Source organism: Lynx canadensis, chromosome B4 (assembly GCF_007474595.2).
Source record: "Lynx canadensis isolate LIC74 chromosome B4, mLynCan4.pri.v2, whole genome shotgun sequence".
Classification (NCBI taxonomy): Eukaryota; Metazoa; Chordata; class Mammalia; order Carnivora; family Felidae; genus Lynx; species Lynx canadensis.
This window is the reverse complement of record NC_044309.1, coordinates 64,351,692-64,464,436: the sequence shown is the minus strand read 5'-3', so window position 1 is coordinate 64,464,436 and position 112,745 is coordinate 64,351,692. Positions and strand designations below refer to the sequence as shown.

At 38.7% G+C, this 112,745-nt stretch overlaps 2 protein-coding genes across 9 annotated transcripts; one reads left to right on the top strand and one right to left on the bottom strand.

Annotated features, from left to right (window-relative positions):
* The first annotated feature begins 24,088 nt into the window (after positions 1-24,088).
* YARS2 (tyrosyl-tRNA synthetase 2) lies at positions 24,089-45,784 on the top strand. Its single transcript, XM_030322138.1, has 5 exons — positions 24,089-24,871; positions 25,909-26,076; positions 41,419-41,574; positions 41,880-42,050; positions 43,806-45,784. Exons 1-5 carry the CDS (start codon positions 24,093-24,095, stop codon positions 43,963-43,965), a joined length of 1,434 nt encoding a protein of 477 aa, XP_030177998.1. The 5' UTR covers positions 24,089-24,092; the 3' UTR covers positions 43,966-45,784.
* DNM1L (dynamin 1 like) lies at positions 45,257-94,577 on the bottom strand. Of its 8 annotated transcripts, XM_030322129.1 has the most exons (21): positions 94,341-94,566; positions 76,102-76,249; positions 72,714-72,752; positions 71,191-71,237; positions 70,706-70,777; positions 68,292-68,378; positions 66,669-66,831; positions 63,158-63,278; positions 61,277-61,408; positions 60,175-60,381; positions 56,909-57,029; positions 56,522-56,677; positions 56,196-56,285; positions 54,517-54,609; positions 51,864-51,920; positions 50,875-50,952; positions 50,526-50,558; positions 48,058-48,234; positions 47,585-47,694; positions 47,293-47,452; positions 45,257-47,029 (listed from the first exon to the last, which is right to left on the bottom strand). In XM_030322129.1, exons 1-21 carry the CDS (start codon positions 94,440-94,442, stop codon positions 46,973-46,975), a joined length of 2,250 nt encoding a protein of 749 aa, XP_030177989.1. In that variant the 5' UTR covers positions 94,443-94,566; the 3' UTR covers positions 45,257-46,972. The 8 variants fall into 8 exon arrangements, with proteins under 8 accessions (XP_030177989.1, XP_030177991.1, XP_030177994.1 ...); XM_030322131.1 differs by lacking the exon at positions 50,526-50,558; XM_030322134.1 differs by lacking the exon at positions 50,875-50,952.
* Between the last annotated feature and the right edge of the window lie 18,168 nt (positions 94,578-112,745).

The following is a 112,745-nucleotide window of genomic DNA, read 5'->3' as shown; positions in this document are numbered from 1 at the left end:
AAACAAAGCTGTTATTTCTTAAGGCTACAGGTTAGCCCTACACTACAATTTAACCCTTACAAGATATCACTGAAAACAGATATCACTCACTGTATAAAATGGCGTGTTATCAAAATTGCATGCCGTCCAGAACCTCTTCAACTTGTGAGATGTGTTTTTTTCTTTTTGAGGTGGTTTTTTTTTTGTTTGTTTTATTTTTGTTTTTGTTTTCATCAGAGACCTCTTAAAGGAACAAAGGTACTGTAACATTTTGAATATGAAACTCCAAAATGGAATTTCCAGTTTTGTTTATGTGAATGTGAGGCATTCTTTCTTAAATGTAATGAAAACAAAATATATAAAAGCCTAAATCTTGCCTTCTAAAGAATGAATACCAATGCCAATGATCCCACGTCAGTTATCACTAGGCTGCTGTTTAAGGGCTGATATTTAGAGGCAAGAAAGTAAAAGTCAAAGGGACAGAACATCTTGTGCATGATACCCGCATTCGTCTCTCGGTGCTGTTTGAGAATCAGCTGGTAACTTCCAAGCTCTGCCTTAAATAGAAAATATCAGTCTTCTGTCAGTTCTGCTTAACAACAAGGGAAGCTCTGTGGGCCCTCCTAGATTATGCAATAATGGGAAAGTTTGAGAGAGGCAGAAGGAATCTATTTTGGCTGAAAATGGAAAAGAGTACAGGAATCATCTGAAGGCTCCTGGGTTTCATGTTATAGGAGGAGTATAAAACTGCACAATCATTTGGGTTCTTCCGAACTTTTTGTATAACAATGTCCATTCAGATGTGAACTCTTATCAACCTACCCATCTGGAATTCCTAAGAACTTCATCTGCTTAAGGATGCCTCCAGTGAATGTTTCTCTCCGGAAATGGCACTAAGGAATATTTAGTGGGAAAGTATGACAGTTGTTACCTCAGTGTCAACATAAAGAAGCCAGTGTATCCCTAAAATACTCATCAGCTTGCCCTTGGATCATGTTAAGGCTCTGCTATCTTTGCGCATGCCTTTCAATACGATTCCTTTCTTTCTTCATTCATTTCACAGATACTTGCTTGTTGCCTGCTATGTGTCAGACACAGTGCTCAGCGCTAGGGATATGATGAACAACAAAGATGACCCTGACCTTGTGGAACTTAGGTTTTGTAGGATTTGTGGCTTCACGGAGAATTGGCAGTCTCTGTACTATCATTCACCCACTGTATAAAGCGGATTTTTTTCTTTATTCCAAAACTATTTCAATGAAAAAACTCTCTCTTATACCTTTAAAATGAACCAGCACTGGTTTTAGTTTCTACCTGAAGAACCTGACACCATAGCTAAAATCGCAGAATGTACCTATATGGGCTGGCCTGAGAAAGCTACAAAGCCATTTATTTTCCCCACGACCTATAGTGCTACAAAATTATAGTAGGGAAAGCCTACTCCAAGAAGTCCTAGGAAAGAAGAATTTGGACTGACAGGGATGGTTCCAGGTGGCTCGAACATCCCCCACAGAAGTAAAGTACAAGCAAATATCTGTAGAGGCCTTAGATCAAAGCATTGATCCACACTGAACACTGATTTTCAACAGATGTGTGTTGCATCCACACGACTCCTGAAACAGAATGCTACGGGCACCAGTGACAGTCACAACAAAGTTTATTACAATGAGAGGCAAGGCCGACCGATCGGGACCAATACTCTTGGTAAGAGTGTGGCCCCGAACAGCCGGGGTACAGAGTTTTTAAAGCCGATCACATCGTTTTATCATTATCTGGGAACAGAACAGAGAAACAGTTCCCAGATGAGTTAGAAACAGTTGCCAGATGAGTCAGAAACAGTTATCGAATGAGGTGATTATTTTAGACTTTCTGCCGCTAAGTTGCAACCAGTGGATCTCCTTGACCTTGTCTCTGATGCTCTTTTTTGAGCTTTTGTTTCCTTCATTGGTAAAGCTGATTCTCAAGAGTATGAAGTATGATTTACAAGAGTAAAAGCAAGGTTGTTATCTTTTGACCTTCAGTGTCAGAACAAAGTTGTTATCTTTCAAGCTAAGCGTTAGCCCTATAGTACAATTTAACCCTTACATGTGTTCTTCCCAAGTTTATTCACAGTTGCTCACCTATCCATAGATATACCACCACCCACAACTCTCCACATAGATGGTTCATAGAACATAGCTTATTTCAAAGGACTCGCCTCTAGAGTTGTTTTGAAGAAGGCAACAACTTTTTTTTAATGTTTATTTTTTGAGAGAGACAGAGAGTGTATAAGCTTGCCAGGGGGAGAGAGAAGGAAGGGGGGAGGGGCAGAAAAAGAGGGGGGTGGGGACAGAGGATCCAAAGCAGTCTTTGTGCAGACAGCAGAGAGCCCCATGCGGGGCCTGAACTCACAAACCATGAGTCATGACCTGAGCTGAAGTCAACACTTAGCTCACTGAGCCATCCAGGCAACCCCTGAGAAGGCAGGAACTTTAATTACGTGTCCAAGCAAGACCCCTGAGATCACAGCAATGGGAATGCTCAAGTTGGAGGTTCACACTGCGTGCCAGGCACTGTGCTAGGCCTTTCACTGCAGCATCTCTGCAAGTCCCCACTCTGTGTCTCCATTTTCCACAGGAGGCAGTTGCTTTTGGAGCTAATAAATGGTGGAGCCAGATTTCAAACCTCAGGCTTTGAGACTCCAAATGCCATATTCTTTTCTCTAGACATGTTCTTTAAAAGGAAATCCAAGGGGATTGCACAGATTCTTCTGTTTATTCATTCTGGTTGTTTTATGTGGTTTCGCCCAGTCTCCCAGGTTTCATCTGGCCTTCAAGAAAGCACTTACCACTGCCATCTCAGGCTGAACCAGTCCACTTGGCCATATCTCTTTGTTTTTCAAGACTTTCTTAAACTCTGGAAATGATAAGCTTGGGTTGTATTGTCCATCATTCTGATACGAAGTTGTTTTTTATCTTATCTTTAATCATCTCTATCATATACAGAAACTTTCTTAGACCCAGCCTTGCCTAACCTGCATTCCAGTCTAGTATTAGCATAGTTGGAACTAACTTGTTATAATAACCATTGACACTTTCATTATAACTAGCTAACATAATACAGCTGAACATGAATTTGAACTGTGTAGGTCCACTCTCAGTGTGGACTTTTCCTGATATGTACAGTACAGTACTGTAAGTGTATTTTCTCTTCCTATTGATTTTCCTAACATCTTCTTGTGCCTAGCTTTATTGTAAGAACACAGTATATAATACATACAACATGAAAAATATGTGTTAATCAACTGTTTATGTTATCGGGAAGGCTTCTGGTCAATGGTAGGCTATTAGTAGTTAAGTTTTTAAGAGTCAAAAGTTAGATGCAGATTTTCAGCTGCAGAGGGGACACTACTCCCTCCTAACCACCACCACCACCACCTGACCACCCCCAACCCCCTTCAGCCCCCCAACCCCTGCATTGTTCGAGGTCAACTGTAATAGCCACCACCCAGTGAAAGCCAAGTTAACTTTGCATAGTTCTCCAGACTCCCCGTGCATGTGTTTTCGTAACTCCATATCTTTACTCATGCAGTACCATTCACCTGAAATATCTTCTCCCCTATTTCTTCATCTGGCAAACTTCCCCACGTTCTTCAAAAGGATCCTGCAACTCAAAAGGAATTTTTATGGTGATATCGCAGATACCCCAAGCTGAGTTGCTTGCTCAAATTGTTGTATTAAAGTTTTATGGTCCTATCGCCTGCTCATTATATTGCAAACATCTGCTTAATTGTCTGTCTCCCCTGCTGGGCAGTACATTGATTGACGTCAGGAGTGGTGCCTTACTCAGCCATAGATATGTAGCATCTCATGCAAGGCTTGGCACAGAATAGGTGCTCAGTAAACATTAATTATTGGATGGGTGAAGTGGTGAAGATTTAACACTTATATTTTTAAGTATAAGGGTTTTTTTGTAAATAAGTTTTACTTGTAAACAAGTAACGGGTTTTTTTTTGTGTGTGTAAGATCCTCAGCTTGGACTTTCTGTGTTCTTCCCTGACCCCTGACCCCTTTTCCTCTGCCAGTTTTATCTCTTGGGATACACTGGAGGTTGTAAATTTTCTAGAGGGGAAAAGTACAAATGTTAGTCCAAGTCTCTTAAACATAAGAGAATGTCTCTTCCTCACACTAAAACCACATAACTCCTTTAGGGACTGTAAGCAAAACACAATGGGGCAAATGCAGTCACTCATGTACAAACACAACTGAATCAATACAAGAAAACATCTCATAGATGTATGTGTGTGAGGTAGCACACAGGTAAAACTTAGGCCCCAAAGCCAACGAAACTTAGGTCCAAATTCCAGCTCTACGCTTACTGAGTTACCTCAATTTCATCATCCATAAAATTTGTATTAAAATTAAACTTGTGTCAAAGAGTTGTTGTACCTGCCAATTTCTAGCATCATGGTCTTAGATCATCACCTGTTGAGTAAAGCGTTTAAACCAGAAGATCACCAAGTTTCTTCCAGGTCTAAATTGACCTGTGATTTTGTTGTTTCATATGGTTCTGTATTATCTTTTCTTGGTTCCCTTCTTAGAATTATGAGAGAAAAGGAGCTAACTATCCTTGTTTATTGCCAGCCTTTTAGGTTTGCCATTGATTGACATTTCCCTCTTTACCCAAACTCCAAATCCCTGCAGGCATGTGCATAGGAACTATTTATAGCCTTCCAACAATTCTCAAAGCAGCTGGACTGCTTTTGGATAGGGGGATTCCTGAATCTAAGTTGAAAAGGAAGATTATTTTTAGTTTATTAGAAACATGGTTTTCTAGTCTTCCAGGTGATGAAGCATTGGACAACTTCAACTATAATCAGCAACGGTTTAAACCTCACTGGAAAACTGAGATCACTAGGTTATCCTGCTTAAAAATAAGGAGATTTTTAAGAAGAATTCCAAGTAGAATCAAGCAATTGAAAAACAGACTATCTAAAAGCTTTTTTAAAAAATTTGAATCATTTAACTTGGTAAGAAGTACCAGAAGACAAACTTAGTAATGGTCTTCAGACTTGAAAGGTTTTTGCAAAGAATAGTAACTAACAATTTTGAATGTTTCTTGGGCACAGAGCAAGAAAACTCCCCTTTAGAGTGCTTGGTGTCAACAGTTGCACCTGTTACTTTTCCTTATGAACTTTTGCACAAAAGAGTCTCACATCCTTATCTGTAGTTTTATTGGTCTGTACATTAACATTTATGGGCCTTCTCAACGTGAGGATATTCACCATGAAAGAGTAATTTCTAATGTGGTTTTCTCTTACACTATTATTAAATCCAAAGATAATTATAAGGATTATATAAGGGTTGTGGTTATGTGAGCTCTATGCTGAAAGCCTGAATTTTCACAGCCAGCACGACTCCTGTTAAAGGCCGTTTCTAGGACTAAAAGAAGAGGTCAGGCTGAGACCTCCCATAGGAGACCCTCCCTCTCAACTTAGGAGAAGCCTAAGCTGGCCCATTAGCTGGGCCCATTAGCTGGGCCATACTGCAACAGCAAGCCTAAGAACACTTCTGTCTTTTACTCAGGATCGTGAAGAGGAAGAATCCACATACCTATCATATTGGAAGAGAAGACAAAGGAATGTTTCCCCCTCATCTCTTTAATATACAAGTCCTCAAGACTGCCACAGTCCTCATGGATTGGAGGGAGAAGGACTCTGGTTAAAGGTGCTTTCAGGATAGAACAATAAAAGTAAAGTGCATAGAATGTGTCAGCCATACCAAAAATATTATGCATATTATTCTTCCACTCTTGTTAATAAAACCTCATGATGTTGACACTATGGTCAATAAAACCTCATGACGTTGACACTATGGTCATATTACAGATGAAAAAGCTGAAACAAAATGGCTGAAGGACTTAAAGTGACAGAACCAAGTGGTGATTCAAGACTATTCATCTTACTCCAAAGCCTGTATTTTTCTGCACTCTGTGGCTCCCGTCACTCAGAGGGACTCTAATCAGGACCCCAGAAGGCCAGTAAAGTTGCTGGAGAAGGAAAAGGCTATGGGGGTCAGCACACACCAGCTGTCAGAGAAAGGAAGCACATGGTTACCATAATTTGTAACAGCAAAACAGAGATTAAGGTACAACTGTTGAGCTGCTCCATACCTGAGGCCCCCTGCAAAATTCAAACCCTGGTCAAAGTGAAGAATTAAGGCACTTAGGTCTAAGATCATGGATAACAGGTCAATGTGCAGTGGCCTTAGCTAAGTATAGTGGTCTAAGCTGATTCGAGGCTTAAGCCATCTGTGAAAAAACGAGAGTAGAACTGAGTTTAGGCCTGTTTAGAATGGGTCAGCATCACAGAATCACAGAGTGGCAACACTGGGCCAGACTGAGTCATTATCTCAGAACAGCCTGTCTGCCCTCTGCTCTCCCTTTACGTTGAATTTATATATCAGCAAATACAGCCACATCAGTGTTCAGCTCACAGAGCATGGCAAGGTTCTGTGTGTGTCCTTTAGAGTGGAAGACTTGGTCTTCTGCAGAACTTTTGCAGTTCTTTTTAAATTTCTTTAATGTCTATTTATTTCTGAGAAAGAGAGACAGAGCATGAGCAGGGGAGGGGGAGAGAGAGAGAGAGACAGAATCCAAGGCAGCCTCCAGGCTCTGAACTATCAGCACAAAGCCCAACATGGGGCTAGAACTCACAAGCCATGAGATCATGACCTGAGCCAAAGCTGGCCACCCAAGTGTCCCAGAGCTTTTGCAGTTCTAGTAGCTGATGTGTAACCAAAAAAGGCAGTGGCACTTATTATAATCTGCACCATTTGAGGTAAAGATAGAGAGAGTGCAAATTGGCATGCAAATCTGAAAACCCAAGTGCCAGAGCACCAACCTTCCTGCCCAACAGTAGCATCTGCTGTTGACTCCTTAGTCTTTGTCTGTGTTCAGTTCAGAGTTATGGGCATCTTGACACTATCTTTCCTGCCAATAGGATTTCATGTATATCCTGAATGCTTTCAACTGGAGACGATGCTCAACAGCATCCTCTGCTCAGCAAGTTGACTTCAACTGGGGCATTAATGGGAATATCTTTTCATCCAAAGAAACACACGTGGAAGAACAAAGCAAGCTTTGTTCCTCATGTAAACAGTCCTATGAAAATGATTTATTCTTGCTTTTTGGTTTATAAGTATGACATTATCCTTCTTTCTTAAGCTGAAAGTTTTTGTAAGTCAGAGCCATCCATGGCAGCTAAATGATGCAAGTTTATAGGCTTAGGGTAGAGTTTAGATGGAAAACTTACCTCTGAATTATCACTCTGTTCCCAACCTAGGACAAGGAAGCAATAAACTCGAAACTCATTTGTCTAACGTGAGTTGATTTTGAATTCATCATTGAGAATAATCATAATGTTTGAATCTTAAAGGTAATGTATTTCCAATTTCTGTCATGTATGCTGCTTTGATTTTACAACAGTTAATTGGATCACCAAATGAACATGTGAATTACAAAGCACTATAGTTAGCATTGTAAAGAACACTTTACTCACTCTCATTTATTGCTGGCAATAATTGCCAATGCCTATAAAAGTTAAAAGTCACATACTCTTTGACCAGCAATTGAATTTCTAGGAATTCATACTACAGATACATTAGTATATATGTTAAATGGCATATGTAAGATTATTCATGCAGCAGTATTTGTAATAACTAAAGATGAGTGCTATTGATCATCAATACTAGTTAAATAAATAATTGACTAAATTAAGTTACAGTTTTTCATGAAACTATAAAAAAGAATGAGAGTCCTCTTCCTGTATTGACTAGAAACTTTGCCAAGATAGGGGCACCTGGGTGGCTCAGTTGGTTAAGCGCTCAACTTCAGCTCAGGTCATTATCTCAGGGTTTGCAGGTTCGAGCCTTGCATCAGGCTCTATGTTGACAGCTCAGAGCCTGGAGACTGCTTTGGATTCTGTGTCTCCTTCTCTCTCTACCCTCCCCCACTCTCTCTCTCTCTCTCTCTAAATAATAAATAAACATTAAAAAAATTTTTTTTTAATTTTTGCCAAGATATAATTTTAAATCAAAACAAGAAAGATATAGGACAGTCTATACAGTATATTATTATTAGTGTTAATTTGATATATTTGAAAAGATGCAAAAGAACTAGTAACAATGGTTGTCTTCTGAAAGAAAACTGAATGTATCTTTAAATGCCTCAAATATGACCCATAAGCTTTTTTTTTTTTTTTTCAACGTTTATTTATTTTTGGGACAGAGAGAGACAGAGCATGAACGGGGGAGGGGCAGAGAGAGAGGGAGACACAGAATCGGAAACAGGCTCCAGGCTCTGAGACATCAGCCCAGAGCCCGACGCGGGGCTCAAACTCACGGACCGCGAGATCGTGACCTGGCTGAAGTCGGATGCTTAACCGACTGCGCCACCCAGGCACCCCTAAGCTTTTTTTTTTTAACAATATACAGCTTTTTACTGACTGACCTATGGACTTTTGACATTGATCCAGGATATGATGGTCAAATGGCTGAGATCATAACTCTTATTATGTATTAGATGAATAGTTATTTTCTAGTGAAAAGTAGTACAGGTTTTATTTCTAGTCATGTTCTCTTTTTACATATTTTTACTTGTGGGGAATCCCAATTTACTTTATAATTTTTCATTCAACTGGCAATTTATCTAGTCTCTGAATGGCTTCCAGGTCCTTTCCATCCTGGGCAGAATCTAAGCGGAATCTAAAGGAAATCATTCCCTCCCTCCTTGTTTGCATGTATATCCTGTCAACTAGAAACAATATTTTGTAAAGTCGATATAAAGGCATGTGGTTTCAATGTTAAAATATGATAAGAAATAGATTGCTTGAGAGAAAGCCAAACTGCAAATACAGAGAGTGAACAAAGGAAAAGAAATATAACAAGTCAGAAAGGAACAAGAAAAATCAAGGATTAAGTTAGTTCTGGCTTGACATAAGAAGGACTACTCGTGCACATTAAGAAACTAAAAAGCCATTAAAAACTAGCTCTAAAATATTCCTATGGGAGGAGCCGGCATAGATTTATCACTGCAGGAGGTTGGCTCCTTTGAACTTTGCTCTGAACTTCAAGGCATTCATCTTAAAATGTAGTATGTGTACCCCAGTGGAGGATGCAAATTCATACAATGGGATACAAGATGAAAAACAGTCTTTTTGTTTTCATGTTTTAGTTCAATTTGTGGATGTTTTATGATGTACATAATATATTATTTCCATAGTACATGTTACACACACACACACTGAGATATTGGATGCTCAAACTTTCTTTGGGGTGCATGGCCAAAATGATTTGGAAACCACTTATCCGGTGCTCAAGGCTAAGAATGAGAGAAACTAGATGGGAAGAATCTTGTTTCATTGGGGTCCAGGATTGCTGACTGACGGTGGAAGATTATATTAGAATAAGACACTAGACATTTAGGAAGCCAAGAACAAATTCTAAATCAAGCAGAATTTGATGGTTTGGTTGTAATTGAGTAAACTACACATATATGTATGTCCTAAAACCCCACATAAAACAATTTACGTGTTTTAACCCTAAGCAACTTAGTACCATCCTGGCTATGATTTGGGATCCAGGAACCGTAGGGACAAGGTCAAAGGGACAAAAGCTATAATCTTGAAATTTTAGCTCCAAAGGACCATCTTAATACATGAAGGACCATAAAAGAAATCTAGCAGCAAAACAGAGATCATGTTCTTTTTTTTTTTTAATTTTTTTTTTTTAATTTTTTTCAACGTTTATTTATTTTTGGGACAGAGAGAGACAGAGCATGAACGGGGGAGGGGCAGAGAGAGAGGGAGACACAGAATCGGAAACAGGCTCCAGGCTCTGAGCCATCAGCCCAGAGCCCGACGCGGGGCTCGAACTCCCGGACCGGGAGATCGTGACCTGGCTGAAGTCGGACGCTTAACCGACTGCGCCACCCAGGCGCCCCAGAGATCATGTTCTAACTCATGGTTCCCCTCACATTTTATAATCCCTTCAATCAAAAATGTATGTTGAGGCACTTCTACTTCCACCAAGATGGAGTAACTGGTACCAGAATTGTCTTTTCCCTGTAAGCAAATGGAAAAGTAAACAAAAATATGTGAAACAACTGTTTTAAGCCTTAGGCAAGAGACCTTCCAGGTGGTTTGATCACCGAATGAGGAAAAAACAATGAGGTGAGCTCTAAGACCACCTCGGCTTCTTTCTACCTAGAGGAATTTTCAGACCACAGCCTCAGAGAGGAGTCCAGGCAGAGAACTGCAGCCACAACAAGAGAAAGAGTAGCCTCCAGGGAGGGTGAGGAAACATCATCATCATCTGAGCAGTGGGAAATGGCAATGGACAAATTATACAAATCATTTGCTTTTTTTTTTCTTTCTTGAGAGGCAGAGAGAGAGAGAGAGAGAGAGCATGCGAGAAAGGGAGGGACAGAGAGAGAGAGAGAGAGAGAGAGAGAGAGAGAGAATCCCAAGCAGGCTCTGAATTCTCAGCATGGAGCAGGACACTGGGCTCAAACTCACGAATGGTGAGATCATGACCTGAGCCAAAATCAAGACTTGGATACTTAACTAACTGAGCTACCCGCGGGCTCCTCATTTACTTTTATTTAACAGATTATAGCATAAATTACAAAGCACATAAATATATACAACTATATAGCCATAATAATGTCATTCTCGTGAATTCTAATATGCTTTCTGGAATAAGAGATAAAAACATGCATTATATCCTCACTTCATGTGTTTGTCATACATGTGAATGTGGCCCATTATGAATGTTGTGAAAATTTGTTATAAAAGATGATTTTTAATGACTTAAAAAGATATCATCTTACAGATATGTAGTAACAGTGATGTCTAAGAACAGAGCTTTGATTAGGTCATGAGAACTTTCCCTTTGCTTGAGTGTCCAAAGAAAATCTGTGAAAGTCAGACACACGGCAGTAATAACAACAAGAATAACAAGAATAACACCACTGTCATTTATCAACTTTTACTGTGTTCAAGGCACTTGTTATACAAGATGGTATTTAATCTTCATGATAATCCTGTGAGGTACATTAGCATAACTGTTCATATTTTATAGTAAGGACATTGAGACTCTTAAAGGTTAGTGCTCATCATCATAGAGTATTTAATTCCAAATCTGATTCCAGAGTTTATACTCTGAGCCACTACACAAAACAGCATCTCAAGCCACAATAGGATGGCTGCTTGGGGAGCATGGAATCAGAACCAGGAAAGTGAAATGAATTAAATGTGATGAAATGCAAATTGGAATATCAATGACGATTTAGTGCAGGGAACAAACAATTCCAGGTATTGAAGAAGCAAAGGATTGAATAAGGAATCATGACCATTGGAAGAGGCAAAGACAAAGGAGTCAAGAGGCTGCTAATGGGATGATTGTGTTCGTAATAAGGAGGGTCAGCTGCTTCTACTACCTCCATAACTGCCTCTCAAAACCCGTGAAGATGGACACAAGACATGAAACAGTGACTCTGGTCCCTTATATATACCTTTTCACCTCTTGGTACCTTTCCATGACTTGCTTGCCAGGAGAAACAGCATCAGAGGGATGGCTTTCAAGGAACATACAGTGGGGAAAGGAGAGTCTCTTCAATAAAGGGTGTTGGGAAAACTGGACAGCCACATGTAAGAGTGCAAAACTGGATCACAATCTCACACCATACACAAAAACTAACTCAAGATGGATCAAAGACTTTAACGTGAGACCCGAAACCATACAACTCCAAGAAGAAAATAGGGAGTAAGGTCCTCGATATCAATCCTGGCAATGCTTTCTGGATTCGAATCAAAAGAAAAGGTAACAAAAGCAAAAAATTAACAGTTGCTACCATGTCAAACTAAAAAGCTGACAGCAAAGCAAACCATCAACAGAATGAAAAGACAACCTATGGAAAAGAAGAAAGTATTTGGAAGGTACATATCTGATAAGGGATTAATATCTAAATTACTCAAGGAACTCATACAACTCAATAGCAAAAACACAATAATGCAATTTTAAAAATGGGCAAAGGACTTAAATGGAACTTTTTCCAAAAAAGACCTACCTAGAAATGTCCAACAGATACATGAAAAGGTGCTCAACATCACTAATCATCAGGATAATGCAAATGATGGAAAAACTACAGTGAGATATCACCTCACACCTATTAAACTTGCTATCATCAAAAAGACAAATGAACAAGTGTTAATGAGGAAGTGAAGCAAAGGGAAACTTTATGCATTATCAGTGGGAATATAAACTCATACAGTCACTATGGAAAACATTATGGAGTTTCTTTCAAGAAATTAAAAATGAAACTACCATATGATCCAGCAATCTCACTTCTGGGTATATATCCAAAGAGAAATCATTGTCTCAAAGAGATACCTGTAGTCACATGTTCATAGCATTATTCACAATAGCCAAGGTATGGAAACAGATGAAGGGATAAAAAAGATGTGACTATATATATACATATATATATATATATATATATATATATATATGTATGTATATATACACACCTACAGAAACACACAAAAGGAATGTTACTCAGCCTTAAAAGGAGAATGAAATCCTGTCACATTCCACAACATGGATGAACCTGGAGGGCATTGTGCTAAATGCAATAAGCCAGACGGAGAAACACAAATACCAAATGGTATCACTTATATATGGAATCACCCCCCAAAATTCAAACTCCTAGAAACAGAGTAGAAAGTGGTTGCCAGGGCTCAGAAGTGGGGAAAATAAGGAGAGGTTGGTAAAAGAGTACACACTTTCAGTTAAAAGACGAATAAGTTCTAAGGAACTAATGTATAACATGGTGATAGATAACACTATATTGTATAGTTGAAATTTGCTAAAAGAGCAGAACTTAAATATTCTCACTGAAAGAAAGAAAGAAAAGAAAGAAAGGAAAGGAAAGGAAGAAAGAGAAAGAAAGAAAGAAAGAAAGAAAGAAAGAAAGAAAGAGAGAGAGAGAGAGAAAGAAAGAAAGAAAGAAAGAAAGAAAGAAAGAAAGAAAGAAGAAGAAAGGGATGAAGGCAGGGAGGAAGCAGGAAGGAAGACTGATGGCCTCCACCTGATGTTTGCCTCCATATCTCTCATGAGTATGTCTAATTAGAGGAACCCAATTTTCCTTTAGAACCCTAGCTGCAAGAGATTCTGGGAGATACAGCTTTTAGCTTTCCAGCCCCTGCTGCACAGAAAGACATATAGAAGGAGTTAGGAATAAATGTCAATCCAATATAATTAGCACAAATGGCATCAGGCTAAGAGAGCTAATGTGTTCATCTCACAGCAAGCCTGAGCTTGTCAGCAGCATCGTCAGACCACAAGGTACTGCTAAACTATAAGCTCTGTAAGGACAATAGACCAGTCTTCCTATCAGTTAAATTTTCAGAACCTAATATAAGTCCAGTACATATCTCTTGAATGAAAAACTACTTAAAAGTCTGTACAGAACAGCTGCAAAGATGTTCATTGTTGTCAGAAAGATCTGGATTCAGGTACTGATGTTTCCTCATCTGTGAACTAGATAAAAATAGTAAACTTTCTCTTAAGAGTTTTTGGAAAGAATTAAATAATTCATGTAAAGCACTTACCAAAATGCACAGAGCATTTAATAATGTTTGTTGATATTATTGGTATTACTATTATTATTTTTAATAATTATTATTATTATTCCTGCCCCTTGTCTCTAACTCTGCATTAGGGATCAACTTGCCGGTTATCACCACAGATGTTTTCCAAGTCAGAAGGTTACAACTCCCTCTCTTCCTTGGACAATAGCTTGGCGAGTATCACCAAGTTTCTCCTTGTGGATCTTTTCTGTGTTTCCAAGCCTGCCCAACCCCTCGTTTGAGTAGTATCATTGACCCATTCATATAGATATATGCATTAGATCTTTTAATATCTTTAGTTTTATAAGATCAATTCCTGCTGCATTATAAGCCAGTCACTTCAAACACCAAATCATTTTCTATGAGGAAAACATGGCTTTAAACTATAGTTCTTTATTTACTCATGAGCCTGAGCATTTTCTAAAATGTCTTATTGGCCATTGGGCTTTGTATATATGTGTGTGTGCGTGTGCGAATGTGATTTGTCTATTCATTTACCTATTGGAATATCAGACTTCTTCTCATTAATTATTAAGCACTCTGTATATATTTGAGGTATTTTTTTAAGTTTATTTATTTATTTTGAGAGAGACAGAGAGAGTAGGAGTGGGGTAGGAGCAGAGAGAGAAAAGGAGAATCCCAAGCAGGCTCTGCAATGTCAGTGCAGAGGCCAATGACACCGGCTCCATCTCACCGAACCATGAGATGGTGACCTGAGCCCAAACCAAGAGTCAGATGCTTAATCAACTGAGCCACCCAGGTGCCACTGAGGTATGTTTAAGTTATTTGTTTCTTGTATGTTTTATAAATATTTTCATTTTTAGCATTTTTTTTACAAAAAGAAGTTCTTAATCTCTTCATGTATACTCCCACTTTTTTTTTTTAGAGAAGTCTATTCCACCTCAATATGAAATATGTTTCTGATTTTACTAAATGTTTCATAGCCACAATTTTAATGGCTACATTATACACTAGTACAGGTTGTACCAAAATATATTTAATCAGTTCTCTATCTTTGGATATTTAATTTTCCCATAATAACTTGGCATGCATCCTTGTGCCTGTCTCCCACATTTTATATGATCAGGACCAAAATATACAAACATTTCATTGTTTTTATACATGTTGCTATTTTAGTATTGTCTTACTAATTTCAGTGTCCCAGGTCTCTTTGCCCATTCAACCTACCACTTTGTTTAAAAACTCATATTACTAAGGAGAATCAATTCATAGCTAAGAACCCTCCACCAAACATATTAAAAACTCTTAATTCAGGGGGCACCTAGGTGGCTCAGTTGGTTAAGTAAGCATCCAACTTTGGCTCAGGTCATAACTTCACAGTTCATGAGTTTGAGCCCCACATTAAGCTCTGTACTGGTGATCTGCTTGGGATTCCCTCTCTCTCCCTCTCTGCCCCTTCCTTTTTTAATTTTTTTTTTTTTTATTTTTTTTTTTCAACGTTTTTTATTTATTTTTGGGACAGAGCGAGACAGAGCATGAACGGGGGAGGGGCAGAGAGAGAGGGAGACACAGAATCGGAAACAGACTCCAGGCTCCGAGCCATCAGCCCAGAGCCCGACGCGGGGCTCGAACTCCCGGACCGCGAGATCGTGACCTGGCTGAAGTCGGACGCTTAACCGACTGCGCCACCCAGGCGCCCCTCTCTGCCCCTTCCTTATGCATACTCTCTCTCTCTCTCTCTCTCTCTCAAAAATAAATACACTTAAAAAAAAAACCTCTTAATTCAGAAAAAGGTTTTGATATACTGGTTTTCCACTGTAGAAATTTTAGATAGAATGACTATATAATTTATTGTCAAAACTGGACCCTTTTGAGAGTAAAAAGGGTCATATTAAGAATTAATATTAGTATTGCTAAATAATATATAATTAATATAATATAACATAATATAATCATGTGATTATGTTATATAAATTTATTTTTTTTTCAACGTTTATTTATTTTTGGGACAGAGAGAGACAGAGCATGAACGGGGGAGGGGCAGAGAGAGAGGGAGACACAGAATCGGAAACAGGCTCCAGGCTCTGAGCCATCAGCCCACAGCCCGACGCGGGGCTCGAACTCCGGGACCGGGAGATCGTGACCTGGCTGAAGTCGGACGCTTAACCGACTGCGCCACCCAGGCGCCCCTGTTATATAAATTTATATATTATATATTAATATAATTATATAATTACATATAATATAATTAATATTAATCTAGTGTGGCAGCTTATTGATTTCAGCTCAGATGATGATCTCACAGTTTGTGGGTTTGAGGCCTTCATGGGGCTCTGCGCTGACAGCATGGAGCTTGCTTGGGATTCTCTCTCCTCTCTGTCTCTGCACCTCCCCTGCTTGTATGCTCTCTCTTTCTCTCTCAAAATAAATAAATGAATAAACTTAAAAAAAAAAAAGAATTAGGCTGAATTTGCAACAATGTGGTTGGAACTGAAGGGTATTAAGCTAAGTGAAATAAGTCAGAGAAAGACATATCATACGATTTCACTCATATGTGGAATTTGAGAAACTCAACAGATGAACATAGGGGAAGGGAAGAAAAAAATAAGATAAAAACAGAGAGGGAGGCAAACCATAAGAGGCTCTTAAATACGGAGAACAAACTGAGGGTTGCTGGGCAAGGGGGTGGGTTAAATGGGTAATGGACATTAAGGAGGGCACTTTTCGGGATGAACATTGGGTGTCATATGTAAGAGTTGAATCACTGGGTTCTACTCCTGAAAGCCAAGACTACACTGCATGTTAACTAACTTGAAAATAAATTAAAAAAAAAAAAAAAAAAAAAAGAATTAGGCTGAGGGGTGCCTGGGTGGCTAAGTCAGTTAAGCATCAGACTCTTGATTTCGGCTCTGGTCACGATCTCATGGTTCATGGGATCAAGCTCCGCATTGGGCTGTGCACTGACAGCTCAGAGCCTGATAGTGATTCTCTCTCTTTTCCTCTCTCTCTGCCCCTCCCTGCTATGCTTCTTTTTTCTCTCTCTCCCTAAATAAATAAATAAATATTTAAAAAAATAATTAGGCTGAGACAAGACACAGCTAAACCAGGGCTTATGGTCACCTACTAACAGGGGGCATTCTCAAGTGTGTAGTGTGAATAATATTGGCAGTCCAAAGGGAAGGTGTCTCAATTGATGATACGTGCTATGTATTTGGTCACAGTCTGACATCAACAAAAGTGTTCTTGATTCCTGCTCCCTTAAATCTTCCTTGAACTCCATGCTTGAAGAAGAGGTATGTTAGATGCATAATGGAAAGAGAGGCGCAGGTGTGTAAGATTTTCTCTGGTTTCAAGGAAAATAGCTATAAGCATATAGAGGAATTGTTCTCATTTGCTTTCTCTGTTGCTGAGACTTCCAGTTTGGTCTCCACCTATGGGCAACTATTAATAAGATCAGTAAGGACCAAAACTGCTCGAATTTGAACATAGCTGCTTGGGTCCTGATTGAATATTTCTGGAAACAGGATCTATGTTTCATTCGTTAACTGTCACTTTCCAAATCTTCATTTTTTTAAAGTGAACTCTATCCCCAACATGGGGCTCTAACTCACAACCCCAGGATCAAGAGTCACAAGCTCTACTAAGCCAGCCAGGTGACCTAGCAAATCTTCATTTTTTAAACCTTGTCAGCCATGTAGGTGTTACTTAAAACAGTTTCTACTACTTAAGCAAACCAAATAGAGGAGGAGATAGATGAACATCCTTTTAAACCTCCTTTCTAGTGTAGCACCATAAATAATAAAGATAGACAGCCATCTCAGAATTTTAGAGCTGGATGGGATTTTAGAGAAAGCCTAATATAGCCCATTTGTCTGTAAAATGAGGACTGAGGCTGAGAGTGTTAGGTGTGTTATCTAAGGAGTACAGATAGTGGGAAAAACTAATAGTTTGAGAAAACTAAGACCTATTAGTCTTATGACTCCTACTTCAGTGCTCCTGTACCACAGCTCATACCCACATTTTGTTGCTATTGTGAGGATGAAGGAGTAATATTCGACTTTTCTGTGTGGGGCAAGTAAATGAAAGGTATTTTTTTCCCATAATAATGTGATAGAAGAGTAAGAATATTAGAGTTAGAGGATATTTCTGGATTTGCTTCTCATTAGATAATTGACCATATATTCAATGCTTAAAATAGGAGCACATAAAGCCTTTATTGGAGACACACACACAAAAAAGACAAAAGTAAATTGAATCACAGTGGGAATGCTCTCCAAAATGTAGACTGATTGCTTATTGTTTTACTTCTTCTCCAATGGAGACACGAATTCAGTTAGCCTTGATGGCAGGAGAATGATAAGTTGATTGGTTCGCTTGTGCACTATGTCAGAGAGACCAGGAAAACACTAAGGTGACTTGAGAAGTAGGCAAATTCTGAAATTATCTTGTCTGAACACATTACCCTTTTGAACTAAGCTTTGCAAAATACAATCACAACTGGTGTCTCCAAGATTCTTTTGTTTCTAGGAGACAAGTCTGCTGTTTTCATCACAGTAACAAACAGACAAGCAGCTCCTGAAGTGTGATCCTGGCAGAGAGCCTGTGCAACAAAATACTGGTGTGGACTGCACCAGCTATCACAAAACTCGGAGCAGAAAGGGAGAGTGTTGGGGAAAGAGTTACTTGAGGGACAAAATTCAGTGCAACAATTGTGAAGGAAGACAAAATTGCAGATCGAAAGGGGAAGAGCTGTGTAAATTCTATGGCCCAGGACCCCTTTCTTTATCTGTATGCCTCTCACAGCACTCTTCCCCCAGGGGTGGACTTCCCTTGTCATATATTCCATAGTGTTTCTCCCCACCAGCCCCATCCCAACCTGCGTGCTCCTGGACAATCACCTTGAAGTCATTCCCTCTCTCTGCCCCAAGGCTGGGGGTGGCATAGGGCCCTGGGTCAGAAGGAGGAAGTGAGTGAAGAACAGGCCTAGTCACAGAAATAGAACTTCAGAAAATAGTTTTATCTCCATAAGGGCAGGGATCTTTCTTTAGTTCATGAATGTGTCTAAGCCATCAGAACAGTGCCTGACTCATCGAGTGCTTTTAGTAAAATTTGTTAAATAAATTTTTAAATGAATGAACAAACTTCTGAGTCCTTAACCCACTATAATGGTGGCAAACTACTTCTCCATCATTACTGGGCTCCTTCCCTCTTCCAGGATTTCTAAAATTTGATCATCTTACATGATGCCCAGGAAATAATAATCTCCAGTCTGTTCTGGTCACTCTAGCCATCCTTGTTGACCAAGCCCACAGTGGTTCTCTGAGGCATTCAGATACTGCACTGCCTCAAATGAAGCAGGGGAACCTTGGATGAAGCCAGGAACCCCAGGCTTGTAGTGCATCAGGAGAGCAGCTCTTTGAGGCCAGGGAGCAATGCCAGCTCCTCTTGAAAGTAGGGCCAACAGCCTGGGCTCTCTTCCCTGGGTTGGGGCCCTCGTTAACAAGGAGAATCCTAAGCTCTTTCTCTTCTTGTTCTCCAAGATTATTTTCTCAAACTTTATCCTGTCTCTAGGTTTTCAACTTTTGGAAACAAAACCCCAAAAATGTTCCAGACTGACTCTGCATTCCTCCCTGACTTCCCCCAGGCACAGAGCTTACTACCAGCTTAAATGGTAGAATGGAAAGGGGAAAATGATGGAAAACAAAACAAAACAAAACAACAACCCATAAATATCTCAAAATATTATCCAGCCATATGGGTATGAGACCAGGTGCATATAGTTACAGCAACTATGAGTCCTACAGGTTATACCACTGACCAAAAAAGCAGTTTAAAAGAAAGAACAGTTGTGTGTATCCTTCTCTGAGGTCCAGGGTAGAGAGGAAAGTCACACTTAGTAACAGGTTTCTTTTTTTGTTTGTTTGGTTTTGTTTTATTTTTTGGTCTAATATCGTCCTGTAACCAACAGCTTTGAAGAAACTAATTTCTTCTAAAAATTGTTTGAATGTTAAGATGACCACCAGCTCAAAAAGCATCAGCGACACTTCAATAAAAGGACATAGACTAGGTCTCAAGGCACTTGGCTCACATAAATTTATACTTTCAATCAAATTTAATGGGTTTTCTTTTCTTGTGAGGAGGATGAGCATTATTAGTTTCACATATTAATATATTTTAGGGATATGATGAACTTGGGGAGTAAAAGCATCTTTCTCCTATCCCATCTAATGCAGAAGAAACTTCCTGGAAGGAATTCATTTGGAATGGAAGGGGAGTGATTTTCTTGCAGATAAGGATGGGCAGCGTGGGAGGATTCTTAATGATTTATGGTGTGGGTTTCACGAATATTGGCAACTATGAAGTCAGGAGAGAGGGTGAAATTATGAAGCAGATTGATTTATTGGTTACTATACAAAGACAACAAAGGCTTGAAACTAGCTTTTAGAAGTGATTCTTTATCTTTTCTCAAGTAGTAGGAAATAGGAACATAATGGAAATACTTCATCTGGAAGTATTTGGAAGGCCATCGCTAAATCCCTGAAGGGACATACAATTGTCAGCTCTTGCTCCCATCCACTCCGTTTGCATCCTGTGCCACGACGTATGTTCCAGAAGAAACCTATGCCACCTGTCTTCAAGAGAGAAAAGAAAATATAAGTAGGAATAATATTTTATAGTGATTATAGTGGTCAGAATTCCTCAGGCTCCTTTCTGCTGTGATTTTTCTATGACCTTTAAAGAGCTTATATTTTAACCCCAGCCAGATCTCTGCTGTAATTTGAATATGTTCCATGCTATAGATAGAGAAATGCTTCAGATTTAAGCAGAACTGCCTAGCTTTAAACTGCTGGGCATAACCTGTGAGAAAACATTTAAAACAGTATTAATCTTAGGGGTGCCTGAGTGGCTCAGTCAGTTAAGCATCCGATTCTTGATTTTGGTTTAGGTCATGATCTCATAGTTGTGAGACTGAGCCCCATATGGGGCTTTGCACTGAGGATGGAGCCTGCTTGGGATTCTCTCTCTCCCTCTCTCTCTCTCTCTCTCTGCTCCTCTCCCACTCGCAAGTGTTCTCTTTCTCTCAAAATAAATAAACTTAAAAAAAAAACAGTATTAATCTTTACTCTTTTTGTGCCTTTTTTTCTTAATTTTTTTTAAATGTTTATTTTTTTTTTCAACGTTTATTTATTTTTGGGACAGAGAGAGACAGAGCATGAACGGGCGAGGGGCAGAGAGAGAGAGGGAGACACAGAATCGGAAACAGGCTCCAGGCTCTGAGCCATCAGCCCAGAGCCCGACGCGGGGCTCGAACTCACGGACCGCGAGATCGTGACCTGGCTGAAGTCGGACGCTTAACCGACTGCGCCACCCAGGCGCCCCTTAAATGTTTATTTTTGAGAGAAAGAGACAGACCGAACATGAGCAGAGGAGGGGCAGAGAGGGAGACACAGAATCCAAAGCAGGCTCCAGGCTCTGAGCTGTCAGCAGAGCCCAACAAGGGGCTGGAACTCAAGGACCACAAGATTATGACTTGAACTGAAGTCACACACTTAACCAACTGAGCCACCCAGGCACCCCTTTTTGTGCCTGTTGAATGCTATTACAATTTTTTTTTTACATCTTGAAACCAAATCATATAAAACAGGGGTGCTCTCAAAAGTGAACATTTATGTGGCATTTTTTTGCAGGAAAGGGTAATTGTGAGATTGATATGATGCTAATTCAAGGTCAGCTAACTGCAAATTATCACAGTTGAGTCATGCTTTCTAAAATACTTTTTAACACTATTTATTTCCTTTTTAAGCCAATAAAAACAGCATGAATCAACTTATGCACCTTTTCTCACCCCAACCTCAGGTCATAGGTCCAGGCCCAGAAAATTTTAGCCATGTATATAATTCCAAAGGTTTAAATGTCCCACCTTTTTCTATCACTCCTGTTGGTCAGAGCCCCACTTTTCCTATTACACCAAGACACATTACAAAGGAAAATAATTTTTGTGGTTGCTGAGCTACTGGAAGTCTCACGTAGCATCTGTACCAGACTTCACTACCTGTTCATGAAATAGAACTAAACCTAAAAAGAAGAGATCAAGCAGAACCCATATCTGTTTTGTTGTGTGTTTTTTTAAGGATTTTTAAAGTAATCGTTACACCCAATGTGGGGCTCAAACTTACAACCCCAAGATCAAGAGCTGCATGCTCTACTGACTGAACCAGCCAATCCCAGAACCCAAATCTATTTTAAAAGACCTTACAATAAATTCTAATCTCAAATAGAAATTTTCTGTTTTTCATTATCCACAAAAGTGCTTCTCAAAAGTTCTTCAGTAATACTGAAACAGGTACATGTATAAGGAGAAGTACGATTTCTTGACATGACTAAGTAATTAAACGACAATATGAAGTCACACTTTCTGGTATAAGATTACTAACATACCTGTAAAAACCACAGATAGTTACTTATCATATTAACTAGAAACTTCAAGAATGAAACATACCTTTTAAAAATGTTCAAATCTTCCTGTGTATTAGGTACTAAATAGAAAACACTATCTGCTGTGTGCTCAGGAAAATTTCCTGCTACACATACTTATATATATCTCTGATCAAAATGTCACAAAATAAGATTGCAGGTGAACGGGTTATTATTACAAATTTTAAGATATTTTGATGAGCAACATGAGAGAACACACCTGCTTATTTTCTTCAGCATTTGGGATTGAGTTGCATAACCTGTTGAATAAGTATCTCAAATCCTATCACAGTTAACATTTGACAATGAGAATCTCACTTCACTGATAATTATACATGCAAAGAAACTAATTTTTTAAATAGCATTTCATTTTGTTAAATGATTTCTTAATGTTAAGAAATGGAAGTGGCTCAGTCGGTTAAATGTCCGACTCTTGATTTCAGCTCAGGTCATGGTCTCACACTTCATGAGTTCAAGCCCCACATCCAACTTCACACTCACAGTGCAGAGCTTGCTTGGGATTGTCTGTCTCCCTATCTCTCTGCCCCTTCCCTGCTGACTCTCAATTGCTCTCTCTCACACAATAAATAAATAAACATTTTACAAAACAGAAAGAAAGAGATGGAAATGTCTTGTAGGGAGTGGTCTGGCACATGGCCCAGACATCTGTTTCAGGATCAAGGCACTCAGTCCCCTAGCTGCTGGGCATATAGTTTGGTGATGGCTCACAGCTGAGCCTATTTTTGCATCTTGCCCTCTGCCAAAGCCTTGATCAAGATTTTGCCTACTCTCCAAGTGCATCCATCCCACGTTGAATGGCTTGTCAATAACCAAGTACAAAGGCCTGCCCCTTGTTTCAATTTAGAATGAATCTGAAAGGAAATCCCAGCCTCAGAGCACCCTATAGGATTATTTGAGGCTGCTATTGCAAACTGTTCATACTAAAACTTCACCCTCTACCTCCATCGCTGCATTACAGATGTTGTTCCAAGAATACACAATCCTTCTGCACACAAATCTCTAACTCGACCTTACACAGTTCGTATTGAAAGTAGTCCTAGAAATAAGACCCTAAAATGGATTTTGGGGGGCCTGGGAGGCTCAGTTGGTTAGGCATCAGATTCTCGGATCTCAGCTCAGGTCTTGATCTCCGGATGTGAGTTCAGGCACCACAGTTGGGCTCCGCGCTGAACGTAAAGCCCACTTAATAATAATAACAATAACAATAACAATAATAATAATAAACAATAAATAGGGTTTTGGAGCTGGATTCTATACCAGCCAACTGGCAATGAGAACCCCATCCATGGTGAGGAGTACTGATAGCAATCGCCATGCTGTAAAAATGTGATCACCTATTTGATTCCAGTTATACTAAACCTGGTTACCTGTAACTGTTACATAATAAAACAGGGCTTTCTGCATTTATTGTATTGACTTTTCTCTCCCTATAGCTTGGACAAGACTGCCACCTCCTGGAGAAGCTGGTGCTCTCATCTACTTGGGGAATCACTCCGAAAATTGTTTGTGTCCCAACGCCCTCTCTCTCTCTCTCTCCTTTAAGTTAAAAAATTTCTAACCCATCACAACTGTGAACAAGTTTTTGCAATGAGCCAAGAATTCAAACCAATTTGCGCATCACAATTTCATGTTAAAATTTAAACAAACTCTGATGTTTGTAGAGCGCTTCGTAAGCGCCAAGGGCTTTAATTCTTAGTCCTCACAACAGCCCTCTGAAGTAGGAACTATTATCACAGGCACACCTGCGGCACGAATGAGGAAATTAAGTATTAGCGAAGTTACACTGCAAGCTAAGGAGAACCCCCGTTTACGTCGTCAAAACTCCAATGACTGCTGCGAACTCAAGCTCCGTAGCTAAGTGACCGGCTCGCCCCATCCGCGCATGCGCAGAAAAACACGGAAGCAATTTCCGTAGTAATTATGGGAGTCTGACACTGGGGGTGTGGCAAGGGCTCCAAAATCCCAGCATTCGCATCGTGCCGGTGTCAAGATGGCGGCCCCCATGTTCCGGTGCTTTTCCCGGGGCAGGTGGTTTGGGAGCCCAGGCACGTCAGGAGTCTTGTTCCTGGGACTGCGTGAGGCCCATTCGGGCGCTCAGGGGCTGCTGGCGGTGCAAAAGGCTCGAGGTCTGTTCAAGGAGTTCTTCCCCGAGAGGGGTACGAAGATAGAGCTCCCAGAGCTTTTCGACCGTGGAACGGGCAACTTTCCCCAGACCATCTACTGCGGTTTCGACCCCACGGCCGACTCGCTTCATGTGGGGCACCTGCTAGCTCTTCTGGGCCTGTTTCACTTCCAGCGAGCAGGCCACAACGTGATTGCGCTGGTGGGAGGTGCCACCGCGCGCCTGGGAGATCCGAGCGGCCGCACCAAGGAGCGCGAGGCCCTGGGCGCAGAACGCGTGCGAAGCAATGCGCGCGCCCTGCGCCAAGGCCTCGAGGCCATGGGTGCTAATCACCAGCAGCTCTTCGCGGATGGGCGGCCTTGGGGAAGCTTCACGGTACTGGATAATTCAGCCTGGTACCAGAAGCAGCACCTGGTGGACTTCCTATCCGCCGTAGGCGGCCACTTCCGCATGGGGACGCTCCTGAGCCGGTTGAGCGTCCAGACCCGACTCAAGAGTCCCGAGGGCATGAGCTTGGCCGAGTTTTTTTACCAGGTGCTCCAGGCTTATGATTTCTACTATCTGTTCCAACATTATGGATGCCGGGTCCAGCTGGGTGGATCTGATCAATTGGGCAATATCATGTCCGGATACGAGTTTATCCACAAGTAAGCGCCTTTAGACCCAGGAGAAATCGTGTGACCAAATAATTTACACCCGAATATCCTACGATTCACTATTGGGATTGGGTAGTGACGCCCTTTTCAAGTCCTTTTTGGTTTTCTCCCCGTTAAGAGTCTGAAATGGTGTCGATGTGACAGGCTGATAATGAGAACTAACGGGCTGGATTAATGGTATTAGGTATGGAACATATTCTAGAACTCTGCAGGAAATACACCACCAGCCAGGATTCTGTGTTACTGAATTGAGAAACTGCTTTCCTTTGTTTATACTTGAATGGGATTGTGCCTCGGTGAGTAGTTTCTGCTTTAGCTGCACCTTCCATGAAGCTAGTATTAGTTTTTGGTTGGCATCGCAAAAAAATTGTTTTTCAACTCCAAATGTTTGGCAAATAATGTAGATTTTAATGACATTTTCTTAAGGGAGATCAACTCTGTAGTTCTAGCCTAGCCCATGTGCTACTCATTTTTTTTTTTTTTAATTTTTTTTTTTCAACGTTTTTTATTTATTTTTGGGACAGAGAGAGACAGAGCATGAACGGGGGAGGGGCAGAGAGAGAGGGAGACACAGAATCGGAAACAGGCTCCAGGCTCCAAGCCATCAGCCCAGAGCCTGACGCGGGGCTCGAACTCACGGACCGCGAGATCGTGACCTGGCTGAAGTCGGACACTTAACCGACTGCGCCACCCAGGCGCCCCGCTACTCATTTTTAAAATCCCTTAAAGCATCCTTAGTGTCTCTACCTGACTCCTTACCCAGTTTTCTTTCCTTGTTTTCTTGGGCCTTTAAAGTTTTGAGGCCCTAGTTATACAGAAACTCCCCCAGAGTCACTGGTTCCATTGTAGTTGAGAATGACAAATGCCAAAACAGTGAGTGCTCTGAAAACAAGGGACAAACATTCAGATTTAGAAGGTAAAGGAAGTTTTCTCAGAGCAAGAGACCAGAATGAAATCTGAAGAACGATTAGCAAAACCTACCAACACTTGTGACTGAAGCGCATAATGAAGTTTTCCTTTATGCTTAGGTTGACTGGAGAAGACGTGTTTGGAATCACTGTTCCTCTAATTACAAGTACAACAGGAGCAAAATTGGGAAAGTCTGCTGGTAATGCTGTGTGGCTAAACAGAGATAAGACCTCTCCGTTTGAATTGTATCAATTCTTTGTCAGGCAGCAGGATGATTTGGTAGAAAGGTGAGTTTTTAATAGTGTGCTGAGAACAATTAAGTATATTAAGCTCATGGTATACTTTTAGCCATTGAATCTTTGTGTGCCTTTTATAGTTTTTTGTGTTTTGTTTCACTTAGATTCTACTTAAGACACAGAACATTGCAATTTTAACTGTTCTAAACAAGTTTTTTGTTAGTTAAAGCAGAGAACTACCGTGACTCCTGAAAAACTTAGAGTCAAGTTTTGATATACTTCTAGTAAGTACTTAGGATGTTATCAGTTGCATAGTCTGGTTTTTTCACTTCTTTTATGGTCAACTTGACTAAACCTTATTTTACTCTTATCTCTAAAGTTTCTTTTCTTTACCATAACGTAGTACACACTTTGAAGATCCTTTTTTAAAAATGACTTTCTCGTTAATTCATTCACATTATCTTAAACCCTTCAAAGAATGTAATTGATGATAAAAAATATACCTGCAACAAAGAAAAGGTGAATTTTACCAAAAATGATTTTTCCAGACTGAAAAATGTTTTATAATGAACTACAATAATTAAGATTTTTTTTCCTTCAGGTTTGTTTTCAACATATTTGATGATACAGTTTAGAGTTTTGATGTATCAAGAACTGACATCTTTTTGAATATTTCATTTTCTACTTGGCTCTGATGTATAAAAATAGAATTAATTTCTGTGTATTAACCGTGTGCCCAGCAACTCTGCTAAACTCTTATTAATTCTAATAATAATGTTTGGATTTTAAAGCACAAGCTTAAATGTAAGGGTGAGAGACGAATGGAAAAAATTAGAGAATCCAGATAGACTCCAGCATCTATGGTCACTTAATGTCTGTGGCGCTGCAGAACAGTGGGATAAGACCATCTTTTCTTTCTTTCTTTCTTTTTTTTAATGTTTATTTATTTTTGAGAGAGAGACAGCTATGAGAGGGGAAGGGGCAGAAGGAAAGGGAGACACAGAATCCGAGGCAGGCTCTAGGCTCTGAGCTGTCAGTACAGAACCCAAGGCGGGGCTCGAACTCATCAACGATGAGATCATGACCTGAGCCACTCAGGTGCCCCAAGACTATATTTTCAATATATATCACTTGGATAATTAGATGCCTTATTTGAGGAAAATGGTGAAACTTAACCTCACACTGTATGCAAAAATCAATTCCAGGTAGATTGTCAACGTAATCTGTAACGAAAGCTAAATCATGTGTTCAGAGCATAAATAGGAAAATCTCTTCATAACTGGGATAGAGAAAGATTCTTATGTGAGATACAAAGAAAAAGATTGGTAAATTAGACAATTAAAATTGAGATCTACAGTTCTCCAAAAGTCACCATTAAGAGTAGAATACCAGTTACATATACTAAAAGTACTAGCTATTCTGACAGGTATAAGGTGATCCCTCATTGTGGTCTTGATTTCCATTTCCCTTAGGATTAGTGATGTTGAGCATCTTGTTATATTGGACCATCAGTTTGTCTTTGGAAAAATGTCAGGTCCTCTGCTAATTTTTAAATTGGATTATCATTGGTGTTGACTTGTATGAGTTCTTTATATATCTTGGATCTTGTTGATCTATCATTTGCAAGTGTCTTCTTCCAGTCAGTAAGTCATTTTGTTGATGGTTTCCTTCTCTGTGTGAAAGCTTTCTATTTTGGTGTAGTATCAATAATTTATTTTTACTTTGTTTCCCTTGTCTGAGGAGACATATCTAGCAAAATGTCTAATTTCTAGAAAATGTCTAGAAAAAAAATGCTAAGGCCCATGAGATCACTGCCTATGTTTTCTTCTAGGAGTTTCATAGTTTCAGGTCTCAAATTTAGGTCTTTAATCCATTTTGAGTTTATTTTTATGTATGTTGTAAGAAAGTGGTCCAATTTCATACTTTTGCATGTAGCTGTCCAGTTTTCCTAGCACCATTTGTTGAAGAGACTTTCTTTTCTCCATTGTATTGTCTTGCCTCCTAGTGTCATAGATTCACTGACCATATAAGTGTGGGTTTATTTCTGGGCTTTCTATTCTCTTCTCTTGATCTATGTGTCTATTTTTCTGCCAGTACTTCATTCTGTTTGATTACTCTGGCTTTGTAATGTATTTTGAAATCTGAAAGTGTGATACCTCCAGCTTTGTTATTCTTTCTCCTGATTATTTTGGTGATTCTGGGTCTTTTGTGGTTCCATACAAATTTGAGGATTATTTGCTCTAGTTCTGTTAAAAATGCTGTTGGTATTTTGAGAGGGATAGCATTGAATCTATAGTTTGCTTTGTGTAGGATGGACATTTTAATAATATGAATTCTTTCCATGACCATAGACTATCTTTCCATTGTTTGTGTGATACTCAGTTTCTTTCATCAGTGTTTTATAGTTTTCACAGTACAAGACTTTAACCTCCTTGGTTGAGCATGGTAGTCTTTTAAGTAATCTCTACACCCAGCGTGGGGCTTGAACCCACAACCCCAAGATCAAGAGTTGCATGCTTTAGGGCCACCTGGGTGGCTCAGTTGGTTAAGCATCCGACTTCAGCTCAGGTCATGATCTCGTGGTTCATAAGTTCAAGACCCACATTGCGCTCTGTGCTGACAGTGCAGAGCCTAAAGCCTGCTTCAGATTGTGTGTCTCCCTCTCTGTCCCTCCCACACTCATTCATTCATTCATTCATTCTCTCTCTCTCTCTCTCTCAAAAATAAATAAAAACATTTAAAGAGAGAGAGAGAGAGAGATGCATGGTCTACTGACTGAGCCAGCCAGCACCCCTAAGCTTGGTAGTCTCTTATAATCCTTTGTATTTCTGTGGTGTCATTCGTATCTTTTCTCATTGCTGATTTTATGTATTTGAGTCCTCTTTTTCACTTGATGAATTTGGCAAAAGGTTTATCAGTTTTGTTTATCTTTTCAAAGAACCAGGTTTTGGTTTCACTTATCTTTTCATTTTTTTTTAAGTCGCTTTTCATTTATTTGCTCTGATCTTTATTATTTCTTTGCTTCTGCTAACTTTGGACTTTGTTCTTTTTCTAATTCCTTTGGTTGTAAGCTTAGATTGATATTTTTCTGGTTTCTTGAGAGAGGTCTGTATTGCTCTTAGAACTGCTTTTGCTATGTCCCAGAGATTTTGGAACATCATGCTTCCATTATATTTGTTTCCAGGTATTTTTAAATTTCCTCTCTGATTTCTTTGTTGACACATTGGTTATTTAGTAACATGTTATTCAGCCTCCACGTGTTTGTGTTTTTTCACATTTTTTTTTTGTAATTGATTCTAGTTTCACACCTAAAAGAGGTTTGATATGATTTCAGTTTTCATAAATTTATTGAGACTTGTTTTGTGGCTTAACATATGACCTATCATAGACAATGTTCCATGTGCACTTGAAAAGAATGTGTATTCTTTTTTTTTTTTAATGTTTATTTATTTTTGAGAAGAGTGAGACAGAGCATGAGTGGGGGAGGAGAGAGAAAGAGGGAGACACAGAATCTGAAACAGGCTCCAGGCTCTGAGCTGTCAGCACAGAGCCTGATGCAGGGCTCAAACTCACAGACCGTGAGATCATCACCTGAGCCGAAGCCAGACGCTTAACTGACTGAGCCACCCAGGCGCCCCAAGAATGTGTATTCTTTTGTTGGGATGGGATATTCTGTGTGTCTGTTAAGTCCATCTGGTCTATTATGTTGTTCAGAACCACTGGTTCCTTGATTTTTCTGCCTGGATGACCTATCCTTGGATGTAAGTGGGGTGTTAAAGTCCCATTCTATTATCGTATTGTTGATTTCTCCCTTTTATGTCCATTAATATTTGCTTTACATACTTAGGTGCTACCATTTTTGGTGCATAGAAATTTATGATTGTTCTATCTTTGTTGGATTGATCCCTTTATCATTATGTTAATGCTCTTTTCTCTTGTTATAGTCCTTGTTTTAAAGTCTGTTTTGTCTGATACAAGTACTAATGCCGTGACTTTTTGTTTGTTTCCATTTTGATGGAATACTTGTCTCCATCTCTTCGTTTTCATTTTGTGTCTTTAGGTCAGAATGAGTGTCTCGTAGACAGCACGTAGATGTGTCTTGGGGTTTTTATCCATTCAGTCAGCCTGTGTTTTTTGATTGGAGCTTATAGACCCTTAACATTTAAAGTAATTATTGATAGTTATATACTTAATTGCCATTTTGTTGTTTGTTTTTGTAGTTCTTCTGTCCCTTCCTTTCTTGCTCTCTTCCCTTGTGATTTCATAACTTTCTTTAGTGTTATGCTTGAATTCTTTTTATTTTTTTCCGTATGTATTCTCTTTTCAAAGGTTTGTGGTTACCATGAGGTTCATATTTAACACCCTACATATATAGCAGTCTGTTTTAAGTTGATAGTCACTTAAGTTTGAACGCACTTACTATTTTTTTTAATGTTTTAATTTTTTTTAATTTATTTTTGAGACAGAGAGAGACACAGCATGAACAGGGGAGGGGCAGAGAGAGAGGGAGACCCAGAATCGGAAGCAGGGTCCAGGCTCTGAGCCATCAGCCCAGAGCCCGATGCGGGGCTCGAACCCGTGGACCGCGAGATCGAGACCTGAGCTGAAGTCGGACGCTTAAACGACTGAGCCACCCAGGCGCCCCAGTGTTTTAATTTTTTGAGAGAGACAGAGCACAAGTAGGGGAGGAGCAGAGAGAGGGAGACACAGAATCCAAAGCAGGCTCCAGGTTCTGAGCTGTCAGCACAGAGCCCAATGTGGATCTCAAACCCACAAACACAAGATCATGACCTGAGCTGAACTTGGATGCTTCACTCAGCCAACCAGGTGCTCCTGAACATGTTTAGAAAGCATTACATTTTTATTCACCTCCTCCACATTTTATGTATTTGTATGTTTTTATTTTTTGTACTGCTTAACCAATTATTGTAGATACAATTGATTTTACTGCTCTTGTCTTTGAACCTTCGCAATAGCTTTGTGATTGATCTGGTACCTTTACTATATATTTGCTTTCACCATTGAAATTGTCATAATTATTCTAAGTTTTAGTTATGGCCTCTTCTTTCCCACTTACAAAATTCCCTTGAACATTCTTGTAATGCTGGTTTAGTGGTGATGAATACCTTTAACTTTTGTTTATATGGGGAATTCTTTACCCCTCCTTCAGTTCTGAATGATAACCTTGCTGGGTAGAGTATTCTTAGTTGTAGTTTATTTCCTTTCATCATTTTGAATATACTGTGTGCTCCCTCTGGAGCCTGCAGTTTCTGCTGAAAAATCAGTTGATAGCCTTCTGGGAGTTGCCTTGTACATCGCTGTTTGCTTTTCTCTTCCCACTGTTAAGATTCTGTCCTTTTAGTTTTTGACATTTTAATTATAAATGTGTCTTGATATGGACTTCTTTGGGTTCATCTTATGTGGGGCTGTCTGTGTTTCCTGGATTCAGATGTCTGTTTCCTACCCCAGGTTAGGGAAATTTTTGGCTATTATGTCTTCAAATAAGTTTTCTCCCTTTCTCTCTGGTTTTTTTTTTTTTTTTTTGAACCCATATAATGTGAATGTTAGTATGCTTGTTGTGTCAGAGGTATGTGTTCTCAAATAATTCTGTATGACTAGGAATTATAGCTTAATTGGGGAAATCTAAGGTTAAGGTTTTGAAGGTAAATGGTGAGATACCATTCATTATAGGCTGACTTACATACCAACCAAATGTGACTATTGAACGAGGAGACTCCATCTCAGTATCTTTAATAACAGGTTATAAGCTTTTAATGACCTGTTTAAATTGGTATTAGGGGGTGTTTACCATCTTGCCCACAGGAGGAAGAGTCACTAGCATCCACGTGGTAAATTCCACCAGGAATGCCAAGAACTTGGGCCTGTTCGATGTTGCATGGCATTGTGTCAATGCATCCATGCCTATTGTAGGGAGGGAAAGGGCCAAGGAGGCCACCACCAGAAGGAGCCATTTGAAGTAAATGGCCCCTGTAGTTAGTTACATCTGAATGGATTTGTACACCTTTGATTGTTTTACTGGCAATTCTCTTTTAAGAATTTAGAGAGATTGTCTGGAATAACAGTGACTTGGGCCTTGATGTCTAATCAGACATTTTTTTTTTAATTCTACCAAATATTTATTTTATATAATTTATTGTCAAATTGGTTTCCATACAACACCCAGTGCTCATCCCACCAGGTGCCCTCCTCAATGCCCATCACCCACTTTCCCCCCCCTCACCCCGCATCAACCCTCAGTTTGTTCTCAGTATTTAAGACCCTCTTATGGTGTGCCTCCTTCCCTCTATGTAACTTTTTTCCCCCTTCCCCCGTCTTCTGTTATGTTTCTCAAGATCAATTTATGAGTGAAAACATATGGTGTCTGTCTTTCTCTGCCTGACTTATTTCACTTAGCATAACACTCTCCAGTTCCATCCACGTTGCTACAAATGGCCAGATTTCATTCTTTCTCATTGCCAAGTAGTATTCCATTGTATATATAAACCACATCTTTTTTATCCATTCGTCAGTTGATGGACATTTAGGCTCTTTCCATAATTTGGCTATTGTTGAAAGTGGTGCTATAAACATTGGGGTACATGTGCCCCTATGAATCAGCAGTCCTGTATCCATTGGGTAAATTCCTAGCAGTGCTATTACTGGGATTGGGCAGTTCTATTTTTAATTTTTTGAGGAACCTCCACACTGTTTTCCAGAGCAGCTGCACCAGTTTGCATTCCCACCAACGTGCAAGAGGGTTCCCGTTTCTCCACATCCTCTCCAGCATCTATAGTCTCCTGATTTGTCTATTTTAGCCACTGTGACCAGCGTGAGGTGGAATCTCAGTGTAGTTTTGATTTGTATTTCCCTGATGAGCAGTGACATTGAACATCTTTTCATGTGCCTGTTGGCCATCTGGATGTCTTCTTTTTTTTTTTTTTTTTTTTCAACGGTTATTTATTTTTGACAGAGAGAGACAGAGCATGAACGGGGGAGGGGCAGAGAGAGAGGGAGACACAGAATCGGAAACAGGCTCCAGGCTCTGAGCCATCAGCCCAGAGCCTGACGCGGGGCTCGAACTCACGGACCGCGAGATCGTGACCTGGCTGAAGTCGGATGCTTAACCGACTGCGCCACCCAGGCGCCCCTGGATGTCTTCTTTAGAGAAGTGTCTATTTATATCTTCCGCCCATTTCTTCACTGGATTATTTGTTTTTCGGATGTGGAGTTTGGTGAGTTCTTTATAGATTTTGGATACTAGCCCTTTGTCCGATATGTCATTTGCAAATATCTTTTCCCATTCTGTCAGTTGCCTTTTAGTTCTGTTGATTGTTTCCTTTGCAGTGCAGAAGCTTTTTATCTTGATGAGGTCCCAATAGTTCATTTTTGCTTTTAATTCCGTTGCCTTTGGAGATGTACCAAGTAAGGAATTGTTCCAGCAGAGGTCAGAGAGGTTTTTTTCCTGTTTTCTCCTCTAGGGTTTTGATGCTTTCCTGTCTCACATTCAGGTCCTTCATCCATTTTGAGTTTATTTTTGTGAATGGTATAAGAAGGTGGTCTAGTTTCATTCTTCTGCATATTGCTGTCCAGTTCTCCCAGCACCATTTGTTAAAGAGACTCTCTTTTTTTCCATTGGATATTCTTTCCTGCTTTGTCAAAGATTAGTTGGCCGTACATTTGTGGGTCCAAATCTGGAGTCTCTATTCCATTGGTCTATGTGTCTGTTTTTGTGCCAATACCATACGGTCTTGATGATTACAGCTTTGTAGTAGAGGCTAAGTCTGGGATTGGGATGCTTCCCGCTTTGGTTTTCTTCTTCAAAATTACTTTGGCTATCAGGGTCTTTTGTGGTTCCATACAGACTTTAGGATTGCTTGTTCTAGCTTCGAGAAGAATGCTGGTGCAATTTTGATTGGGATTGCATTGAATGTGTAGATTGCTTTGGGTAGTATTGACATTTTGACAATATTTATTCTTGCAACCCATGAGCACGGAATGTTTTTCCATTTCTTTGTGTCTTCTTCAATTTCCTTCATAAGTTTTCTATAGTTTTCAGTATACAGATCTTTTACGTCTTTGGTTAGGTTTATTCCGAGGTATTTTATGCTTCTTGGTGCAATTGTGAATGGGATCAGTTTCTTTATTTGTCTTTCTGTTGCTTCATTATTGGTGTATAAAAATGCAACTGATTTCTGTACATTAATGTTGTATCATGCAATTTTGCTGAATTCATGTATCAGTTCTAGCAGACTTGTGGTGGAGTCTATCGGGTTTTCCATGTAGAATGTCATGTGATCTGCAAAAAGTGAAAGCTTGACTTCATCTTTGCCAATTTTGATGCCTTTGATTTCCTTTTGTTGTCTGATTGCTGATGCTAGAACTTCCAGCACTATGTTAAACAACAGCAGTGAGAGTGGACATCCCTGTCGTGTTCCTGATCTCACTGGGAAAGCTCTCAGTTTTTCCCATTGAAGATGGAATTAGCTGTGGGCTTTTCATAAATGGCTTTTATGATGTTAAGTATGTTCCTTCTATCCCGACTTTCTCGAGGGTTTTTATTAAGAAAGGATGCTGAATTTTGTTAAAGGCTTTTTCTGCATCGATGGACAGGATCTTATGGTTCTTTTCTTTTATTAATGTGATGTATCACATTGATTGATTTGCAAATATTGAACCAGCCCTGCAGCCCAGAAATGAATCCCACCTGATCATGGTGAATGATTCTTTTTTTTTTTTTTTTAATTTTTTTTTTCAACGTTTATTTATTTTTGGGACAGAGAGAGACAGAGCATGAACGGGGGAGGGGCAGAGAGAGAGGGAGACACAGAATCGGAAACAGGCTCCAGGCTCTGAGCCATCAGCCCAGAGCCTGATGCGGGGCTTGAACTCACGGACCGCGAGATCGTGACCTGGCTGAAGTCGGACGCTTAACCAACTGCGCCACCCAGGCGCCCCGAATGATTCTTTTTATATGCTGTTGAATTCGATTTGCCAGTATCTTGTTGAGAATTTTTGCATCCATATTCATCAGGGATATTGGCCTGTAGTTCTCCTTTTTTGCTGGGTCTCTGTCTGGTTTAGGAATCAAAGTGATGCTGGCTTCATAGAATGAGTCTGAAAGTTTTCCTTCCCTTTCTATTTTTTGGAACAGCTTGAGAAGGATAGGTATTAACTCTGCTTTAAATGTCTGGTAGAATTCTCCAGGGAAGTCATCTGGTCCTGGACTTGTATTTGTTGGGAGATTTTTGATAACTGATTCAATTTCTTCACTGGTTATGGGTCTGTTCAAATTTTCTGTTTCTTCCTGTTTGAGTTTTGGAAGTCTGTGGGTGCTTAGGGTCTTTGTCCATTTCTTCCAGGTTGTCCAGTTTGTTGGCATATAATTTTTCATAGTATTCCCTGATAATTGCTTGTATTTCTGAGGGATTGGTTGTAATAATTCCATTTTCATTTGTGATTTTATTATTTGGGTACTCTCCCTTTTCTTTTTGAGAAGGCTGGCTAGAGGTTTATCAATTTTATTTTTTCAAAAAACCAACTCTTGGTTTCATTGATCTGCTCTACTGTTTTTTTTAGATTCTAAATTGTTTATTTATGCTCTGATCTTTATTATTTCTCTTCTTCTGCTGGGTTTGGGGTGTCTTTGCTGTTTTGCTTCTAGTTCCTTTAGGTGTGCTGTTAGATTCTGTATTTGACATTTTTCTTATTTCTTGAGGTAGGCCTGGATTGCAATGTATTTTCCTCTCAGTACTGCCTTTGCTGCATCCAAAAGGGTTTGGATTGTTGTATTTTCATTTTCATTTGTTTCCATATATCTTTTAATTTCTTTAATTGCCTGGTTGACCCGTTCATTCTTTAGTAGGATGCTCTTTAACCTCCATGTTTTTGGAGGTTTTCCAGACTTTTTCCTGTGATGGATTTCAAGTTTCATAGCATTGTGATCTGAAAGTGTGCATGGTATGATCTCAATTCTTTTATACTTATTAAGGGCTGTTTTGTGACTCAGTATGTGATCTGTCTTGGAGAATGTTCCATGTGCACTAGAGAAAAAAGTATATTCTGTTGCTTTGGGATGCAGAGTTCTAAATATATCTGTCAAGTCCATCTGATCCAATGTATCATTCAGGGCCCTTGTTTCTTTATTGATTCTCTGTCTAGATGATCTATCCATTGTTGTAAGTGGCGTATTAAAGTCTACTGCAATTACCACATTCTTATCAATAAGGTTGCTTATGTTTGTGATTGTTTTATATATTTGGGGACTCCCGTATTCGGTGCATAGACATTTATAATTGTTAGCTCTTCCTGATGGATAGACCCTGTAATTATTATATAATGCCCTTCGTCATCTCTTGTTACAACCTTTAATTTAAAGTCTAGTTTGTCTGATATAAGTATGGCTACTCCAGCTTTCTTTTGACTTCCAGTAGCATGATAGATAGTTCTCCATCCCCTCACTTTCAATCTGAAGGTGTCCTCAGGTCTAAAATGAGTCTCTTGTAGACAGCAAATACATGGGTCTTGTTTTTTTTTTTATCCATTCTGATACCCTATGTCTTTTTGTTGGAGCATTTAGTCCATTTATATTCAGTGTTATTATTGAAAGATACAGGTTTAGAGTCATTGTGATGTCTGTAGGTTTCATGCTTGTAGTGATGTCTTTGGTACTTTGTGGTTCTTGCAACATTTCACTCACAGAATCCCCCTTAGGGACATTTTCATTGACCCAGGGGACTACCAGAGTGGTATAGGGGCCACTGTCTCTGGGAGGTGGGATGATGAGTCCTGGGGAGCCACCAACTCCCTGCGGTAGAGGCTTAGGTGGCTGCCAGCCCTGGGTTTTAGAGAAGAGGTCAGACGCAGTTGCAGAGACTGGGTTCAAGTCAGGATGGATGGCAGCTGAGTGGCAAGAGGGTGGATGGCCGAAGGGGGCTATAGATGGGAGAATGCTGGTGTTAGGATCTAGAGTTTAGAGACTGGCTGTCTAGATACTAAGTGGCCAGGAACACTGAGATTTTGTATTGCCAGAAGAGGTTAACCTGTGTGTTTTCATAAAGGGCAAAATTAAGTTGAGGATTTATTGGAGTTGGGAGCCCTTTTTGTTGAGGGAAATTTGTTCAAGGGGGCAGCGGGGGTAGAAGGGCATAGATCTGAAGTGTCCAGGTACCTGGATGGTAACCTCCTCCATGTCTAGCAACCATGCCCGTACCCCCCAGTGCTTTTCAAATGGTTTCAGCAGTCCACTAAAATTAGTAGAATTAGTAGCACTGCCCTGTAGTTAGCGGGAACGCCTTATAGAGTAATAATCTGGACTCGGGGTCACTTGAGGCCTCGTCAGGTTTAGAAATGAAGAGGGTGTCATTCGGGTCACTATGGTCATTGAAATGATAAACATACGGGACCACGCCAACTTTGCTGCAGGAGACAGGCCTAGTCTAATGTTTCCCGTTCACTGTGAGCCTTAGCTTTAGTGATTTCTGTGAGGAAAGGATGAGCACAGCACCAGGCAGTAAATATCCAGGGTGGGGGGATAGGTACAGATATCCGTGGCTCTGGGGGCTCCATCTTCCTTTACCTGTCCTCATCCTCATCAGTGGCCTCAGCAACCAGGTCAGCTTTTCCTTTGGTACCAGGGGCATCCCCTGAGACATGTTGCTTTGTTCTATCCCATTTGGGGAGGAAAGCCTAGGGGGCTCAGGATGTGGTATCTCAAAGGAAACAGACATGTAGCTGGACTGTTCTCTGAGAAGATTATAGATTTTAGGGTCTTCAGAGAGACTGGCCCGTTGTGCAGTTCAGCCATGAGTAACAGTTTTCAATCACAGGCCACAAACCTGTAATAGCCAGTTAGCTTCCTTCTATCCTTCCTGCTGCACAAAGTCTTTAAGGTTAGAATTTCAGTTAAGGCATAATTTCTGATGCCTTAATTGTTACTTTCTGATTTTCTTCATTACGTTGATCTTACGTGTTGTTACCAGAAAAAGTTTCTGGAAAATGTCCCTGTGAGCCCTCTTCATAAGTGGCTGCATTCCTTTCCAGGGTGTCCCAGTTGCCCTCCCCAGGATTGGGATCTGCCTCCACTAGCGCAGTGTACACGGGACCTGTGGGAAAGCCCTGGCTTTCCTATTGGTGCAAGTAGCAGAGCCTTGGCATGTTGGTACCTAGTGGCACTAAGCAATGCCCAGGAAGCTTTCATCTCTGTTAAATAAATTTTGCATTTATTTGGAGCTGATGTACCTCCTCTGGGGTCTTAAGAGGCACTGGCATAAGATGTTCAGGACATTTGTGTTTGTCTATTAATTGTTTAGCAACATCACACCGGAGACTGGACTTATGATATCCCATGGGGTTAGGAAGACAAAGTGATGGTGAGTGTAGCGGCCATGTGGGGACAGCAAGCCTCAGTGAATGTCTCCTTTCATGGTGCCCTTGGTTTCCTGTTACAAGGCTGTTCTGTGTATCTGGGTTAGGGCACATAGTCCCACTGTGACCCACCACTCAGTGGTCACTAGGGGAGTTCTCACTCCTTCTTATCTACTGGAGTACCCTTTCCTCGGTACCATTAGCCCAAAGCCTCATCTTGGGCAGCAATCACAGCCTTGGGATTCACTCTGCCTTCACTAGCTGTCCTTGGCCCAAGGCAGGGAGGACCCTCATGTACATTAGTAGTCAGTAAAGGCCTTTATAATTAGTGGTCTTATCATCTCATTAGTCCATATAGCCTAAATCACATTGCACTGGAGAGTGAATTATTATGGTAGCAGTGACAGGAAACACACAGCAGAGGCAATATGCAGAAGCACGGAAGAATGCAGTAGACCTCCAACAAGTGGTGCTGCCTTCCCAAATGGTGTTACCATCTGGGTTAGCCAGTCACAGTTAGTAAGGTGGTTGAAGCTGGGGGTGGTGCATGGGTGGCTCAGTCTGTTGGGCTCCAACTCTTGATTTCGCCTCAGGTCAGGATCTCATGGTTTGTGAGTTCAAGCCCTCATTAAGGTCTATGCTGATGACACAGAGACTGCTTGGGATTCTGCCTCCGTATCTCTCTGCCCCTCCCCTGCTTGCTCGTTCTCTCTCTCTTTCTCAAAACAAATACAAATAAACTTTGAAGGGGCCCCTGGGTGGCTCAGTCGGTTAAGCTTCCGACTTCAGCTCAGGTCACCATCTCGCGGTCTGCGGGTTCGAGCCCCGCGTCGGGCTCTGGGCAGATGGCTCAGAGCCTGGAGCCTGCTTCCGATTCTGTGTCTCCCTCTCTCTCTGCCCCTCCCCCGTTCGTGCTGTGTCTGTCTCTGTCTCAAAAATAAATAAACGTTAAAAAAAAAAATTAAAAAAAAAAAAAACTTTGAAGAAAAAAAAAGATAGTTGAAGCTAAACGCGTTCCCGTAGGTTAACTACAAGTGCTATCATCACACAGTGCCCTTGACTGTACCATCTACCAACTGTTTGGCTCTCAGCCTATTGATAGTGGTGCCAGCGGTTAGAAATGCCGGGGGACACTCACCTGGGCTGACTACTTGTGGCTGCGCTTAGAGATGGTTCCCTGAGCCGAGTGCCTCTTGTGAGTTCGTCTTGTGGCTAGACTTGCCTTAAGGGTTCTTACAATTGCAGGATGCACCTCAGCCACAACCATCAGAGAACTTCGAAAAACAAGATTTATGACTCAGAAGTTCTGGAGGGTCTGTGGCATTCTGGGGTCTCAGATAGGGAGAGAGAGAGGAAGAGAGTGTGGTCCAGGGGCTCTGCATTATTGGGATGAAGGGTGAAGTGCCTAAGAACTTTGTGAGTTCATTCTTTATTGGCAAATTTAAAACAGCAGAAATTAGGAAGTGGGAAGGGAGAAACAGCATCACTCAAGTGGCCAGTTATCTAGGTTACCCAGAGCTTTCTAAAAGACGAGCTTCATGCGTGTCAGTAGTCTGGTGCTTTGTCTAGTTGACTTGCTGCTAGCTGTGGCATGCAGTATGTTTATTTGAGGTGGAGGGCTTTGAAATGCATGCCTTGGCTGTCAGAGGGTTAATGTCATGTACCGATGCTACACTTACAGAACTACTTAGGAAAAATATGTGTCTCTGCTTATTAAACCTGTATTTGTACATAACCTGTGACCCAGCAGTTCCTCTCCTGGGTATGTCCCCAAAAGAAATCAGTGCACACAGGCACCAAGAGAAATATATGGGAATATTCATAGCAGCATTATCAGTAATTGTCCAAGAGTAGAAACAACACAGAATAAATAAATATATCGTGGAAACAGTCACAGCACAGAATGCTGTACGTGACAGCTGTTCACACAACCACATGGATGAGCCTCTTACTAAACATAATCATCTGCCAGAAAAGCCAAACAGAAAAATGTATTCTGTATGATTCCGTTTATATAAAGCCTGAAAACAGGCAAAACAAAGTGAAGCTGTTTATGGAGGGGTACTGAAATGGTAAAAGTATAAAGAAGAATAAGTGATGATTTTGAAAGGCGAAGGAGTGGTTAATTTGGAGAGGAAGGGGATGTGATAAATTTGGGCTTCGGTGGGTGGAGGCAATGATGTATTTCTAGGCAGGTGATGGTAGATGTTTGCTTTCTGATTCATTAAACTATGTGATTTGCATACTTTTCTATGTCTTTCTATGTGTTTTATTTTAAAAAGAGGATACACAAAATAGTATGTCAGGAAGTTACAAATTTTTTATGTATGGGCACATATACATAAAAGTACTAAAACATCCCCAGGAAAGATGGGCACAAATTTAGATTAGCTTCTCTCTGTGGGCGAGGAGGGGAATATGGTAGTGCTGGGATCTAGAGCTGTACTTTTCTTTTTCAAAAAGAAAGATCTGGAACAAAGATGGCAAAATAGTAACATCCTCAGTGTGGGTGGTATGTGCACGGGTGTCTTTTTTGGGTACTTTTCTTCGTGTTTATTTTTCATAATTAAAAATAAATTTAAAGGGGCACCTGGGTGGTTCAGTTGGTTAAGCATCTGTCTCCTAACTTCAGCTCAGGTCACGATCTCAGGGTCATGGGATCGAGCCCTGCGTTGGGTTCTGTGCTGACAGCGCTGAGCCTGTTGGGATTCTCTGTCCCTCCCTCTACCACCTGCTTCTCTCTCTCACTTGATCTTAGCCAAAAGGCCGAGAAGCGTTGCTTCTCTCTCTTGATGAATGAATGAATGAATTTAAAAGTAGGCAGGATGGCTTCCGATTCTGTGTCTCCCTCTCTCTCTGCCCCTCCCCCGTTCATGCTCTGTCTCTCTCTGTCTCAAAAATAAAATAAACGTTAAAAAAAAAATTAAAAAAAAAAAGTAGGCAGGATGATTTTTAAAGGGTAAGGGAGTTAGAGATAAAAATTAGATATGTTATTTATATACACCTAACACTGTATTTTTTGCCCCAAAGGTACCTGAAGCTCTTCACTTTTCTGCCCCTTCCAGAGATTGACCACATAATGCAGCTGCATGAGAAAGAGCCAGAAAAGCGGGGTCCTCAGAAACGACTTGCTGCAGAAGTTACAAAGCTTGTTCATGGACAAGAAGGGCTGGCTTCTGCTAAAAGGTGGCCTTTTAGAATAACTAAAAGTGGATAAAGTTAATGTAATTAATAGACTTGAGAAAATTCATTAGGGTTGTTATTTACCACTAACAAGAATTGTCAGTGGTTGACCTAAGTACTGTAGAATAGCTTCTGTTGGAAAGAAAGATCACCTTGAATTAAGTGTAAATTATGTAAGATAAACGTTGCTGTTTCAAAACCTTTCAGTGTGGAACATAATGAATGGGCACTCCATAATTGGTTACTGGGTACTAGCCCATGTGTCTGGATAAGCGCTCACGTGATGTGGTTCTCATTGTGTATTTCAGGTGTACTCAAGCCCTTTACCATAGTAGCATAGACGCACTGGAGGTCATGTCTGATCAAGAGCTAAAAGAGCTGTTTAAAGAAGCTTCGTTTTCTGAACTAGTTCTTGACCCAGGAACAAGTGTCCTAGATACATGCCGCAAAGCAAATGCCATTCCAGATGGTCCCCGAGGGTAAGATTATTTAACTTTTAGATTCACAGTTAATTCGGCAATAAATGTTACAGTTCACAGCATGTGTTTCCAGAAGGTGTTTTCCTGATAATGCTTCAATGGGGTCTCATTTCTGGCAGAAGTTAATCCCAGAATACAGTGAAAACGGAGTACTTATTGTCAAAAATCCTTTAAATTTTCTATAAAATCTGGTACTACTATACCGTCTCTCCTTAAGTCTAACTCAGTTTCTCCTCAGCATTGGAAAGGACTCTGTTTAAGGGACCACAGGGGTTACTGAACTTTTCTAGTGGTTTATTTACTGATACTGGAAATTGTACCACTAAAGATGACACCGTATCTGATTCTGACAGAGTTCTTAAGTAACACTGACATTTGTTTACATTGTATAAGCTGAGTAAGATTGGCTTGTACATTTAAACAAAATGTAGAAATTGATCTGTAAACTGTAGCAAATAGCCCAAAATAACACTTCCTAAGAGAAAGAAATTTGTCCTTAAACAGAAGATGTTTTACTGTAATTTTATAAAACCATGGGTTGTAGCATTTTTTTTCATTTGGTAACACATTAAGAGAAAATGAACATTTGCCTTTCACAAGGACTTCCAAGGCCTTTCATACTCTAGACCTCTTTTCTTCTCAGAGTTCACTGCTTTCTAGCTACTCCCCATGTTTCCTCACCGTTTGTGAAATTTACTGCTACTCTCCAGTTTACATGTCTCTTCTTTCAGGAAAATTTCCAACCCCCACCCACCCAGTGTGCTCCTAGAGCAACCTTTCCTGGGGCTTTATAGCATTTAATCACTGTAATTATTTATTTGTCTGGATTACCCCACTAGTTTTCGGTAGTAAAGGCTCTATGAATGTTTATTGAATGAACTGGGCCATAAATAATGTGAGTAAAACCTATTTACATATGCCATCAAAAAATTGTTGCTAAACTGGAATTAGATAAGCTACTGATTTTCCATTTCTGAAATCAGCCCATTTCACTTTTCTAAAAAAGTTCTGCTTTTTAACATTTTAACAAAATGTGCTATTATTTGCATAGTCTCAGAATAGAATTTCCAAGGTTCTTCCAGTTTCATAAGCAAGTTTTCTAAAGGTTTTTGTAATAGCATATATAGTTGTGACTTGTAGCTCATGGAAGCTCATTAAAAGCAGCATTGCCCGGGGCGCCTGGGTGGCGCAGTCGGTTAAGCGTCCGACTTCAGCCAGGTCACGATCTCGCGGTCCGTGAGTTCGAGCCCCGCGTCGGGCTCTGGGCTGATGGCTCAGAGCCTGGAGCCTGTTTCCGATTCTGTGTCTCCCTCTCTCTCTGCCCCTCGCCCGTTCATGCTCTGTCTCTCTCTGTCCCAAAAATAAATAAACGTTGAAAAAAAAAAAATTAAAAGCAGCATTGCCCTTTTTCTGTCGGGAGGCTTCTTTTCTGTAAGCCCCTACTCAAAGTGTGGGGAGGGGGGGAATTGGCTTGAGAAAGTGATTCTGTTACTCATTTTTAAATCACTACCAACTGAATAGTTCTATATAGAGCTGTGGGATATCCCAGCTTTTTCTCTACTAAGTAAGAAACTGTGCCTTAAATCTCCTTTAGAAGAGCATTTAAGGGGGGCAGATATCTAGAGTGAACATAAAGGTAACAATTCAGTGCTAAGTGGTTTTAGTTGGACAGCCTCTGAAATATAAATGAAATATCATTGGGAGAGGTGAGTGGTGATGGATTTATCTAATTAACTAAAACACTGTTATTTTTAGGTATCGGATGATAACAGAAGGTGGAGTCAGTATAAATCACAGACAAGTAACAAATCCTGAGAGTGTTTTAGTCGTTGGACAACATATTCTTAAGAATGGACTTTCATTACTTAAAATAGGAAAAAGGAATTTCTACATTATAAAATGGCTTCAGCTATGATGAAAAATCCTTCTGGTGGTTCAGACGTATCCATCTCATTCTCAAGATGTACCAAAGGTTGGCTCCAGAACTTATACTTTCGTTCACACAAGCCAAACAACAGAGAATGGAGTATACTTTAGGCCTCAGAGTGTGAGTAATTTCATTATTTATATAGGTTGATTAATGTGTAATGATGGGGTATTTTGTTTCCTGATCTGCAGGTATTAAGGACTACCATAGAAAACCATAATTGCCAAGGATAATCTCTTTTAAAAATCCTATTTCATGAAATAACTATTGTATCCTTCTTGCGCTCTTTTTAGAGATGAGGAAGAACAGTGAAAAAGAGGGCAGAATAAGGACTCTTGGATGCTTTTATATCCAAGTGTCTATCTTCCTGACCTTACTAACACCAGCAGCATCCGCAGTGGTCACATTAGAGATGTGAAATACGGTATTGGAAACTGTAGATTTCTGAATTTTTTGCCATTTAGGAAGCAAATACAGTTCTCCTTAAGAAGAAAAGTATTACACAAAGCCCTAGTTGGGAGTAGAAATTACAGTAGAAAGTTTCTTTTCAAAGAACAAAAACCAGTACTTTTGAGAAAGTTTCCAGTTCAGTTTTCCAGTCTCTTACCTGTGTTTCAGTATAAATTTACTCACAGCCTTGTTTTGCCAGATTACTAAGGTAGCAATATTTTACAAATTTGGAAACTTAAGTTTCAGCTTCTGTCCCCAAGCAGATTACAACTTGAGATAAACTGAAAAGTAACTAGAGAGAAAATAGCGGCAAATATAGTATCAAATACCCCATCATATGAGAATATCAAAGTAATTCTTCTGGTAAGGGAAGTCTTCAGGTCACACTTAAAGGATTTATAACAAGACCTAGTTAAGCTGTACATACATTAGGCAAGTCAATTCTCAGAACTGTTTCTACATGTGAAAAATCAAGGTAGTTATCATCCCTATTTCCCTGAGGACCAAGTGAAACATAAATACAAATGGTTCACAATCCGGTTCCTTCCTGAAAACCTTACAGGCAGCAAAGCATGGCTTTAGTGTTCAAATTCTAGCCATTTACTACCTGGGATACTTGAAACAAATCACTAGCCTGATATGTAAAAATGGAGATGTAATCGTAGCTTTGTGAATTGTGAGATTGCGTAGGAAAAAAGTTGTAAAACTTTTCATATAGCATAAGCTGTCTTATGTTCCAATTAGATTTATATGTTAAAAAGCTAGTAGATCTAAATTTTTCCCTGGGAGCAAAGTTAGGAAGAATTGACTTATTGACAAAACTTGAATGTCATTTCGTACCAGCAATTTTATTTACATAGCAAGAACATACAGGCGTCCGTGGTAAATGTCAGAGATCATCGCCACATTTCAGAGCTTCACTCAGTTTGAGCCAATAAATGAAGGGTTTCTGAAACTTTACATACCTTTCTTGCCTCTGCTTTTCTTGTACAAGGTGTGTAGTGCCAGCAAGTACATTACCATCACCTCAGTTTTAAAGGTAACGTTTTCAATTTGAAATTATGTTTGATATGCTGGGGAATGGTACACTGTAAGTTTCTCCCCCCTTACAAACTCAAAAGACTGGGATGGTAGTCATCTGATGTATCTGAAGTGAGTAAATCAGGGATGGCTGTACTGATATTGAATAATGGCAGAGTGATTTTAAAGTGTGTGCTAATGAACATTTAGGTAGTATGTATTCTATCAAGAAGGTACTATGAACAGATTCAAAGTAGTACCATTAAGATTGAATCTGGTTTTTTATGTTTGAGATCAGTTGCTGAGCCCGTTGTTTGCTAGTACGTGGGTACCATAAGCTCACGTTACCAACACGTTGTTCCTGCCAGTAGTCCTTCATAACTGTTGTAACAGAAATGTTGACATGTTCAGTAAATTCTGTATTGCTGATATGATCTTTTAGAGATGGAGCTAGATGCCTTAAGGATTTTGACCCATATCTTAAAATTTTTATGTAATTCATACCAAGAATCACCTGGGGAATTTTAATAAAATGTGAGTATGTTCTAAACCTCACCCCAAAACTCTGAATGTTTTTCTTTAAATAATAAGGCTCCATCAGTATTTTCCTACCTGTTGTAATCTAATGTATCCTTGGTGTGAAGCAAAAGTAACTGTTACCAACTAATAGAGACATATACTTCGATGACCAGCACAGTATTTGGTTTTAAGTCTCACCTCCAAGTGAATCTTAGAGCATGTTATGAGTGACCTAATTTAAAGATGTATTGGAATTACTATTATATTTGAAAATCAAGTCTAGATGGTTGTTTTTAATGCAGGAAAGTAGAATTCATGCTTGCAGGTTTAAGAAAGAATCAAAGATAATTTAGATGTTTAATGCACTAGGGCAGCGTGGACCCGGAAGTGGAAGGGCTGCAATAGCTACACCTCATGCACATCACCTTCAGTGTTACAGATCTTCTTGTGCCTTCAGCTTTCTTACTAACACATCAGAGGTTGCAGAGAAGCTCAATAAAAGTAGATCTCGAAGGATAGGTGGACTACAGTGACTGTGAGTAACTTGTCAACTCACACCTTTCAAAGCCAGACCAGTTTATAGTGTGCATGCATTATAGTTGTATGAAATGTTGTCTTCGTGCGTTCTTCTCCAAGGACTATGGCAGCAGCTTTAAGACTGCTCACAGGTTACACAGGTCATCTTATCCACAGGCAAACTGCTTGTACGACTAGAACATGAACAGTTCTTTTTAAGTTCAAATGAAACTGTCACAAGAAAGACTTGATGTATTTTATGTGTACTTTATATGTACGGGGCAACTTTAGAAACAGCCATTTATTATTTGGATTAAATGTATGATTTGTTCTGTGATACAGAGTACGATTTTCAGTTTATAGCCAGTCTCTTCACATGAGCAGATTCATACCATTGCAATACACAGGCGTTCATAAATAAAATTCTACTCAAGTAGGCAGTAACTAGCAAATTTTGAGTCAACAAAGTCTCAGTGTTATATAGTTCTCTTCACCAAAGATGAGTCTCTCGGATTTCAGCAATTATTTGACTGGCTCCTTGTAATGCCTACATTAAAAAAGATAAAAAAAATTATAGATGCTTATTGAGTTATGATATCAAAAAATCTTGAACTATGTGGAAGTAATCTCTCCCCTTTATATGTGGCAGATCTATACAACTAGTACCTTCAGTCTAAAAATCTAATCAAGTACTATGCAAAAAAATAGACTAGCCATCCTGTGATGACTGTGTATCTCCAGGGATCAGAATGTAATGTTTACATCTACAACCCAGCCCCGGGTGTGAAGATTCAGAAGCATTTGCAATACCTTTAGCATGTCCGCAGCTTCCTTCCTGCGCTGTGCCATGTCCTCGGATTCAGTCAGAAGATCATCCAGTAAGGATGATTTATACAGCTGTCCTACTAACTCACTCTGAAGAGTATCTTTCACATGATTCACCAAAAAGTGCATTACTGCCTTTGGCACACTGTAAAATAAAACCATCAGATGATCCACTAACTTAGAATCAAAGCCTAAAAATGTTTTAAATACATGTATTTTCAAAACTGATTATGGAGTTATCCAGCAGTATACATATGCTCTGATTTGTAGTACTAACCTGTCTTGAATATTCTTTCTGACAATAAGAAAATACGATTTGATGAGTCGCTCAATGACCTCACAGTCTCGCTGTTCACGTGCAGATAGTTTTCGTGCAACAGGAACTGGCTAAATGGGGTGAAGGGAAGAAAGAAACTTTGTTTTTGTGCCATTTTCAAATAAAAGTTCAGTAAGTTTGGGGCGCCTGGGTGACTCAGTTAAGCGTCCAACTTCGGCTCAGGTGATGATCTAACATAACAGTTTGTGAGTTTGAGACCCACGTTGGGCTCTGTGCTGACAGCTCAGAGCCTGGAACCTGCTTTGGATTCTGTCTCCTCCTCTCTCTGCTCCTCCCCTACTTGCGCGCATGCTCTCAACAATAAATGTTTAAGTTCAGTAAGTTTTTGTGACTTTTAGTTTCTTTTGTCTTTTAAAGTGTTCTCCGAATAACAGGGTTATCTCACTAGTGCTGAACCTATTTGCATGGCTTACCACATCCAGCAGATTGACAGCATGGCCTTTTTGGGGACTGGCTGGCATAATTGGAATTGGTTTTGATTTTTCCTCAGCTAATAACTCTTCAGCTTTTGAAGTTTTCAGCATTCCTCTCCAGTTGCCTGTTGTTGGTTCCTGAACACCATCTCCGACCCCACCACCTCCAGATGCAACCTGAAAAAAACGTTCCAAGATCTGTTCCAATCGTATCCTATCGGACCTTAACTAAACAAAGTTCATTTTCCTTGACAGCAGTCAAGAACACACATCCTGTACCCATCTGGAGTCTCATCTATTCAGACAGATAACTGGGTCAGAAAGAGATGGCAGGTGGCATGTATAACTGGAACCCTGAGCTGTCTAGGAGGTTCTGTTGTAATTTCCAGGCCTCAGCCAGTAGACTGAGTTTTTATCGTTTGCTAACTTTAAAATTCTTCCTCTTCTCCAACTCCTCTACCACTATGAAAAACAAAACAGCTGCCATTCAGCTTTTTTTCAAAGGAACCTTACACACTGTTGAACTGTGATCTCTCCAAAAGTTCTGTGAACTCCTGTTTCCAAAACTTCGGAGTTTAACAGTCAACAAAATACCATAGGATAAACCTACAAACTCTGTAACACACTCACGATTCTTAGGCTGATGTGACTTTAAACTGCCTAAAACATAGGATGTGACATAAACACAATGTAAGTTTCCTCCATGTCTATACTCTTGAGAAAAGATCTGCTGAAAGGAATCTAGCACTACCATTAACCACAAGTGCTCTTGCACTTTCTTTTCTAGGATATGTTAGAAAAGATGTTTAGGATAATGGGAAAAACAGTAACTCATCAACACTTAAGCAATGTTTTTAGATGCTCTTTAAAAAGATCTTCTAGGGGCGCTTGGGTGGCGCAGTCGGTTAAGCGTCCGACTTCAGCCAGGTCACGATCTCGCAGTCTGTGAGTTCGAGCCCCACGTCAGGCTCTGGGCTGATGGCTCAGAGCCTGGAGCCTGTTTCCGATTCTGTGTCTCCCTCTCTCTCTGCCCCTCCCCCGTTCATGCTCTGTCTCTCTCTGTCCCAAAAATAAATAAACGTTGAAAAAAAAAATTAAAAAAAAAAAAAATAAAATAAAAAAAAAATAAAAAGATCTTCTAATTTTTTTTTTTTTTTTTTTTTTTTTTTTTAAACGTTTATTTTATTTTTGGGACAGAGAGAGACAGAGCATGAACGGGCGAGGGGCAGAGAGAGAGGGAGACACAGAATCGGAAACAGGCTCCAGGCTCTGAGCCATCAGCCCAGAGCCCGACGCGGGGCTCGAACTCACGGACCGTGAGATCGTGACCTGGCTGAAGTCGGACGCTTAACCGACTGCGCCACCCAGGCGCCCCAAGATCTTCTAATCTAAAATGGAGTTAAGATGACCTCCAAACTTCTAACAGAAATGCGTTATGGCAACTGTTTAAAAATGTCTTTTTTTTTTTTTTTTTAAAGCTCATAGATAACAGATCTGAAGACCAATTGTAGGGTGACAACTGGTTAAGTAGACTTTTGGGGGCAATCACATTACAAGTGTATACAGGTGTCAAATTATAATTTGTAGACCTGAAACATATTTTTAAAAAGTCATTGCAAATGGGGTATCTTTCTGAATTAAAACACTGGCCCAAATTTGTCTCTAATATGTCTGTTAAGATAGGCCATATCTAAATACAGGCAGTATATTTATACACTGATTTTAAAATGAGTAATTATACTTTAAATACCTATTAACTACACATGAATGATAGAAATTATAAGGAAACTAAGCAAATTCAGGGTGATGCCATGAGTGAAGTAAAACCCAAAGCAATGATTTAGATGGTCTCTAAAACCTGAGCACAGGGGGCTGAGAGAGGTAAAACATTTATAAAGTTTTGAGGTTCAGCACCTTAAATCTGGACAGTGAGAAAAGGAGCTAAATGCAGAAAAAACTAAATATGGATGGGTCTGAATAGTTTAATGATTAATAATTTTCTCCAAAAAAAGTTCTCAAGAATTGACAGTCTCAAACTCTCCCAGTCCCCTTTGTTTTGAATTTGCTTAAGCTGTTGAGGCACATTTTAAGCTACACATTGAGGTGACAATGCAAACTGAATGGAAGCATAAGGAAGCTGCAGGAGGGGATTATCCATTAGTACTGGACCAATGTCAGAACTTTTAAAGAGGAAATGTCCAAACATATAACAACTTCCACCTCTGGAATCTTAATTTCCTACCACAATATTAAAATCAAAACTAGTAGGAAAGCCTATTGTTGTTATTTAAAGAAATGTTAAAACTAGAACGAATGCCATCTTAAAAGGATTAGAAAAGAAAAACGATAAAAAATGGAACACAGACAAGAGATAGATGCTACTGCACAAACAGCTTCTTCAGTGATTTTGAAGACAGTGTTTCAGTGAGAACCAAAGGTACATTTCCGTTCTGAAGCAAGAGACTCACATTTTTAGTTTCTCTTCTGCTGTCCTGAATTAACTGTTAAAAGATATGTTAAAACATGCAGTTTAACAAGCAAAATTTAAATACCAATGGTGTGAATTTCAAAACTGCAGGATAATTTCCTCTTTAAATTATTTTTCTGTGTGTTTCTGCTATCTGGCAAGCAAAGGCATGTCAACAATAATTTATGAAGTATACAGTTACAGAATTCAGAATTCTTGTTAGACTAAATCTAACCTTAGCACAATATCCCAAATTAATATTCTATTCAGTGTACAGTGTGTTGTTTCCAGATGATTATGTTGCACCAAACAACCAGGCATGCAGGCTTAGATTAAGAATCAGAACAGACCTTGCCATCAGCCTCAGCAGAAGCAGCAGGGGAGGGCTCCTGGGAGGCAGGTGCCAAAGCACTTGGAACTTTATAAGACTAAAGGTAAAAAATGCAGGGAAAGAAAATCAAGGATGCCAAAAATGCATTCAGAAAACATTCTATACATGTAAATTTTTCTTCTCTGCATCAAATTAGTAAAGTAACATGAGAAACAAAAGGAACCATGGGACATAAAATTATTTTTTATTCTTCCTTATTTCTTATACTGTTACCACTTTGTTAAAAGCCTTCTGCAATGAGTACCTAAGGACAATCCAAATCGTTTTTATTTTTGGAATCTGGTAAGATCTTTTCTGGTAAAGGATTTAAGATAACAGATTTGTATACACACATTTTAATGTATGCAACTTATTACAGGTAACCAGAACCTATTATATGCATATTATTTTTCCCTCTCTAAAATACCTTCTTGTTTTATAGTAAAGTCATCCACTGGTCATTTCAACTAATTGTACAGAGTTGATAAAGTCACCTTAAACTTTTAAAAGCTTGATATTTAAAATCCAACTTTAAGCATTTTTTCTAATGTATTCAAGATACCATTAACTTTAAATTACTCAAAACCTATTTTTTAAGGGGGCCTGGTGGCTCGGGTCAGTTAAACATCCGGCTCTTGGTTTTCGGCTCAGGTCATGATCTCACAGTTTGTGAGTTTGAGTCCCATGTCAGTCTTTGCATGGACAGTGTGGAGCCAGCTTTAGATTTTCTCTCTCCCTTTCTGCCCCTCCCCTGCTTGTGCGTGCATATACACACATGCGCTCTCGCTCACTCATAATATAAATAAGCTTTAAAAAAAAAACCTATTTTTCAACTTGAAATACCTTCACTCAAACAATGAAATAATTCCAATGGAATAGTGAAGAGAGAAAAAAAAATTACTCTAGAACTGAGGCTTACCAATCCATCTTTGCATGTTGGGAATATGCTTTAAAAATACTGTTTTTTACCTTGTCTCGTGATACGGCCGAAGGTAATTCTCTCGCTAGCCTGTTTCTCCTTTGTTCCTAGAAAACACAACCAAACAAAACCAAAGTAATTATCAGAGCACTGAGATACAAGCCTACTAAAAAATGTTCAGCTGAATTGAAAAGTGTGGAATGACTTACAGTATATCCTCTCACTGTTGGGACTCATGCCATAATTTTATTTTAAAACAAACAAGTAATCATTTAACCCAATGCTTCTCAATCTTTTTTTCTGCCCAACACACCTGAAGGATACAATACAACGTCAGTGACAGTGGCTCCCTAAACCAGGGATTCTCAAATGAGGGGCAATGGACTGACATCTTTGCTTTCCCCACTAAAAATCACAGATTGAAACTGTCCCACATAAATGTGTACATCAGCCTTCAGCATACCATGTAGAATCTTAAGTGCACAGATGACAGAATACTTAAGCCTTTAAACCTCACTCTAACCTGCACACATCTATGTGAAATTCCCACAACCCCCACACACAAAACCGTAAGAGGTATCTGTGGTGGAGGTTATCCTTTAAGGATGTTCCGTTTCCTTCATTCTACTATCTCCCAGAAATAAATGGAGCAGTGAAAACAGTCCTTTCTGTAACCTAATTTAACAGACTGCAGACTGATGGACCACCCACTCTTCTACTTTGCTGTTATCAGGTAACTCTGGTACAAAGCTTAAGAAACTGACATTCAAATCAACAGGTGGTGAACACCTACTGTATGTCAGAGCACCAGGACAGGTTCAAGAGTGAGATGTATGTGTTAACGGCTCTCTCAGCAGCAAGAGATACACAGAAAAGCATTTAGGTTCAATAAAGTCAAAACTGCTCCTAAGTAGAAACCATTTCATGAACACTCTCAAGCCTGCAAAAAAAGATGTTAACAAAGCTTCCATATTGACCTTTTATGGGTAAGACTTTCTTTTGACAGATTCTTGACCAGTTTTCTTTTTTTTTTTTTTATGAGGTAGTCCAGTGATAAAAAATACATGATAAAAATGTGTGGATTTTAACAATCTTCAGAATAAAAAGTTTTCCATATTAAAATGTACGTTTTGAAGAGGGACACAAAGCAAAAAAAAAAAAGGGGGGGGGGGCAGCAGAATCTGGAACCCAGAAATTCTCATCCTAGTCTGTTACCAACTTGTTACGACCTTAGGGGTCCTGGAAAGCATCCTGGCTTATTTGCTTTGTTGACCAGAGAGGTTACCAACTCTTCCTAAGCCCTCAGTTTTGTCATTTGTTAACATTATCTACCCTCAAAGGGTTGTAAAGATTCAAGTAGAATATTCAAATAAAGTTCTTTGTCATGGAATCATTAAAAACAGAGACCTACTCATTTGTTTAAAACAAAACAAAACAAAACTTAGCTGAAATCCCATCATAAATGACCTTGTCAGGACGCCTGGGTGGCTCAGTCAGTTAAGTGTCCAACTTTGGTTCAGGTCATGATCTCATGGCTGGTGAGTTCGAGCCCCGCGTTGGGCTCTGTGCTGACAGCTCAGAGCCTGGAGCCTGCTTCAGATTCTGTGTCTCCCTCTCTCTGCTCCTCCCCCACTCATGCTCTCTCTCTCTCTCAAAAATAAACAAACATTAAAAAAAAAAATTATAAATTACCTTGTCAGTATTACAAAAACTGTTCCATACATAAGTTTTCCATGAAGGTCGTTTCAGTGTTACAAGGACTAAATCCTAGTCCTAAAACAAGATCGACATGCATTTTTCATGTAACAGTTATCTGGTGCACTTTCCAAGTGCTTTAAAATGCTTACTTACGTGCATTTTTTAAATTTTTTTCTGACACTAACTTACCCCAGCTATGTAGCTAAAAATAGTTCCCTATACCTGTTAAAGATGCTTGTTTCTTTTTAACAGCACCCAGGAAAATAAGCACTAAGATAACACTTAATCATCTGTGGGCCTGAGATTCTTCATCTATTTAACCAAAGGACTGAAGTTGATGATGACCTTGGGTCCTCTCCAGTTCCCAAATTCAATGTTTACAATTTTCTCTCCATCCATTTGCATGAAAGGAAATTTTATATAGAAGGGAACTCTGAGGTCTTACTGGATTAAGGCATAGCAGAAAAATTTACTATTCTTGGATAAAAGTAGCATTGCTTTATCCACCAGCCTTGGCTCCATGTGAGATCTTCTGCAACTTGCAACATTAACCTCAAATGGAAAAAAAGAGCCATGAAATGCAGCCACCCCAGTACTGGTGAAAATTTACCATTAATTTAGGTAGTTCTTAGAATGTTTCCTTCCCAGCTTTTAGAGCCAAATAAAAGCAATTTTAAACATTCACTTTTTTGACTCTTCAACCTGAATAAACTACAACAGTTACTGAGAGAGAGCCAGCCAGGCAGTCCTTAAACACTAAATCAGTGAATCCCAGATCCCCTCTGAGTTACAGCTTCGGAAAGAGAAAATGAGAATAATGCCTCCGGGTGGTTTTGAGAATTCAATTTAACATAACAATGTAATGCCCTTAGCATACTTCCTGGGAAGTAACAGACAACAATAGGTATCTGTATGTTTTATACTTATGCCATGCTTGGTAAATTTGATACAACTGATTTACAGTGGATTTTCTCTCTCAAAAGAGACAATTCAAATTGTATTTACCTCTATATTATTGTTCATCAGCCCACAAGCATCAGCAAAGTCTGGATGTTTTGTGTTGATGTAAGCCAGTTCAATTGCCACTAAGTTATGGACCTAGAAAAAAAATTAAATTAGGCTATATACTAAAACATGTCAACCTAATTCTAATTTAGGAAACACAACTTACTAAATAGTTCTAAAAAAGGCAGTATGGGAAACTGATGCCTTAATAAATACTCAATATTTATACTCCAACTAATACATGTTATGCCATATTAGAATTTGCTCTATCTTTTATTAATATTTCATCATCTAAGACTGCATTTCTAAGGGGGTGAGATAGTGACCTTAAGGTAGTTAGAGGTATTTTGTTAGAAAAAAAAAAATTTACCCAATGCAAATCTAAGTTCGAAGGCTTTATGTAAGCTTGCTATTAAAACCTCAGATCATCGGCTATTGCACATCAACGTTTCAGTTCAGTTTCAACAAGAAAATATTTCATAATCAGATAAAGTCAAAGATGTTAACTTTGAGTAAAGGATACATTTAAAGACCTGAGCCTTAATTATGACAAACCTAGTTTAAATATTATACGTGGTTTGAAATCCTAACGGGACAATAATCAAAAAGGAAAGCTAAGGGGCGCGTGCCTGGGTGGTTCAGTCGGTTAAGCATCAGACTCTTGATTTCACCTCAGGTCATGATCTCACGGTTCATGAGTTTGGGCCATGCAGAGCCTGCATGGAATTCTCTCCTTGCCCCCCCTCCCTCACTAGCTCTCTCACTCTCAAAATAAACTTAAAAAAAAGGAAAAAGAAAAAAAGGAAAGCTGAAATTAATTCCTCCAGTATTGCAGAGATTTAACTAACCCCTTCATCTGCACCGTTCCAACAAATCTCAGGTATTAGAACAGCATTAAAACGTCAAAACCAGGTGAAAAGGATCTATTCAAATGAAATTCCAATGATTCTGTCATCTCACTAGGTGGACCCTGAGACCAGGTGAACTACATATCTTTACTCCTCTCATTCTGGGGGCTGCGCTCGCAAGGGAAACAACCGAGTGGCAGGGATTACATTCTCCACTTCCAAGGATGGTCTTGTACTCTTAGTAAACCTCCACTGGGGCTCACCACCATCCCAAATGCACTTTTAGTGACCAGGAAGGTAAACAAAACAACCAACAAATAGAGACATAAAGGCAATTTCAAATGCTTATCCCACATTTTTGCCAATTTCAGCATTTTTAAGGATAGCAGCAACCCACAGAATAGTAGCAAGCAACCATGACATTACAGTACTGGGCCATCAAAAGCAAACTAGAAGTGGCCAAATTATTGTCATGTGCCAGAGTTAAAATAAGAGCTTGCTCTAAAGGCTCAGTTTACTGGGGCTGAAGACAAAGCTAATTTTCCATTAGATCAGTGGTGCTACATAATAGAGCAAAACTATTCACAATCCTCAAGAGGAACTCCATTCTCATGAAAACCTGTGGCTGCAGGCTAACGATGATGAAAACATGAAGAAAAATGTACTTTATACCAGAATTACTGAAGTTTCCTTTCAAATAATAATGGAAGTTCACTAATCTTTTTCCTGCCACTATACTGGAAAACATGCCTGAACTCTAAAGTACTCATACTGCTGTACAAAAAGCTTCAACAGTGATTACAATGATGACTTGTGAAAATAACAGCTCACCATTTCATTTGTAACAGGTAACCGTTTACGAAGAAGACAAGTCACTACTTCAACTATGGCATCATGAAGTTTAGGAAACCGCAACAACTCCTAAATATGATGGAAGAAAGAAACACAGAAGTCTACTTTGTTTAAAGGAAAATTAAATAATTAGTGAAATAGATTTTAAGCTACATGTAAGCTGACTACTTCAAAGCACTTTTAAAAAAGGAAGCTACAGATTTGAACTTACTGTTAACCCATCTTACAGATTTCCTCCCATCCCATGAAACCACCACTTCCGTATTTTACTACTTAATCGGACACCCGTTACATTTGTCTGTTACCTGTGTACTGTAATTGCTACAGTGCTGAATGATCCTTTGCATTTCCTCATGAACTAGTTCCACACAACGCAGGCTGGGTTCTTCCAGACGTTTGATTTGCCGCTTGACCAGTAACTCAAATGAAACTTCAGGCACAAACAAAGCAGGACGAGGACCCTAAAAAAAAAAAAAAGTTGAGCTCTTATTATAGCTATAGACAATTTTAGCTCTTCCCTAGGTTAAAATAAATCACATTGTTTGGTATTTTTCATGAAAAGTGCTTCCTAATATCAAGTAGGAGGGCAAAGAGGCTGTACAGTTCATTTAAAAAGATATAGCTAATGGGTTAAAAATTATAATAAACCTTTAACCTCTTTTTTAAAAAAATTCTAAGCCGAGCATACTCACAGTAGCATTTCTAATGGCGGTCAAAATGTCAATAGTGTTAAGGCCACCTAGTGGGTCAACAGATTCTAAAGTTCGCCCAAAAGTCTCATGGAAAATATAACATATCCGAGCACCACCGCATCTGAAAGGCAATCAAGTATATGATTCCTGTTATTACTAAAAGGGAAAGAAGGTGCAAGTGAGAAGTCTTTAAGGTCTTATTTTCTGAGAACGTCTCAGATAAACGATTACATTTAGATCATTTTCATGTGCTCTTAACTCCATTATGAACCAGTTTCTCTATTTTTTTCTTTTAATGGAGAAGAAGGGCATTCACATGTGTATGTGTGTGTGCACACAGAGCTGTTCTGTCAAAACACAGTCAACTAAGAACTACTGAACATCTTTTCTCTCCCTAGTTTTCTTCAACTATAAGCTTTTGAAAAGACCAGGAATGGTATCTTATTTGTTTCTGTCTATTCACAATTTAGAGGGGAGATAAATAAACTTTTCCTGTAAAGGGCCAGATAGTAGTTTAGACTTTTCAGGCCATACAGTCTGTCACAACCACTCTGTTCTACCACTGAGCACAAAAGCAGCCACAGACAAAATATAATAAGTATAGCTGTATTCCAGTAAAACTCAGGCACACAGAAATGTGGATTCTATATAATTTTCATGTCATGAAATATTCTTTGAATTTTTTTTCAACTATTTAAAAATATAAAAATCATTCTTAGCCAATGGGCTACAGTTTGCCTACTCCTGCTTTAAACAAATCTCTACTGGGGCGCCTGGGTTCGGTTGAGCGACCGACTTCGGCTCAGGTCATGATCTCACAGTCTGGGAGTTTGAGCCCCGCGTCGGGCTCTGTGCTGACAGCTCAGAGCCAGGAGCCTGCTTCAGATTCTGTGTCTCCCTCTCTCTTTCTTCCCCCCCCCCCCCCGCCCACTCATGCTCTGTCTCTGTCTCAGAAATAAACACTAAAAAAAGAAAAAAAAATTTAAAGAAATCTCTACTATTCACTACTTTCTTACAGTTGTATAAGCAGAAGGTGAACTAGCCTAACATTATGCTAGGTGAAATAAGGCAGACACAAAAGGACAAATACTGTATGATTCCCCTTATATGAAATACCTAGAATTGGCAGATTCATAGAGACCAAGCAAATTAGAGGTTCCTAGAGACGAGGAGGAGGGAACAAAGAGATACTGCTTAATGGATACAGAGTTTCTGTTGAGGCGATAAAAAATTTTACAAATAGACACCATTTGATGGTTAGACAATATTGTGACTATATTAATGCCATTAAATTATACTTAAAATTACCAGTTAAAATGACCAGTCTGCCTTCAACCTTTCCCTTCTCCAAATAATTTTTCAAAATCACCATAATTATACTTCTAAAATGGGTACTCCTCTGACCAGAAGTGTTCTGTTACAGCAAGAAGTCTTCCAAATTCTGAAGATCTCTGGCTTTCCAGTCTTGTTTTTAGATGCCTTTGCTGCCTTACCTCCTGTTATGTCTTGTCATTGTACATACCATTCTGCAAATACACCCTGCATTATTCTTCGCTGTTCAAAGCCTAAAATACTCTTCTACTTACTGCATCCCGAAGTTCTATTCAGAGCCCAACCCAAATACATTCTAACTATGGCATTCTCCCAGTCCCTGAGAGAAATGTAAATGGTGTCTTTTCAGTGTCCTAAAGGCTTGAATAGGTGGTTACACAGGTATTTACTTTATTAACTATTTATAAAACCCCCCGTATATATTATATGCATGTTTCTGGATATGTATTTAATAAGTATTTAAATAAAAATACTTGATTATACTCCTGTTTGCCACACAATTGTGCCTCAGGTTACCTGGATCTACCTTACCCACTAAGCTCTTTTTTATTTATTATTTTTTTAATGTTTATTTATTTTTGAGAGAGAGAGAGAGAGAAAGAGAGAGAGCGAGCAGGGGAGGGACAGAGAGAGAGGGAGACACAGAATCCGAAGCAGGCTCCCAGCTCTGAGCTGTCAGCACAGAGACTGACGCAGGGCTTGAACTCACAAACCATGAGATCATGACCTGAGCTGAAGTCAGACACCTAACCAATTGAGCCACCCAGGCACGCCCCCACTGAGCTCTTTAAAGATTCATCTTAGTAATCTTTATTTCCCTCAATATGCTATAAATATAATAACCAACCATCCAACAATTTATGGGGTTAACTCACTTATATAAGGCCACCTGGGTCACACAAAAGTACACAGAACACACAAAAGTGCATATATAATTTCATGAGTGGTGAAATCTGAATAAGCTCTGTGGGTTGTACCAATGTCCATTTTCTCATTTTGTTACTGTACTATATACAAGATATCAACACTGGGGAAGATGGGGTGAAAGATTAACAGGACCTACTTGTACATTTATTTGCAACTTCCTGGAAGTCTATAATTATTTCAAAATGAAAAGATTTTTTTAAGTGAGAATTTAGAGAAATGAACATTCTTATGTATTGCTAATACAATCTATTAACAGTATGGCAAAAGTAAGAGGCTTTTAGGATGTTATAACCTTTGACATAGTAATTCCATTCTAGGAATTTATCCTAAGGGTTTACTTGGATACATGCCCTGGAAACAGTCCATCACAACATTTTTTATATTTGTGTATAAATGAAAACAACGTATCAGTAATAAGGTACTGGTTTAAGAAATGAGAGTGTACCTAAAAAATAAAATACTATGTAAATTTTAGGATTGATAATAGAAATGTATAAATAATATTAGTTGTTTGTGATATGTTGATTTACAAAATGATTCCAAAATAGCGTGTATAGCATCTGATTTTTGAAGATGTGTAATACAGGCATTTATAATGCATAGAAAAATGTCTAGATTCATGCCAAAATTAGCAGGGAGTATTTCTAGTTAGTGGAATTAAGTAATTTTGTCATATATTCTTTTTACCTGCATTTTCTTCCTTTTTTTCATGAATAATTACAGTGTGTATATTAAAGAAATGAACATTTAAGGAGTTAAGTTACCAAATATTTTAAAGATTTATCCAAGTTTTATTAAAAAAAAAAACCTGAAATTTTTACTGTGCTTTCTACTTAGTTTACAGAGCATTTTTACACATACATCAGACATCATCCTATGCAGAATACTACTTTACAGGTAGTATAAATCACAATCAGATCATCTCAGATTTAAAGTCACTATTATAAAAATTAAAGTAACCTAGCAATTCAGGTAACCAAATCCATACAAAATTTTTTTTTACTTACAGCTCTGAAGTTTCAATATATTTTGCGGTTCCTTCAATAGTGTTACAATATTCTGTGGCAAATTTGGTAATAAGCTGGAGTAAAGTAGCACTTTTATCATCCACAGGTTCACCATAGCTATTTAGGAGAGACTGATACTGAGCAGCTAGAACATTTATTCTTGTTTTCAGCTCTGGTAAGCAGTCTCTGATGTGATGCATCAGTAACCTAACAAAGGTTAGAAAAATGATTTAAAGTAAAACTGTGTATTTTGAAGCCCCAAACAGCTCAAATTTTTAAAATGCCAATAATGGTGAAAGCTGTCAAATAATTTGTCTTGGCAGGAAATAATGCAATTTTAGGCTAGAAATAAATACTTAGTCTGAACAAAGACAACTTGATTGACACTTTAAATTTGCCTTCAACCCATAAAATTATAGCAGTTGCTAAGAGAATCAAATATTAACTGAAACATATTATTTCTATATTAATTACAATTACCTCAAAGAAAGTAAGCTACTCAATATAATTCTACCTAGATGATTTTTGTTTCTGACTTATCTTAGCAGAGTGAAAATCAATCTTATTAAGATCCAAGTCTATCAGCCTTTATTTAGAGAGTAAGACAAAAGAAAAAACAGCTTTCATTTTAGTCATTTATAAATTACCTAAAAAGGTCTTCCAGTCCCTCTACCATCAGTGGGTATTAAAAAACTCAAGGTACATACCTTAAATTCTTTTTATGAATAATAGAAGGCATCCAAAAATAAGACTAGATTATGTGAAAAATTATAAATTTTAATTAAGTTCCTGAAATCCCAAGTGGAAACTAAGTCATTTGTTATCTAGTTCTAGCACCAAAAATAAATGACTGTCAAGAACTTCATAATTAAGATGTCTTAAAATTCCCTTGCGCATTTCTAAACTCCATAATTTAATGCCAACCACCCCAATAAAAAAAGATATCTATATTACAAGAACCTACAAGAAACAAGACCTGAAACTATATACATAAGAACATTATGAAAATATAAAGAACTAAAAATGAGAGCTCTCAGACACCTACTGGCAAGCAAACAAACAAACCAACAAAATCTCATTTTTCAAGAGGTAAAAATGTTACCTGTTCAGAGTCCTAGCAAGATACTTTGTTCCATTTCTATTAGCCAGGGATGGGTATTTCTTTTGAAGAAAAGCATATTCATCACGGATTGAATCAGTTACACTCTTCTTATTGTTAATGTCTAGCTGGCTCCTAAGGTTGAAAAACAACAAAACCTTTCAACTAAAGTCAACTGAGGTCTTCTACATACCTTGGATGATGATGATGATGATGATGATGATGATAGCACCAAGCATTGTTTGTAATGCCTGATACGGATTGTTTTATTTAATTCTTGCAGTAATACTATGCAGTAGGTATTATTCCATTTTATGCCAAAGGAACTGAGGCTCAGGGACATTAACCTACCCAAGGTCACATGTTAAGTACTTCAGCCTGTATTCAATCTGTGACTTGTAAGTAAATAATGCCTGAATAGTTTAGGACTCATAACTACCATTCACTATAGTCAAAAGCAGTACTCTTAAGTAACAGGGATAGACATGTGAAAAAAGTAAAAGCATGATAGCCAGCTGTATATTTTATCCATGGACAGGCAATGGATTTCTACCAAAAATAATTAACTTGAAGAGCAGTCAACTACAAATGCAACAGTTTTATACCACCAGCTCGCATGAAAAGAGAGTGGGAATTAAACACACACACACACACACACACACACACACACACACACACAAAAGAAAAGAAAACAAAAAGAGAAGTCAAAGTATAGGAGAGTTAGGACATACGAATAAAGCAGACAACTGAAAGAGATCTTGGATATCACTTAGTAAAAACATTTTCATTTTATTTATTTGTTTAATTTTTTTTTTTTTTTTTTTTTTTTGAGAGAGAGAGAGAGAGGGAGGGCGTGCAAGTGCAAGTGGAGAAGGGGCAGAGAGAGAGGGTGACAGAGAATCTTAAGCAGGCTCCACACCTAGCATGGAGCCCAACCTCAGGCCTCGATCTCACGACTGTGGGATCATGACTTGAGCTGAAATCAAGAGTTGGACACTTAACAAAATGAGCCACCCAGGCATCCCTTTATTTATCTATTTATTTACTTTTTGAGGGAGAGAAAAGCAGTATCATTTTAAAAGGCCTAAAACCCAAACATGTTAGGTGTCATTTAAGGCCACATTATATATCTAGTTTAGAGACAAACTAGGACTAGAACCCAGATCTCCTGTTAATTTCAGTGCTGCCTACTTTATAAAGGCTTTGGACTAAGAGAGTGCTTCATTTGAAATCTGCTTTCACCATGTGACTTTGGGAGATATAAAACTTGAGCCTTCTAATTATAAAAATAGACACCAACACCTACCTCACAGCGATGTTGTAAGGGTTCAAAGAGATACCATTTGCAAATTGCTCACAGTAAAGTCTCTAAAACATAATTAGACACTCAGCAGTAGTTTCCTTTCCACAATTTTTAATACCAGCTATTCATTATTAGAATACTTTTAATAAAATTTCTCCAAGTCACATCCTGGCAAATACAAAGGATCAATCACTAATGCCAGAGGTGTTAAACCAATTTATTAAAATCTTACCATCTTAACAAACTCTTTCTTGATTGCATGCAAATTTAAATAATACTCTTTTTTCTTATCCAGTGCACTCCTCATACATAACACAATAGGCAGGAATTTTTCAAGCCTCGCTATTAAATTTTCTTCCACTTTATAGCACTGCTTACTTTAAAAATCCTTTCCATTACAAACACCCACAGGAGGCTTTAGTGGATCTTTTCTCCCTTTAGAGCACTGAATTCCTAACAATACCACAGTTACAGTAAAAGGGAAAAAGAGGGATCATATCACATTTTAGATTACTTTTTAAAATTCAGATTTGCTCTGAAATGGGAATGCTGCAATTATTATCCCATTCTTGATTGCTAACCTGTTAACTACTCCAATTATTCCAAGTTTGACTGGTATAACCCTTCCCATCAATACATCCATGGCATCAGTACCCGCATCCATGAGGTCAAGTTTAGTGATTACAGCTAAGGTTCTGCGACCTGGTAAATGCAAAAAAGAAAAGATATTGATCCATTAAATAAAGCTATTCAGTATTAATAAAGAAAAATCCTCATCTATAATCCCTCCTTAATGTTACTTCTGTCATCATTTTGGCAGTATTTTTCCAGCCTTTGCTTATAGATACTTTTTAAAGTTTATTTACTTTGAGACAGAGACAGAGAGCGGGCAAGTGCAGAGAGAGAGGGTAAGAGAATCCCAAGCAGGCTCTGTGGGGTCAGTGCCAAGCCAGAATCGGGGCTCCATCTCACAAACCACGAGTTCATGACCTGAGCTGAAATCAAGAGTTGGATGCTTAACCCACAAATACTTTTTAAAAACTTACTTTAGGGGCACCTGGGTGGCTCAGTTAGTTAAGCATCTGACTCTTGATTTCAGTTCAGGTCATGATCTCATGGTTCATGAGTTCGAACTCTGTACTGGGCTCGAGCCTGCTTGGGATTCTCTCTCTTTCTCTCTCTCTCCACCCCTCCCCTCCCCTGTTTTCTCTTTCTCTCTCTCTTTCAAAAATAAATAAACTTTTAAAAAAATAGAAAATTATAAAAAATAACTTATTTTAATCATGTAAAATTTAAAAAAAATTTCACATATAGTGTTTTTTATTAGCTCTTAGGGCTCATTTTTATAAGTATTTTAAAAATCTATTTAAAATTTACTCACTCCTGTTGTATAGTTCCAGGAGTTTTGATAAATGCAAAAGAGTTATGTCACTTCCACCTCAAGACAAAACAGTTGTATCACTTCCCCCAAAATTTATTTGTACTACCACCCAATCAAACCCCTTTTCTTTAAAAAAATTTTTTTCAATGTTTATTTTCGAGACAGAGGGAGAGAGAGAGGCACAGAGAGAGAGGGAGACACAGAACCCAAAGCAGGCTCCAGACTTTGAGCCATCAGCACAGAACACGACACGGGGCTCAACCCCACGAACCGCCATATCATGACCTGAGCCGAAGTCAGAGGCCCAACCAACTGAGCCACCCAGGTGCCCCTCAAACCCCTTTTCTATTCCTAGATTTGCTTTTCCAGAATGTGACATAAATAGAATCATATACATATATATAGCCTTTTGACTCTGGCTTCTTTCACTTGACATAATGCACTTGAGAGTCATCGTGTTGTTGCATATATCAATAATTCATTCTTTTTCATTGCAAAGCAGTGTTCCATGGTACGGATATACTATAGTTTGGTACTTTGAGAAACATTTGGGTTGTTTCCAGTTTTAGGAAATACAAATAATAGGTTTTCATTTAACATGGGTAAATGTCTAGGAGTGGTACTGACTGAACTTTTTAAGAAACTGACAAACCGCTTCAAAGTGGCCGGTACCATTCCCACCAGTAATGTGTAAGAACCGCAGCTGCTCTGCACAATGTCTAATTTTACATACGGCATTTTCAACATTGCTTCACATCTACAAAATCATTCTTTTTAATGATTCCCTACCCATCACTACCTTAATAATCTATTATTATCTTAATCTATTATAATCTTAATCAGTCCCACTACGGGCCATATATTAAGTTGAATTTAATTTTTTGACACTATAAATAATACTCGATGGGACTATTTCTTTACAATATATGACCGGATTCAGATTCCTAGATCAAGGGGTGCCTGGGTGGCTCAGTTGACTCTTGACTGTGGTTCAGGTCATGATCTTGCAGTTCGTGAGATCGACCCTGCAACGGGCTCTGTGCTGACAGTGTGGAGCCTCCTTGGGATTCACTCTCTCCCTCTCTCTTCCCCTATCCCACTTTCTCTCTTTCAAAATAAATAAACTTAAAAAAAAAAAATTACTAGATCAAAAGTATGATCCTATTTATGGCTCAAAGTTCAGTTTAAAATCGAATGCATATAAAATGCTTAACAGTTTAAATGATAAATGTAAAATTTAAATAAAACTTTTGATAGAGCTTAATTAATTTATTTCTTACTATTATTTTTTAAGTAAACTCTACCCACAATGTGGGACTCAAACTCATGACCTTGAGATCAAGAGTCATATGCTCCACCGTCTGAGCCAGCCAGGAGCCCCTAGAACTTATCTTCCAATCTAAAATGAACATGTGGTAAATACTTCTTAAAAGCGGGGCGTCTGGGTGGCTCAGTCGGTTAAGCATCCGACTTCAGCTCAGGTCATGATCTCGCGGTCCGTGAGTTCGAGCCCCGCATCAGGCTCTGTGCTGACAGCTCAGAGCCTGGAGCCTGCTTCACATTCTGTGTCTCCCTCTCTCTCTGACCCTCCCCCATTCATGCTGTCTCTCCCTGTCTCAAAAATAAATAAACGTTAAAATAAATAAATAAATAAATAAATAAATAATACTTCTTAAAAGCTTTAAATTAAATAAAAATACTTTTAAAAATTACTGTTTATGGGAATTTTAATTAGTAGCCTTAGCATTAACTTTTCCTACCAAATTTTTATTTCAAATTCTTCTTCAAAGCAAGAAAAAAGAAAACAGGACACAGCCCACAGAACCCCCAAATACTACAGTAAAAAAATCAGATCCTATGTGGAGCAAAGCTACATTTATTAGCAGCAATAATAATTACTCTCTTATAAGTTGCCATTGTATATATACTATGAGATGTATATCACAGCATTAGTCAACTATCATACAATGATCCAGAGTATGAACTAATCCTTGGGGTTATGAATACTTCATAAAAGGATTTTACCTTTATTTCTAAGAATTTCCTCTGCCTTATGTCTAAATGTTTTCTACCTCTGCAGAATGTAGATAACCACAATTAGCTACTGTATCATAATCGACAATGATCAATTATGAGTTAATTATTCTTAGAAGTCAGCTAGTCAAAAATCTAAATCATTTTATTTCTACAAAACAAACTGTCCTTGAAAAGCCATCTTATTATTTAAAAAAAAAATTTTTTAATGTTTATTTATTTTTGAAGGGGAGAAAGACACAGCATGAGCAGGGGTGGGGCAGAAGAGAGGGAGACACAGAATCCAAAGTAGGCTCCAGGCTCTGAGCTGTCAGCACAGAGCCCAATGCAGGGCTCGAACCCACGAGCTGTGAGATCATGACCTGAGCTGAAGTCAGATACTTAACTGACTGAGCCACCCAGGTGCCCCTCATATTATAATTTTAAAGTCATCAGGTAACCATTACAAATATGGACATTATGTTAAGTATTTTTGCCTTGACTATACAGCAACTAACCCATTGAAACTTTATTTTCCATCCGAATCTCTATTTGTAATTATAAGCAGAATAGGAGCACATTGTTTTTTAAATCTGTATTAACAGTTTGATATTCCTTTTAAAAATATTCCTTTCTTGAGGGTAGATTTACCACTGTTAACCAACCATATCTCATTAAATATAAACATTTGTCCTTACCATCTGGATCTACCTCTCTTGAAATCTTAAGGGCCTCTGATGTGGCCATATCGGTATTAGCAGCAGTGACAGCAAGGATGATGGAATTTGGATTACTGATGAAGCGAAGAATGAGCTCTCGGATTTGAAGCTCAATATCCTTAGGTTGATCACCCACAGGCACCTGAACCGAAGAGAAATGAAGAAGGAACTAGTAATAAAAATCAACTCAGCCTCCCCTCACTTAATCTACAGAATGTAGGCATTACTCCATTTACAGTTAAAATGAAGAAAGTATATACATACTACTAGTAGTGGTATGTATGCATTTGGTAATACGTGAAAGCCTCAAAATGTACCTCTTGCAAATATCAGAGTTTACTGTGTGAAGGATTGGTCAGTGCTAATTCCTAGAGACAAATTCATTCATTCATTCATTCATTCATTCATTCAATTACCAAATATTTATTGGCAGCCTAATATATTTCAGGCACTGTTCTACATCACATATGTCATGGCAGTCATTAAGAAAAAAGAGACTGATAATTATTTGAAATCAGATTATGCTTTTAAATAATGAGGGAAGAACTCACTCAGATAATGACATTTGAGAGAATGGCCAGAAACTGAAGGAGATAAGGGAGAGTTACATGCAGATATCTAGTGGAAGAATATTCCAGCAAGATGAATGATAAGGTCAGAACACTGGAACAGAAGGAGTTAGAAGAGTAACAGGATACTTTAAATCTCTTTTTAGAACTTAAGCTTTTACTGTGAATGAAATGAAAAGCCAATGGAGAGATTTTGAGCCAAGGAATGACACAATCTAATTTTTACCTTAACAGCATCATTCTGGCTGATTACTTAACAGATTATGAGGAAGACCTGTTAGGAGGCTGTTGCAGTAACGCAGGTGAGATGATAGTGGCTAGATGAGGATGGTAGCTACAAATGTGTATACACAACAGAGTTCTAGATATATTTTAAATGTAAGGAGAGCCAAAAAGATCTGCTCACAGAGTAGTGTGGAATAAAAAAGTATCAAGGCTGACTACAAACTTTTTGGCTAAGCAACTGACAGAAGAGGGTTGCCATTTATTTAGTTGGGGGAGATTATAGCAGGATCAAGTCAGCTTGAGGGACAGGTCAGAAATTTAGCACGAGACATAACAAGTTTGAAACGTCTACTAGACACATGTGTGGACATGCCAAATAGACAGTTACAAAAGTCTGGAGATGTTTAAATGCTGTCAACATACAGACATTCATGTATTTAAACCCATGAGTTTCGACGAAATCATCAAGGCGGGGGTAAGTGTACCCACTTGGCAAGAGGTCTAAAAACTGAGCTCTAGGCACTCACTGTTAACACTGGGAAGATAAGAAACCAGCAAAAGAGACAGAGAAGGAGTGGACAGTGATGCTGGAGAGAAACCTGCAGAGTATGGTGTCGTGGAAGCCAAGTAAAGAAAGTGTTTCAAGGAGAAGGGAGGGCTCAACTATATCAATGCTGCTAGATCAAGTTGACTGGAAAAAAAAAAAAAAAAAGGCTGATTATTCTCATATAAGGTCAAGTAAAAACCACATTTGTTCGAGTGAAAATAAACATGACCAAATCCACGATGAGTAACAACTAATCTTTACCTTGGTCATTCCTGGCAAATCCACAAGTGTCAGATTGACAACATTGGGTGAAAAAATCTTAAGATGAATTGGCTCAGGGCTTACTCCCTAAAAATAAGTTTTAAAATACATTAAAATCACATTAAAATTTCATTGAAATATAAAAATGCAAAGTACATCTCATTTCAAGTAGACAGACTCTAGATGCTTTCAGATACAAATTAAACCATGATCCCTAAAACATTTCAGCAATCAAAACCTGATGAAACCCATGGGGAGTAAGGCAGCCAGCCAGCCATATAGCAGGTTATAAGCTTACTCAATCCTGTAACATTAATATACAAAACTTATTTCTCCTTTATTATTCCACATTCTTTTCTCTGGTTCTAGACAGATACAATTTCTTAAGTACGTTTAATAGACTTAGTGCTGAACAAAAGAACACTGTCACTATCCAAATTTATGAGGTTCTTGAGTAGACAGTGAGGCATAGGTAACAAGTTATCCACATCAACTTGGTTCCTAATCTTTGAATATCAGGTAGCAAAAACATATATTCTAAGAGACTCCTCAGAAAATTTATCTGCATCTTCAGATTCCTGAATTCAAATAGTAGAATTTGGATAGTGAGAGATACCTTTATTTCCCTAGACTGAGATCATTATACACACTGCCTTCTCTTCACCACTGGCCCTCTACAAGTTTTAGAGCTGAGTCAGCTACATGTAAAAAGGCACATAGAAAATGTGCATTCGTCTTTGCATATGCCCTTCTTTATCCTTTAAAATGTCCTCTCATCTACCTACCTTTTATCTTCCTTCATACACACCCACTGAAAATTTTAATTTCACAGAAAGCTTTTTTGAAACATCCTTTACTCTGAGTTATATTAGATAACTCCAAACTACTTTTCTATTTCAAACACATCAGTGTTCCAAAGTCATGTGCTGATATTCAGCATACCTACCCAGCTTGTGTACTTCTCAGGCATTCCCTTCTCATGTCCAATACAAAGCTTTGCTCAAATGCCTTTACAACTCCAATCTCATAAATATTTTAAATCCCTCAGGGCTTTATGTTAGGCATATGAAATCATTTAGATATTTATACATATGAAATTACTTACATAAGATCAAAGTATCATTTACTTCATTACAAACATGATTTAGGAAAGAAGAGATTTTTCACAGATTTGGGGGTAGGGGACTTCTCATCTTTTGGACACTGTGGGTGAGAAAACCTGCTAGGTAAGTATATCACATCCCCACCGTAAATTAAACATCTTGTTGGTATACAGACTCCATCTTTCATGACATTCAGTCTAGTTTAACTAAAATTTTCCTTTCTGAAACACTAGTCACATCCATTATAAATTCTAGCCCTATGTAAAATTACCACCAATTCCTAAGTTCAGTAAATCCATGGGGACACAGGAGAGAATTCAGACTGGTACTACGATTAATAACATCCCCGAAGTTAAAATTATCCCTGATATAATTACAGGACAGACAACAAGCTAATCTAGTTTGCTGCCACTTTTTCTACCTCTTCTATACAACACAATCATTAGAAATTCAGGGAAGTATGGTAGCAGCAGCAGCAGTAACTCAAAGGTTACCAGCCCAGAGTTCAATAATGAACAAAGCTTAGTCAGAGAGATAAATATCCTGACTAGACATAAAGAATTGACGTGGCTCAAAAATGCCTTTGTGTCAGGACAACCTCTTCAGCACAACATCTGGCAGATCAAAGGGCTCAGTGAATACTTGTCGAATATTAGTACTAGGCCAGGGCCCACTTGCTGGATTAAGTAGCCTTTGGATAATACAAGAATGGAGGTTAAAAAAGAAAAGAAAAAAGGAAGGAAACAGAAAGATAGTTAAGGATAAAGAAAGGAGAGAAAACAGAGCATTTATGAGAAGCAGTGATAGTGCTTGGTGTCAAAATTAATGGCATCTTAGACATTTTTTTTTTTTAATTTTCACAATGTTAGAAAACAGGAATTAAGTTGTTAACGTTAGTTTTCATTTTCATCAAAGAAAACTTGTCTCTTTACTTTTGTAAGTAAATCTAGCCTTACTCAGGTAAGAGAGCTCTTCAAAATCTCCTAAGTTACATAATGCTTCTTGAGTTAGAGTACAATCAATCCATCAGAAAAAAATAACTTACTATAGCAATATTAAATACAAAAATTATATAAGTGATATATAAATCACAAGATAAACAATCATCTAAATGAAATATTTGATAGTATATGAAAGCTCTAAGAAACAAAAGGGATTTTAAGTAAGGTTTTTATATACTTGTGAAAATACTCCATTAGTTTCAAAGACCAGGACTATGAATTTACAATGCCCATAACACATTATACACAGAATACTCTCAATGATATATTTACTGAGGTTTATACATTCTAACTCTAAAAAGATGCCTACCTTATTATTTCCCGAAATCCTTTCTGTTTCGTTTTCAATTTCTTGTCGAATTTCATCAAAATCCGTGTAAAGCTAAAAATTATTGAAACAAAAAGGACAACATTCATGATAAGATCAACAGTTCTTAAGTGAGGGGTTGATAAATTTCAAGGATGTCTACAGATCTGCTTCAGAGAATTAGTAAATTCTAATATATACATGTATTTTCTAAGCCAAGGAGTCTTAGTTTACATGAGCTTTTCAAAGCTGCCTGATCCCACAACAGTTAATTTCCACATTACAATAAGGCTCAACATAAAGTGTCTTCCAAATAAACTGCTATGGTTAGAAATGTTACTAATAAGATAAGATTTGTTTTACAAGGAGCAGTTGCTTCAAGATAACATAACACACTGCCAATCGTAAGAAACTAAATTATCAACTACTTGTACAAAAAAATGTATCAACATATTATCTCTTCATAATATTCTTGTGTGATTGATTACCTTATTTTTGGTGTGAAGAAATTTACCCCATTCTTCTGCTTCAACCCCTAGAAAAAGAAAAACTCTATTTATTGGAAACTATAGCAATTACCTTTTTATCTTAGGAATTCAAAAAGGCAACACAATATTATTTGTTCCTATTTTGCCACTGACAAGCAGTATTTTAAGACCTCCTAAATTATACTTTCATATTTTAAAAACTATCATATATTTCAAAAAATGACTTTTGAGAGTTACTCACAGATCTTCCTTTTGAAATCTAGATTTGAAATCTAGAGTCTGAAAATAAAATTGTTCATTTCTCTTCATATTTTGTATGTAATTATATTATGGTAAAAGCATATGCTTTGTTTTTAAATATCTTACACATAAAAGCAGTTTATACAACGAAAGTAACTCAAGCAAATGGCTAACAGAAGAAAAACTAAGAATCCTACTGAGTAATGCAAAAAGCACATGTAATAGATTTACACAAATAACTCAAGGTAAAAATTTGCAATATGTAAATGAAACTTTTTTCTTTTAAATTTGGTTTCCTGCTGGTTACCTATAAAGTCACAATTTGCTGTTCCTTTAAAGAGTTCTCTCAGTAGTGCAAAATTATCCTGTAACTTATATGTACTTTCAAGGTGATTTTCCCACCAGGGCCAAGACTATGTTTTCCCTTGGAAATGAAGGTTAGAAAGCAATGAAATGAGTGTTTGTGGGTGGGAGGAGACAGACAGACCCTAGCATATGTACTGTATGGAGTCGCTACTCTCCATGAGTTTCCAGTAATAGGTCTGTTCTTCCTGCGCTTCTTGAAAAAAAGGAAAATATAATTCACTGTGGGCACTGTTTCAAGTGGTCTAAATCTTGGTGAGCAAGTTCTGTTTTATTTTTCTCAGAAAAACTAGAAATGTTTAATTGTAGAAAAGTAACCAAACTGCCTCCCCTAAGCACAGCTATTCTGTGCTTTTTATTCTTTTGCCAAATTCAGAGTTCTAAGTATCCTAATGACTGAGTTCATGAATAACTCATATCGGTCACCTGAAATCAAAATAAAAATGACTAAAAGATAGTTAAATAAATATTGAAGAAAAAGTGATTCAATTCTTTGGTGGAAATAAGTAAATAAAACTGGATCCTTTTTGCTAATAAAATGCTCACCTACTTGAAGCTTAGTATACCTTCTTCCAAGAAGTCTCATTGGAGGACTGGAGTAATCTAGGTGAACAGAACTCACAGAGACAGCTACTACGTACCAAAGGGGGGGGGGGGTAGGTTAATTTACCTTATCGTTTAAAAGAGGTCTAGCTTAACAAGCATGTTTTTAAAAATAAAAATAAAATAAATTACATTCACCACCAAAAAAAACCCTGCATTCTGATGCAATGCCAAAAGGTAACAAGAACCACCTACAATCAATGTGGATAGGCAAATAAAAATGGAAGAAAAATAATGCACACAGCCTGTAAGAGTACGTAAGCACACATGCAGGCATACTAGAAAAAAAAGGGCCAAAAACAATGGATAAAGGAAACCTTTAGAAAGGTGTCTTGAGTTTTTCCATGTAGCAGGGTCTGCAGTTAAAGAGAAACAGCACAGAATGATAAGTTTAATGCTTAACCCTAGTATTTTAAACCTTTTTAAAAAGTCAAATCTGCAGAAACCTGAACACATTTCAAATGCACGGAGCATCCAATTTTTCAAAATTTACAACTGTAATTCCCATTACAATTAATAGTAAATACCTAAAGGGATATATATGTTTTAAGTGATATAAATGAAGCATACCACGTGCCATAATTTGCTGGTATTTTCCATCACAGCTAATTGTATTACTTCTGGTTTCTAGTTCTAACACAACCGGATTAAAATCGATTCACTTTCCAAAAATCTGCCATAAATATTTGATATGTAGGAAAAGATAAATTGCCTGGCACAAAAAAATCTACAAAGCATACCAAACACATTTTCCAAAACCTCAAAAGTAAATATATATGAGTATTTACCCTATTCATGAAGAATGAGCTTTTTATAAGGGATTATTTTCTTTAAAATACATACTGAATTTAAAAAGAACACCATAAAAACAATTTTGGTCTTTAATCAACATGCTATTTTTGGATTGTGTCTAAAAGGAAATCTGAAAAAAGACTGATTCTTAAAAATATATGAAAGATAAATGTGAAGTTGAAAGTTCAAACTAAATCAGTGTGAATCTATTTTTAGTAAGATTTTATCAGAAAATTCTTTCACATTGGCAAAAGGGGGAGCAAGCTGAGAAATACTATATAAATATACTGACACCTCAATTATCCTACTTGGCTGACAGAATGAAGGATTCCACATTACATAAAATTTCCTGATAATTACACATATTAAACATTAAGATATTTTATTTTAGTCAGTTTTGATGGACCTGTATCTAAAATGGATTATTCTGGGGCGCCTGAGTGGCTGAGTCGGTTAAGTGTCCAACTTTGGCTCAGGTCATGATTTCACGGTTCATGGGTTTGAGCCGTGTGTTGGGCTCTGTGCTGACAGCTTGGAGCCTGGAGCCTGGAGCCTGGAGCCTGGAGCCTGGAGCCTGCTTTGGATTCTGTCTCCCTCTCTCTCTGCCCCTTCCGCTCATGCTATGCCTCTGTCTCTCAGAAATGAATGTTAAAAAAATTTTTTTTAATAAAAAGTGAAAAAATAAAATGGATTGATTATTCTGCTCCATGTCATCCTAAAATATACTGCTCTAAATCAGCCTATTATTGCAAACTTCGGCCTTTGTTACATAACAAAGCCCTCTGAGGCTATAAATCCCTATCCAAAATGGTTAGAAACTGATTTTTTCTTTCTTTTAAGTTTTCCTGTCTGATTATGTTTTCCTTACTTTCTCCTCTCTGGTTTGTCAGACTGTCAGGTAGTTCATACTCTTCTGGCTAACTAAATGTTTATCTGTTTCTTTGTTTCTAATTTTCTCTGGGTTACAATGATTCATGGCCAGGTAGATTGGTTACCCTGAGTATAAAGAGGATCTGATGAGAAAACTAAGGAACTATGCTAATTATTAATAATAAACATGAAATTTAATACTCAAAATTTATGAAATCTAGTTTGTGTTCTGGGTAGCTGAGTTGTCATTTTAAGTGAGGATTAAGTGTGTCTTAAGTAATACAAAATATTGTGCGGTTTTTTTTTACATAAAATGTAAACACTAAGCTTTGAAAAAAAAAAAAATATATATATAGGTAAGATGTGCAGATTTGCTGACCAACCACTAAGATGAGAGATATCAACAAAACATGGTGAACATATGAGCAGAGATACTGAGGAACTGACACTTCTGTGGCTGAAATGTACACCTTTTTCTACAAACACTACCCACATCTACAGTTTCTAAGAGACAGGATGTCTATCATTTGCCCTTTTCATGATGACTGAAAAAAATAAAGGGTTAAAAGAAAGAGACCTAATTAATGCCATATAGTTTCTTAAAGTCTGATTTTAAGTTTTCTGGTATACTTCATGATGTAAGTTAGTAGGAATGAAATTTTAAGTATTATTCTATATATTTGAAGCTGAATCATAGGTTAGTTCAACATGATTAAATTCAAGGCTTAGAATTTCAATACTAAACAAATATCATAGAAATACAAAGTGATGAATAATATACCAAGAAGCTACCTAATACACTTAATTAATAGGCTCCTACATATCCTCTGGCAGTCTATCCAAAAATACTACTTGTTAACATCTAAACTTCATTAACTTGCTTTAGTGATTAACTTTCTATAGTCATTGCAGATGCTCATGATAGGTTTTTCTTTTTTTTTACTCCTTAAAAAAAAAAAAAACAAGCTATCACTACCAATACTCCTATAATAATAGAAAAAATAATTAAAGTAACTTCAATTTCATCAATACTATCATCCCTTCTTAGATGAGAATCTAAGTAGAATGAAACTGCATTGAAAACAGATCTCTGCAGATGAGTAACAAACATGGTACTCTGCTGCCAATGTAATTAGTTATTTTACAGACTTATAAATAAGAAAGTCTGAGCCAAACACTGAACTAAAAAGGAAGATTAAATATATTATTTTCGTCAAACATTCCAACCTCACTAATATAAATAAATATAAATAGGACACACGCTTAATAAGCAATTTAATATCCACTGATAGACACCACATTTCTCAAAATACTTTCAATTTAACCAAAGAACTGCTATAAAGGACAGTACATGTTTTTCTCATTTTAATATTCCACATTTGCTATTGGAGGAGTGGGTGGATCTTAAAAATCAAAATAGTATGTGCTATGTAGGTAAGCATGGCAAGAGAAGGACAGTAAAAAAGATAAAAATAAAAAACCAAAACTCTTTCTAAAAATAATATTCATCTTAGCTTGAAGGGCAAAAGATTCAAAATTAGCAAGTACATGGTGACACCAGAAAAGGGAAGGTGAGATAACCCTGCTGTAATAAAAAACAAAGTCATTTTAAGTGTATTTAAAATTTTTAAACTAGAATCTAAATGATTTAAATTTCTAAATCAAAGTAAAAAAGTAAAAACAGTTTTTAAACGCTAGGGGAAAAAGCTTAAAACACTCCAAAAGACACAAAAATTTTTCTTTAAAATAACTGATTTCTATTTACTGAGTATCTCACTAAATTCTCCATAAACATTAACAACAGTTTACTAATAAGATGAACTACCAAAAAGGTAGTATTCCAAACAAGTCTACCTATGGTCCTCAAAACTTACTGTTTTTTTTTTTCTTTACATGAGAAATGATGCATTCCACCTCTCTTCACAGGAATTCTGCTTTTGTTATAACCACTAATTTCTGGTCTAATCTGGTCTAATGTGTTTTTAAGATTCAAGCAAACATGAAGAATTTTTAAATAATTCTTATTCCGATTCTAAAATTTACCATTTTCTTCTCCTGTTGTTTTTCGCTTATCTTCGGGTGAAACATGGACTAGCTGCAGAATGAGAGGTCTCCGGGTGACAATACCAGTGCCTCTGGGAAGCAGGTCCCTCCCCACTAGGCTTTCTAGCACTGAGCTCTTTCCACTGCTCTGAAAACAGAATACACAAGAGCAAAATGAGTTTCTACATAGATTTTTTAAATAACTTAAAAAGACTACACTGACAAAGCACCATACAAAGAAATTAAAGAAAAAATTACTGCAAAGACTTTTAAAATGAAAGTTTAGTTTTATTTTCTATTATATGACCTTTATTTCTTTAAAATAAAAACTCCAAAAAGAGAGATTAAAGTCCTACTCTCCCCCCGCCCCCCCCCCAAAATAAAGTCCCACTCTCCTGTAATTTTCCTACTTTTTTTGATACTCTCCCAACCAGGTTTTCAAAACCTGTAATACTGGCACGTAATGTTACGTCTATGAGAATATATTACTTTAAATGGGGTAGCACTACATGTATTTTTCTCTAACCGGCTTTTATTTTTGATGTAGCAATCACAGATAATATTCCATATCAATATACTAACATCTGTGTTTAATGGTCAAATGGTATTCTACAGTGTGTAAAGCCAAACTTGACTTGGACATTTAAATGGTTTTTGCTACCATTAACAATGCTACAGTGCACATGGTTTATACATATAACCTTACTCACTTATCCTATCACTTCACTGGATTTAGTTCATTAAATGAAATTGCTAAAGAGCTAAAGATTAAAGAGCACAGAGATTTGAAGCATTCACAGATGCTGTCAGACTGCACACAAGAAGGCAGGAACCAAGCTACACTTCCCATTCAATCTGCTGCAGCCCCATTAGCAGTGGGCATTATCACTTTTTTGAATCGTTGCTACTTTGATAGATGAACACTGACAGCTCATTTAAATTTACATGACTTTATTATTGAAGTCAAGGATCATTTTGTTTAAAGATTTTTTGTATTTTTTCAGTGATTGTTCAAATGCTGGCATTTTACATTTCTTATTAGCTTATAAAGCTTCTTTACCCATAAGTACTTCACTTTTGTTCTGAATATTTCCCAACTTTTTATTTTGAAAATTTCAAAGCCACAAGAGCTTTGAGAATATTAACAGTGAATGCTCATATCTTAACAAAGATGCACTGAATATTAACATTGGACACATATGCTTTATGTCTCTTTCTACACACACACATGTGCGCGCGCGCGCACGCACACACACACACACACACCTTTTTCTTTTGTTGTCCCATCTGAGTTAGTTACATACACCATGACACTTCATCTCTAAAAAATATAGCATATCTGTCTCTAAGGGCATGCACAAGGGCATTCTTCCATACAACCATATTCAATGATCACCCTCAGGAAATTTAACACAGATATAAGACTAGTAAATAGATAATCAAGGGGTGCCTGGCTGGCTCAGTCGGTTAAGTGTCCTACTTTGGTTCAGGTCATGGTCTCGCGGTCTGTGAGTTCAAGCCCCGCATCAGGCTCTGTGCTGACCGCTCAGAGCCTGGAGCCTGTTTCAGATTCTGTGTCTCCCTCTCTCTCTGCCCCTCCCCCGCTCATGCTCCGTCTTTCTCTGTCTCAAAAATAAATAAACGTTAAAAAAAATTATAAATAATCAAATAATATATAAAAACCTTAATTTCTATTTATACATCTTAAATGCTTATAAATTTCGTCTTAACTTTATAATTAGTATTTTCTGTATAGATTGTTTTTCCTGTACTACACTTTTCCTTAGTCACAACTAGTACAACTTTTACTTTTATATTTTCCACAAAGGCAAAAATCCTAAATAATGTGGGGGGGGGGGGGAGGGGGGGAACTCCTATTATACACATGTTGGATCTTCTTTGCCTGTTTTCAATATGTCAATGTCTGTCAAATTATTTTTTTCAATGTTTATTTTTGAGAGAGAGACAGAGCGTGAGCAGAGGAGGAACAGAGAGAGGGGGAGACACAGAATCTGACCAGGCTCCAGGCTCCGAGCTGTCAGCACAGAGCTCAACGCAGGGCTCAAACCTACGTAGTGCGAGACCATGACCTGAGTCGAAGTTGGACACTTAACCAACTGAGTCACCCAGAAGCCACCCCCCAATTTTTTTTCCTAATATTTAGAAAGAGCGAGTATGTGAGCAAGTGGGGGAGGGGCAGAAAGAGAGAGAGGGTGAGAGAGAATCCCAAGCAGGCTTCATGCTGTCAGTGCAGAGCCAGCCACCCAGGGCTCAATCTTATGAACTGTGTGTGAGATCAAGACCTAAGCTGAAATCAAGAGTCAGATGCTTAATCAACTGAGCCCCTCTGTCAAATTCTTTTTACACCTCTTCCCTACCCTTTTTATTTTTAATGTTTCTTCCTTTTCAACATCTTTCTCTCTCAAGGTACTATATGTTTATTTGTTCTTGTTTTACTTCTAAGCTGTCCTCATTTCTAAAATAAATTTCCTTTCATTTCTAATACTTCAGTAAGTTCTACCACCTAGTTCTTATTTGCTCCTATACACACTTGTTATTTAATGCCTTATCTTGCCTTTTGTCTTAATATCTAGTTGTTTTCATCTGTTTCGCGAACATGTCTTTCTGGTATACTTTCTTGTCAACAAGAATGTTATTCTAAGTCTCATTTTTCTTTAAAAAACTTTGTATGAGATTTGACAACAGTCATTTTCTAAACTTTAGGAAAAAACTTGGTCTAGAATAACAATTCTAACTTTACACTCTAAAACTCCCTTTTGTCTCCATATAGTGTTCAAAAATATAGTTCTTTGTTTTCTGGTAACTTGTCTCTGTTCCTCTCTACCACTTTTATCTGGATCTTCTCTTTCCTTTGTCTGTATTCTTCAGGGGTGGTCAGTTGCATTCTCAGTTGCTTGTCACTGCGAGAACTGGTCTTAGAAAGGAGCTTTGTTTGGTTAGTTTTCAAAGTTTCATGAAGGTTCTCCAGTCCCTTAAGACTTTACCACAGATCTCTCTCATTCACCTATTATCTGTGTGTGCAAAACCCTGCCCAGTTTTTCAGTCACAGAAAGAAATAAAGTGTTGATACATGCTACAATATGGATAAACCTCAAAAACATTATGCTAAGTGAAAGAAGTCAGTCTCTACTGACTACATATTATCTGATCCTGATTATATGAAATATCCAGAACAGACACGAAAGTGGATTAAGTGGATGCCAAGCACTAGGGGCAGAGGAAATGGAAATGACTACTAATGGATACAAGGTCTCTTTTTAAGATAATGAAATACCTAAAAGTAAATTATGGTGATAGTTGCAAAACTCTATAGACATGCTAAAAACGAATGATTATACATTTCAAGTGGGTAAACTTCACATTGTAAAAACAACACCTCAATAAAACCATGGAAAAATAAAATAAAGGAGAAAAATTCAAGATGAATTACAAAGTTTAAAAATTCTAACTTTACAAATTAGAGAATATTAAAGTATACTTTCCTGACTTTGAGATAGAGAATGACTCCTTACTACATAAAATGTACAAACTAAAGAAAAAAAAAGTGACAGTCCAACTACAGTAAAATTAAAATTTATTTTACTCATACAAAAAAATTAGAGGAAAATATTTGTGATCCCTCTAACTCACAAAGAACTAGTAAGCAAAATGTATAAATAACTTCCACAAATCAGTGAGAAAAAGATGAATAATCTATTAGAAAATAATGTGCAGAGATAGGAACAGAAACTCACAAAAACAGCACCACAAAGGGTAAGAAAAAATTTAGAATGATCATATTCATTAGTAATCAGGGAGATATAATAAAAAACACAATTAGATACCACAAATTTAAAATGTGACAATAAGTAAGGGTCCTGTCCAAGATGGCAACTTAAGAAGATGCTGAACTTTCCCCCTCAACAGACACACCAAATCTACACTTACTTATACAGCAATTCCTCCAAAGAACTGAGGGCTGACTGAGTAGCTGCTACACAACAAAACACAGAACACATAGAAAATGGCAAGAGAGACAGAGAAACCAGACACTGTAAGGAAGAGAACCCCTACCTCCAATGCTGTGAACTGAAGTGGGGAGGAATAGTATGAAGGGACTATACAAGAGCAGATTGTTCTGCCCTGGGGCACAGGAAAAAGCTGTGGTTTAAAAAAGCAATTAGTATATAAAAGATCCAGCATACAACTCCACCAAATGATGGGGGAGCTCCCGGAACTCTCTCCAATTGGGAGGGGCTGGCAAGTGCCACGGTTTACATCCATCCTCCACCTTGATAGTGCAAAAGGGAGTAGGGTTCCAGGTGCCACAGCCAGCCTACTGCCTCAGAGAGCACTGGGTCCCTAACCCACACCAACCATCGCCATCCCATCCAGGCAGCACCAGTGTGTCACAACTGCAAGGAACCCTTGCTGGGCACTCACTACAGCTCCAGCTGTCGTGTCAACATAACATAGGCACAAAGCACTGCAAAACACTACAGGCCCACACCACTTTGGCTCCAGACAGCTTGCTAGGGCACCCTTGGCAGAGAGCACTACAGGACACCATGGACCACACAAGCCGTGGCTCCAACTGCCCTGCCAAGGCACCTCGGCACTAAGTACCCCCAGACATACCAGCTTGTTCCCATTTTAGCTTCAGCAATCCTGCCACCATCTGTGTGGAGAACCCAGGGACCAGCCCACATCCACTTCAGCTTTAGTTGTTTCACCAGAGCACCCTCTGCAAAGAGAGATCTGGGACCCTCTAGCTTGCACTCCCCTCAACTTCAGCTGTCCTGCCAGGACACCCTCTGAGTGGAAAGCCCCAGGACCACCCTATCCCATGCCCACTTCCATGCTGGCCATCCTTCCAGGGCAGCCCCAGCACAGAGTGCCCCAGGAACCCCAGCCCACTCCAGATACAGCTCCAGCCAGCCAAAGTCACCTGGCACACACAGTGTACACAGGGTACGATTATACTCAAGACCACTCCTTCAAGTTTAGGAAAAGTAGCTGTCACACCTACAAGCTACAAAAGTAGCTTGACACCTACAAAGTCAAGCAAAATGAGAGACTGAAGAATATGCTCTGAATGAAAGAAAAAAGCAAAATCTCAGAAAAACTAAATACAAAAAAGATCCAATCAAATCTGAAAAAAACAGAAACTAAAATGGAAAATACACTAGAAAACATCAACAGCAACATTAGAGTACATAAAAAAGACCAGATCAGCATCTGGAAAACAGGGTACTGGAAAACACCCAAGTTGGACAGCAAAGAGAAAAAAGCATTTTAAAAAATGGTAAAGGCTAAGGGATCTCTTGGATAATATCAAGCAAATAAACATTCACATTATGGGGGTCCCAAAAGGAGAAAAGAAAAGAAAAGAAAAGAAAAGAAAAGAAAAGAAAAGAAAAGAGAAAAGAAAAAGAAAGAAAGAAAGAAAGAAAGAAAGAAAGAAAGAAAGAAAGAAAGAAAGAAGAAGGAAGGAAGGAAGAAAGGAAGGAAGGAAGGAAGGAAGGAAGGAAAGGGCAGAAAATGATGTGAAGAAACATTAAGTGAAAACTTCCCTAACCTAGGGAAGGAAACAGACATCCAGGTTCAGGAAGCCCAAAGAGTTCCAAATAAGATGAACTCAAGGAGGCCACACCAAGACAATATAACAATTTAAATGGCAAAAATTAAAGAGACTTTTAAGAACAGCAGGAAAGAAGAAAAGAGTTATGTAGAAGGGAAATTGCATAGGGCTATCAGCAGATTTTTCAGCAGAAACTTTACAGGCCAGAAGGGAATGGCATGATATATTCAAAGTGCTGAAAGGAAAAAAACCACAACCAAAAATACTCAACCTGCCACGGTCAATTCAGAATTGAAGGAGAGATAAAGTGTTTCTCAGACAAATGTTAAAGAAGTTCATCACCACTAAACCAGCCTTATAAAAAGTGATAAAGTGACTTCTATAAATGGGGGTAGGGGGGAGTGGGAGAGGACATTATTAGAAATAAGAAAATTATGCATAAAATATGACAACATATACACAAAACATAGAGGAAGAAATAAAAAAGCTTTACTTTTTAAGGATGTGTTCGAACTGGGGCACCAAGGTGGTTCAGCCAGTTCAGTGTCTGACTTCAGCTCAGATCATGATCTCACAGTTTGAGTTCGAACCCTACATCTGGCTCACTGCTGTCAGTGCAGAGCCTGCTTCAGATCTTCTGTCCCCCCCCCCCGCCCCTCCTCCCCTCTCAAAAACAAACAAACATTAAGAAAAAAAGAAAGAAGGTATTCGAACTTAAATGACCATCAACTTAATATAGACTGATATATACTTAGTATCCTATATATGAATCTCAAGGTAACTACAAACCCAAAACCTATAACAGATACACAAAAAAATAAAGAGAAAGAAAATCAAGCATAACACTACAGAAAGTCATCAATGACAAGGAAAGAGAGCAAATGAAAAGGAACAGAGATGAACTACAAAAACGACCAGGAAACAACGGCAATAAGTACACACCTATGAATAATCATTTTAAATGTAAATAGACTAAATGCTTTGATCAAAAGACATAGGGTGGTGAAATGGATATAAAAAAAAAGGGACTCATTTATATACTGCCTACAAGACACTCACTGCAAACCTAACACATGTAAAAACGAAAATCAAAGTACAGAAAAAGATATACCATGCAAATAGAAATGAAGAAAACCTGGAGTAGCAATACTTACATGAGACAAAACAGACTTTAAAACAAAGACTGTAACAAGAGACAAAGGGCATTACACAATGATAAAGGAGTCAACCCCACAAGAGGGATTATATAAGTATCTACCCACCCAAAATTGGAGCACCTAAACACAAAGGGCAAATATTAAAACATAAAAGGAAAAACTAATAGTAATACAACAGTAGTAGGGGACTTTAACATCCCACGTACATCAATGGACAGATAATCTAGGCAGAAATTCAATAAAGAAACAGTGTCTGAATGACAGGTTAGACCAGATGGATTTAACAAATATATACAGAACATTCCATTCAAAAACAGAATACACATCCTTTTGTTGGAACATCCACCAAGATAGATCACATGTAAGGCTATAAAAACAAGTATCAATAAAGCTAAGAAAACTGAAATCGTATCATGGTTCTTTTCTGACTATAACAATATGAAACTAAAAATGAATTATAAGGAAAAAAAGGAAAAAAACCACACAAACATGCGGATGCTAAACAACATTCTAATAAACACCCAATGGGTCAATAAAGAAATCAAAGAGGAAATCAAAATATACATGGAGACAAATGACAATATAAACACAATGGTCTAAATCTTCAAACACAGCAAAAGCTATTCTAAAAGGGAAATTTACAGTGATACAGGTCTCGTGAAGAAGTAAGAAAAATCTCAAGTAATCTAACCTTACATCTAAAGGAACTATAACAAGAACAAAGCCCAAGGTGAATAGAAGAAAAGAAACAATAAAGGTTAGAGCAGAAATAAATGAAACAGAGACTGATAAAACACACACAAAAAATCAATGAAACCAAGAGCTGGTTCTCTGAAAATATAAACAAAAATTGATAAGCCTTTAGCCAGACTCATCAAGAATGAAAGAAAGGACACAAATAAAATCAGAAATGAAAGAGAAACAACACCACAGAAATACAAGGGTCATGAGAGATTACTACAAAAAAAAAAAAAATTGTATGCCAGCAAATTGACAACCTAGAAGAAATGGATAAATTCCTAGAAATGTACAATCTTCCAAAATTGAACCAGGAAGAAAGAAAAAATCTGAACAAACCAATTACTAGTAACAAAATTGTATTGGTAATAAAAACTCCCAACAAACAAAAGTCCAAGACCAGACGGCTTCAAGGGTTAATTCTACCAAAGGTTTAAAGAAGTGTTAATACCTATTCTTCTCAAACTATTCCAAAAAACAGAAGAGTAAGAAAAGCTTTCAAATTCATTCTATGAGGCCAGCATCACCCTGATACCAAAACCAGATAAAGACACTACAAAAAAAGAAAACTATAGGCCAATATCTTTGATGAACATAGATGTAAAAAACCTCAACGAAATACTAGCAAACTGAATCCAACAATACATTAAAAAAGTCATTCACCACGATCAAGTGGGATTTATTTCTGGGATGCAAAGGTGGTTCAATATCCACAAATCAATCAATCGCATCAACAAAACAAACAATAAGAATAATATGATCATTTCAATAGAGAAAGAAAAATCATTTGACAAAGTACAACATCCATTTATGATAAAAAAAAAAAAAACCTCAACAAAGTAGGTTTAGAGGAAACATACCTCAACATAATAAAGGCCATGTATGAAAAATCCAAAGCTAACAACATCCTCAATGAGGAAAAGCTCACTAAGATCAGAAACAAGATAAGGATGTCCAATCTCCCCACTTTTATTCAACATAGTACTGGAAGTCCTACCCACAGCAATTAGACAAGAAAAAGAAGTAAAAGCCATTCAAATTGGTAAGAAAAAAGTAAAATTTTCATTATTGGCAAATGACATGATTCTATACATAGAAAACCCTAAAGACTCCACCAAAAATCTACCAGAACTAATAAATGAATCCAGGAGAGCTGCCGAATATAAAATCAATATACAGAAATATGTTGCATTTCTATACACTAATAACGAGGCGACAGAAAGAAGGTAAGAAAACAATCCTATTTACAATTGTACCAAAAATAATAAAATACCTAGGAATAAACAACCAAAGAGGTAAAAGACCTGCTTTCCGAAAACTATAAAACACTGATGAAAGAAACTGAAGATGACACAAACGATTGGAAAGACATTCTGTGGTCATGGATTGGAAGAACAAATATTGTTAAAACGTCCATATACCCAAAGCAATCTACAGATTTAATGCAATCCCTATCAAAATACCATCACTTTTCACAAAACTAGAACAAATAATCCTAAAATTTGTATGGAACCACAAAAGACCCTGAATAGCCAAAGTAATCTGGGGAAAACAAAAACAAAAACAAAACTGGAAATATCACAATCCCAGATTTCAATACACAATACAAAACTGTACTAATCAAAACTGTATGGTACTGGCACAAAAACAGATACAAAGATCAACAGAATAGAGAGCCCAGAAATAAATCCATGATGGTCAACTGATCTATAACAAAGAAGGGAAGAATACGCAGCTGGAAAAAGATAGTCTCTTCTCAACAAATGGTGTAGGGAAAACTGAACAGCTACGTGCAAAAGAATCAAACGGGACCACTATTTTACACCATACACACAAATACACTCAAAATGGATTAAAGACCTAACTGTGAGACTTGAAACCATAAAAATCCTAGAAGAGAGCACAGGCAGTAATTTCTCTTGACATCTGTCATAGCAATATTTTTCTAGACATGTCTCCTAAGGCAAGGGAAATAAAAGTAAAAATAAACTATTGGGACTACATCAAAATAAAAAGTTCTGCACAGCAAAGGAAAACAGTTGACAAAACTAAAACACAATCTACTGAATGGGAGAAGATATTTGCAAAGGACATATCCGATAAAGGTTTAGTATCCAAAAAATATAAAGAATTTCTACAACTTAACACCAAAAAAAAAAAAAAAAGCAAATAATCCAATTTAAGAATGGGCAAGGGATGCCTGGGTGGCTCAATAGGTTAAGTGTCTAATTCGGCTTAGGTCACGATTGTGAGTTTGAGCCCCACGTCAGGCTCTCTGCTGTCAGTGCAGAGCCCCCTTCAGATCCTCTGTCCCCCCACTCTGTTCTTCCCCTGCTCATATGCACACTGTCTCTCTCATAAATAAGTAAACATCAAAAAACACTTTTTAAAATAAAAAAAAAATAGAATTGCTATATGATCCAATAATTCCACTGTTGGGTATTTACCCAAAGAATACAAACAGTATTTGTATTTGAATAAGACAATTTGAATAAGACTAATTTGAAAAGACATGCACCCTTTCATTTTCTGCCGCGTTATTTACAAAAGCAAAATTATGGAAGCAGCCCAAGTGACCATCTATAGAGGAATGGATAAAGACAGAGACAGGACGGACAGACAGAGAGAGGTGTACACACACACACACACACACACACACACACACGCCACGGAAAGAGTATGCTAAATGAAATAAGTCAGAGAAAGACAAATACCATGTGATTTCACACATATGTGGAATTAAGAAACGAAGCAAAGAAAAAAAGAGACAAACAAAGAAACATACTCTTAAATATAAAGAACCCATGGTGTGAGGTGGGTGGCGGGGGGGAATGGGCAAAATAGATAAAGGGGTTTAAGAGAACGCTTGTCATGATGAGCACTAATGTACAGAATTGTGGAATCAGTGTATTATACACCTGAAACGACATTATAACACTGTAAGTTAAGTGTCTTGGACTTAAAATTTAAGGAAAAAAACACATTAGACCAGATGGGACTTAAGAGATACACACAGAACATTCCATCCAAAAGCAACAGAATACCCATCCTTCTCAAGCATACATGGAACACTCTCCAGGATAGATCATGTATTAGGCCACAAAAATAGTGGCCTAATTAAATTCTTAGTAAGTTTAAGAATGCTGAAATTATATCAAACGCCTTTTCCAACTACAATACTATGACCAGGAATCAATTACAAGACTGAAAAATTCACAAGTATGTGGAGATTAAAAAGCATGCTATTAACCAATGGATGAAAAAAAAAATTAAAAAATAGCTTCAAACAAATGAAAATGGAAATATAACATACCAAAACTGCACAAGCAGTTCTAACAGAGAATTTCATAGTGATAAATGCCTGTATTAATAAACAAAAAAGATAGCAAATAAACAATCTAACTTTACATCTCAAGGAACTAGAAAAGGAAGAGTAAATCCAAAATTAGTAAAGGAAATATCAAAGATCAAAGTGGATATAAATGAAACAGAGACTAAAAAGACAACAGGAAGAAAAAAAAAATCAGTGAAACTAAGAGCTGCTTTTTTGAAAAGAAAAAAATAGACAAACCTTTAACCAGACCTGCCACAAAAAAAGAGAACTCGAATTAGAAATAAAAGAGATATTACAACTGTTACCACAGAAATACAAAAGATCTTAAAAGACTACTCTAATATATACACATCTGCACAATGGAATATTATTCAGCCATAAAAAAGGAAAGAAGTGTTGATATTTGCAACAAAATGGAAGGACTCTGACAGCATTATACCAAGTGAAATAAACCAAAGACAAATATCATATGATCTTACTTACATGTGGAATCTAAAAGGCAAAAAGAAAGTCATACATACTGGGAACAGCTTAGCAGCTCTCAGAAGCAAGGGGTGAGTGAAATGGGTGAAGGTGGTCAAAGGTACAAACTTCTAATGAAGTAAGTCCTGGGGATATAATGTACGGTATGGTGACTACAGATAATAATATTGTACTATATATTTGACAGGTGCTAAGAGAGTAAATCTTACATTTTCATAAGAAAAAAATGCAACTATGTGTGGTGATGAGTATTAACTAGATTTATTGTGATTTCACTACATATATATACATATATATACGTATATATACATATACATATAATCATTATGTTGTACCCATGAAACTAATACAATGCTGTATGCCAATTATATTTCAATTACAAAAATTACGTCAACAGACTCGCAAACAAACCAAACATGTTTATAGGTTCTCATTTTTTATCTATTATAAATAATATTGGCTTCCTCTACAACTGGCTAGATCGGTGCGTGTTTTCCCCTGGTGATTTAAACAACCAATGTCTGCGCTCATTCTAGGAAGGTAAGTGGCTACAGAACTTCCAGTATGGCAAGTCACAGGTGGCTTACTCTGAAAATATGACCCACTTGGCACCCTTATGCCTTCTGCTTTTTTCATCCTCACATAATCCTCAAATCGATGCAATATCTATATATTCAAGGGTTAGAGATTTGTGTGCCTGGTCTCAGTGTCATCTTTTAGTTTCTTCCGAATTGTACTGTACTGAAATCTACAGTACTTTGGATTTATACTGTGAGATTGAGCCTTTCACTGAAAAGGCTTTGTCATATTTTTAGTGTTTTCTCTCTGATAATCACCATCAGTTGGGAGTAGCAAACATTCATTCATGACACATTACCCAAAACTGATTCAATTTTTACTAAGTTTTCACTTTTCATTTTATAAGAGACGCTTCTTAATTCTTTGATATTAATACAACAGATAAATGTGATTTTTCTTTATTTTTCTTAATATTTTTTTTGAGAGAGAGAAAGCATGCAAGCAAGCAGGTGAGGGGGAAAGGGAGAGAGAGAATCTTAAGGATGCTCCATACCTAGTGCGGAGCCCAACACGGAGCTCAATCTCACAACAGTGAGATCATGACCTGAGCTGAAATCAAGTGTCGGATGCTTAGCCAATTGAGCCACCCAGGTGCACCTATTTTTCTTATCTTTTTAACATTTTTTATCTGTAGTGAAAGAAGTCAGACATAAATGGTAACATATTTTATGATTCCATTTCTATGAAATAGCCAGAATAGGTAAATCCACAGAGACAGAAAGAAGATTGGTGGTTTACAGGGCCTGGAGGAACGGAGGAACAGGAAGTAACTGCTTAATGGGCATGGAATTTTCTTTTGGGTGGTAAAAATGTTTTGGAACTAGAAGGAGGTGGTGATTGCACAACATTATGTATATACTGAATGCCACTGAACTGTACCCCCTAAAATGGCAAGTTTTATGTTACGGAAATTTCACCTCATTTTTAAGTTTAAAAAAAAGGGAAGCAGCACATGAACCATACAAAGAAACTAGAAAAAAAAAGAGAAAATATATAAGTTTACCTAAGAACATGCACAAGAAAACAATACAGGAATGAAATCTATGATCAATATTTAGCACCAGGGGCGCCTGGGTGGCGCAGTCGGTTAAGCGTCCGACTTCAGCCAGGTCACGATCTCGCGGTCCGTGAGTTCGAGCCCCGCATCAGGCTCTGGGCTGATGGCTCGGAGCCTGGAGCCTGTTTCCGATTCTGTGTCTCCCTCTCTCTGCCCCTCCCCCGTTCATGCTCTGTCTCTCTCTGTCCCAAAATAAATAAAAAACGTTGAAAAAAAAAATTAAAAAAAAAAAAAATATTTAGCACCAAATTACTAAACTTCATGAAATCTTCACCTCTAAGAACACAGGACAAATGAAGGCACATCCAGCAGGAGAGAGCAAGATTTCAGGAACTAAAATGTAGACAGCAGTGCTGGGGGCAGGGCATGCTTTTTTTTAAAGTAAAAGAGTTCTAGGATGATTTAGCAGTTTTTTAAAAAAGATGATAACAGGGCAGCTGGGTGGCTCAGTTGGTTAAGCATCTGACTTCAGCTCAGGTCATGATCTCACGGTCCATGGGTTCAAGCCCCACGTCGGGCTCTGTGCTGACAGCAAGAAGCCTGGAGCCTGCTTCAGATTCTGTGTCTCCCTCTCTCTCTACAGTCCCTCCTTCACTCACAGTCTGTCACTTTCTCTCTCTCAAAAATAAACATTAAAAAAATAAATAAAAATAAAAAGATAATAACAAGAGTTGGTGAGGATGTACAAAAACTGAAACCCTCAAACACTGATGGAAGGAATGTAAAATAGTACAGCCACACTGGAAAACAATGTGGCAGTTTCTCAAAGTTAAACAAGAGTTACCAAATGACTTACTTAGCAATTCTACTCCTAAGTAAAACCTTGGTTTGAGAGCATAATTCTTTCTGGAAACATGCTTGTAATCCAAAGCACTCATATATCAAAGCGAATTTCAAGAACCATTGGCTCAGTTGCGATCATGCGATTTTCATCATCACATACTATTCATATTGCAAGACACTGCTCATTTTTCAAGTTAAAATTTATTAGAAATGTTTGCTCACCTTATGGAATACTCGTAGAACAAGTGACTCGCAATCCAAGGTTTTACTGTATATCCAAGAGAACTGAAAACATGTCCAGACAAAAGCTTGCAAACAATGTTCATATTCTCCATCATAACCAAAAAATGGAAACAACCCAATATTCATCAACTAGAATGGATAAGCAAAATGTGGCATATGTATACAATGGAATATTATTTAGCCATAAAAAGTAATGAAGTACTGGGGCACCTGAGCGGCTCAGTTTGTTAAGTATCTGACCCTTAATTTTGGCTCAGGTCATGATCTCATAGTCGTGAGATGGAGCCCCGTGTAGGCTCTTGCTGGGTGTGGAGCCTCCTTAAGATTCTCTCTCTCCTTCTCCCTCTGTTCCTCCCCCCATGCACACAAGCTCCCTTTCTCTTTCAAAAAAAAAAGTAATGAAGTATTAATACATGGATGAACTTAAAAACATCATGCTGAGCAAAGGAAGCCAGACACAAAGAGCCACATATTGTATGATTCTATTTATATGAAATGTCCAGAATAGGCAAATCCATAGAGACAGAAAGTAGATTAGTGGTTGCCAGGGGATGGGACAGGGGAAGGATGAAATGAGGAATGACTGCTAATGAGTACAGAGTTTCTTTCTTGCATAATAAAAATGTTCTGGAAAAAAAAATGTTCTGGAATTAGATGGTGATGGTTGCACAACTTGTGAATATACTAAAAACCAATGAGCTGTACATTCTATAATGGTGATTTTATGTTACATAAATTATATTTTAAAATGTTAGAAAAAAAATGTTGGTTTGCAAACTGGTCATTTAAAACCCAAGATTCCTTTCTGAATTCCTAAAGGTAGAATGCTGAAATCACTGAAATGAAAGGTAAAGTGAAAAGTTCATTACTAGCAACTCTTGAGTCTCAGGTTAATGTCATGTTACTAGGATTCCTATACTGGGTGCTGGTGTTTTGTTTTTGTTTAATTTTTTTAAATTTTTTTTTAACGTTTATTTATTTTTGAGACAGAGAGAGACAGAGCATGAACGAGGGAGGGTCAGAGAGAGAAGGAGACAGAATCTGAAACAGGCTCCAGGCTCTGAGCGGTCAGCAGAGCCCGACGCGGGGCTCCAACTCACGGACCGCAAGATCGTGACCTGAGCCCAAGTCGGCCGCTTAACTGACTGAGCCACCCAGGCGCCCCTGGGTGCTGGTTTAGATTACATACCTGGGAGGGCACCCCCTTATTCTCAACTTAAAAAAATAGTGATTAAATTTCCCAAGTTGAGTCACAAAAGTTGTTTAAGTCTTATCTCCTCTCCACCTGCAAAGTACACCATGGTCTAAAAGTATCAACCTTTTCTCTCCCCTCTTCTGTTCTTTCCACACAGATGATCTCAGTTAAAGAAAAAAACAACAAGAAACTATTTAGCTAAAACCATTAAAGTTGTGAATGATCTACAGCTATAAACATGATTCCTTCTCCTCAACTCTTCCAACTCTATAGGCTTGAAAGAAGGATTACTTGGGCAATTTAACAAATCAAAATTTAAAACATTAGCAAGAATGCCACATATATCAACATGCTACTCAATGGTGGTATGCCCTTAGGCTCAGCTTCCCTATCTTTTCTAGTTTCATGCATTTTAAAATCAAAGACTCACTAATACACTTTTCAATTGGGATCTATGAATCATCTGCATCAGAATCACCTGTAGTGCCTGGCCCAACCTAGATTTGAAAATCAAAATCTCTGGGGATGGAATCTAGGAACTTATTTTCAAAGTGATTCTTACATATACTAAGTTTGCAAATCACTTCTAAAAAAAAAGTTCAACAAAATGGGACCTACAGCCACTTAAGGTGTAGTTAATGTGTAAGAGAGAGGCTCTACCCGTATTATGAAGACATCATCACTGCCACTGAGAAGTTTACCGGTCAGAACATTTATTATTATGTTTGGATAATATCGTACACTACTCCACTAAATATGAATGTAATGCATGTGCTGTATATTACAAAACATTAAATGGCACAGAGGACAAAGTAGTGGTATACTAGTATTCAAGTCAAACAGAAGTGATTTTTTTCAATATAATGAAAATATGGGGGGGGGGGGAGACATTGTTTCTAACCTTATTTATTAATTCTGTACCTGAATAATAAAGGACTGAAGTACAGCTAATAAAGACGCAAATGGAGATAACCTTCATTAAATCTTTAAAAACTAATTTCCCTGGGTACTTGGCTGGCTCAGTCAGTACAACATGTGCCTCTTGATCTCAGGGTTATAAGTTCAAACTCCATGTTGGGCAGAGAGCCTACTTAAAACACACACACAAACTTAATTTCCCTACTGAGCAATTTCAAACATCAACACGCAAATATGGCATGTATCACTACTAGGATGGTTTCTGCTAACACAACGTTAATGGTTTTCCTAACAGTGAGATCTTTACTCCTCTACTCCAAAGAGTAATTCTGCCAACAGGTTTACTCACGGAAATAAACTCAATTTTGGGGCATCTCAGTGGCTTAGTCAGTTAGGTGCCTAAATCTTGACTTTGGCTCAGGTCATGATCTTAGTTTCATGGGCTCAAGCCACACAGCCAGCTCTGCACATTGATCCCACAGAGCCTACTTGGGATACTCCCTCTCCCTCTTTGTCTGCCTCTCTCTCTCTCTCTCTAAATAAACAAACTTTGGGGGAAAAAAAAAAGGGAAACTCAATTTTGTGTAAGAAAAATCCTTCTTGACTTTAAACTATTTATGCTGACACACAATAGCCCTGATTCTTTTACTTCTCCAAGCTTAGAAAGCATGGAGAATCTCTTAAAAGTATATGGAAAGTTTCTGGTTCACAGATAGGAAACACTTCCAAATTACTACCAAAGAAGACTTAGTTCATCTCCTTTCATTGTATTTTCAAAAACAGATCCATTTGATGATAGAAGTACCAGTGTTTTAAAATATTATCTGGTTACAGTGAACAATATCCATTCATTCAAAGTATTTATGGAGCACTCACTACACGCCCCGGGACTGTTACAGAGCTAGGAATAGGAACGCAGCAGTGAACAAAATATGTGAAATAAAAATACCGCTCCTAATATTATACTGATGATTCAGTGTCCAATCATTACAAATAAGTTACAAAGACTACAATATATGTAGGCAGGAGTGAGCAGAATCTATACCAATCCTACAGCAGACCAAGTATATGTGTTTCTGAAATAATTTCTACCACTTTATTTAAAAGCAAGAAAAAGTACAGGATGTCTATGGTTTCCAAGGTTTGAATATGCTCCATGGTACTCTGAACGTTAAGTTCCCTGTCATAATATTTATACTCTACACTGTAGCAAGATGTAGCGACAGAAAATGAGGAAACCGTCCCCTTCTCAACAGAAAAGATCACTGAGAAATGAAAACACTTAAAATCAATATACTAAGCTCTAAAATGCGTTTCTCTGAACTCTAATAAAAGTCCTACGATTCTTTTAAAACCAAGAAAATCAGCAGGCAGAGAAAATGAAACTTGTACTTCTCCTGTCACTCTAAAAATAATTTATTTTTTCAACATTTTCTGCATATAAAAAATTATGTTATCTATGACACTCAATATGAAAAGACCAGAGAACCTGATGCTCAATTTGGATGGAAGACAAAAACCACAGCCAACGCAGAAAAACTGGTTATTCCTTCCTAACACCCAGATACAGGTGGTCTGGGGCGGGGGAGAGGGGAGGTTGTTTTTTATTAACTGCTTCGGCGTCCTCAAAACATGAAGGGATTGCACTGCAGCAAAACATTCAGGTACCACACAGTAGCGGCCTTCTCAACCCCGACCCCGCGGTTCCAAAACTGACTCCGGAGCCCCTGATCAAGGCAAGGAAGGGGAATAAAAACCCTGCCGCCCTAAAACCAACCGAAGAAGGGCTAGGTGGCCCGCCATGAGCCCAGTGTGGCCCCACGTGCCCAGCGCGTCCCCCAGGTGCCCTTCCAAGCAGCGGCCCGCAGAGCAAGCCGCGCCCGGTCTCCGCGGGCTCCAGTTCCGCTCGCCGGTCCGTCCCCCGACTAGCCCGCCCCCGGGACCCGCCGCGCCGGCTCCGCCCCTCGCCTCCCGACCCGGCCCGGATTCCCAGGCCCGAAGTAACCTGCCCCGGGCGGAAAGGCGCGGCACAGCCCGAAGAGCCCGGGTGCCCCCAGCAGCGCCCTCCTCCCACAGGCCGCAAAGGCCGGCTCGGAGCCGGCGCTGCCGCAGCCCCTACCAGGCCCGCGCCCCGGGCTCTGGCCTGGGCGGATGCCGCCCTCGTCTCCTACCTGCGTTCCCACCACGACGATCTGAGGCAACTGGATGATGTCGGCGCCCACCGTGTTGAAGACATCCTGAAGCTTGTTGATAACTGGAATTAGCGCCTCCATGGCTCCGAAAACACAGGACCCCCGCCCGGCCGGCCGCGGCAATGAATGGGGCCGGGGCCCAGAGTCCGCCTCCTTCCTCCTCTCCTCCGCCTTCTCCTCGGGAGCCGGCACCCATTGGACCCCGCCCGCGCTACCTGCCCCCTCCCGGCAGGCCATGCGCTAAGAGGAAGGTGGAGAGAAACAGAGCCTGCCGGGAGTTGTAGTTCTGGGGCAGAGGAAAGAGAGGCCTACGGATTCCAGAAAGCTACGCCGCGCTGGGCGGGTGGAGAGCCGGGGGAGAAGGTGCTTGGGGAGGGCGTGGTTTTCAGGCTCTCGTCAAAAGCCCTCGGAGCGAAGCCCTAAGAGTAGGAGAGAAAATACACTTACGCCTGTATTCAGAGCGTAACGGGTGTGAAAATGCCAGATATGGATGTGATTAGCAGAGCGTAGTATCTTGATTATCCAAGATGTTATTTCCTTATGAAGCTGCCTGCTCAATAAGGACGGGTTGAAGAGACTTAAAGAATAACTCAGAGCCTCAGACACCCCAACCAGGTGCAAAGGGTCTGTAGGCTGATACTAGAAGGCGTGGGGTGCTATTTTGCAAAAATACAACACCCAGCCCCGGTTGGAACATGCGGGTTCTCCCAAGATTTTTGTAAAAACGTGTTGTGGAAGAAGCTTATGTCAAGAGTTTTGGAGGGGAAAGGCTGAGCCCTTGTTCTCTATATTCTGTATAACACTTTATTTGCTGTGTCCTGATTCCTGACAAAGTGGAGATCTGATAACTACCTTACTTGCTTTTTGCTAAGTGTGCCGGTTACATTCCTAAATGTTGTTTTTCTTTTTTAGGCAAGATCATATTTCTCCTTTACTCCAAACCTCCAAATCTTTCCTATCTCAAAGTATAAAAAGGGGACAGTTGAGCAAAATCATAAAGTAGGTGAAAAGAAAGCCCCCTTGCTTTATTTTTCTCCATACTATTAATTTCCATCTTGCATGCTAGATATTGAACTTATTTACTCTCTGCTCTTGCTAGATTATTGGCTTCTAGAAGCCAGGGTTTTTTGACTGTTTACCGATGCATCCCTAGCCCCTAGAAAGTGACAAACAAGATACAGTAAAACCTTGGTTTGTGAGCAAAACCTTGGTTTGCGAGCATAATTCGTTCTGGAAACATACTTGTAATCCAAAGCACTCGTATATCAAAGTGAATTTCAAGAACCATTGGCTCAGTTGTGATCATGTGACATTCAGCATCAAGTACAACTCATATTACAAGACACTGCTCATGTACTACTGGTATTTCAAGACATTGCTTGTTTATCAAGTTAACATTTATTAGAAATGTTTACTCGTCTTGAGGAACATTCGCAGAACAAGTTACTTGCAATCCAAGGTTTTTCTGTAGATGCAATCTCAGTCCCATCTGAGTTTACAATCTAACAGGATGACACCATTCATTATAAATGGGTAAAGTGCTATGACTGACTGTATTTTAGAACACATAATAGGAGCACCTTTTCTACTTTGAGGGGGAAGAGTGAAAATTCCAGCAAGACTTTCTAGAAGTCACCAGATTTAGTCTCCAGGAGGGTGAAAACACCTGTAATAGTGGAAGTTGTGCACTACACAACAGCACTAGGTACTATTCACCTGCACAGCCCTACACAGTAGCCCCGAGGAACATGCTTGATTTGTTCAGTAGGACCCATGATAAGTATTCAGTAAATATTTGGGGCCAAATGAGTAAAATATCATGTAAGCTAAGACCTGAAGGTCCATGAGTAGTGTTCTAACATCTTACCAAGTTTTATGAACATTGTTTTTTTTTTTCCTAATGTTTATTTTTTAGAGAGGAGGAGAGGAAGAGGATCCAAAGTAGGCTCTCTGCTGTCAGATGCAGGCTCAAACTCATGAACCATGAAACCATGACCTGAGCCGAAGTCTGACATTTAACCAACTGAGCCACCCAGGCACCCTTATCTTCTCTTTCTTAAACACAAAAACTTCAGAACTGCAAAAAAATGAAGAGCAGACAAGATATTTATTCTAAATCCTCTTATTTTCTACCAAGATGATATAGTAGTCAGAGTTTACCCACTTTGCTTCTCAGCCCTCTACTGATAGAGATTTCCATCTCTTCTTTTTCTGTGAGCAGTCCGTATTCCACCCAAGAAGAAGACAGAGGGGGTAGGCTCATGGTAAAGCTCCATGGGCATAATCAGTAACCGCTTCATAGGGGCAAGGTGCCCTGGGGCCAAAATGATGCAACTACACCTATTGTTCCCTAATTTGTGGCACCAATAGACATAGTCTTTTCCTATCTGCAAAACTAAAATAACAAGCATACGATATTCCAGAAAGACAAATGTCATGAATTTGTGTGGCGTTCTATATTTCCATTTAAATTATAAAATATCTCTTGGGAGGTAACATCCAGATCCTTTTAATGCGCTTCAGGAATAATAGTGTCTGCTTTTTAATTCTATCTTTTTTCTAGGAGAAATAACCACATGGCCAGTGCACAAAAAGTCCTCCTATCACCACCGCCACCAGTTAGGTTTAAGCAGCTTTGTCCAGTACTTCTCTAGACTCTAGAGCATTGAGTTTATCGGATGCAGAGGAAAAGAAAACCGTTTGAGGCTACAGAAACAGGAAGTGGAGAGGCCTTGAAACAATGTGGCTCTATTTTGATAACTTTAAAAAAAAAAAAGAAAAAACATAAGGCAGGATACTCTATGTGCAATGTGTTTCACTGGAGACAAACAAAGCAAACCAATATGGGTTTTCACGTTTTAAATTCAGAATATTCTTGCTTGTGGGAAAGCCACTTAGCTAAGAAGTATGACTTTCCTCATCTAAAGTGGGATAACATGTTTCTCAGTGGGTTGCTATGGAATTGCATTAAGCCATCATCAGCCACTGCCTCCAAAGGCTTTAAAGACCAAACGAAACAAAACAACACTCTTCTCCTTCGGTCATCTCTTCCTTACCATAGATTTATGATTTAGACAGGATCATTTAGTTGCAAGTCACAGACATTTAATTCAAACCAACTAGCTCAAAAAGAGGGATTGATTACCTTGTATAACCAAAGGGCAAGCATGACGTTGGCCTCAAAATTAACTGGAACTGGCGGCTCAGGTAGCATCAGAATTCTCTCTACCTCTTGTCTCTGCTTCCCTCTACATAATCTACTTTATCCTCTCAAATCAATCTATTCCTATGGATGAGGTGAGCAGGCAGTGGTGGAAGCTACAGGTACCTCATTGAGCAAGCTGCCTCAGAGCCGATGATGTTGAGTGAATATGTGGGACGAAATGAAAGTAGGTTTCCACCCCGTTTCCCTGGTATATGAGTTTCCTATTACTGTCTTAACAAGTCATTTTGTGCTTAAAACAACTAAAAATGTATTATTTTACAGCTCTGTAGGTCAGAGGTCCAATGTGGGTCTCACCTGGTTAAAATCAAGGTATCATCAGGACTGCATTCCTTTCTGGAGCCTCTACAGAAAAGTCCATCTCCTTGCCATTTGCAGATTAGAGAATGCTCACATTCCTAGCTCTTGTTCCCCGTCCAACATCTTCGAGGCTAGCAATGTCCCATTACTTTAACCCTTGTTCTGTCATATCTCTCACTACAGCCAAGAAAGTTTCTCTTTTAAGAACCCTTGATTAAATTGGCCCACCTGGACCACCCAGGACAACCTCCCATCCCAAAGTCTGTACCACATCAGGTTAAGATGAACCTGACCCAAGCAGGGCCATTTAGAAGCCTTCCCTCAGAATTTTTTAACTTGACCTAACCAGAGAATGTTCTCTTTCTGGTTATGGAACTATAAGCATGTGAGTCACTGTCTTGAGGGTTCAAGTTTCCTACCACATGAATAAATTGGTTTTGGAAACCAATCTCTTATTCACCATTAAAAATTTTCCCAAATCCAACATTGTCCTATACTTTTAAAAGTACATATATAGACATAATCTAGGAATTCTAATCCCCATATTTAATCACTCCTTTTCCTTCTTGCCCTTTTCATGTTATAACATTAAACATTTATTGCTTTCTGGATGTGAAGCAGTGTGCTAAGCATTTTGCAGTTGCTTTGCAGGATAGGTGTACAGATATGGAAACTGAGGCTCCAGGGATTTAAGTGAAGTGATTTATTTACATAGCTAATACGTAGCAGAGCTGTGATCAAAACAGGCTATTTGGCAGACTCCTAACCTTTGCATATGCCGTCGCGTTTCTTCATTCATTCCCTCATTTATTCAACACACATTTATCAAGCACCTATTAGGCATATGGGTCTTAGCCAGGCACTATATTTGCTAAAGGGAGGGGGTACTGTGGACAATAGCATGTCCTTCCCCCGTAGTCAACATTGAGTCCACGGAGGGCAGAAGTGGCATCTTATGTAGCTAGTTATCTCCATTACCTAGCATGATGCTTGGTTATATAGTACCACTCTAGTAAACTTCCGTTTTCCTTTTATTGGAGAGTCAGGATTCGAAAGGATTTAAGCAGGTCTAAACTGGTACAACTGTAACTAGGATTTGCAGTTAAACCCAGCCAAAACATATGAGGCTACCCTGACACAGAAGTCTTCATCAGAATAGCTGCCAAGTTATTTTGGTAGGGAGTGAGTTGGCTTTGTTCTAACTTAATATCCCGAAAGAAAGTTTATTTTGAATTAAATTAATAACTAGAAATTATTTTAATAGCTCTCGCAGAAGATCATCCAGACTTTCTTTATAGCATCAGTGTCTGGTATCATTTTCTGCCAGTGTTTTGATCACTAATCATAACGAAGCTGCCACTATCCATGCCTTCAAATCATAGTGGAACGTGCAGATCTAATGTTAACATGAAATACACAATTCTGGGGGCGCCTGGTGGCTCGGTTGAGCATCCAACTCTTGGTTTCGGCTCAGGTTTCTTGGTTTGGCTCATGGTTGGTGAGTTTGAGCCCCACATATGTCTCTGCGCTGACAGTGTGGAGCCTACTTGGGATTCTCTCTCTCTCCCTCTCTCTTTGCCCTTCCCCACTCACGCTGTCTCAGTCCCTCTCAAAACAAAACACACACACACACACACACACACACCTCTGATGGGGAAGCCTCTGTTATATTTTGGAAGCTGCCTGTATTTTGCAAAGACGGTAAAGTAAACAGCTTTAATCAATTTGCACTACTCCCCAGTCCTCAAGCTTAACACATACTTTGTCAGCAGGTGCAGGAAATTGTCTACAGATGATGGGGCCGGTCAGCTGGTTCGACAGCCAGCAATTAAATCTAGGGGGATTCTGACAACCCAGTAGAGGGCAGTGTAACAACACAATTAAGAGTAATAGCATTGACTCTTCTCCCTTGCCAGTTTTCTTTGCTGCATACCGTTCCCCAACGGAACTTGCTTATTTTTTTAATCCTCTCACCCTCAAAACACGTGTATATCACTAACTGCTTGAGATATAGAGTGACTTTCCATCGTGGTAATGCCAACAACTGAAAATTACATATTAGACATCCCTGTTCTTAAACTACCTTTCTTACCTTGTCTCTGGGAAATTTTCATTGGCCTTTTTTTTTTTTTTTTAACAACTGCATCACAGGTCCCCAAGATGTTGTTTGCCTTTCTTAGATGCTCTGCAAATCTCCTTTTTCCTCTGTTTCTCAGACTTCCTTTGTGTCTTCCCTATACCAACTCAATTAGTTCACACTTTTTGGTGAAGAGGAATTTAGCTTTTCAGCCCTTGGTTAAGCTACCTTTGCATATCCAAAGACTCACCAGTACACTGTGGTAAACAGGACATCCACTCTGGATTTCTTCCTTTGGTAGTCAGGCCTAGTATAGACTTTGAACATCTTTCCTTTCTAATTGCCCAAACGGTCCATGGTCCATCTAACCAGCAGTCAGTAGCATGAGTCAGTTTAAGTTATAAGAACCAATTTTCTAAAAACGCCACACAATTGTGATGATAAAACTTATACATTAGTGACACAATTAGTAAAATTAGTGAATAAGACAGTATATCAAAAAGTATTTATAATATATATAAAGGTTTTCCAACAGCTGACTTTCTGTTTCTTTCTGATGGATTTTATTCTGTCTCCTTCAGTTATGGAATTTTGACTAAATAGATCAATAGATAGATGGACAGATGAATGAATGATTGAATAAATGTTTTGCATATTAAATACACTTCATATAGGCTAGTCAGAGACTAACAAGTTACTTTGGAACTAGAAAAGTGTGAGGAAAAAGTTCTGAATTATTCAACCTCTTTGAGAAGTCTTACTTACTCCCAACCCCTAATCTATGAAATAGGAATAATAATAGAACTATTAAGGATGTGACCTACTACCCAAACAGAAGTGAATTTTTAAATAGAATGAGCAGTACTAGTAAGTTAATGGGAAGATAGAAGATGGTGTACCCCAGGGCACCTGGGTGGTTCAGTCGGTTAAGCAGCCCACTTCAGCTCAGGTCATGATCTCATAGGCTTTGTGTTCGAGCCCCGAATCAGGCTCTGTGCTGACAGCTCACAGTCTGGAGCCTGTTTTAAATTCCCTGTCTCCCTCTCTCTCTGCTCCTCCCCTGCTCACACTCTGTGTCTCTCAAAAATAAATAAACATTAAAATATTTTTTAAAAAAAGAAAAAGAAAATGGTGTGCCACAAAATCCAGACAGCAGTTTCAAATGTGTGCCACTATTCACACCAGTAGCAAATACAAAAGTAAACAAAATAAAAATGAAAACAGAAAAAGAACTATTAAATACTATGTCAGGTACTAAAGGTACAAAAGTGAACAAAACACACCCATTGGCATCCTCAAAATTCCTTTATTCTCTTTCTCTTTTGGCAAGTGGGCAGAATTCATACACATCAGCACATAGGAGAGAGACTTAGCCTGGGCTTCCTGGATTTAAGGATGAATAGGAGTTGACCAAAGAGGAAGAGAAAGGACTTCTAAACCAAGCAGAAAGAGCAGCTTGTGCAAAAGTGAAGAGGAAAGAAAGCACATGATGAATTCTAGGTGCTTTAAAGAGTTCAGTGTGGCTAAATGTAGGCATAAAGGTCTGTGAGGGAGTGGTGAATGGCCGGGCTAATAGCTGGTCAGTCAGAGGTGAACTCATGAGAGTGAGAAGCTAGAGATGAATCTTAGAGGCAAGGGAGAAGATCAGAAGAGTAGGCAAAGAGACGTATGATCTTACGAGTTGTATAAACATGAGCAACATCCCCCTGGATTGAGACAAGGTAACAGAAAATGTGAAATCAGACAAGGAGTGCTATAGTAATCCAAGTCAGAGATGATGGTAATGTATACAAGGGTGGTAATAATGAAGGTGGAGACATCTGGACAAATTTGGAATAGATGAACTTGTGCAGGTAATATAAAGAAAAAAAAATGGCCAAGGGCAGAATGGGCAATTAGAACATCTAAAAGGAGACAGGAGAAGGATATTAGAACAAGGAACCATAAAATAGTAACCAAAAAACATAAAAGGAAAAATAAAAAAGAATGGCTTGTTCAAAGTGTATTTTAGATTTTTTTTAAATTTATTTTTGAGAGAGAGTGCACACACAAGTGGGGGAGGGGCAAAGAGAGTTGGGGACAGAGGACCCGAGGCAGGCTCTGCACCTACAGCAGTAAGCCTGATGTGGAGCTTGAACTCATGAACCCTGAGATCATGACCTGAACTAAGTCGGGCACTCAACCGACTGAGCCACCTAGGCATCCTCAAAATGTATTTTAACCTCCTTCTTGTGGGCTTCTCTTGCTTCAGAAGCTAAAAACTATATGTCTCAGGGGCGCCTGGGTGGCTCAGTTGGTTAAGTGTCCGACTTCAGCTCAGGTCACGATCTCACAGTTCATGGGTTCGAGCCCTGTGTTGGGCTCTGTGCTGACAGCTCAGAGCCTGGAGCCTGTGTCGGATTCTGTGTCTCCCCCCCTCTTCTCTCGCCCTCCCCCATTCATGTTCTGTCTCTCTCTTTCAAAAATAAATAAACATTAAAAATTTTTTAAAAACTAAAAAAAACTATATTTCTCAATATCTTTTCAACTAAGTGTTCCATATATAATTTTATTTCCATAAAACAGGTACATTCACTCAAGGCTTAAATTCTGTTCTAAATTATGAAAAGATGTAAGTGTTACACAAGGCATCCATTTTGCTTGTGCAGATATAGAAGGCATGACATGGTTCAGGAGTTAATGGTTTTGGTAATACTTCCTGATTTTCAGATAGTGGCTGAGGTAAGCAGACCCTGAGAGCCAGCTCCTGCTTGTGATAAATGTGTTAGTAACTCTTGGTGCCCCAATTTTTCTGGGAGTAATTCCTGGATGTCTAGCCTAGAGCCCATTTCCCAGTCATTCTAACAGATTTATAAGCATCTAATTCCATGTATCAAATCTCTTTCTGCATAAACTTGTTAGAGGAGTGTATTCATTTTCTAGGGATGCTATAGCAAAGTACCACCAACTCATTGGTTTAGAAAAATAGAAATTTGGGGCGCCTGGCTAACTCAGTTGGTAGAGCTTATGACTCTTAATCTTGGGATTATGAGTTTGAGGCCCATGTTAGGTGTAGAGATGACTTAGAAAAATCGTTTCAAAAAAAAAAAAAGAAAAATAGAAATTTGTTGTCTCACAATTCTAGAAGCTAGAAATCCAAAATCTAGTTGTCAGCAGGATGGGTTCCCTTTGAGGGCCGTGAGGGAGAATCTGTTCCATGTGTCTTTTCTAGGTTTTGGTGACCCCAAGTGTTTCTTGCTTGTGGCAACATTACTCTGACCTCTGCCTCAACCTTCACATAGCAATCTGCTCCCTGCATATGTTCACAACATCCTCCTTCTGTGCATGTCTGTCTCTGTGTCCAACTGTCCTCCTATTTTGAAAACACCAGTCATGCTGGATTAGGGTTCACTCTAATGACCTCATATTAAGAGAAGACAGAGTAAGGATTTTAACTCAAAGGAATTTTAATTTGATTACCTCTAAAAAGACCCTATTTCCAAATAAGATCAGATTCTGAGGTACTGGGGGTTAAGACTTGAACTTATTTTTGGGGGGGAATATAATTCAATCCATAACAAGGAATATGACAGGAACATTTAGTATTCCTTAAATATTCACATGGTTCTGATTTCCCAGCCTCCTTTGCAGTATGGTTGAGGTCATGTGACTACTTCTCTAAATAGCTGTGAGCAGAGATGGTGTGGATTTCTTCTTAGCTGAGTCAGTGAGAAGCCTTGCTCAACCTTCTAGCTCCGTTTTCCTGATTTGACAAACTTTGAAGACACATGTTGAAAGAATGATGAACCAAAAAGGTCAACCCTTGGTCAGCCTGTCAGCCTGGGTCCCTGAGTGTCTACATAGAATAGCGTCCCCTGCCAAAACATATTAAACATGTAACATAAGCAAGAAATAAATCTTTGTGGTTTAGAGACACTAAGATTTAGAGGTCTGTTTGCAGCAGTTGGTGTTAGTTATCTTCATTAATACAGCAGCCTAACCTTCCCATCCTGGAGTTCAGTTTATGTCCTGAAATGGACTTTTTAAAACATCTGCCAGGGTGCCTGGGTGGCTCAGTACATTAAGCATCTGACTTCGGCTCAGGTCATGATCTCACAGGTCATGAGTTCGAGCACCACATCAGGCTCTATGCAGACAGCTCAGAGCCTGGAGCCTGCTTCAGTTTCTGTGTCTCTCTCTCTGCTCCTCCCCTGCTCATACTCTGTCTCTCTCTCAAAAATAAATAAACATTAAAAAAAATTTAAAGCATCTGCAAAAAAGCGGGGGGAGGGATGGTGGTGCACCTCTCCCAACAAAGAATATTCAAGGAGAAGAATACAAAAATCCCTACATATCTGTATTAGTCTGCTCAAGCTGATAAAACAAGTTACTACAGATTGGGTGGCTTAAGCAACATTTATTTTCTCACACTTTTGGAGGTTAGAAGTCCAAGATCAAGGTGCCAGCAAGATTGGTTTCTGGTGAGACCTCTGTTCCTAGCTTAGAGATGGCTGCCTTCTTGTGTTCATGCATAGCTTTTCCTCTAGGCACAAGCAGAAAGAGAAAGTCATCTGGTTTCCCTTCCCTTTCTTATAAGGGTACCAATCCTATAGGATTAGGGCCCCACCCTTATGACCATTTAACTGTGCTATTTCTTTTACAGGCCCTATCTCCAAACATAGTTACATTGGGGGTTAGGGCTGTAACATATGACTTTGGGGCAGGAGGGGACACAATTCAGTCCATGACAGTATCATTGAATGAATAATATAAAATATGGAGAGCTCTTCTGATCATACTCTCTAGATGGGAGAGTTAGTAGCTTCTTTCTGTTCTTCATATTTTTTACTGTTTATGTTTTTCCTGTTCATAATATAAATTAGATCACACTATACCTATAGCTATTTTTTCACTTATAGTGAAAAAACTATCACTTATTGCTATATTATAGACATCATCCATATCAGCACATACAAATCCCAATGTATTTTTTTTTTAATGTTTATTTATTTGTTTTGAAGACAGAGAGAGAGAGACTGAGCAGGGGAAGGGCAAAGAGAGAGGGAGACAGAGAATCCCAAGCAGGCTCCGTGCTGTTGGCATACAGCCCAATGCAGGGCTCGAACTCACAAGTCATGAGATCATGACTTGAGCCAAAATCAAGTTGGACGCTTAACCCAAGAGTCAGACACTTAATCAACTGAACACCCAGGTGCCCCTTAAAATATTCTTTCAAATAGCTGCATAGTCTTCTGTTGTAAAGAGTGTGACAATTTACTTAAGTTTACTTAAGTTTTTCTCTTGACAGATGATAGATCAGTTCAAATTTCTTATTCTGGACAATGTTGCAGAAAATTTGTGACAATTTGAAAAAACTCACAGATAAACCATGTAGCCTAAAAATACTGAAAAAATTAAGAAAAATTTAGGTATTATTGTAAGAATACATTATGTAATACATATAAGAATAAAATATGTGTTAATTATTTATTTATTGGTAAGGCTTCTGGTCAACAGTGGCTATTAGTAGTTAAGTTTTGGGGGAGTCAAAAATTATATGTGGAATTTTCAGCTGTGCAGGGGTTGGTGCTCCAAACCCTGCATTATTCAAGAGTCAATTATATTCATATTTATCTTATTATTTCAGTAGGGTAGATTCCTAGACATGCAATTGCTAAGTCAAAGGGTATGCATCATTAAAATTTAAATAGTTACTGTATGCCAGTTTATAATTGTAGTAAGAGTATATGGGAGTATCCATTTCCTCATACCCACCCTAGGGTAGTGTCCATATTTTTAGTTTTGCCAATTTAATAGGTAAAAAAGCAATCATTTTGTTTGCATTTAATTATTAGTGAAATTTTGCATATATTGGCCCTTTGTTTCTTTTTCTAAACATTTAAAATAAAATAAAATAAGCACACTTAAAAAAATGGTCCTTACAAATGCCTTCTTGGTGCCCAAGTGCAGCACTTACAGTGTCTTATTTGACAAGCAGCCCAGCCTATCTGCCTGCATAAAACTTGGAATCTTGAAGTGGAGATTTCTATGTGCTTATCAACACTAATGCTGAGCCCACCAGCTACCTTATTTGTGCTCACAGGATTCACTATGCCCAGGGGCTTTGGCTGAGAAATTAGACTTCTAGATGAACAGGAATAGAGAGAAGCCAAGAATGGAGAGAAGCACTATAGAACATTTAAAAAATTGAAGTGACTATGCATAGTTATACATACAATAAATTATACTTGTATATGATACCAAATACAGGCTTTCAAAAAAGCAAGGAGAATCAGGGGGACAACGAATAACAAAAAACATAAGAATCTTACAAAGAATGAAATCTTGTCATTTGCAACAACATGGATGGATCCAGAGGGCATAATGTTAAGTGAAGTCAGTCAGAGAAAGACAAATACCATATGATTTCACTCATATGTTGAATTTAAGAAACAAAACAAATGAACAAATTAAAAAAGAGACAAACCAGAAAACAGACTTCTAACTACACAGAACAAACTGATGGTTACCAGAGGGGAGATGGGAGAGGTGGGGGATGGGTGAAACAGGTGACGGGGATTAAGAGTACACTTATCATGATGAGCATTGAGTACTGTATAGAATTGTTGAATCACTATATTGTACACCGGAAGCTAACATAACACTGTACATTAATTATACTGGAATTTCATTAATTAATAACCATACAAAAATTAAAAACTGACTTTGGAAAAAAAACTTACAGTACTAGAATCTAAAGAAACATTAACAATTTCATCATTTTAAATTTTAGTCCAACTTTAGTGATTTACAAATAAGAAAACAAAGGCTTAAAGCGGTAAAATGATCTGCTCAGGTTCATAGCTCCAGTTACTAGCAGAGACGGGATTCGAACTCCACTCTCTTGACCTTCAATTTGACAAAACCTCCTTGATCTAGGAGTCCTGTATCTCCAGATTTAAAAAACAAAAAAACAACCAAACAAACAAAAAATAAAAACCCTCATACATTTTAAAATGTGACTTTTGAGGGCGCCTGGATGGCTCACTGGGTTAAGCGTCCAACTCTTGATTTCAGTATAGGTCATGATCTCACGTTTGGTGAATTTGAGTTCCCTGTTGGGCTCCACACCAGCGGTGTGAATCCTGCTTGGGATTCTTTCTCTATTCCTTTTTCTCTGCCTCTCCCCAGCTTCTGATCTCTCTCTTCCTCTCAAAAAAAATTTTTTTTAATTTTTTAATTTATTATTATTTTTAATGTGTATTTATTATTTAGAGAGAGAGAGAGACAGAGACAGAGGGACAGAGTGCAAGCAGGGGAGGGGCAGAGAGAGACACACACACACACACACACACACACACAGAATCTGAAGCAGGCTCCAGGCTCTGAGCTGTCAGAGTCTTTTTTAAAAAATGAGACTTTTTGGAGAATTAAAATTTAACAGTTACTTATCTGGCTTTCACAATTATTTTATGTCCCTGCCTAAGACCCAGCTGCACTGTCTGGTAGAAGGTGAACCCAAACCCTGAAGCCAACTGAAAGCCCCAAGAAGTAGCATCCCTGAGTTTTGCCCACAGACATTAAATTCACAAAGATGACCAACTCCCAGGATCAGTCACCCAGAAGCAACTGTGGCCTGGAGCCTAATCTATAACTTCTCTAAAAGCCACTTTCCTACCCTCCCCCCACCCACTTTGCCAACTGTGTGTCAGAGATTGTACATCTCATTCTCCAGATCCCGTTATAAAACACTAGCATGTTAGCAAACCTTAGATTAATTTTATCACACCCAGACTGGGGTATGTTCTCAAGCTAGGAGATTCTCTAAAGGTTGTTTTAGATTTTTTTTTTCACTTCAAAGAAAGGGTGGAAATAATTTTAACAATAATAATGAAGGTTATAAAAGGGAAGATAAAAGTCACCTGAACTCTGTTGGCACCTCATCAAATCCCTCGCCCTAGAGGTAACTATTATCAAAGTTTTCTGGTGTGTGCTTTCAGAAATTTTCCACACATGGGTTGGTTAAGCATCTGACTCTCAATTTCGGCTCAGGTCATGATCTCACAGTTTGTGAGTTCAAGCCCCACGTTGGGCTCCATACTTCAGCACATAGTCTGCTTGGGATTCTCTCTCGCCCTTTCTCTCTGCCACTCTCCCACTCCTGTGTGCGTTTTCTCTCTCTCTAAATAAAACACTTAAAAAATTAAAAAAAAATTTCCCACACATGTCTAAGTTGGAGTAGAGTCATGTTGTTTTATAATTTAAGTTTTCACTATCTTGTAGGCATCTTTCCAAATCAATGTATGTAGCGTCACCTCAATTTGTTTATGATTTGATTTTTTATTTTTATTATTATTTTTTTAAGTTTTTTTTAAAGTTTATTTTTGAGAGAGAGGACAGAGAGAGAGAGAGACGGAGCATGAGTTGGGGAGAGGCAGAGAGAGGGGTACACAGAATCTGAAACAGGCTCCAGGCTCTGAGCTGTCAGCACAGAGCCTGACATGGGGCTCGAACTCACAAACTGCTAGATCATGACCTGAGCCGAAGTCGGACGCTCAACCAACTGAGCCACCCAGGCGCCCCCTTGATTTTTTTTTTTATTAAAAAATTTTTCTTTTTTTAACATTTATTTGTTTTTGAGACAGAGAGAGAGCATGAACAGGGGAGGGTCAGAGAAAGAGGGAGACACAGAATCTGAAGCAGGCTCCAGGCTCTGAGCTGTCAGCCCAGAGCCCGATGTGGGGCTTGAACCCATGGACCGCGAGATCATGACCTGAGCCGAAGTCGGACACTTAACCGACTGAGCCACCCAGGTGCCCCTGAATTGTTTTTTTTTAAATTGCACTGGTCTTTAAAGGCACCCACACTGAGAGAACTTGAAAATTATTGGTGGAATGAGTACTAATGAATGTTCCTTGCCTAATATAATCCATGTACAGGGAAAGATGTGTGGCCTTAGATAGGTTACCTATGCTTCTGAGCTTCATTGTTCCCATTCTGCAAAAAGGGACCAAGATTTCTTGCCCAGAGGGTGATGGTGGCATTTGATGAGACAATGCGTAAGGGACTACCTGGTGAGGTGGAAATGATGTTTTGGAGAGGCAATATACTGTACTCTTTAAAGCATGGGTTTTATAGGCAGACACAGCACGCTTGAATTCAAGTTCTGTTTATGGGTTCTAACCTGGAACGAGTGATGCACACTCTCTGAGTCCATTTGCTCCGCTACAAAATACATTAAAAAATAGCTGTGTGATTCAAGACAAAATAAGGCATATAAAGGGCTTACTTAACAGAGTGTCTTTTTCATGAAAGGTGCTCAATAATAGTAGCCATTGTTGTCAAGTGTGACCACTGAAGCTAGATAAATCTGGGTTTATAATCTGCCTCTGACACTCCTTAGATACATGTCCTGAGGGGTTCTCTTAAAGTTTCTGAGCCTTAGTTTTCTCATCCTACCTTATGGGGTTGTGAGGATGAAGTAAGATGCTTAGATCATTCCCAAAACATGGTACATATAAGCACTCAGCACTGCATTCAGGTCTTTGAATGGGAATACACATCAACTCCTTCCCTTTTTCCTTCCCAGTTCTTCATGCCCAGATGAAGGGTATTTTATTTATTTATGTATGTGTGTATGTATGTATGTTAGTAATGTTTTTATTTTTTAAAGCACATTTTACTTATTTATTTATTTTAATATAATTTACGGTCAGGTTCGCCTACATACAGTGTATACAGTGTGCTCTTGGCTTCAGGAGTAGATTCCCACGATTCATGGCTTCCATACAATACCCAGTGCTCACCCCGACAAGTGCCCCCCTCAATGCCCATCACCCATTTTCCCCTCCCCGCTCCCCCCCATCTACCCTCAGTTTGTTCTCTGTATTTAAGAGTCTCTTATGGTTTGCCTCCCTCTCTGTTTGAAACTATTTTTCCCCCTTCCCTTCTCCCATGGTCTTCTGTTAAGTTTCTCAAATTCCACATGAGTGAAAACATATGATATCTGTCTTTCTCTGACTGACTTATTTCAATTAGTATAATACCCTCCAGTTCCATCCACGTTGTTGCAAATGGCAGGATTTCATTCTTTCTGACTGCCAAGTAGGCTCCACGCCCAACATGGGGCTCTGACTCACGACCCTGAGATCAAGGGTTGTGTGCTCTATTGACTGAGCAAGCCAGGTGCCCCCAAATAAAGTGTATTTGACTCTAAGGTAGCCGTGTTGAAGATGAGTTTTAAAGTCAGAACCTCTGTGCGCTCTTGTCATTGTTCCATCATCTAAAATCCTTTCTATAGGCTCAGTCTACCCAGCAGTTCACAAGAAGTGTAATGAGATATAATGAATAGCATTAAAATGTATTCAGATCAGAATGTTAATCGTAAGCAAAAAAATCCGCAGACGACTTCTTCCTTCAAGGCATACGTTTTCTCAGCAAATTAATTTCTTAAGTTATCAAATAACAACTAACACCAATTCTATTTCTCTGTTGAATTTACAAGTTCAATAGGAACACAAATTGTAATGACACGTTGTGGGCGTGGGGAGTGGTTACGGGAGAATGAATCATAGCCCAAAGGAATGCAAAGCTGAGAAACATCCTAAAAAATGTTAAGCTAGAGAACTAGAGATGGCTCTGAAAGACAAGTGTTTAGCAATCATGGCTCAAGTCCATTTAGGACAGTAATTTTCAAACTCTGCAGGTCACAGATCATGTTCCCAGCCCACTAGGGTTTAGGCTATTCATGGGTCTCCATGAGTTCCCAGTTTCATGGATGAAATAAGGAATTTTGCTCCAGGAACCTTATTGCTAAATACCACCTACAGACTGAGAACATAAGGAAAATACTTGAGGTCCCTAAAGCATTCTGGTTAGATCCTATCTTTCCATTTGGACCCAAAGGGAGTAGAGGCGAGAACATTTGGACAGGGGGACAGAAGAAAGGAGGAGAGGGTTTTAGGGAAGTACAGGGTCTGGAGCAGAGCTTCTCAGCTTCGGCACTACTGAAGTTTTGGATGGGAGAATTCCTTGCTGCGGGGTGCTGTCCTGTGCACTGGAGGATGTCTGTATAGCAGCATCCCTGGTCTCTATGCACTAGATGCCAATAGCACCACCTCCCTCCCGATTGTGACAAACCAAAAACGTCTCCAGACTCTGCCAAATGTCCCCGTGGAGGGAGGAGACATGGAGATGGAAAAGCAGACTGAGAGCCGTCATTCTTGGTCTGAGGAAGCAAAGGATGGGAATATACCCTTGCCATCTGCCTCCCCACATTTCTCCTTTTATAAACATTTCCTTTCTCCTTTATAAACATTTTCGGGCTTTAAAAGGCTTTTTTTTTTTTTTTTTTGGATCCCTTAATTCCCTTCTCTTTTTTTGGCTAGAAAGTTATATCTTTTTCATTCTAGTTACCCCATGACAGGCTGAGACTTACCCAAGAGACCATTGGTGAAGCCCTCGGGCATCTGGGAGAAGAGAAGGAAGACACGAGGGCAGAGGGCACAGGGCGCAGGCCGGAGCTCATCGGGACAGGTCTTGTATTCGCCCGTTCTTACCACAGTTTTGACTATCACTGTGCTTCATAAAAATGGAGGAGAGCAGGTAAAGAAAGAAGGGGGTAAATCAGAATCATCTGGGAGAAGGGGCGCCTGGGTGGCTCAGTCAGGGGAGCAATGGATTTCGGCTCAGGTCATGATCTCACGGTTCACGAGTTTGAGTCCCTCGTTGGGTTCTGTGCTGACAGCTCAGAGCCTAGACGCTGCTTCAGATTCTGGGTGTCCCTCTCTCTCTGCTCCTCCCTCACTAGTGCTCTGTCTCTGTCTCAAAAATAAATAAACATTAAAAAAATTTTTTTAATAAAAAAAATCATCTGGGAGAGAATGATCCTTGTCCACCTGCAGGCACCTAGCCCCAGGCACATCAAAATCACAGCAGCCGCGAGCGCCGATGGGTATCCGTGGGATGGTTTCCAATAAGCATCCCGTGCGGTTCTCAGGTGTTACTTCTTCCCACTCTCTCCTCCCAGAACAACCACCTGCCTAAGTTTTCTAGGACATCTAATCTCAGTCACAAGTGGGCTCTCAGTAACAAGTTAAAGATGTTCCTTGGGGTGCCCGGCTGCCTTAGTTGTACGAGAATGCAATGCTTCATCTCAGGGTTGTGAGTTCGAGCGCCATGTTGAGTGTAGAGATTACTGACATAAATAAATAAATAAACTTAAAAAAAAAAAGATGTTCCTTGAAGCATTATCTAAACTAATGAAGGGGTGCCTGGGTGGCTCAGTTGGTTAAGCATCTGAATCTCTGTTTCGGCTCAGGTCATGATCTTGCAGTTTCGTGAGTTCCAGCCCCACGTTGGGCTCTGCGCTGACAGTGTGGAGCCTGCTTGGGATTCTCTCTCTCTCTCTCTCTCTCTGCCACTCCCTTACTCACACTGTCTTTGTCTTTCTCAAAATAAGTAAATAGGGGCGCCTGGGTGGCGCAGTCGGTTAAGCGTCCGACTTCAGCCAGGTCACGATCTCGCGGTCCGTGAGTTCGAGCCCCGCGTCGGGCTCTGGGCTGATGGCTCAGAGCCTGGAGCCTGTTTCCGATTCTGTGTCTCCCTCTCTCTCTGCCCCTCCCCCGTTCATGCTCTGTCTCTCTCTGTCTCAAAAATAAATTAAAAAAAAAAAAAGTTAAAAAAAATAAGTAAATAAAAAAAATATAAAGTAGTGAAAATTAGGAAGTAGGACATTTGCTTAAAAAGTTGTGGAGTATAAATGAAATAATTTATATAAAAAATATGAATTTTTATAGTGCTAGTG

Bases quoted from the DNA above. Each gene is read 5' to 3' on its own strand.
- YARS2 (XM_030322138.1), top strand. From the start codon at position 24,093: ATGGCGGCCCCCATGTTCCGGTGCTTTTCCCGGGGCAGGTGGTTTGGG. The intron at 41,575-41,879 runs GTGGCCTTTTAG...TGTGTATTTCAG, and splicing joins GGGCTGGCTTCTGCTAAAAG to GTGTACTCAAGCCCTTTACC. The intron at 42,051-43,805 runs GTAAGATTATTT...TGTTATTTTTAG, and splicing joins ATTCCAGATGGTCCCCGAGG to GTATCGGATGATAACAGAAG.
- DNM1L (XM_030322129.1), bottom strand. From the start codon at position 94,442: ATGGAGGCGCTAATTCCAGTTATCAACAAGCTTCAGGATGTCTTCAAC. The intron at 63,279-66,668 runs GTAAGGACAAAT...TGCATTTACCAG, and splicing joins AAGAGAGGTAGATCCAGATG to GTCGCAGAACCTTAGCTGTA. The intron at 47,453-47,584 runs GTTAGTACTACA...TTTATTTTACAG, and splicing joins AGAAAGAATATTCAAGACAG to TGTGCCAAAGGCAGTAATGC.